This window comes from Nomascus leucogenys, chromosome 22a (assembly GCF_006542625.1).
Source record: "Nomascus leucogenys isolate Asia chromosome 22a, Asia_NLE_v1, whole genome shotgun sequence".
In the NCBI taxonomy this organism is placed as follows: domain Eukaryota; kingdom Metazoa; phylum Chordata; class Mammalia; order Primates; family Hylobatidae; genus Nomascus; species Nomascus leucogenys.
Genome location: NC_044402.1, coordinates 14229372 through 14358935, shown reverse-complemented (window position 1 = coordinate 14358935; position 129564 = coordinate 14229372). Strand labels below are relative to the sequence as shown.

At 43.3% G+C, this 129564-nt stretch overlaps 1 protein-coding gene and 1 pseudogene across 3 annotated transcripts; one reads left to right on the top strand and one right to left on the bottom strand.

The window, feature by feature from the left end:
* The first annotated feature begins 23520 nt into the window (after positions 1-23520).
* On the top strand, positions 23521-23846 carry LOC115832268 (annotated as a pseudogene).
* A 35960-nt stretch (positions 23847-59806) lies between these two features.
* On the bottom strand, positions 59807-113166 carry PPP4R3A (protein phosphatase 4 regulatory subunit 3A). Of its 3 annotated transcripts, none has more exons than XM_030803042.1 (16): positions 113072-113128; positions 112186-112384; positions 93173-93228; positions 88000-88098; positions 83964-84581; positions 79296-79373; positions 78788-78904; positions 78188-78343; positions 75607-75738; positions 75399-75501; positions 73230-73388; positions 67397-67566; positions 64868-65010; positions 64192-64382; positions 63525-63751; positions 59807-61058 (listed from the first exon to the last, which is right to left on the bottom strand). In XM_030803042.1, exons 2-16 carry the CDS (start codon positions 112325-112327, stop codon positions 60948-60950), a joined length of 2502 nt encoding a protein of 833 aa, XP_030658902.1. In that variant the 5' UTR covers positions 112328-112384; positions 113072-113128; the 3' UTR covers positions 59807-60947. The 3 variants fall into 3 exon arrangements, with proteins under 3 accessions (XP_030658902.1, XP_030658901.1, XP_012353676.1); XM_030803041.1 differs by lacking the exon at positions 113072-113128 and adding an exon at positions 112755-112973; XM_012498222.2 differs by having other exon boundaries at positions 78227-78343; positions 112186-113166.
* Positions 113167-129564: the final 16398 nt, after the last annotated feature.

The window sequence follows — 129564 nt, the reverse complement described above, 5'->3', positions numbered from 1 at the left end:
AGACCAACTGAGCACAAAAAGTGCCAGCTGCTCCGGAGTTTCTGTCCTTTAAGTAGTCACAATTCCACACTTTAAAGGCATGTAAATCTGACTTGCTGGGCAGAAGGTGAGCCTGTCTGGTTATTAAGGTTTGGAAAGGAGGCAAAAATTTTAGTCTTAAAATTTTAAAGTCATTCAGCCTAAACCTTAGAACGCTCAGGGGAGCCAAGCTGGCTAGACAAAGTTGAAAACAATCAATTTAATTTCCACCCCCCAGGGACTGAGCCTCCCAGTACCTGACATACGGCATTTCCATCAACAAAGCAAACACCACATGAAAAGCCTACAGGTCTGCGTGAAAACAGTAGGGGAGCCCTAAGCTCCAGCCCAGCCCCCTTACTGCATTGCACCTCCATACCGGTTTACCCATTTACCCCCTAAACAGTCAGGGCCTGGGTCCCTGCCATGTGTCAGGGACACAGAGGAACAAGGCAGGCCCCATCCTCTAATTACTCAACAGTCTAGAAAGGGCAGCAGGTCGGGGGCACTTTGCAGGGTCATTTTAACCTAGAGACAGGATTCCCGGCCCAGGCCTGGTGCGACACCATGTTCCCTGACTGTAACGACTTATTCTCTGAATTATTTACTCCACTGAATGGTGGCCTCTATCGTTATGTATCTTGTCATTAACACATGCTGACTGACGGCAGACACATTTCCATGCTGGTGCGGTGACAGACAAACAAAAAGATTCAGTGCCTGCTTTTAAGGAATTATATTGCTGGTGAGGGATAAAATCGTGAGGCTTCCTTTGATGAGATAATATGTGTAAGTCACTCAGCTTAAAATAAAACGATCATACAGGAGAAAAACGTGCAGGGCTAGAGACAGGCACACGTGCACACGCATGAGACTAATCCAAATGAATCAGAGCGCATTACTCCGGGAGGGGTCCTTGGATAATCCGCTCAGTAACAGATGAACACAGAGCGGCCAGGGGAGGGGGCTTGGGGCGGGGCCTGCCTGCCACCCCTCTGCCAGATGGGTGGGCATCCTCCCTTCCCACCCACATGTCCCCTGAGTACAAGGCCTTTGTAGAACCCCTCCTACAACCCTCCCAGGCTGGCACTATTAATATCTCCACTTTTCAAATAAGAAAGACTCTCGAGATGAAGTACCTTACCCAAGGCCACAAATCTGAGGGGTGCACTCAAAGGAACCCGCCATTCGACCTTGTGCCTCTGCAGATGGTGAGGCTCTTGGTTGTTTTTCCATTTCTATTTGGATTTGTATCTCCTGCCTCCCAAGACCCCTATCTGCAAGTAACTGCCCCCTCCGCCTGCAGAATACAGGTGAACAAGTGCATCCCCTGCAGAGTCAGCCTGGGACCCACAGCTGTTGCTATTATTATTCACTGATTCAAGAAACGTTTTGTGATCTCATTTGGGCCTCACAATCACCTATAAGGTAATTTTTACCCCTGCTCTACAGGTGAGGTTGGACGATGCACCTTAAGTCACACTGCTGGGAACAATGAACACAAGCTTCTGGACCAGGGAAAGCGTTCAGGGACCTAAGCTGACACAGTGGCAGAGCTCTCGTCATTCCTGCCTTCCCACCTCCCACCCCACCTTGTTCTCTGGCTTCACTTTTCTGGCCTTCGAGTAACCAAAGAAGTCACCCCACAGAGCTGGCTCACCCACTTCCACCAGGCAGTGGCTAACCTCGTCCCCCAGCCGAGAAGGCAAACCTGCCTGCTCCCTCCCCAGGCCACCAGACCCCAGGCCAGGATTGTCCAGGTGCAGCTAAGGGAAGCAACAGGAGGCTTCTCCCTGGAGCTGCAGTGTGCCCCATCTCTTCCCCTACAGAATGCCCCTACATGTAGAATTACCACCCCTCAACCCTTAGCCTCCCCGAAACCCAATCCCAAACCAACAGAACCCTCACAGTGGAACGTGGCAGCCTTGACTCTTTATCAGAAATCTCTGCCTCCCCCCTAAATACCACCAACTCAGAACTGGGGGTACAGAGTGTGGCCCCTTCAACTTTTACAGTACTGGCTGAAGCCACCAATTGAAGACCAGCACTTCCTCATCCTCCTTCCCTCGACGTTCCTCTCATTACTAGAAAAATAAGATGACAAATTATATCGCGACAATTATATCGCGAAGGATCAAAGGGCCCTGGATGCCAAGGCGAAGCAGTAGAGAATCTCTGCCGTTCCCAAAAGAAGAGCTGAATAACAAAAACTGTTATGAGCCCTGGAGGGGAGCCACGCAGCCGGCTTCATGGAGAGGCAGAGCCTGCCTGGGCAAGTTCTTCTTCAGAAACTCCTTTTGACAAACCAGTGAGAATATCAAACATGCTGATCCTGGCATTTAACACCAAACCCAAGGCAAAGGAGAAACCTCTGTTTTTTCTTTTTAACGACTTGAGAAATCCATTTCTCTCCTTTCTGTCACAAAAGGAACTGGTTCCTCCTGCCACTTCCTCCCACTCTAGTGTTTAGGGTATGTCCATAAAGTGAGCTGTGCTTCCAACCTTCATTCACGCCCGCATCACTCGATTCCCACAACACTCACTCATCACCCACAAGCGCAGCTTTCAACTGGAGCTGCACGAGACCTAACTAAGAATGAGCCCGACAAGCACCAGGAACACCAAGCACGGCTCACTCTCAGCTTCTGCAAGCTTAACATTCATCGTTTCAGCCATAATTTTTCTGGAAGCACAAATTCAGACCCCTTGCCCTCCGATCAGGGGATCACTCAGCTTCCACTCCCAGAAGCTTTGTTGCTTACTTTGTGCTCCCAAGATGGGCTCATAAACACACATCTCTGTAAATAAATGGCCATGAATTAAGAAACAACTTCGGGAGTTCGAGACCAGCCTGGGCAACACAGGGAGACTCCATCTCTACAAAAAATCAGAAATGTAAATTAGCCAGAAGTGGTGGTGCATGCTTGTAGTCCCAGCTACTCGGGGGGCTGAGGCAGGAGGTTTGCTTGAGCCTGGCAGATCAAGGTCGAGGCTGCAGTAAGCCATGATCGCACCACCGCATTCCAGCCTGGGCTACACAGAGCAAGACCAAGAAAGAAAAGAAAAGAAAAGAAAAGAACAGAAAAGAAAAGAAAGAAAAAAACTTGAGCAAACGGTGAAACAGTCAATACTTGACATGGTAAGATAACCTGTATCAGAAACACGATTCTGGAACAAACACCAATAGGGGAGGGAGAGGGGCCTGGCGGAAGTCCCGATGTGTCAATGTCCGGAGGTGGGCAGGTCTCCAAGCAGACCCTGTGAGGCTGCACGTTCTGAGCATCTGGGCTCGGTGCTGTGCCCAACAGGCCCAGGCAACGGGACAGCCACAGGGGCCTGGGTGGCATATCCAACACCAAGAGCGAAAGCAAGACTCAGCCAAACCTCCTTCCTGCAAATGCAGAGGAAAGGATGGCCGCTCCTGAAATAGGAGAAAAGCCCCAGCAAATCAAGGTCTTGACTCAAGTCCTAGAGAAGGAACCCTAAGAGAACAGAAAGACTGTGTACACACACACACTCACACATACACACACACACACTCACTCACACTCATACTCACACACACACACCACACACACACTCTCTCCATCTCCTTGCCCTGGCTGAACTCCAACTCTGCTAATTACATCAAACCCACCTTTCGCCCTCTGCAACCCCTGCAATTAGCCCTGAATCTCTGCTTCCTGCCACTCTGGGGTGAGGGGTGAAGTCTGAGGCCAGCTGCTCCCTGTTCCACCCTCCGCCCAACCCCGGAAGTTTCAGAGGTGCCTGAAGCAACCCAGTCCCTTCCTCTGGGCTCCGGGCTGGTGTGACGCTGGGTTATTACGGGAGCCCACACTCCCGGCTGGGGGGTACACCACACGCAGCACCCCCACCCCACTGCGGGTGCACATCCTGACTGGCCCTGCCAGCCTTTACAGGGCAGCAGGTCCATCTGCAGCAAGTTACCTCCCTACATGATTCTAGAAGCCCTGGCTTTTAGAAAGAAGCTTCTTCAAGCAGCCGATGATGAAGAAAACTTGCAGCTTTCTGGGGCTGTTTCCTGATCTTGCTTCATGAGCCTTGGTTTCCTAATCTATAGAATGGAGACGGTAATTTCTTCTTTATAATACCGAGGTAACAGTGAAAAATGACGAGGCTCTAAAGCCCCCAGCACGGGCACTCAGTAAAGGTCAAGCTCCCTCCCATTCATCTCTCAGCCTTTTGATTTGGGCACAGATCTGAGTCCCACAGTTCCTCGCCGCTATCTGATATGCCTGGACAGCATTTCTTCTGACAACAAAAAGGAGAGAAAAGAAAGGAAAACAAGTCCAAATGGCACTCCAACAGCTTACAGAAACCAAACCTGCCTCCCAAGAGGTTTGGGCGTTCAGCACACCACCAGGGCTGAGGACTAAGCCCACTTCTCCTCACCCAGAGCCCCAGGCCCACCCAGAGAGCAGCACCAACGCCCCACCCCCAAGTCACACCAGGAACCCAGGGACCCCTCACCCCTGGATTCCCACATCTGGGCTGGATCCCCATGGTGTCTCCTAGAGCTCGTCCTTCTCTCTGCTGCGTGGCCTCAGTCCAGGGCCCTGCAACCTGTCAACCCCTCCCAACACCTGTGCATTCTCCAAATGGGAGCAGTTTTCTTTCCTAAGCTCTCTCTTTTAGAAGTTCAGGTTCCTAGGCCAGGCTTGGTGGCTCACGCCTGTAATCCCAGCACTTTGGGAGGCCAAGGCGGGCGGTTCACCTGAGGTCAGGAGTTCAAGACCAGCCTGGCCAACACGGTGAAACCCCATCTCTACTAAAAATACAAAAAATTTGCCGGGCATGGTGGCGGGTGCCTGTAATCCCAGCTACTCAGGAGGCTGAGGCGGGAGAATCACATGAACCCGGGAGGCAGAGGTTGCGGCGAGCCGAGATCGCGCCACTGCACTCCAGCCTGGGCGACAGAGTCTTACTCTGTCTCAAAAAAAAAAAAAAGAGTTCAGGTTCCTAAGCACGGCCTGGAGCCTCACCCCCATACCCCCAAGAGATGCCCCAACCTTCAGGCTGCTTTATGTCTCCAAAGCTCTGCAGGTGCTGCTCTTCCCAGAGGACACCCCTTCCCTGCCAGTCAACCCCGCCAGCCACAGGCAGACATTTCTCCCGAGAAAGCTCTCCAGGATCCCTGCTCCCCCGGCCTGTGTCTGGCCATATCCCACGTCCTGCATACACAGGTGTTATTACAGCTGATTTACCTCGCCACTCTCCCACCCAACAAAACGTGAGCATCTCAGGCATGGAGAGGACAAGAAAGAGAAACAGAAAGAGGAAGAGCCGGTAACCTGGCAAGTCCTACCCACCTCTGGGCCACCAGAGCTTCCACATCCTGCATTTCCTTCTTCTATTATACAAGCTCTAGCTAGGGAATGCGGGACGGGAGGAGGACGGGGGACCCCCCGCAAACCACTGCCCTCCTCAGGCACATCTCCCAGCAGTCTGGAGAGTTCGCTCTTGAATTTTGAATGGACTGCAAACCTTCACACGGAAGCTGACTGTGACCTCTGGATGGTCAGGTCCACAAAAGCTCCTGCTGCCGACACGGGGACGGAGCCCAGGCCTGAGCTGGAGCCCCGGCCACAGCCAGGCCCTGCCCCTAATGACTGCCTTGTTCTCTAACCCCACTACGATTCCCTCAGGCAGTCCTGCTGGAGAGATCCCCAAAAGGCACTCAAGATCCTCCAACACAAATGAAGTCCGCCCAGACATTGCAAACACAACCTCAGGACCTCGCCGCCTGGCAGGGACTCGAGAATCTTCAGCATGCAATAGCAATTTGTTAAAATAGCTGCATTTTAACCAACACAATCACAAAGGGTGAAGAACACAAATGGGCAACTGACCAAAGAAAAAGGAAAAAACCTATAAATAAGGCTATTTTGGCAGTAAGTAGCAAAAATTCTCAAAGTATTCATGTCCTTTGACCTAGGAACTCCCTGCTAAGGAAATAAGAACATTTGTTGAATGACTTATGTACCAAGTATGTTCACAGTGGTATGGTTTATAATTCTGAGACAATGATAGTAGTTACACCCACATGATAAAATGTTACACAGACACCAAAATTCATATTATGAAAGAGTATTTAATGGCGGGGAAAAGCTTGCTCCCTGCATGGTAAATGAAAAAAAGGCAGGCTACAAACAGTATAATGATACGAGCCACACTTTAGAAACACACACACACACAAAGCAAGCACAAATACCAAAATGCTGGCAGTGATATCCCTAGGTGTTGAGATAACAGGTGAACTTAACTTTCTTTCTATTTCCTAATCCATAGTAAGAATATATATATATATACACACACACACACACACACACACATACACACACACACATATATATTTTGAGACGGAGTCACACTATGTCCCCCAGGCTGGAGTGCAGTGGCATGAACTCGGCTCACTGCAACCTCCGCCTCCCAGGTTCATGCCATTCTCCTGCCTCAGCCTCCCGAGTAGCTGGGACTACAGTTGCCCACCACCACACCAGGCTAATTTTTTTTGTATTTTTAGTAGAGATGGGGTTTCACCATGTTAGCCGGGATGGTCTTGATCTGACCTCATGATCCGCCCGCCTCGACCTCCCAAAGTGCTGGGATTACAGGCGTGAGCCACCGCACCCGGCCAGAAAATAATTTTATAATCAAAAATGTTATTTTTAATTTCCGCACAATGTGGACATGAGCTACAAAATAAAAAATATGGCCCTCCTCTTTAACCTTTGAAGTCAAAAGTGGAGAAACTAATTTCTCCTCTGCAAATTCTATACAATGTATTATTACTCCTAAAGCAAATGCCTCTTGTATCAGTAGCCATGGCCTGAGTGGACTTTAAGTTCCCTTGAATCCTGTCCCGGCCCATCAAAGCAGTTAAGCGGACTCAACCTTCTAGACCACACAAATGAGACAGAGCCACAAGTTTAATGTATTCTTTCCACCAACAATGTCAAATGGACATTTCCTTCTATTCCTGCTTTTGACAAAAGATTTTCCATGGTGGATCACGCCTGTAATCCCAACACTTTGAGAGGGTGAGGCGGGAGGATCGCTTGAGCCCAGGAGTTTGAGACCAGCCTGGGCAACTTAGTGAGACCTTGCTTCTACTAAAAATCAAAAAAAGTAGCCAGACGTGGTGGCGCACCCCTGTGATCCCAGCTACTCAGGAGGCTGAGGTGGGAGAACTGCTTGAGCCTGAGAGGTTGAGGCTGCAGTGAGCTATGATCATACCACTGCACTTCGGCCTGGGAAACAGAGCAAGACTGTCTCAAACAGCAACAACAACAAAAAACAAAAAAACACAAATTAAAAGATTTTCCTTCTTCAAACAAAATGTCCACATTTCTTCAAGATAATCCTAATTTCTAGTAAACAGAGCATGCTTATCTAATACAACTACCACAGAGGCTGACATCTCAGAAACAAGGCTGGGCAGAGGAAGACGTTACAGGCAGTGTGCTGCCATTTATGGAAGTCTCGTCTAAAGATCACACAAAGCTCTGTGTGTGTACACAAGTGTGTATAGTGTGCACATATGCATATATATACAACACACACACATATACACAGCAAGCGGATAAAAGTGTTAAGTAGATACCACCAAATTAACGAGAGGTGTTAACCCCAGGAAGGGAGAGGACAACAGGGCTTAGTAGTGGCTGCTGGGAACGTCTATCTCAACAGAAAATTTTTATTTCTTAAAAAAAGGAAAAAGTCTCAAGCAAATATGGAAAAATAGAACCATCTGTTCATATTTATTTTGAACGACAGGTATGTGAGTGTTCGTTATGACCACTTGTACTGTTTTATTTTTAATTCTTCAAAGCAATAAAGGAAAAAGAAAAGGCCTGGGAGAAGCTAAGGCACCCGGGCTGTATTTATTTGGCTGTTTCACTCGAGATAAGGAAACTTCTGGCCTTGTGCCCATGCTAGAGGCCAGAAGTCAGAGAGCCGAGCTCAAGGAATCCAGAAAGCTAAACTTCCTTGAGCTGATCGTAAACTCTAAATCTCCTCTAAATCTCGCAGTTTCTGGTCACCATGCAACTGTAGCATTTCAGGCCCAATCCCTTTGCTTGAAGGAGGGCACTCAGGAGGCTCAGAGAAGGAGAGCAGCCTGCCCAGAGAGACGGCGGGACCCCAGCCTTGCAGCCTCTGCACCTGGTGAGGAGAGGCGTGTGAAGAAACAGCAAATTCCTCATTTCAGAGTGAGTCCTATGGGTAAGTCCCCACATCCATCCAAGGGTCCCGATCTCACTGGACGAGATATCCACGTGTGGACTCGATGACAAAGACATACGTCTCCAACAACACACAGGGAATGTATCCAGGCCACCATCTGAAGTGCTTCCCACCACACAAAGCCAAAGAAACCTTGGAAACTTCACATGACAATGAGGCCCTTTCCAGACAAGGCACCGGACTGAAGGTGTCCAGGGCAGGGAATGGGGATGGGATGCTAGGCACAACCCCAGAGCACAGACAGGCCAGCCGCTGCTGCACAGGGCAGACTTCTGCTGGAACGGCCTCACTTTCAGCCTGACTCCACTATCTGCATTTAATGTAAATATTCAAGATTCTTAATGGAAAAAGTGAACCATTACATAAATCCAAAATTTAATTTTAAAAGAAGCCAGGCCAGATGCCGTGAGCCTTGCAGGCTCATGCCCATAAACCCAGCACTTTGGGAGGCCAAGGCAGGAGGACTGCTTGAGCTCCCAAGTTTGAGGACAGCCTGGCCAACATAGTGAAACCCTGTTTCTACCAAAAATACAAAAAGTAGCCAGGCATGGTGGTGCCCACTGGTAGTCCCAGCTACTCGGGAGGCTGAGGCAGGAGAATGGCGTGAACCCGGGAGGCGGAGCTTGCAGTGAGCTGAGATCGCGCCACTGCACTCCAGCCTGGGTGGCAGAGCGAGACTCTGTCTCCAAAAAAAAAAAAAAAAAAAAAAAGAAAAGAAAATGCAGATTCCAGGGCCCCAATCCCAGAAGAGTCCAATGCGGTAAGCCAGGAAGGCGGAGAATCTGCCTTAGACGCCGGTGGTGGGATGGGATCTCAGCCACACTGGTTTCCACCCACTTGCTGACCTATGCCCTGCTCAGGAAAAGGTCAAGGACCCTTTGCCTCCCCCGGTTTTCAGAGGTCAACTTGAGCATCCTAGTGACACGGCCCATGCTCTTTAGGAAAGGCCTGGCCTTCCAGACTGTCACTGCTCCAGTGTGCCACAGAGAAGAAGGGCACAGTTAGGGACACAGAGCCATCTCCTGGCAAACAAAACCCAGAGCCAGAATGCGCGACCTTGATGTGTCTACCAAAAAGCCACAGGTGAGAGGGAGGCCCACCCACACAGCACCCCAGTCAGAGTGAGGAATGACGTGTGTCCCACTTCATTCCAAGCCCTCAGGACCTTCGGGGCTACTTTCCCAAGAAGAGGCCGGGCGGCAGCTTTTACGGAAACGTTCTGGAATACCCCTTTACTATAATAACCGGTTATGTTTGTGCTATAATGTTAGGTGGGAGAGAAAAAAGGCAGGATACGCAATTGTATATATGGCCACAACCACAATGGCATAAAACAAAAACTATTCACTCGAGAACTGAAAGGAAATACTACAAACGTTAACAGCGATTGTCTCTGGGTTGCTGGGCTGACGGGTGGGTCTTTTCTCGTGCTACTTGTCTGTTTTCTAAGCGTTTTACAAAGAGCACGTACAGTACGACCTATATGACAAGAACTTTATTTTGTCATAAATCGGAAGGAAAAAAAATACACAGCAGAACACCGTCCACACGGAATGTGCCAGCCCTGAACACAAGCGTCTTGTCAGCTTCCTTCAAGCGGGCAGGACTGAGAGGCAGTGGCCACTCCCTGGTCAGCAGCAAGTGCTGTCAGCATACACTGACTGACCATTTGCTCTGAGCTGGGCCGAGACTGCCAGCGCACACCAGCCCAGTCCTCCAAGAGCTCCCAGCACGAAAGGAGGGAGCACAGGGATGCAGGGTCCTCTTTCCACCTGGAAGTCCTTCTGGACCCTGAGGGTGGGCTGGCCATCTTTTACCTTGTGTGGCCACTTCCCATCTTCTGGAACTCTGAACAGTACCCCAAGAATAGCAAGCTGCTTCTCAAACCCACGCAGTCTCAAGTGAGTGTCAAGTCCATTTTGCCCAGCCCAGAGCTGAATGGACCCTCAGAGTGGCTGGTCACCAACAGGAGAAGTCCTCCTGGACTGGCAGGGCCAGAGGATGGCATCTCTACGGCCAAACAGCTTGCAGCAAGAGCCTCACTGCCCCATGCTACTCACAAAGGCCTGCAGAAACCTCACCTCCATTTGAGACCTTCATCACATCCCAGCTCACCAAGAGCTCACAGTGCAGGAGGAGGGAGGACAGGGATGCAGACACCTGCCCAGTGAGTGCTATACTGCTGGCTCTGGCCAGCCCCGCTCATTCCCTCCCATGACCCTCCAAACTGGAAACTCAGCTGCCCACTGAAACTCCACTCAGGTATCACCTCGTCCAAGAAGGCTTCCCCAGCTCCTGGCACGCAGGCTGGGTTAGGGGGGTCTTGCCTCTTGAACTTTCAGCACTACGTGCTTCCCCTAGCACTTAGCACACAGTCCTGAAAGCACCTGCCTGTCACGAATGGCACCTGCAGACAAGGCCCATGCCCTGCATACCTGCTGAGCAGCCGGCACAGCCACCAGGCTCTCATCACAGACGCACAGGTCACTGACAGCACCATCTCCTTTACCCCACTGCCCCTGTGCATGGCTGACACGAGGGAGACGCCAGCAGAAATGCCCCTGCCTATAGCATACATCATACTGAGTGTGGCTCCCCTTCAACTCCCCAGAGCCAACTCTCACAGGCTCCCACACCAGCCCTCCAGGCCTCTCCCTGACCCTGGGCCCCCTCCCTCAGTCATCTGGAACTAAAGGGATGGGGCTGGTTCTAAGCTTCCCAGATGCAGTGTCCAGAGAGCCCACGGTGCCCTTCTCCCAGTGGTCTCTGGGCTGAGCACAGACGGCTCACTGAACTGGCCACACAGGCAAACCATGCCAGCCCCCCTACGCAACAGGAGGAGGACGGAAACAGCTATCTCAGAAAACCCAGGCCATTGCCCACTCCCTCCCTCTCATGTTCAGTTTCAAAGTCATGTTGAAACAGAAGCAAGGGCTCCTGCAGCAACCACAGCCCTCGACAGGAACTGGGCCCAGCACAAAGCCCAATGCTACAGCACACATTCTGCCTGGCAGCCCACCCAGCAGTCCCTCAGAGGACCCCAGAACCAGCAACCACTGCACAAGGGCAGAAGGGGAGTCACGGCTGGCCAGACGGCTTCCTCATGTCAACAGAGGCCTCACAACATCCAAAGATGCTCCCGAATCCCAGAACCAAGACAAAGTTACAGCCCAGGCAGCCAAGTGTGAGGCACAGGTCTCAGGCGGAGTCTGGTCACATGTTTAGTGAAACACTGGTGTGAATCTGGGAGGCAGTTGTTCTTGAGAACATAGTTCTCAATCTGTGTCCCCTGGAGTCCCGGGAACCCTGGAGGACAGATGCCCTGGAGGCCGAGGAGACAGCTGAGCACAGTGCACTGGGCTTCACCTGGAGTCTCGAGAAAAATCATATAGGGGGAAAGTTTCACTGCTAAGAAAAGGTTTGAAAACTGGGGCTCCAAGGTACACAGTTTCAGTCCATTTCCATCCGTGTTGGCCATACAGAGATCACTAACACCATCAAAGACTCTCAACTGGCCTTCCCAAGGCTGGGATGGCTTTTGGGTTTGGTTTTGTTTGTTTGTTTTTGAGACAGAGTCTTGCTCTGTCACCAGGCTGGAGTACAGTGGCACGACCTTGGCTCACTGCAACCTCCGTCTCCCAGGTTCAAGCGATTCTCCTGCCTCAGCCTCCTGAGTAGCTGGGACTACAGGTGTGCACCACGCCTGGCTAATTTTTGTATTTTTAGTAGAGGCGGGGTTTCATCACGTTGGCCAGGATGGTCTTGATCTCTTGACCTTGTGATCCGCCCACCTCGACCTCCCAAAGTGCTGGCATCACAGGCATGAGCCACGACACCCAGCCTGGGGTATTAAAAAGCAAGTCTCCATCAGGCCGGCTTGCCTGTCCCATTGACCACACAGATCAGATGCAGTAAACACTTGAAAGACAGATGCTCCCTAAGCCCAGTACTCCTGCTTGCAGCTAGAGGTGGGTTAATTACGTTCTTGGTCCCATCTTCATAACCCTCCAGTGGTTCCTCCTCTCCCTCAACCCTTGAATGGCTCCTGTATAAAGAGCCACTGAGCCAGGGGCTGGGGACAACCACATCAGGGTTACCTTCGGGAAGCCCATTCCAGACAGTCCCCACTCAACTGCATTCTCGGGGCAGAGGCTGCAAACCGAGGCTCCTCTCTGGGACCTTCACAGCATATAGCACGATGCTACACACAGCTCAAAGAACATTCACCAAACAAAGGAAATCAATGCACCATCTCATCCTCACACATGCCCCAACAAAGGGTTCACATGAAAGCAGACCAACTGTCAACAAGTAGAGGCCTAAACGTAAGCACCGTTTCTTCCCGGCCTCCTGTGGGAAAACTGTTGACAGTGACGATACTGATGGACACACGTAAGAATTCCTGACAGCGGAACTGCCCTTACCTGGTAGTAGGTCTTAATGTTTCTCACCAAGATGGTCAAATTCTGAATGCGAAGGTTCACATCATTGTTGACGTGCTTATTGATGCGTTGATTTGTGGGCCTGGGATCTCTAGGGGAAGAAACACGAGAATGGAAATTGCATCTCCCAGCAGCTGCCACACTGCCTTTCCCAGCCACGACCCAGCATCTTGTCCTCCAGTCCCCAGGTGACCATGAGGCTGTGCTGCGGCAGTTGTGGTTCCAATCAAATCCCAATCCTGCCACTGCTAAGCCAGGACCTCAGGTGGGCCACACCGCCTTTCTGCTCCCTGACCCGAGCACCTGGCCCACCGCAGGCCCTCGGTCAGTGCTGTTTCCATTCCCACCGTTCCTAGCACCCACAAAAAACAACCACGTATCAGTGCAGACCCCAAATGTTATATTGTATAAAACCAACCCTGCCAAATATATTTCAAGATTAGAAGAATTAAAAGCTGAACAAAGAAAAATATGTGAAATATCAAGAAAGACAGGAGAAAAATGGTAGGTTGTTTTTTTTTTTTTTTTTTTAAATAGAGACAGGTCTCACTCTGTCACCCAGTCTGGCGTGCAGTGGCACTATCACAGATCACTACAGCCTCGAACTCCTGAGCTCAAGGGATCTTCCCGTCTCAGCCTCCCAGGCAGCTAGGACTACAGGCCCAGCTAATTTTTTATATTTTTTATAGAGACAGGGTCTCACTATGTTGCTCAGGCTGGTCTCAAACTCCTCAAGCCATCCTCCTGCATCAGACTCCCAAAGCACAGGTGTGAGCCACTGTGCCCAGCCTAAAATGGTACTTTTTTTTTTTTTTTTTTTGAGATGGAGTCTTGCTCTTTCGCCCAGGCTGGAGGGCAGTGGCATGATCTCAGCTCACTGCAACCTTCACCTCCTGGGTTCCAGCGATTCTCTCACCTCAGCCTCCAGAGTAGCTGGGATTGGTGTGTGCCACCACGCCTGGCTAATTTTTGTATTTTTAGTAAAGACAGGGTTTCACCATGTTCGCCAGGCTGGTCTCGAACTCTTGACCTCAAGTGATCCACCCGCCTTGGCCTCCCAAAGTGCTGGGATTACAGGTGTGAGCCACTGTGCCAGGCCAAAATGGTACATTTTCTGACTTAATACACCAATAAAATCATAACGTTCCATTAAACACAGGTCTCCCTCTGTCATGCGAATTGGTCTTGGGCTAGCCCTCCCTGTGATTTACAAATTCCAGGGACAAAAATCCTATCTTGAGAAACTGGCATAATCAATCTATGACACTCTATGGTGTACAATGCACCCTGTAAGAAATGCTGAGAGACACAATTAAATCATGTGGGAAATCCCCAAAGTGTCATTTATTTTCCAACCTCAGGCAAAAGTTGGGTCTGGTTGTGATGAAACTAGAAATCTACATCAAGTGATGTATCATGTCCCTCCCTCATCTATATACAGGACATTTCTCAAAATGCTCAGTGTCAGAAAACATTTCCCATGAGACGAGAGCACACAGCATTACTGAGTTCGCTTCCACCCTTCCACAGACTGTGAGCTGCTTTTCATAACAAAGGCCTCCCTTCCATCTGACGGTCCCAAGACACCGCAAAGGATGGCTAATTCAAAGGAAGGCCTGTCTTCACAGTTTCTTCTGTCATCCAGACGCCGTGATGAAGGTGCTGAGCCTCTTGGGGGTTAGTGTGGGGAGTTAAGGAAATCAATCTCAATGCCATCTGGCTCATTCAAAGCCAATAATTAGTAGAAAATTGATAAAGGAAAAAAAAACCCTACAAATCGAAATCATTTCAAATGTTTCTGGAAGTACAGTGATGGAGTGTGGCCAAGTCATTTACATGTTACATGTTTCTCTTGGAGTTATGCATAACTGAGAAAATAAAGGTTAAGAGTTCTGTGGAAATTAATTCACGAAAAGAAGAGGCATTCAGAATTTAAACTGCAAAGGCATTTTTAGCTGCAGAAGTATTCCTGGCAGCATAAAGTAATTTATCTTAAAGGTACAATTCTCCTCCCTTTACTGTAGATACCTTAAAAGATGAAAATCAATTTCACAGTGACAAATGCACTTCTTAAAACAGCAGAACTCAGAGAACATGCAGCGCTTTTTCTGTTTTGTCTTTTGTTTCTTCTTTCTTTCGTCTTTGTCATTGTAGTCCCATCTTTCACTGAAGTCAGACGGGACCACCCCAGGAGTGCCAGGAGCCGAAAGCCTCAGCATACATCATGGACATCTCCAAGCACGTGCAAAGGCATAACATACCCTCAGGGTCGGGAACCTGGGAGTCCCCTCACATCACAGCATAGAAGCTTCTGACCATCCCTGCTATTGTTCTCTCCAGTTCTTGCAAGAAATAGCTCACAGAAACAACACTCTAAAAGAACCCTGACATTTACTGTATGAGTAATTAAGCTACTTACCGTGATTATTAGTACTCCCTCCTTTAACTAGGCCTCTCTGGGTAAAGAGAGGCTATCAGGACACTAATCAAAACAAAAGCCTCAACTACAGTTAAGACAGGCACATCTCAATCTCCACTCTGCCCAGCACCTCCGTAACTCCCACCTTTCCATGCTGTAGGAAATGGGAGTCAGGAGACATGGGTTCTAGTCCAGGTCCCAAGCCTAGCCAAAGTTCACTGGGCTTCAGTGTGCTCATCTGCAAAATGGCTACATGATCATTCCAGCCTTCAAAGGCTATATGGTTCCATGGCCCACATCTGCATTAGCAAACTTGGACTGTACTTGCTTCTGTACCACAGGAAGATGTTATTATAACTGTTAAACAATTGCACTTCCCCAGAAGTTGTCATTCAGAACAACAATCATCTTTACATGATAGTCCTAACACATAAAAGGCCAACACTCTAGTATCGGGATCTCAGAGGACAGGATACAAACATGGTAGCTGGTCGGAACTTGGAGAGTTCCAAGAGTTCCAAGTCTAAAGTGTGGGCCCCCAGGGATTCCTTTTCATAAAAACTTCCAACTAGAAAAAGAGAAACCGGCCGGGCACGATGGCTCATGCCTATAATCCCAGCACTTTGGGAGGCCAAGGTGAGAGGATCACTTGAGGTCAGTAGTTCGAGACCAGCCTGGCCAACATGGTGAAACCCTGTCTCTACTAAAAATACAAAAATTAGCCAGACATGGTGGCACGCGCCTGTAATCCCAGCTGATCAGGAGGCTAAGTCAGGAGAATCACCTGAACCTGGGAGGCAGAGGTTGCAGTGAGCTGAGATCAAGCCACTACACTCCAGCCTGTGCAACAGAGCAAGACTCCATCTCAACAACAACAAAAAAAAAAAAAAAAAAGAAGAAGAAAGGAAACCACCTCTTGCTAGAATTTTAAAAAGAGTTATAATTTAGGCTTAGAGTAACCTCGTCCCCCTCCTTTGGGAAAGCCAGCCCCCAACTTTTGGTCATATTCCAAAAACTTCCTAAATTTAAAGCTAAATCAAGAAACTATGTATTGACACTGACAGATGTCCCTAATTTATCACACGTTAAAAAACATGCTAAATGTTTTTATACATGTTCAGTGTATTTTTATACAAATAGGGACCCATGCTAAAAAACAATACCAAGAGTCCATATTTGTACAAAAATATTAATACATTAAGGACACATATTAATATATATCATAGATAACATTCGGAAGGCACTAGAATATTGACATTGTTACCTCCACATGGTAAAATCATGGGCAAGTTCTATTTTGCTCATCTGTATATGTTCCTATTCTCCTAGGATGAACATAAATTGTGTTTTTTTTTTTTTTTTTGAGATGGAGTCTGGCTCTGTCGCCCAGGCTGGAGTGCAGTAGCGTGATCTCGGCTCACTGCAAGCTCCACCTCCCGGGTTCACACCATTCTCCCGCCTCAGCCTCCTCAGTAGCTGGGACTACAAGGCACCCGCCACCACGCCTGGCTAATTTTTTTGTATTTTTAGTAGAGACGGGGTTTCACTGTGTTAGCGAGGATGGTCTTGATCTCCTGAACTTGTGATCTGCCCACCCCGGCTTCCCAAAATGCTGGGCTTACAGGCATGAGCCACCGCGCCCAGCCTGTTTGTGTAATTTTTAAGGACTCAAACCCCCATGTGTCCTATACTGCAGCCAAAAGATGGAAATTACTGAAGTTCATAAGTAAAAATTGTTTTTTCCCAAGATTTTTGCGCCAATACAAATTCATTCAACCAACAAGTAAAATTTCCCCGTTTATCCTAAGCTTCTACATCTGCAAAAGGGAAACATAAACTCTCCTTCAAGTGCACTGGGGGAAAAGTTATCCTTCAAATGCTTTTTGGGAAGTAAAGAAACTCTCCTATTTCCCCGAGGATGTTTCTAACCTATGAATAATTAACACAGTATCCTGAATTTTGCAGCTAGCACCAGGGGTCACAAAGGAGCCTGAACAAATACGGTTGAACTTAAAGGGCACGAGCTCTCAGCCCTAGTACCAAGTTCCAACTTCAGCCACTGCATCAAATCGGATGGTTTACTCTCACAAGTACAGATGTACAGCACTAAAGGCATGGGTACACGTACGTATGTACACACACAAACTCAGATCTGGGCCTCATCTGCTCAATGATAGATATATGTTAGGCTTTTTCTATATACATAGTTTTATTTAAACCTACCCTTAATTGGTAAAATACCCTTATTACAGATCAGGAAATCAAGGCTTAGAGAGTTTCAGTCATTTGCCCAACATAATAACACTAGGAAGTGGCAGAGTGGGGATGTGAACTTGTCTGCCTGATGCTAGGGTTAAGGCTCTTAAATAATTTTCCTACAAGACAATGAAAAATGTGTCCAAAGTTAACCAGAGCAAACTTTGTTTTCTCTTGGGTGCTGGTAGGTACCCGAGACACCGTGTTGACAGAGGAGCTACTGATTGAGCAGGCATTCCCAGGCCTCTCCATCCAGGCCTCTCAAAGCCTCAGTTTCATTCATGAATTCTCCTAGCCCTGGGCCTCCCCAGAAAGCTGAACCTGTGGGGCTTCCCTGCTTCCAGGTGCTGATGTCACCAGGAGACCAGGGCCAAGAGACTACTAACAGCCTTCTCCGGTTGCGGGAGACAATGGCCAGGTGCAGTCACGTGACCCCCAGCCAACCTCCACCAAGGCTCCCAGGTGTTAGGTAACAGCCTCTTATCTGAGCTCTGTTAGCAGCACTGCTCGACGCGATTTCCTCAGGTCCTACGAACTTGGGGGGAAGGAATCAAAACAGGCAAATAGCACAGTCTAGGAACTACTGGCATGGGAGATGAGGCAGAACAGGCTTACCCCTTACCTGCTGGCTAGTGACATGTTGCCATTTGGTAGAAGTGAAAACAGAGGCTTAAGTGCAGTACAGTCTAAATGCGGGGCTAGGACTTGGGTCCCAGGGTCCAATGTTGCCCTAGACCTCACTGGTAGAGGGCTAAGGGCTGAGAACTGTGGGGTAATCCAAGGATCGAAGAATATGGGGGAAAAGGTAGGCCAGAAAAAAAAAGAACTTTTACTTGGTGCCTCAAATCCTTTCTGGATTAAGATGGCACCTACATAGGCAAACAGCTAAATGTTAACACACGGTTTCATTCTGTCCTCACAACCATCTCTTAAGGAAGGTACTTTACGTCCCATTTTACAGATGAGGAAACTAAGGCACTGAGCGACGTGCCCAGTGTCACACTGCTGGTAAGAGGGAGGCCAAGGGTTTGAATCCCAGCTGGCTATGTAGGCTGTCCGATACGGGCCAGGGTTCATGGTTTACTTGAGGTAATTTTACATAGCATGAAATGCATAAAGTTATAATTTGAATTGTTTTGGAAAATGAAATATACTCCAGCCACTCTGCAGGACATTTCAACTACCCTGAAAAGGTTCCCCTGGGTCCTTTCCAGTCAATCCTCACCACTTCCAGACGCAAAAACACTATTCTGACTTCTATCACCTGGAACTGGGTGATTCTGATCACCCACGCAGGAAACCATGCCCACCCACTCTCTCTTCTCTTTCCTCATTCTGGAAAGCCAGCCATTCAGCCTCCCCACGCTCCCTTCCTCTGTGCCCAACCCATCCAGAGGGACCCAGAAGCACTTCTTGAAGTCTTAAGAGCTACAATTTACCAGTTCCCACTTCTGGAATGATTACCTTGGCATATCACAGAGAGAACATCTAAAATTGCCCAGGGAATGGGAGAAGCCCTCCCACCGCCCCCCTTACCCCGGCCGAATTTAGCCACGGGCCAAATGAGAACAAGTGATGAGCTGGCGTTTCTCAAAGGAATGGTCCAACAGGCTTTCCTGATTTACAAGCAAGTGGGAAACGCTTCAGGAATTCCAAAGGTCAGGGAAGAAAGAGAAACAGTCCCAGTGCTTTTGTTCCCCCCTCTGCCTGGGTGTAGGAGCTGAATGAAAAGGCTGGGGATACTGCTGGTTTTTTTAATTAAACAGTCTTGGGCTTGGGTAAGGACAGGTTGAAGTTTCACCGGTCATTGCGCCAATGGAATCCAGTAATTTTCAGGGTCTAACAGAATGAGGGGAGAGTGGCCAGAACTCGAATATGCCACGAGGCAGCTCCCGGAAAACTCAGTTTCAACAAAGTTATCTAAGAAGTGCTGTCAAAGCTGGCAACAGATTTATGTTTTTGAATCTAATCAGACACTGAAGATTGGTAAGATTGGTAGTGACTTTTTTCCTACACCCACAGCTGTGAACCTAAAAAAAAAAAGCAAAAACCATTAAACAGCATGACATCAAATGACTTATTAAAACAAAAGGAGGCCGGGCACCCCAGTGGCTCATGCCTGTAATCCCAGCACTTTGGGAGGCTAAGGCGGGTGGATCACCTGAGGTCGGGAGTTCGAGACCAGCCTAACATGGAGAAACCCCATCTCTACTAAAAATACAAAATTAGCCGGGCGTGGTGGCACATGCCTGCAATCCCAGCTACTCGGGAGGCTGAGGTAGGAGGATCGCTTGAACTCAGGAGGCGGAGGTTGTGGTGAGCTGAGATCACGCCATTGCACTCCAGCCTGGGCAACAAGAGTGAAACTCCGTCTCCAAAAAAAAAGAGCACGGTTCTTGAATTATTTTTTTCTAGACAGGCTGTTTAAGGCAATCTATATAAGCCACTTTCTGGATATGCCAAAGCAAACTGCTCCTCTGCCTTTGTGAGCCACAAACGAAGCTATCTCTCATTAGCTAATAGATTTATGCTCCAGTATGACAACTCGCTCAGTCGTAGGTGAATAGGTGCGCACACGAGGCTGATCCACAGAGAACATTAGGATGCTTTATTTTGCTTCAAGTGCCTGTGAATCATCCTGACACTCAGTTCCAATGTTCCCTGCAGTTTCTGAGTTAAAAACAGAATGCAAAGGTAGAAGCCAACACCTACATTGTGGCAAGCTGTCAATCAGGCCGTGCAGAGCTCAGCAACAGGAAAGGAAAGGATGTGGTCAGATGTACTCGCTGGCAAGAGTAACTTCTACCGAGACCCTGTTCAGGCTGCATGCTTCCAAACAAACAGCACCATGGCCTCTGACTCCCTGGGCCCCTCCTAACACTGTGACTTTAAACTCAGTCCATACAGTGGGACTTAACCAATTGCACTTGCTCTGGGGCAACTGAAAAAGGAAGAAGAGATGTAAAGGAGCTCAGAAACACAGGCAGCCTCATCTAAAATGAAACTTTACAGTAACCCTTGGATGCCTGGGCCCACCCCGACACTTCCTGTAACCAGACACTCTCCGTTACAGTTCCTTGCCCTCCAAAAAGGGACTTTTTCATTTCATTGCTCAAACCACAATTAAGTCCTTGAGTTCGAAGTCAATTGCACTATCTACACCACGTAAATGACAGTCATTCAATTCCAAATTTCCTTCATCAAACCAACTGCCCGACACACTGTCCTGGAGTTCTTCAAACACCTACGAATGCCCAACAGGCACGTTAATACTGAGATAGCAGCGTCTCCACCTTCAGGGAACTACCCCCCACCCCACACACACCCCGCCATGCAACCTTCCACTCCATTTCTACTCTCAAACTTTCTAACGCACCATTCATTCCTCCCTCCGAGAAGAAGGTAACTTACATTTGCAGCATGATTTGGTTCAAAAAGATGCCGTCCACTAAATCCATGTACATAGTCAGGTTGTCCTGGTTGCCGCTCCCAAACGGGCCAAAAGTTTTCACCTGCGGGGAGGGGGGACAAGGAGAGAAAGACAGGAAGTCACCCCATGCGCACAAACGGTCCAAAGCTCTCCCAGGCAGAGACTGGCCGCGTCACTGTGAGCAGAAGGGGGTCACCCACGCCCACCCCACCCTTCAGCAGGCACCAAGCCCGGCCTTCTCCTAGGGCCTCTCTCCCCTCCCCGCGCCGGGCAACAGACACGAGACAGGAGGAAAAACTTCCTCGCCACTTTTCGCCCGCGTTCCAGAGCGGCAAAAATAAAAAGGACTTTTCAATAAATGTCTCACGTCTCAAATCCAATGTAAATCAGTGCGCCCACCCCAGTCTGTTCACGTTCCCATTCGGCGCCCCCCGTTCCCCACCCGTCACCGCCATCCACTGGCTGGTCTCAGGGATTCAGAAAAACTACATGAGATATTTAGTTGGGAAGAATGGGGTCCTTTTCGGGAGTGGCTAAACCCCAGGGACAGGAGTGACCACCGGGACCCGGTCCGCCCCGAGGCCGCCAGTCTAGAGCCCTAGCGGGAACAGGTGTACCCGCCCGGCTCCTGGCCCGGCCGAAAGCGCGGCGGGGTCCCGCGCCGGACGCACAACGGGGACGCCGGCTCCAGAGTTACAAAGCTCCGGACTCCAGGACGTGGCCCCAACCCCGGCCGGGAGCCACTTGCTGCGTCCCTCGCGCCCCGTAGCCACCCGGGGCCCCGACCGGGTAGGGTCTGCGGCGTCCCCTCGCCGGGCTAGAGAGGAGCCGGTGCACCAACAAAGGGGCGGGGAGCCAGGCGCACTCACCCAGGTCACCAGCGGGCTCTGCAGGAAGAGCTCCAGGAGCTCCGAGACTGTCACGTCCATGCTGAGGCTGCGCCCGCCGGCTCCGCGCCCCCCGCCCCGCGTCCCCGTTCCCCCGCGCCCCCGTTCCCCCGCGCCGTGGCACAAAACGGCTCCGCAGCTAGCAGCGGGCGCGGGGCTGCGGCGGCTCGCGCCCGGGAGACAAAGGCGGGGCGCGCGAGCCCACGTTCCGCGGCTTCGGCGGCCCCGCGCCCCGCCCGGGTCTGGGGGAAGGGGAGGGCCCGCCGCTCGGGGAGGAACAATGCGGGCGGCCCCGCCCCTCGGCGGCCCTGGGCGACCGGCGCGCCGCCTCGCGGTGCCAGCCCGGGAGCCCGGGCGCGGGACGCGGCTACGCGGGGCGCTGGGAGGGGACTGGTGGCCCGCGGCGGGTGGATCGCGGGGCCCGGCTCCCCGCCCGTGGGACTGCGCACCCTCGCCGAGCGCAGCCTCCCCGCGTGTGGGGCCCCAGCACGTGGCGCATCCCTGCGCGCGTGCGCCTGCAGCCGGGGCCCGAGCGCCACGTGCGAGCTGGGGCGCGCGGGCACTGGTGCGTGCCGGGAGCGGGGACGCCCTGCCCTCCGAGGTTGCTCTGCCCTCCAAGGTCGCCCGCAGGCCGCCGCCCGCTCTGGGCTTGGGGAGCTCGGCCCTGCGCCTTTCCGGACTCCTGGCAGGTGCAGCCCCAGGTACAGCCAAGAGGCCCCGCAAACCCCCACTCCTCACGGTTGTGCCCGGCGCGATAAACGCGCCCCGACCCTGGGGCCGGGCTGGAGGGCAAAGAAGAAACTTTATGTTGAGTTTAGGCCTTAGGGGCGCGGCCCCTCGCGCCCTACCGTGCCCCACCGTGCCATGTTCCGGGCTGCCTGCCTTCTAAAAGTTCCTGCAGGAAGCAGGTGATGTGGCCTCTCCGACCCGGGCCCGCCCCCACCACTTTGCCGGAGGCGAGCTAAATTCCAGCCGGGGTTCCTAGCAGCAGCTTAGTGGCAGGCGACAGGAAAAAGGGCAAAGGCCCCAACTAGCTGGAAGGCAAGCCCGGGGGCAGGACCTCCGTGCGGGACGGCACGAGGCAGGAGCCGGCTCCAGGCTGGTCTCGGCCTGGTAATAATTTCACACCACCAGCCGGTCATTGTTCAAAGCACTGTAGACCATTTTACTAATTTAACCTTAACGATCGCCGCATTTCCCAGCTGGGCCAACTGGTGCATGTTTGACCCGAAGCGCCCTGCGTAGCGCTTGGCAAGTATACAGCAGGCACTAAATGGCTGCCGACAGGCTCGGTGTTAATTTTGAAAGTTGGCTCTGTGCAGTGTTGGGGCTGCGGCATCTGCTGGTGGCTAGTGGTATTACAGACCAGCGCTGGCGGAACCCGTTGGGCTGGGGAGGGCTGTGAGATTATGGCCTGATAGCGGTTAGGGGTCCCTAGAGACTGTGGAAGGCAGGGTAGCATAAAACACAATGGGGGACTGCGGAGGAACTAAAATTTCGAGACTACATGGTTTTGTTGTGCACCAGAAGTTCATTAGAAGAGTTCCTTAATTGCTTCTCCGCCCGCCGCGGTGGCACTCGACCCCGCGGATTAATTTAACAACTCTGATGGTTGCTCTGTGAAATTTGAAGAACAGTGGTTTAAGCAAAGACCACAAGAAAGAAGAATTGAGATCAAAGAGGAGGTGTGCCATCGCTGTGGAGGAGTTTCAGTTGTGAATCATGAAATGTCCTGTAAACCATTTCAAGGAGTTTGATTTTTATACCAAAAACAATGGGAAGACACTGCAGGTTTTGGAGCAGCATCTCAGACCTGTCGAAAAAGATGTTTTGATCACTAAAATAATGAGAGAAAAGGCCAGAGAGAGGTCTTCTGACAAGTTCAAGATTTTACCAAATGTTGCAAGAACTCTGGGATCCTTATGGTAGTAAAATGCTGGAAAGAAAATTCTGCATTGAAAGAATGTCTAACAGCTCACTATAATGACCCAGCCTTTTATGAATAATGCAAAGTGCAATACCTGAAGGAAAAGGAAGAATTCAGAAAAACTGGCATTTCTACAAAGAAAAGGCTACAGAAGCTGCCCAAGTGTGTAGACAAATATTCAGATGACATTCAGGATCTCTAATATTCATGGAAGTCGTTTATAGAATAAACCTTAAATAATGGACTCAAGAATGTGTGTTTGCTAATTATGTGTGTATCCTAATTATGGAAATATTAATTTTATCTGAAAAATCTTTTTTTCTTTTCTTTTTTTTTTGAGACAGAGTCTCACTCTATCACCCAGGCTGGAGTGCAGTGGCGTGATCTCTGCTCACTGCAAGCTCTGCCTCCCGGGTTCACGCCATTCTCCTGCCTCAGCCTCCAGAGTAGCTGGGACTACAGGGGCCCGCCTCCACGCCCGGCTAATTTTTTGTATTTTTTAGTAGAGACGGGGTTTCGCCGTGTTAGCCAGGATGGTCTCTATCTCCTGACCTCGTGATCCGCCTGCCTCGGCCTCCCAAAGTGCTGGGATTACAGGCGTGAGCCACCGCGCCCGGCTAAAAATCTTTTATTTAAAAAAAGTTCCTTAATTGCTCATAATGTAAGTTAGTTCAAAAATAGGTATGATGTGTACACACACCGCTCTTCGCCTGGAAGCCTCTCTTCTGAAAAGTAGGGGATGCAGATGCGGCCAAATCTGTTTTTCCAATTTTTTTGGAAAGACAGGGATGAGGGACCTTTAAAGTTATTTATTGAGGCCAGGTGCAGTGCCTCACACCTGTAATCACAGCACTTTGGGAGGCCTAAGTGGGTGGATCACTTCAGCCCGAGAGTTCAAGACCAGCCTGGCCAAAAAAAAAAAAATAGAAAAATTAGCTGAGTGTGGTGGTGCACACCTGTGATCCCAGCTACTCTGGAGGCTGAGAATCACTCGAACCTGGGAGGTGAAGGTTGCAGTGAGCTGCTATTGCACCATTGCACTCCAGCCTGGGTGACAGAGCAAGACTCTGTCTCAAAAAAAAAAAAAAAAAAAAATTTATTGAGTAAGCTTATTCTCTCACACTAAGAAATACAGTGGACAAATGCCTTCTGACAGTTGTGAGACTTTTCCCATCCTGACTAGGGAATTTTCCCCTGGGGACATTGACAAGGCCCTGGGCCACAGCCATGTCAGGAATGTTTGCTTTGAGGTCAGTTAGCTGCTGTGTTGGTTCATAATCATTGATGTATCTGCTACCATGCCTTGGCTTGACTACGCCACCAGGATTAAAAGGATCTAACTCAGCTCCCTTGTTCCCTAGGAGGCAATGGGGCAGGCAAACTGGATGGTGCCCCAGGTGTAGCAAGGTTGGAAGGCTTCAAAGGACCGGGTGGCCTGGAGAAGTTTCCTCCTAGAAGTCACTTTATCTGCAAAATCAAGATAAGACCATTTTCCCCATATGACTTGACAAGACAATATTAAAGCTCAAGGTGATGCATGTAAAAAGATTGTGGAAGCCATAAAGCTTTATAGAGATACATAATCACTGTCTCTTCCTGATCTCCTGCCCCCTTCTGCTACCCCTGCTTTAATAAAAATTGTTTCCCCGAAGTCTCCGTCGGGCTGGGGCATAAGCTTCAAGGAGCAAATGCACAGACCCTCCACTGACCACTACACAGAGTCCCAATCCCATCCTTCCAGAACACCCTTGGCTTTCACTCCATCCATCTGAGCCTTAACTCTTTATTTTTAAGTTTTTCCTTGTTAATCTCTGGATATAAATGTATCTATTGCTTAATACATTGCTTCCTGGGTAGAAGCAGTATTTTGTGTTCTTCTGATAAAGGAATTTTCTACCGTCTCAGAAAATAGTGACTCAGCAGTGTTAACTAATGGCATTTCTACTTCACCTGATAGCAGCAGGAGCTTAAATTGTTCTTACAACTTGGGGTGGGGAGAGGGAATGGCTATTTTTTTTTTTTTTCGAGACTGAGTCTTGCTCTGTCACCCAGGCTGGAGTGCAGTGGCACAATCTTGGCTCACTGCAACCTCTGTCTCCCAGGGGTCAAGCTATCTCAGCTCACTACCACGCCGAGCTAATTTTTGTGTTTTTAGTAGAGACAAGGTTTCGCCATGTTGGCCAGGCTGTTCTCAAACTCCTGACCTCAGGTGATCTGCCTGCCTCGGCCTCCCAGAGTGTTGGGATTACAGGTGTGAGCCACCATAGCTGGCCACAAAATACTATATTCTATGATAGTTTTATATTCTGTCACAGATCTGACATTTTGGAACATTCTTTTATGTATTTATGTATTTATTTATTTATTTATTTTTGAGACAGAGTCTCTCTCTCTGTTGCCCAGGCTAGAAGTGTAATGGCTGAGCAATCATAGCTCACTGCAGCCTCAGTCTCCTGGGCTCAAGTGATCCTCCTGCCTCAGGCTTCTTAGTAGCTGGGACTACAGGTGGGCCCCACCATGCCCAGATAATTTTTTTTTTAATTTTTTAATTCTTAGTAGAGATGAGGTTGCTATGTTGCCCAGGCTGGTCTCAAACTCCTGAGCTGAAGTGATCCTCCTGCCTCGGCCTCCCAAAATGCTAGGATTACAGGCATGAGCCACCATGCTGGGCTGGAACATTCTTAAAATATTGGAAATTAGGCCAGGCGAGGTGGTTCACGCCTGTAATCCCAGCACTTTGGGAGGTCAAGGTGGGCAGATCACAAGGTCAGGAGTTCGAGACCAGCCTGCCCAATATGATGAAACCTCATTTCTACTAAAAATACAAAAATTAGCCAGGTATGGTGGCGTGCACCTGTAATCCCATCTACTCAGGAGGCTGAGGCAGGAGAATCACTTGAACTCTGGGGGTGGAGGTTGTAGTGAGCTGAGATTGTGCCACTGCACTCCAGCCTGGGTGACAGAGCGAGACTCCATCTAAAAAAAAAAAGAAAAAAAATTGGGAATTAATATTATTGTCAAATTCAGGAAAAACAAAGGATTTGGGGTCCTTTGGGATGCAAGGCATAGGAGAGTATCTTTGTTTCAACCTGCTGCTTGTTAATGTGAGACTGATATTTTGGGGAAAATTTCAACCTATTTCAAAGATTTTTTTTTTTTTTTTTTTTTTTTTGCAGAGAATAGGAAACAATGCACTAAAACATGGAAATGCAGCTGAGCGCGGTGGGCTCACGCCTGTAATCCCAACGCTTTGGGAGACCGAGGCAGGCAGATCACGAGGCCAGGAGTTCAAGACCATCCTGGCTAACACATTGAAACTCCGTTTCTACTAAAAATACAAAAAAAATTAGCCAAGCGTGGTGGCACGCACCTGTAGTCCCAGCTACTCGGGAGGCTGAGGCAGGAGAATCGTTTGAACCCAGGAGGCAGAGGTTGCAGTGAGCCGAGATCGCGCCATTGCACTCCAGCCTGGGCAACAGAGCGAGACTTCATCTCAAAAAAAAAAAAAAAAAAAAAAAAACATGGAAATGCTGAAGTATACACGTAATATTGGAAACTAGGATGCTCAAGTAAACATATTTTCAACTGATTTATTTTTCCTTTAATTTTTTCTTAAAGATATAGCTTAAATCATATGAAATTGCTGATATTTGTCAAATTTGGGCCTACAAAAATGGCAGTTTCACATGGTTGAAACTGAAGACTATTTAAAAATTAAAAAATAAACATTATAGAATTTCTGCTAAGTGCTAAACATTATGATAAGCACTTTAAACAAGACATGAACCTGCTCTCAAGAAACAGTAAGAGTGCCAGATGTGGTGTCTCATGCTTGTAATCCCAATACTTTGGGAGGCCAAGGCAGGAGATTGCTTGAGCCCAGTTCAAAACCAGACTGAGCAAATATAGTGAGACCCCGTCTCTACAAAAAATCTAAAAATTAGCTGGGTGTGGTGGTGTGCACCTGTAGTCCCAGCTACTCGGGAGGCTGAGGTGGGAGGATCACTTGAGCCCAAGAGATCGAGGCTGCAGTGAGCCATGATCATGCCATTGCACTCTAGCCTGGGCAACACAGCAAGACACTGTCTCAAAAAAAAAAGGAGTAAGAAATAATCACAGATAAATTTAAACCTTTCGCATTTTTAAAAGTTATGTGCAGACAAGCAAAAATAATAAAAGTTCAATCATTTATTATGATGCTAGATGCATCTGAAACTGGATAATACAATATAGTTTTTTTTTTTTTTCTCTTGAGACAGAGTCTCACTCTGGCGTGATCTCAGCTTGCTGCAACCTCGGCCTCCAGGTTCAAGCAATTCTGCCTCAGCCTTCTGAGTAGCTGGGACTACAGGCATGCACCACCACACCTGGCTAATTTTTGTATTTTTAGTAGAGACAGGGTTTCACCATGTTGGCCAGGCTGGTCTCGAACTCCTGACTTCAATTGACACACCTGCCTTGGCCTCCCAAAGTGTTGGGATTACAGGCATGAGCCACCATGCCCGGCCATACAATACAGTTTTATGTCATAAGACAACCTTACATGAAACCTTACTAGAAAATGCATAAATTTGGGGTCACCAGAGATATGGGTTTGAGTCCTGGCTATGCCATCTACTAGCAGTGTGACTCGAAACAAATTCTTAATGTCTCTTAGCAATGGTTTTCTTGTCTACACGGTGTGGCTCCTGCTACCTCCCTCCCAGGAATGCTGTCAGAATGAGGAACAATCTATGTAAAGCACCTGGTACAGCCTAAGTGTTCAATGAAAAGTGGCTTTTTTGATCGTTGAAATTATTAAATTGTTACATTTATAGCACTTGATATTTTTCAAAGCATTTCCACTTATACTGTCGTTTGTCATAAATCTCAATGGAAAAGAGAGTCTAATTAATGCGATCTGCCTAAATTGGCTGAGCAAATTTAGATTTGGGACTAAGAGCCAGGCATCCTGAATGGTTCCATGCTCTCTCTTCCTGATCACAGGCGCTGAAGGCATAAGCTGTATTGTATGTGTCAGCTCAGAACTATGTCTTCAGTGACCACATAATGAAGACTAGACGTGACCCTTGACTTTCAGAGCTTGATCGTGCATAGGAGGGACAGCGTCTTGGAAAGCATGTATAAGGTACAGAAATAGTACAATGGAGAGTGTGTTTACACCTTAACTTTTTTTGGGGAATTGTGAAAGGCTTTGCTGAGGATGTGATATTTGGCCAGAGTACTTAAGGCTGAATAAAAGCTTGTCCTGCAGATAGGGGGGGAAATGTTGCACGTGGCGACTTTCTGGGGCCGCTGTCATGAGGGTGGTAAAAAAAAATTTTTTTACTAAGATAGTTGTAGGTAAGGAAAGGCAGATTTATTAGAGAAACTAGGAAAACATGTTGCAAGGAAGCAATAGGCAGGTCAGCAAGAGAAGAGCTGACTGCAAAGAGACGAAGGCTTGCTGGGGGTTTTACAGTATTCTGCTTGTACTGTGTGCTGAAGAGAGCTTTGTGCAGTGCTGGTAATGCCAAGGTTGCAGTGAGCTAACTTGCATTTTTCTATCAGCCGAGGGTCTGCTGATAAGTTGGGTGCAGGAAGATTATGAGTTATTCGTGAAGGAGGGCTCTGTGTCCTGGACCATAAACAAAGGCTGATTTACAGCTTATCTGCCTTCTCTTTTTGCTTTCCCCTGGTCCTGCCAAGCCTAGCTCCTTTTCCCTTGCTAGGACTCACAGTAAGGACATTCTAGGCAGAGGGCACACCATGTGGAAAGGCATGTGGGAACCACAACATTGCCGAGACACAGCGGGAGGTGATGTTACTGGGATATGGGGGAGGTGGGCGGGGGTCAGCTTGTGAGAGGGCCAATAGGCTCAGTCCAGGAGTTTGGACTTTATCTTAAGGAAAGGTGGGAGCCATCAGAAGGGCTAAAGCTGGAATGGGCCTTAACTAGGTTTGCTTTTCTTTTTTTTGAGACAGAGACTCTGTCACCCAGGCTGGAGTGCAGTGGTGCAATCTTGGCTCACTGCAACCTCCATGATATGGTTTGGCTTTGTGTCCCCGCCCAAATTATCACCTTTAATTGTAATAATCCCCACATGTCAATGGTTGGGCCAGGTGGAGATAATTGAATCATGGAGGCGGTTTCACCCAATCAGTTCTCAAGGTAGTGAATAAGTCTCACGAGATCTGATGGTTTTATAAAGGGGAGTTTCTGCGCATAAGCTCTCTTGCCTCCCGCGATGTGAGATGTGACTTTGTTCCTCATTTGCCTTCTGCCACGATTGTGCGACCTCCCCAGCCGTGTGGAACTGTGAGTCCATTAAACCTCTTTCGTTTATAAATTCCCCATCTCAAGTATGTCTTTATTAGCAGTATGAGAACAGACTAATACAGTAAATTGGTACCAGGTAGTGGGGTGCTACAGTAAAGATACTCAAAAATTTGGAAGCAACTTTGGAACTGGGTAATAGGTAGAGGTGGGAACAGTTTGGAGGTCTCAGAAGAAGACAGGAAAATATGGGAAAGTTTGGAGCTTCCTAGAGAGTTGGAGGGCTCAGAAGACAGGAAGATGTGGGAAAGTTTGGAACTTCCTAGAGAGTTGTTGAATGGCTTTGACCGAAATGCTGATAGTGATAAGGACAATAAGGTCCAGGCTGTGGTGGTCTCAGATGCAGATGAGGAACTTGTTAAGAACTGGAGTAAAGGTCACTCTTGTTACTTTAGCACTAAGAGACTGGCAGCATTTTGCTCCTGCCCTAGAGATCTGTGAAACTTCGAACTTGAGAGAGATGATTTAGGGTATCTGTTCAGGAGAAATTTCTAAGCAGCAAAGCGTTCAAGAGGTGATTTAAGTGCCGTTAAAAGAATTCAGTCTTGGCTAGGTGTGGTGGCTCACATCTGTAATCTCAGCACTTTGGGAGGCCAAAGCTGGCAGATCAGTTGAGGTCAGGAGTTTGAGACCAGCCTGGCCAACATAGCAAAATCCTGTCTCTATTAAAAATACAAAGATCAGCCAGGTGAGGTGGTATGCACCTGTAATTCCAGCTACTTGGGAGGCTGAGGCACAAGAATTGCTTGAACCTGGGAGGCAGAGGTTGCAGTGAGCAGAGATTGTGCCACTCCAGCCTGGGTGAGACTCAGTCTCGGGAAAAAAAAAAAGTGAGAGACTCAATCTCAAAAAAAAAAAAAAATTCAGTTTTATGTATTCACAAATACATGGTTTGGAATTGGAACTTCTGTTTAAAAGGGAAGCAGAGCATAAAAGTTAGGAAAATTTGCAGCCCGATGATGCCACAGAAAAGAAAAACCCATTTTCTGAGGGGAAAATTCAACCCACTGCAGAAATTTGTGTAAGTAACTAGGAGCCAAACGTTAATCACTAAGGCAGTGGAGAAAATGTCTCCAGAACATGTCAGAGGTCTTCATGGCAGCCCCTCCCGTCATAAGCCTGGAGGCCTAGGAGGAAAACATGGTTTCCTGGGCCGGATTCAGGGCCCCGTTGCTTTGTGTAATCTGGGGACTTGGTGCCCTGCGTCCCAGCCATGGCTAAAAGGGGCCAATGTAGAACTCAGGTCATTGCTTCAGAGGGTGAAGCCCCAAACCTTGGCAGCTTCAACCTGGTATTGGGCCTGTGGGTGCACAGGAGTCAATAATTGAGGTTTGGGAACCTCTGCCTAGATTTCAGAGGATGTATGGAAATGCCAGGATGTCCAGGTAGAGATGTGCTGCCGAGGCGGTGCCCTCATGAAGAACCTCTGCTAGTGCAGTGTGGAATGGAAACGTGGGGTCAGAGTCCCCACACAGAGTCCCCACTAGGGCACCGCCTAGTGGAGCTGTGAGAAGAGGGCCACTGTCCTCCAGATCACAGAATGGTCGACCTACCAACAGCTTGGACTGTGGGCCTGGAAAAGCCACAGATACTCAACACCAGCCAATGAAAGCAGCCAGGAGTGGGGCTGTACCCTGCAAAGCCACAGGGTGGAGCTGCCCAAGACTATAAAAACCCACCTCTTGTATCAGTGTGACCTGGATATGAGACGTGAATTCAAAGGAGATCATTTTGGAGCTTTAAGATTTAATGACTGCCCTGCTGGAGTTTGGACTTGCATGGCGCCTTGATTTTGGCCAATTTCTCCCATTTGGAACAGGTGTATTTACCTAATGCCTGTACCCGCATTGTGTCTAGGAAGTAACTAAGTTGCTTTTGATTTTACAGGCTCATAGGCAGAAGGGACTTGCCTTGTCTCAGGTAAGACTTTGGACTTGGACTTTTGGGTTGATGCTAAAATGAGTTAAGACTTTGGAGGAATGTTGGGAAGGCATGATTAGTTTTGAAATATGAAGACATGAGATTTGGGAGGGGCCAGGGGCAAAATGATATGGTTTGGCTCTGTGTCCCCACCCAAATCTCACCTTGAACTGTAATAATTCCCATGTGTCAAGGGTGGGACTAGGTGGAGATAATTGAATCATGGGGGTGCGTCCCCCATATTGTCCTCACAGTAGTGAATAAATCTCATGAGATCTGATGGCTTTGTAAATGGGAGTTCCCCTGCACAAGCTCTCTTGCCTGCCACCGTATAAGATGTGACTTTGCTCCTCATTCACCTTTTTCCATGACTGTGAGGCCTCCCCAACCATGTGGAACTGTAAGTCAATTAAACCTCTTTTCTGTATAAATTACCCAGTCTCAGGTATGTCTTTTTTTTTTTTTTTTTACATTCACATAACTTTTATTCCAGTATTTTGTTATAATCATTCTATTTTGATTAGTTGTTGTTTTGAATCTCTCACTGTGTCTAATTTATAAATTAAACTTTAAAAAAATTTTAGTTTTTAATTTTTGTGAGTACATATATTTATGGGTTACATGAGATACTTTGATACAGGAATGCAATGTCTAATAATTACTTTATGGTAAATGGGGTATCCATCCCCTAAAGTGTTTATCCCTTGTTTTATAAACACTCCAATTATACTCTTTTAATTATTTTTAAATGTATAATTTAATTATTATTAATTATAGCCACTCTGTTGGGCTATCAAATACTAGGTCTTACTCATTCTTTTTTTTTTTCTATTATTATACTTTAGGTTTTAGGGTACATGTGCACAATGTGCAGGTTAGTTACATATGTATCCATGTGCCATGTTGTTTTGCTGCACCCATTAACTCGTCATTTAGCATTAGGTATATCTCCTAATGCTGTCCCTCCCCCCTCCCCCCACCCCACAACAGTCCCCGGAGTGTGATGTTCCCCTTCCTGTGTCCATGAGTTCTCATTGTTCAATTCCCACCTATGAGTGAGAACATGTGGTGTTTGGTTTTTTGTCCTTGTGATAGTTTACTGAGAATGATGATTTCCAGTTTCATCCATGTCCCTACAAAGCACATGAACTCATCATTTTTTATGGCTGCATAGTATTCCATGGTGTATATGTGCCACATTTTCTTAATCCAGTCTATCGTTGTTGGACATTTGGGTTGGTTCCAAGTCTTTGCTATTCTGAATACTGCCACAATAAACATACATGTGCATGTGTCTTTATAGCAGCATGATTTATAGTCCTTTGGGTATATACCCAGTAATGGGATGGCTGGGTCAAATGGTATTTCTAATTCTAGATCCCTGAGGAATCGCCACACTGACTTCCACAATGGTTGAACTAGTTTACAGTCCCACCAACAGTGTAAAAGTGTTCCTATTTCTCCACATCCTCTCCAGCACCTGTTGTTTCCTGACTTTTTAATGATGGCCATTCTAACTGGTGTGAGATGGTATCTCATTGTGGTTTTGATTTGCATTTCTCTGATGGCCAGTGATGATGAGCATTTTTGCATGTGTTTTTTGGCTGCATAAATGTCATCTTTTGAGAAGTGTCTGTTCATGTCCTTCGCCCACTTTTTGATGGAGTTGTTTGTTTTTTTCTTGTAAATTTGTTTGAGTTCATTGTAGATTCTGGATATTAGCCCTTTGTCAGATGAGTAGGTTGCAAAAATTTTCTCCCATTCTGTAGGTTGCCTGTTCACTCTGATGGTAGTTTCTTTTGCTGTGCAGAAGCTCTTTAGTTTAATTAGATCCCATTTGTCAATTTTGGCTTTTGTTGCCATTGCTTTTGGTGTTTTAGACATGAAGTCCTTGCCCACGCCTATGTCCTGAATAGTATTGCCTAGGTTTTCTTCTAGGGTTTTAATGGTTTTAGGACTAACATTTAAGTCTTTAATCCATCTTGAATTAATTTTTGTATAAGGTGTAAGGAAGGGATCCAGTTTCAGCTTTCTACATATGGCTAGCCAGTTTTCCCAGCACCATTTATTAAATAGGGAATCCTTTCCCCATTTCTTGTTTTTGTCAGGTTTGTCAAAGATCAGATAGTTGTAGATATGTGGCATTATTTCTGAGGGCTCTGTTCTGTTCCATTGATCTATGTCTCTGTTGTGGTACCAGTACCATGCTGTTTTGGTATGTAGCCTTGTATTATAGCTTGAAGTCAGGTAGCATGATGCCTCCAGCTTTGTTCTTTTGGCTTAGGATTGACTTGGCAATGTGGGCTCTTTTTTGGTTCCATATGAACTTTAAAGTAGTTTTTTCCAATTCTGTGAAGAAAGTCATTGGTAGCTTGATGGGGATGGCATTGAATCTATAAATTACCTTGGGCAGTATGGCCATTTTCGTAATATTGATTCTTCCAACCCATGAGCATGGAATATTCTCCCATTTGTTTGTATCCTCTTTTATTTCATTGAGCAGTGGATTGTATTTCTCCTTGAAGAGGTCCTTCACATCCCTTGTGAGTTGGATTCCTAGGTATTGTATTCTCTTTGAAGCAATTGTGAATGGGAGTTCACTCATGATTTGGCTCTCTGTTTGTCTGTGATTGGTGTACAAGAATGCTTGTGATTTTTGTACATTGATTTTGTATCCTGAGACTTTGCTGAAGTTGCTAATCAGCTTAAGGAGATTTTGGGCTGAGACAATGGGGTTTTCTAGATATACAATTATGTCATCTGCAAACAGGGACAATTTGACTTCCTCTTTTCCTAATTGAATACCCTTTATTTCCTTCTCCTGCCTAATTGCCCAGGCCAGAACTTCCAGCACTATGTTGAATAGGAGTGGTGAGAGAGGGCATCCCTGTCTTGTGCCAGTTTTCAGAGGGAATGCTTCCAGTTTTTGCCCATTCAGTATGATATTGGCTGTGGGTTTGTCATAGATAGCTCTTATTATTTTGAGATACGTCCCATCAATACCTAATTTATTGAGAGTTTTTAGCATGAAGGGTTGTTGAATTTTGTCAAAGGCCTTTTCTGCATCTATTGAGATAATCATGTGGTTTTTGTCTTTGGTTCTGTTTATATGCTGGATTACATTTATTGGTTTGCATATGTTGAACCAGCCTTGCATCCCAGGGATGAAGCCCACTTGATCATGGTGGATAAGCTTTTTGATGTGCTGCTGGATTCGGTTTGCCAGTATTTTATTGAGGATTTTTGCATCAATGTTCATCAAGGATATTGGTCTGAAATTCTCTTTTTTGGTTATGTCTCTGCCAGGCTTTGGTATCAGGATGATGCTGGCCTCATAAAATGTGTTAGGGAGGATTCCCTCTTTTTCTATCGATTGGAATAGTTTCAGAAGGAATGGTACCAGTTCCTCCTTGTACCTCTGGTAGAATTCGGCTGTGAATCCATCAGGTCCTGGACTCTTTTTGGTTGGTAAGCTATTGATTATTGCCACAATTTCAGAGCCTGTTATTGGTCTATTCAGAGATTCAACTTCTTCCTGGTTTAGTCTTGGGAGGGTGTATTTGTCGAGGAATTTATCCATTTCTTCTAGATTTTCTAGTTTATTTGCATAGAGGTGTTTGTAGTGTTCTCTGATGGTAGATTGTATTTCTGTGGGATCGGTGGTGATATCCCCTTTTTCATTTTTTATTGCATCTATTTGATTCTTCTCTCTTTTCTTCTTTATTAGTCTTGCTAGCAGTCTATCAATTTTGTTGATCTTTTCAAAAAACCAGCTGCTGGATTCATGAATTTTTTGAAGGGTTTTTTGTGTCTCTATTTCCTTCAGTTCTGCTCTGATTTTAGTTATTTCTAGCCTTCTGCTAGCTTTTGAATGTGTTTTCTCTTGCTTTTCTAGTTCTTTTAATTGTGATGTTAGGGTGTCAATTTTGGATCTTTCCTGCTTTCTCTTGTGGGTATTTAGTGTTATAAATTTCCCTCTACACACTGCTTTGAATGTGTCCCAGAGATTCTGGTATGTTGTGTCTTTGTTCTTGTTGGTTTCAAAGAACGTCTTTATTTCTGCCTTCATTTCATTATGTACCCAATAGTCATTCAGGAGCAGGTTGTTCAGTTTCCATGTAGTTGAGCAGTTTTGAGTGAGTTTCTTAATCCTGAGTTCTAGTTTGATTGCACTGTGGTCTGAGAGACAGTTTGTTATAATTTCTGTTCTTTTACATTTGCTGAGGAGAGCTTTACTTCCAACTATGTGGTCAATTTTGTAATAGGTGTGGTGTGATGCTGAAAAAAATGTATATTCTGTTGATTTGGGGTGGAGAGTTCTGTAGATGTCTATTAAGTCCACTTTGTGCAGAGCTGAGTTCAATTCCTGGGTATCCTTGTTAGCTTTCTGTCTCGTTGATCTGTCTAATGTTGACAGTGGGGTGTTAAAATCTCCCATTATTATTGTGTGGGAGTTTAAGTCTCTTTGTAGGTCACTCAGGACTTGCTTTATGAATCTGGGTGCTCCTGTATTGGGTGCATATATATTTAGGATAGTTAGCTCTTCTTGTTGAATTGATCCCTTTACCATTATGTAATGGCCTTCTTTGTCTCTTTTGATCTTTGTTGGTTTAAAGTCTGTTTTATCAGAGACTAGGATTGCAACCCCTGACTTTTTTTGTTTTCCATTTGCTTGGTAGATCTTCCTCCATCCTATTATTTTGAGCCTATGTGTGTCTCTGCATGTGAGATGGGCTTCCTGAATACAGCACACTGATGGGTCTTGACTCTTTATCCATTTTGCCAGTCTGTGTCTTTTAATTGGAGGGTTTAGTCCATTTACATTTACAGTTAATATTGTTATGTGTGAATTTGATCCTGTCATAATGATATTAGCTGGTTATTTTGCTTGTTAGTTGATGCAGTTTCTTCCTAGCCTCGATGATCTTTACAATTTGGCATGATTTTGCAGTGGCTGGTACTGGTTGTTCCTTTCCATGTTTAGTGCTTTCTTCAGGAGCTCTTTTAGGGCAGGCCTGGTGGTGACAAAATCTCTCAGCATTTGCTTGTCTGTAAAGTATTTTATTTCTCCTTCACTTATGAAGCTTAGTTTGGCTGGATATGAAATTCTAGGTTGAAAATTCTTTTCTTTAAGAATGTTGAATATTGGCCCCCACTCTCTTCTGGCTTGTAGAGTTTCTGCTGAGAGATTAGCTGTTAGTTTGATGGGCTTCCCTTTGTGGGTAACTCGACCTTTCTCTCTGGCTGCTCTTAACATTTTTTCCTTCATTTCAACTTTGGTGAATCTGACAATTATGTGTCTTGGAATTGCTCTTCCCAAGGAGTATCTTTGTGGCGTTCTCTGTCTTTCCTGAATCTGAATGTTGGCCTGCCTTGCTAGATTGGGGAAGTTCTCCTGGATAATATCCTGCAGAGTGTTTTCCAACTTGGTTCCATTCTCCCTGTAACTTTCAGGTACACCAATCAGACGTAGATTTGGTCTTTTCACATAGTCCCATATTTCTTGGAGACTTTGTTCGTTTCTTTTTATTCTTTTTTCTCTAAACTTCCCTTCTCGCTTCATTTCATTCATTTCATCTTCCATCACTGATATCCTTTCTTCCAGTTGATTGCATCGGCTCCTGAGGCTTCTGCATTCTTCACATAGTTCTCGAGCCTTGGCTTTCAGCTCCATCAGCTCCTTTAAGCACTTCTCAGTATTGGTTATTCTAGTTATACATTCGTCTAAATTTTTTTCAAAGTTTTTAACTTCTTTGCCTTTGGTTTGAATTTCCTCCTGTAGCTCGGAGTAGTTTGATCGTCTGAAGCCTTCTTCTCTCAACTCATCAAAGTCTTTCTCTGTCCAGCTTTGTTCCATTGCTGGTGAGGAACTGCGTTCCTTTGGAGGAGGAGAGGCGCTCTGCTTTTTAGAATTTCCAGTTTTTCTGCTCTGTTTTTTCCTCATCTTTGTGGTTTTATCTACTTTTGGTCTTTGATGATGGTGATGTACAGATGGGTTTTTGGTGTGGATGTCCTTTCTGTTTGTTAGTTTTCCTTCTACCAGACAGGACCCTCAGCTGCAGGTCTGTTGGAGTTTGCTAGAGGTCCACTCCAGACTCTGTTTGCCTGGGTCTCAGCAGCAGAGGCTGCAGAACAGTGGATTTTCATGAACTGCAAATGCTGCTGCCTGATCGTTCCTCTGGAAGTTTTGTCTCAGAGGAGTACCTGGCTGTGTGAGGTGTCAGTCTGCCCCTACTTGGGGGTGCCTCCCAGTTAGGCTGATCAGGGGTCAGGGACCCACTTGAGGCAGTCTGCCCGTTCTCAGATCTCCAGCTGCATGCTGGGAGAATCACTACTCTTTTCAAAGCTGTCAGACAGGGACATTTAAGTCTGCAGAAGTTACTGCTGTCTTTTTCTTTGTCTGTGCCCTGCCCCCAGAGGTGGAGCCCACAGAGGCAGGCAGGCCTCTTTGAGCTGTGGTGGGCTCCACCCAGTTCGAGCTTCCTGGCTGCTTTGTTTACCTAAGCAAGCCTGGGCAGTGGTGGGCGCCCCCCCCACAGCCTTGCTGCCACCTTGCAGTTTGATCTCAGACTGCTGTGCTAGCAATCAGCGAGACTCCATGGGCGTAGGACCCTGTGAGCCAGGTGCGGGATATAATCTCCTGGTGTGCCGTTTTTTAAGCCCGTCTGAATAGTGCAGTATTAGGGTGGGAGTGACCTGATTTTCCAGGTGCCGTCTGTCACCCCTTTCTTTGACTAGGAAAGGGAACTCCCTGACCCCTTGCGCTTCCCGAGTGAGGCAATGCCTCGCCCTGCTTTGGCTCGCGCATGGCGCGCTGCACCCACTGTCCTGTGCCCACTGCCTGGCGCTCCCTAGTGAGATGAACCTGGTACCTCAGATGGGAATGCAGAAATCACCCGTCTTCTGTGTCGCTCACATTGGGAGCTGTAGACCGGAGCTGTTCCCATTTGGCCATCTTGGCTCCCTCCCCCGACCCTTTTTTTTTTTTGAGACAGAGTCTTGCACTGTTGCCCGGTCTGGAGTAAAATGGCATGATCTCGGCTCACTGCAAACTCTGCCTGCCGGGTTCACATGATTCTCCTGCCATAACCTCCCAAGTAGTTGGGATTACAGGTGCACACTCCCACACCTGGCTAATTTTTTTGTATTTTTAGTAGAGACAGGGTTTCACTATGTTGGCCAGACTGGTCTCAAACTCCTGATCTCGTGATCTGCCTGCATTGGCCTCCCAAAGTTCTGGAATTACAGGTGTGAGCCACTGCACCCAGCCCTGCCTGGCTGCTTCTAACAGTGTATACTTATATTCATGAGCAAAGAGATGGTCTAAAACTGAAACTTATATTTAAAAGGTAAGCAGAGCAGAGAAGTATGAAAAATTTGCAGCTGACCATGCGATAGAAAAGAAAAGCTTATTTTCTGTGGAGGAATTCAAGCCAGCTGCAGAAATTCACATAAGAGGAGCCAAATGTTAATAGCCAAGACAATAGGGAAAATGCCTCAAAGCCATTTCAGAGACCTTTATGGCAGCCCTTCCCATCACAGGCCTGGAGGCCTAGGAGGGAAGAATGGTTTCATGGGCCAGGCCGAGGGCCCTGCTGCTCTTTGCAGACTCAGGACATGGTGCCCTGCATCCCAGCCACTCCAGCTTCAGCTGTGGCTAAAAGGGCCCCAGATATGGCTCAGGTCACTGGTCCAGAGAGTGCAAGCTACAAACCACCAAGGTTTCCACATGGTGTTAAGCCTGAGGGTGCACAGAGGGCAAGAACTGAGGCTTGGGAGCCTCTGCCTAGGTTTCAGAGATTGTATGGAAACACCTGGATGTCCAGGCAGAAGTCTGTTACAGGGGCAGAGCCCTCATGTAGAACTTTTACTAGGGCAGTGCAGAGGGGAAATGTGGAGTAGGAACCCACACACAGAGTCCCCACTGGGGCACTGTCTAGTGGAGCTGTGAGAAGAGGGCCACTGCCCTCCAGACCTCTGAATGGCAGATCCACTGACAGCTTGCACCATGCACCTTGAAAAGCTTTAGGCACTCAATGCTAGCCTGTGGAAGCAGCTGCAGTAGCTGTACTCTGCACAGCCACTGGGGCAGAGCTGCCCAAGAGCTTAGGAGCCCACCCATTGCACCAATGTGGCCTGGATATGAGACAAGGAGTCAAAGAAGATTATTTTGGAGCTTTAAGACCTAATGATTGCCCTGCTGCATTTCAGACTTGCATGGGGCCTGTAGGCCCTTTGTTTTGGCCAATTTATCCCATTTGAAATGGGAGCATTTAGCCAATGCTGGTACACCCATTGTATCTTAGAAGTAAGTAACTTGTTTTTGATTTTACAGGCTCATAGGCAGAAGGGACTTGCCTTGTCTCAGATGAGACTATGGACTTGGACTTTTGAGTTACTGATGGAATGAGTTAAGACTGGTGGACTGTTTGAAAGGCATGATTGTGTTTTGAAATGTGAGAAGGACATGAGATTGGGAGGGCTCTGGGGTGGAATGACATGGTTTGGCTCTGTGTCCCTACCTAAATCTCATGTTGAATTGTAATCCTCAATGTTGGGGGAGGAATACGGTAGGAAGTGTTTGCATCACGGGCAGATTTCGCCCTTGCTGTTCTCATGTTAGTGAGTGAGTTCTTGTGAAATATGATTGTTTAAAAGTGTGTGGCACCTTCCCCTTTGCTCTCTCTCCTTTTCCACCATGTGAAGATTTGCCTGCTTCCCCTTTGCCTTCTGTCACAATTTTAAGTTTCCTGAGGCTTCCCTGCCATGCTTCTTGTACAGCCTGCAGAACTGAGTCAATTAAACCTCTTTTCTTCATAAATTACCCAGTCTTGGGTAGTTTTTTATAGCAATGTGAGAACAGACTAAAACACTTTGGTAGCTTGTGTCTTTCCAGGAATTTCTTCCCTTTATCTAAATCCAAATTTATGGGCATAGAGTTGTTCCTACCATTGCCTTATTATCCTTTTAATGTCTTTAGAGTGTGTATTGATGTTTCTATTAATTCTTCTGTTCTTAATGTCATTGATTTGTGCTCTTTATTTTCTTCTGAGTTTCGTTTAATTTCTTCTTTTTCTAGTTTCTTTTTTTTTTTACTTTTAAATCTATTTTCTTTTTTATTTTTTTAGACAGAGTCTCTCACTCTGTCACCTAGGCTGGAGTGCAGTGGTGCATTCATGGCTCACTACTGCCTCAACCTCCCAGGCTCAAGTGATCCTCCTGCCTCCGCTTCCCAAATAGTTGGGACTACAAGTGCACACCACCACACCCAGCTAATTTTTAAAATTCTTTGTATTAGAGATGAGGTCTCACTATGTTGCCTAGGCTTCTAGTTTCTTGAAGTGGGAACTTTTATAATTGTTTTGAGACCTTTCTTTTAGTTTTTTTGTAGACACCTTTTTTGAAATATAATTCAAGGCTGGATGCGGTGGCTCATGCCTGTAATCCTAGCACTTTGGGAGGCTGAGGTGGGCGGATCCCCTGAGGTCAGGGGTTTGAGAACAGCCTGGGCAACATGGAAAAACCTGGTCTCTACCAAAAATACCCAAATTAGTCAGGTGTGGTGGCATACTCCTGTAATCCTAGCTACTCAGGAGGCTGAGGCACGAGAATCACTGGAACCCAGGAGGCAGAGGCTGCATTGAGCCAAGACAGCACCACTGCACTCCACCCTGGGAAACAGAGTGGGACTCTGTCTCAAAAAAAAAAATATATATATATATTTCACATATTATACAGTTCACACATTTATTTTTTTTCTTTTTTTAATTAATTTTTTTGCATACAAAACAATAAATATTTTCTAAAAATACATACAAACAAAAAGATGCATATCAAACATATTAGGAAGGTTGCACATGGGAAGATGGGGAATAGAAATGGGAGGTGGGAATTAAAGAAAATAAATGAGAGAGGGACTTTGTATGGATCACTGATAATAACTCAATCCTCTATTTGACAAAGAAGAAGGAGAAGGAAGAGGAAGAAAAAGAAAGTGGGATAAAGGATCAGAAAGGGAGGAAAATAGAAATTAGAGTATGACTCCAGGGTAGACCTGTTTTGTTGTTGTGGGGTTGGTTGGTTGGTCTGTTGTATTTTTCATGTTTCACCATGTTGGCCAGGCTGGTCTTGAACTCCTAGCCTCAAGTGATCAATCTGCCTCGGCCTCCCAGAGTGCTGGGACTACAGGTGTGAGCCACCACGTCCAGCCCCCACATTGCGTCTGGCCTCTGTGGTAGACCTCCCAGATGGGGCAGCCGGGCAGAGGCGCTTCTCACTTCCCAGACGGGGCGGCCGGACAGAGACGCTCCTCACTTCCTAGATGGGGTGGCGGCCGGGCAGAGGCGCTCCTCACTTTCTAGATGGGGTGGTGGCCGGGCAGAGGCGCTCCTCACATCCCAGACGGGGCGACCGGGCAGAGGCGCTCCTCACTTCCCAGACGGGGCGGCCGGGCAGAGGAGCTCCTCACTTCCCAGACGGGGCGGCCGGGCAGAGACGCTCCTCACTTCCTAGACAGGGTGGCGGCTGGGCAGAGACACTCCTCACTTCCTAGACGGGGTGGCGGCTGGGCAGAGGCGCTCCTCACCTCCCAGACGGAGCGGCTGGGCAGAGGCGCTCCTCACATCCCAGACGATGGGCAGCCAGGCAGAGACGCTCCCCATCTCCCTGACGGGGTGGCGGCCAGGCAGAGGCTGCAATCCCAGCACCCTGGGAGGCCAAGGCAGGCGGCTGGGAGACGGAGGCTGCAGCGAGCCAAGACCACGCCACCGCACTCCAGCCCGGGCAACACTGAGCACCAAGTGAGCGAGACTCCGTCTGCAGTCTCAACACCTCAGGAGGCCGAGGCGGGCAGACCACTCGAGGTCAGGAGCTGGAGACCAGCCTGGCCAACATGGTGAAACCGTGCCTCCAGCCAAAGGACAAAAACCAGGCAGGGGTGGTGGTGCGTGCCTGCAATCCCAGGCAGCCCGCAGGCCGAGGCAGGAGAATCACGGGAGCTGGAGGCAGGGAGTCTGTAGCGAGCCGATTGTACTGCAGCCTGGGCAACAGAGGGAAGAAAAAAAGAAATAAAGAAGGAAGAAAAAAAGAAAGGAAGGAAGGAAGGGACACATTTAAAGTGTACACTTTGGCCAGGCGTGGTGGCTCACGCTTGTAATCCCAGCACTTTGGGAGACTGAGGAGGGTGGATCACCTGAGGTCAGGAGTTCAAGACCAGCCTGGCCAACGTGGTGAAACTCCATCTCTACTAAAAATACAAAATTAACCAGGTGTGGTGGCAGGCACCTGTAGTCGCAACAGACTTTTCAGTGAAACCTTATAGGCCACTCTCTGACATATTTAAAGTGCTGAAGGAAAAAACCTTTTTTTTTTTTTTGAAATAGAGTCTTTGCTCTGTCACCCAGGCTGTAGTGCAGTGGCATGATCTTGGCTCACTGCAACCTCTGCCTCTCGGGTTCAAGTGATTCTCCTGCCTCAGCCTCCTGAGTAGCTGGGATTGCAGGCACCCGCCATCATGCCCAGCTAATTTTTGTATTTTTGTAGAGACGGGGTTTTACCATGTTGGCCAGGCTGGTCTTGAACTCCTGACCTCAGGTGATCCACCCACCTCAGCCTCCCAAAGTTCTGGGATTGCAGGCATGAGCCACCACTCCTGGCTGGAAAAAAACTTTTATCCTCGAATAGTATATCCAGTAAATATATCCTTCAAACGTAAAGGAGAAATAAAGACTTCCCCAGACAAACAAAAGCTAAGGGATTTCATCAACACCAGACCTGTCTCACAAGAAATGCTAAAGAGAGTTCACCAATCTCAGAGAAAAGGACATTAATGAACAATAAGAAATCATCTGAAGGTACAAAACTCACTAGTATTAGTAAGTACACAGAAAAACACAGAATATTATAACACTGTTAATTGTAGTAAGATGAAAAGATGAGCTAATCAAGAAATAACAACTTTTTGAGACACAGCTAGTACAATAATGTATGAATAGAAACAACAAACAGAAAACAAGAAGCCAAGTGCAGTGGCTCACGTCTATAATCTTAGAACTTTGGGAGGCCAAGGCAGGTGGATCACTTGAGCCTAGCAGTTTGAGACCAGCCTGGGCAGCATGGCAAAACCCTGTCTCTACAAAAAATACAAGAATTAGCCGGGCATGGTGGTGCACACCTGTGGTCCCAGCTACTTGGGAAGCTGAGGCAAGAGAATTACCTGAGCCCAGGAGTTTGAGACTGCAGTGAGCTGGGATTGCACCACTGCATTCCAGCCTGGGCAACACAGTGAGACCCTGTTTAAAAAAAAAAGTGTAGAGGTTTCATTACTTTTTGCTTGTTTGTTTATGTAATTGGTATTAACTTGTCATTAGTTTAAAATAATGGGTTATACTTGCAAGCCTCATGATAGCCTCAAATCTAAAAATATACAATGATACACAAAAAATAAAAAGCAGAATATTAAAACATATTACCAGAGAAAATCACCTTCACTAAAAGCAAGACTGGAAGGAAGGAAAGAAGGAAGAGAAGATCACAAAACTATCAGAAAACAAATAACTAAATGGCAGGAGTTAAGTTGTTACTTATTGATAATAACATTGAATGTAAAAGGACTAAACTCTCCAATCAAAAGACATGGAGTGGCCAAACGGATTTTTAAAAAGACACAATCTATTGCCTACAAGAAACACACCACCTCTAATACACACACAGACTGAAAATAAAGGGATGGAAAAATATATTCCATGAAAACAGAAGCAACAAAAAAAGCAGGAGTAGCTATACTTATATCAGGCAAAAGAGTTTAAGACAAACTATAAAAAGGGACAAAGGTCTCTCCTTTATCTCCTTATCATTATATATATATATATATCTCATAATATAATGATAAAAGGATCAATTCAGCAAGAGGATATAACAATTTTAATTATATGCACCCAACACTGGAGCACCCAGATATGTAAAGCAAATATTGTTAGAGCTAAAGAGAGAGAGAGACCCCAATACAATAATAGCTGGAGACTGCAACCCTCCACCTTCACCATTGGATAAATCTGCCAGACACAATCAACAAAGAAACATCAAACTGAATCTGCACTGTAGAACAAATGGACCTAACAGACATTCAGAGAACATTTCATCCAATGGCTGCAGAACACATTCTTCTCTGCACATGGATCATTCTCAAGAGTACACCGTATGTTAGGCAACAAAACAAGTCTTAAAACATTCAAGGCTGGGTGCAGTGGCTCACGCCTGTAATCCCAGCACTTTGGGAGGCCGAGGCGAGTGGATCATGAGGTCAGGAGTTTAAGACCAGCCTGGACAACATGGTGAAACCCCATCTCTACTAAAAATACAAAAATTAGCCAGGCGTGGTGGCAGGCGCCTGTAATCCCAGCTACTTGGGAGGCTGAGGCAGGAGAATCGCTTGAACCTGGGAGGTGGAGGTTGCAGTGAGCTGAGACCACACCATTGCACTCCATATATTTCATATTCATAGATTGGAAGGATCAATGTTGTTAAAATGTTCATGCTATCCAAAGCAACCTATATATTAAATGCAATCTCTATCAAAATACCAGAGCCTGGGTGGCAGAGCAAGACTCCATCTCAAAAAACAACAACAACAAAAATTCAAAAAAATTGAAATGATATCAATTTTCTCTGACCACAATAGGATAAAAATAGAAATCAATGACAAGAAATTAAGGAAACTATACAAATACATGGAAATTAAACAATATGCTCCTGAATGACCAGTGGGTCAATGAAGAGATTAGGAAGGAAATTGAAAAATTTCTTGAAACAAATGATAATGGAAACACAACATACCAAAACCTATACAATACAGCAAAAGCAGTGTTAAGAGAGAATTTTATAGCTATGAGCGCCTACATCAAAAAAGAAGAAAAACTTCACAACCTAATGATGCATCTTAAAGAACTAGAAGAGCAAGAGCAAACCAAACCCAAAGTTTGGGAGAAGAAAAGAAATAATAAAGATCAGAGCAGAAATAAATGGAATTGAAACAAAGAAAACAATACAAAAGATCAATGAAACAAAAAGCTGGTTTTTTTGAAAAGGTAAACTTGACAAACCTTTAGTCAGACTAAGAAAAAAAGAGAAGATCCAAATAAATAAAATCAGAGATGAAAAAGGAGACATCACAACTAATACTGCAGAAATTCACAGGATTATTAGAGGCTACTATAATCAACTACATGCCAATAAATTGGAAAACCTAAAAGAAATGGATAAATTCCTAGATACATACAACCTACGAAGACTGAACCATGAAGAAATCCAAAACATGAACAGGTCACCAATAACAAGTAACAAGATCAAAGCTGCAGTGAAGTCTCCCAGCAAAGAAAAGCCCAGAACCCAATGGCTTCACGGTTAAATTTTACCAAACATTTGAAGAACTGATACCAACCACCCAAACTATTCTGAAAAATACAGGAGGAGGGAATACTTCCAAACTCATTCTAAGAGGCCAGTATTACCATGATACCAAAAGCAGACAAAGACTCATTAAAGAAAAAAAAGGAAGAAAAAGAAAGGAAGAAAGAAGAAAGACAACTACAGGCTAATATCCCTGATGAACACTGATGCAAAAATCCTCAACAAAATACTAGGACTGAATTCAACAACAGATTAAAAAGATCATTCATCCTGACCAAATGGGATTTACCCCAGTGATGCGAGGATGGTTCAACATATGCAAATCAGTCAATACGATACAGCGTATCAACAGAATGAAGAACAAAAACCATAGGATCATTTTAATTGATGCTGAAAAAGCACTTGATAAAATTCAACATCCCTTCATGATAAAAGCCTTCAAAAAACTGGGTATAGGAGGAACATACTTTAATATAATGAAGCTATACATGACTGACCCACAGCTAGTATCATATTGAATGGGGAAAAACTTAAAGCCTTTTCTCTAAGATCTGGAACACGACAAGGATGACCACTGTCACCACTGCTATTCAACCTAGTACTGCAAGTCCCAGCTAGAGCAATCAGACAAGAGAAAGAAATAATGAGCATGCAAATTAGAAAGGAAGAAGTCAAATTATCCTTGTTTGCAGATGATATGATCTTATATTTGGAAAAACCTAAAGACTCCACTAAAAAGCTATTAAAACTGATAAATTCAATAAAGTTACAGGATACAAAATCAATGTACAAAAATCAGTAGCATTTCTATATGCCAACAATAAACAATCTGAAAAAGAAATCAAGAAAGTAATTCCATTTACAATAGCTACAAATAAAATTAAACATCTAGAAATTAACCAAAGAAGTGAAAGATCTCTATAATGAAAACTATAAAACAGTGATGGAAGAAATTAAAGAGGATGCAAAAAAAGGAAAGATATTTCATATTCATAGATTAGAAGGATCAATATTAAAATGTTCATACTATCCAAAGCAACCTACATATTAAATGCAATCTCTATCAAAATACCAACATTCTCTGCAGAAATAGACAAAAAAAATCCTAAAATCTATATGCAACTACAAAGACCCAGAATAGCCAAAGCTATCCTAAGCAAAAAGAACAAAACTGAAGGAATCACATTACCTGACTTCAAATTATACTACAGAGCTATAATAACTGAACAGCATGGTACTGGCATAAAAACAGACACATAGACCAATGGAACAGAATAGAGAACCCAGAAACAAATCTGTAAATCCAAAGTGAACTCATTTTTTACAAAGGTGCCAAAAACATACACTGGGGAAAAGAGAGTGTTCAATAAATGATGCTGGGAAAATTGGCTATCTATGTGCAGAAGAATGAAACTAGATCCCTATCTCTTGCCCTGTACAAAAATCAAATCAAAACGGATTAAAGACTTAAATCTAAGACCTCAAACTATGAAACTACTACAAAACAAAATTGAGGAAACTCTCCAAAACATTGGACTGTCTTGAATAATACCCACAAGTACAGGCAACCAAAGCAAAAATGGACAAAATAGGATCACATCAAGTTAAGGAGCTTCTGCACAGCAAAAGAAACAACAAAGTGAAGAGACAACCCAGAGAATGGGAGAAAATATTTGCAAACTACACATCTGACAAGAGATTAATAACCAGAATATATAAGGAGCTCAAACAACTCCATAGGAAAAAAATCTAATAATCCAGCTTAAAAATAGGCGAAAGATTTGAATAGACATATCTCAAAAGAAGACATACAAATGGTAAACAGTTATATGCAATGGTGCTTGGCAGGGCACGGTGGCTCATGCCTATAATCCCAACACTTTGGGAGGCCGAGGCAGGCAGATCACTTGAGCCTAGGAGTTCAAGACCAGTCTGGGCAACGTGGTGAGACTCCCAACTCTACAAGAAAACAAAAAACAAAAAGCATTAGTTGGGCATAGTGGTGCATGCCTGTAGTCCCAGCTGATGGCTTGAGCTGGGAGGCGGAGGCTGCAGTGAGCCATGATCACACCACTGCACTCCAGCCTGGGTGACAGAGCCAGTCTCCCTCTCTCTCTCTCTCTCTCTCTCTCTCTCTCTTTCTCTCTCTCTCTCTCTCTCCATATACATATGGTGTTCAACATCATTGATCATCAGAGAAATGCAAATTAAACTACAGTGAGATATAATCTCACCCCAGTTAAAATGGCTTTTATCCAAAAGACAGGTAATAATGAATGCTGGCAAGGATATCGAGAAATGGGAATCCTTGTACACTGTTGGTGGGATTGTAAATTCACGCAAACACTATGAAGGACAGTTTGGAGGTTCCTCAAAGAACTAAAATTAAGGCCAGGTGTGGTGGGTCCGCCTGTAATCCAGCACTTTGGGAGGCCGAGGCGTGCGGATCACCTGACATCAGGAGTTCAAGACCAGCCTGGCCAATATGGTGAAATCCCATCTCTACTAAAAATACAAAATTAGCCGGGCATGGTGGCACATACCTGTAATCCCAGCTACTCAGGAGGCTGAGGCAGGAGAATCACTTGAACCCAGGAGGCAGAAGTTGCAGTGAGCTGAGATGGCGCCACTGCACTCCAGCCTGGGCGACAAGAGTGAAACTCTGTCTCAAAACAAAACCTGAAACCTAAAAATAGAGCTAGCATATGATCCAGCAATCCCACTGCTGGGTATATACCCAAAAGAAAGGAAATTTGCATAATGAAGAGATCTCTGCACTCCCATGTTTGTTGCAGCTGCGTTCACAATAGCCAAGATTTGGAAGCAACCTAAGTGTCCATCAACAGACAAATGGATAAGCAAAGTGTGCTATACATATACACAATGGAGCACTATTCAGTCATAAAAAGGAATGAGATCCTGTCATTTGCAACAACATGGATGGAACTGGAGGTCATTAAGTGAAATAAGCCAGGCACGGAAAGAGAAACTTCACATGTCCTCACTTATTTGTGGGAGCTAAGAATGAAAACATTTGAACATGGATAAGAGAGTAGAAGGATGGTTACCAGAGGCCGGGAAGGGTAGTAAGGGGGTTGGGGTGGGGAGGGTGGAGATGGTTAATGGGTACAAAAAATTAGGGGCTGGGTGCAGTGGCTCATGCCTGTAATCCTAGCACTTTGGGAGGCCAAGGTGGGAGAATCACTTGAGCCCAGGAGTTTAAGACCAGCCTAGGCGACACAGTGAGACTCCCTCTCTACAAAACATAAAATTAGTTGGGCACGGTGGCACACACCTGTAGTCCCAGCCACTTGGGAGGCTGAGGTGGAAGGATCACTTGAGCCGGAGAAATTGAGGCTGCAGTGAACTGTGATCACACCACTGTACTCCAGCCTGGTGACAGAGCAAGACCCTGTCTCAAAAAAAAAAAAAAAAAAAAAAGATCTAAGATCTAGTATTTGATGGCACAACATTTGATGACTGTACTCAATAAGAATTTAATTGTACATTTAAAAATAACAAAGACTATAATTTGATTGTTTGTAACACAAAGGATAAATGTTTGAGGTGATGGATACCCCATTTACCCTGATGTGATTATTACACATTTTATGCCAGTGTCAAAATACCTGCATATACCCTATAAATATATATACCTACTATGTACCCATAACAATTAAAAATTTAAAAAAAGATTCTGTTCTCTAGATCTACTCTTGATATTAAAATACGTATTAGTGGCTGGGCGCGGTGGCTCACGCCTGTAATCCCAGCACTTTGGGAGGCCAAGGCGAGCAGATCACGAGGTCAGGAAACTGAGACTATCCTGGCTAACACAGTGAAACCCTGTCTCGACTAAAAATACAAAATATTAGCTGGGCGTGGTGGCGGGCGCCTGTAGTCCCAGCTACTCGGGAGGCTGAGGTGGGAGAATGGTGTGAACCCGGGAGGTGGATCTTGCAGTGAGCCGAGATCGGGCCACTGCACTCCAGCCTGGGCGACAGAGTGAGACTCCGTCTCAAAAAAAAAAAACAGGTATTAGTTTGCTAGAGCTACCATAACAAAATACCACAGACTGGGTGGGTTAAACAACAGAAATGTATTTCTTCACAAATCTGGAGTCTGGAAGTCCAAGATCAAGGTGTTACCAGGATTGGTTTCTTCTGAGACTTTTCTCCTTGGCTTCTAGATGGTCGGGTTCTCTTCCCTATGTCTTCACATAATCTTCCTTCTGTGTCTGTCTGTGTCCTAATTTCCTCTTAAAAGTATACCCCAATGACTCAATTTAGGTACTTTTTTTTTTTTTTTTTTTTTTTTTGAGACAGAGTCTTGCTCTTTCGCCAGGCTGGAGTGCAGTGGCGCGATCTTGGCTCACTGCAGCCTCTGCCTCCTGGGTTCAAGCGATTCTCCTGCCTCAGCCTCCCAAGTAGCTGGGACTACAGGCACACGCCACTAGTTACCTCTTTAAAGACCTTGTCTCCAAATACCATCACACTCTGAGGGACTGGGGGTTAGGACTTCAACATACGAATTTTAGGTGTACTCAATTCAGCTTGTAACAATATCCGTGTTGCAAATCAGTTGACCATAGACACATGGTTTTATTTCTGAACTCTCTCTTCCATTTCAATTGATCTCTATTTTATATGCTAGTACGACACTGTCTTGATTACTCTTGCTTTGTAGTAAGTTTTGAAATTTGGAAGTGTGGGTCCTCCTACGACTTTTTTTTTTTTTTTTTTTTTTTTTTTTTTTTAAGATTGTTTTAGCTATTTTGAGACCTTTGCAGTTCCAGATGAATTCTGGAAGCAGCTTTTCAACATCTACAAATAAGTCAGCTAGTGATTCTGATGGAGATTGCATTCTGTCTGTGGATCAAGTTGTGGAATATTGCCATTTTAACAATATTAATCTTTCAATCCATAAACATGGGATGCATTTCCATTTATTTAAATCTTTAATTTTGGCCAGGCCTGGTGGCTCATGCCTGTAATTCTAGCACTTTGGGAGACTGAGGCAGGCGGATCACTTGAGGCCAGGAGTTTGAGACCAGCCTGGCTAACATGGAGAAACCCCATCTCTACTAAAAATACAAAAAAACAGCTTGGTGTAGTGGAGTGCACCTGTAATCCCAGCTACTCTGGAGGCTGAGGCACGAGAATCGCTTGAACCTAAGAGGTGGAGGTTGCAGTGAGCTGAGATCGCGCCACTGCACTCCAGCCTGGGTGACAGAGCAAGACTCTGTCCCCAGACAAACAAACAAAACTTTAATTTCTTTCAACAATGTTTTTTTAGCTTTCAGGGTATAAACTTTTGGACTTCTTTTGTTAAGTATGTTTGTATCTTATTTTTCTTTATGCTATTGTAAATGGAATTGTCTTAATTTTCAGATTATTCATTGCAAGTGTATAGAAATACAACTTTTTTTTTTTTTTTTTTTTTTTTTGAGTCTCTTGTTGCCCAGGTTGGAGTGTAATGGCGTGATCTCAGCTCATCACAACCTCTGCCTCCCAGGTTCAAGCGATTCTCCTGCCTCAGCCTCTCAAGTAGCTAGGATTACAGGTATGCGCCATCACGCCCAGTTAACTTTGTATTTTTAGTAGAGATGGGGTTTCTCCATGTTGGTCAGGCTGGTCGTGAATCCCAACCTCTGGTGATCTGCCCGCCTTGGCCTCCCAAAGTGCTGGGATTACAGGCATGAACCGCCGCGCCCAGCCTTTTTTTTTTCTTTTTTTTTTTTTTTTTTGAGACGGAGTCTCGCTCTGTTGCCCAGGCTGGAGTGCAGTGGCACGATCTTGGCTCACTACAAGCTCCACCTCCCAGGTTCATGCCATTCTTCTGCCTCAGCCTCCCAAGTAGCTGGGACTACAGGCACCCGCCACAATGCCCGGCTACTTTTTTGTATTTTTTAGTAGAGATAGGGTTTCACCGTGTTAGCCAGGATGGTCTTGATCTCCTGACCTCGTGATCTGCCTGCCTTGGCCTCCCAAAAGTGCTGGGATTACAGACGTGAGCCACCGCGCCCAGCCCCAGAAATACAACTGATTTTTGTATGTTGATGTTACATCTGCAACTTTGCTGAACCTGCTTATAGTTCTAAAAGTTTTGTATGAATTCCCTAGGACTTTGCGTGCAAGATCATGGCATCCACAAACATCTACAAACAGCTTTACTTCTTCCATTTTTTTTTTTTTTTTTGAGGCAGGGTCTCGCTCTGTTGCCCAGGCTGGAGTATGGCGGTGTGCTCTTGGCTGACTGCAATCTCCTCTGCCTCCTGGGCTCAAGTGATTCTCCCACCTCAGCCTTTTGAGTAGCTGGGACCAACAGGTGCATGCCACCATGTCCAGCTAATTTTTTTTTTTTTTTTTTTTTTTTGAGACGGAGTCTCACTCTGTTGCCCAGGCTGAAGGGCAATGGTGCGATCTCAGCTCACTGCAACCTCCGCCTCCTAGGTTCAAGTGATTCTCCTGCCTCAGCCTCCGGAGTAGCTGGGATTACAGACATGCACAACTACACTCGGCTACTAATTTTTTTAAATATTTTTTGTAGAGAAGGGGTTTTGCCATGTTGGCCAGGCTGGTGTGGAACTCCTGGGCTTAAGCCATCCACCCTCCTTGGACTTCCAAAGTGCTGGCATCACAGGGGTGAGCCACTGCACCCAGCTACTTTTTCCTTTCTAATCTGATGCTTTTCATTTAATTGTTTTACCTAAATTGGCTAATACCTGCAGTACCATGTTGAAGAGGCAAGAGACACTTCTTGTTTCTGATTTTAGGTGGAAAACATCTAGTCTTTCACCATTATCATGTTAACTCTAGATTTTTCTTAGATGATCTTTATCTGGTTGAGTTTGTGTAGCGTTTTTATCATGAAATGGCGTTGAATTTTGTCAAATGCTTTTTCTGCATTTATTGAGATAATCATGTGGTTTCGTATTTTAATCTTTTGATACGGCTTATTACATTAATTGATTTAGAGATGTTAAACCAACCATGCATTCCTAGGATAAATCCCACTTGGTCATGGTATATAATTCTTTGTTGCTGGATTCAGTGTCCTAGTATTTAGTTGAGAATTTTTGCAACCATATCCAGAGATTTTTTTTTTTTTTTTTTTTTTTTTTGAGACGGAGTCTTGCTGTCGCCCAGGCTGGCGTGCAGTGGCGCAATCTTGGCTCACTGCAAGCTCCGCCTCCCGGGTTCACGCCATTCTCCTGCCTCAGCCTCCCGAGTAGCTGAGACTACAGGCGCCCGCCACCACACCCAGCTAATTTTTTTTTGCATTTTTAGTAGAGACGGGGTTTCACCGTGGTCTCAATCTCCTGACCTCGTAATCCACCCGCCTCGGCCTCCCAAAGTGCTGGGATTACAGGCATGAGCCACCGCGCCTGGCCTTATCCAGAGATATTTTGTAGCTTCCTCTTCTTGTGATATCTTTGTCTGGATTTTGTTATTAGGGTAATACTGATCTCACAGAATGACTTGGGAAGTGATCCCTCCTCTTCTGTTTTTTGGAAGTTTGTGAAGAATTGGTAAAATTCAGTAATGAAGCCATCTGGACTCCAGGGTTTTCTTGTGTGTGGGATAGTCTTTTGGATTACTAATTCAATCTTTTCACTTGTTATAGATCTCTTCAAATAGTGTTTCTTCGTGAGTTATTTTCAGAAGTTTGTCTCTAAGAATGTCTCCATTTCATCTGAGTTACCTAATTTACTGGCATACAATTATTCACACTACCAATCTTCAAGGTTGATAGTAATGTCCCAACCAAATGTCTTTTATTTCTGATGTTAATAATCTGAGTCTTCTTTTTTTTCTTGGTCAAGCTACTGCTTCTGTGAACAACTAGGGATGTGTTTTTTCCCTCCACTCCAAATGAAGTCTATCCTGCTTAGTAGAACTACCTAGCTGGTTGACTGAGGGGTTGGGAGTGGGGAAGTAAGGTGGCTTCGGGGGATGGGAGTAGCTTTGGGGGATGGGAGTAGCTCCGGGCCAAAATTCTAGATAGACTCCCACTGTTCTTACCCAAGATTATTATTTTTTGAGACAGGGTCTCACTCTGTCACCCAAGTGGGAGTACAGTGGCATGATTACAGCTTGTTGCAGCTTTGACTCCCTGGGCTGAGGTGATCCTCCTACCTCAACCTCCGCAGTATCTGGAAGTACAGGGATGTGCCACCATGCCCAGCTAATTTTTTTATTTTTTGTAGAGGTGGGGTTTCACCATGTTGGACAGGCTGGTCTCGAACTCCTGAGCTCAAGCAGGCTGCCTGCCTCGGCCTCCCCAAGTGCTGGGATTACAGGTGTGAGCCACTGCACCCGGCCCATCAAGATTCTTAACTTTTCTTAATTTGTTATATGTCTTTGGTTGATTTCTACAGTTCTGAAATGGTTGGTTTTGGCAATTTTGCTGTTTTGTTTTTTGAGACAGGGTCTCTGTCACCCAGGCTGGAGTACAGTGGTGAGATCACGGCTGTCTGCAGCCTCAACCTCCCCCGCTTAAGTGATCCTCCCACCTCAGCCTCCAGATAGCTGGGACTACAGGCACACTATCATGCCCAGCTAATTTTTGTATTTTTTGTAGACAGGGTTTTGCCATGTTGCCCAGGCTGGTCTCAAACTCCTGGGCTCAAGCAATTCTCTTGCCTTGGCCTCCCAAAGTGTTGGGATTACAGGTGTGAGCCACTGTGCCCAGGCAATTTTGCTGTTTTAACATTGCTATTTGGGGAGAGATTTGCCACGTTCCTCACTCAGCCATTTATGGATGTATAATCTTAATAAATATATTAATTCCCACTGCATAGACTATGAATGACTCCTAAAAGTAGGTAATTTTCAGACTTGTTTGGACTATATTAATATATATTAAATAGCTACTGCTTATTGAGTACCTACCATTGGGATAGCTGTTTTATATATACATATATTCCACAGCCCTCATGTTGTTTTGTGGATATTATTCCTATCAGAAATGAGAAAACCAAGGCTAAAGGAGCTTGCCTAAGATCTTACTAGCAGAGTAAGAATTTAAACCCAGGCCTTTCTATGCTCTTGCTATTCCACTTTGTCCACTTTTCACTGCTGTCTTACCAGGAAAAACGTTCTTAGAATCAATTTATCAATCAATATACAAGCATGGAACACATATTGTGGGATTTCCTGAGTGCTGATTTAGCTTCTTTTATTTTGCACCCCAACCCCCTATCCCATTCCAGTCTTCCAAAGTAGGCCCTTGAAGGGCTTGAATTGGGGGTTTTGGGTTAAAAGTTTTCATTAATTCCTCATTTTCTACCTTGTTGAAAGCCACCCCAAGCATTCCAAAGGCCAAATATTTCTGGGCTCTTAGTTTTGGAGATTTTTACCTCTCACAGTATAAGCCAATCAGAATTATCTTGGAGGTTGGTTAATAAAGTATTATTATTTCCTCACCTTCCTTTAGAGCAGTGGTCCCCAACCTTTTTGGTACCAGGGACTGGTTTCATAGAAGACAATTCTCCCACAGACCAGGGTGGGTGGCAGGATGGTTTTGGGATGATTCAAGTGCACTTACATTTATTGTGTACTTTATTTCTATTATTGCATTGTTATATATGAGATAATTATACAACTCACCATAATGTAGAATGAGTGGGAGCCCCAAGCTTATTTTCCTGCAACCAGACCGTCCCATCTGGGGGTGATGGGAGACAGTGACAGATCCCTCGCCTGTGCAGTTCACAATAGGGTTGCGGTCCTATAAGAATCTAATGCCACTGCTGATCTCACAGGTGGAGCTCAGGTGGTAATGCAAGCAATAGGGAGTGGCTGTAAATACAGATACAGCTTCGCTCGTTCGCCTGCTGCTCACATCTTGTGGTGTGGCCCAGTTCCTAACCATGGACTGCTACTGGCCTGTGGCCCAGGTATTGAGGAACTAACCAGCTCATACTAGATCTGGTGATGAAAGTCCTACTTAGGGGTAAAGACCTATGACCAAAATGAACGCTGAGCTAAGGAGTTAGAGGTGCTGGGGCAGAGATGAATAAACCAGGAAAGCTTAAAGAAGTGGGATTGTAGGAATTGTTGATTCAACAAATGTTATGCCAAGGGGGTATTTTGGGCTTTTAGAATTACCCCAAGGTCTCTTTCTAGCTGCAGTTCATTAACAAAAGAAAAAAGAATTACCCTATGGCTCATGGGTACAAAGGATAGGAAATTTCGTGGTCAAGAATAAGTCAAACTCTTGACTGTTTAAGAGCATCAGCTGCTTTCCTAGTCTGTATTCTGTGTGCACATTATTCAGTCTTTCCTTCATTTACTCAGATTACCCCAAATCTGCCTGTGGGTTCAGTATCATGCTATATGCTAGGGATACAAAGTTGAAAAGGATATAGCCCCTTCCTTCAAGAAAGGAGTGGGGGTATCAGGGGATCACTTTTGAATGTTGAAAGAATTTAAGTTCATCAGCAGTCAAGGCAGAGAAAAGAGAGCACTCAAGAAAAGGGGCACAGTGCAGGTAAGGGCAGATCCTTTAGGGCACAGCATGATTGTGTCAAGGACCTAACAAGAAATGTGGTCTGGTCAGAGCTTGGGAAGTTGACTGCACAAAGGTGGAACCCCAATGAATCCCAGCATTGAAGGGGTAGAGAATGGAGACATCAAATTTGAGACTGGCCTGGGCAACATAGTGAGATCCCATCTCTTAAAACAAACAAACAAACAAACAAAACCCATGGTGGCACACACCTGTAGTCCCAGCTACTAGAGAGTCCTGGCTATTAGAGAGGCTGAGGCAGGAGGATTGCTTGAGGCCAGTTCAAGGCTGTAATGAGTGATGATTGTGCCACTGCATTCCAGCCTCGGCAACAGAGCGAGACCCTGTCTCTTAATCACCACCACTCTGGGCAACATAGTGAAACCCAGTCTCTACAAAAAAATACAAAAATCAGCCAGGCGTGGTGTCACATAACTAGTTCCAGCTACTCGGGAAGCTGAGACAAGAGGATTGCTTGAACCCAGGAGGTCAAGGCTGCAGTGAGCTGTGCTCGCCCCACTGCACTCCAGCCTGGGCAACAGAGTGAGGCCCCATCTCCAAAAAAAAAAAAAAAAAAAAAAGTTAAAACACGTGTAGAAACCAAGACAAAGATATCAAAAAAACAGTGGTTGGTAGCTAATGCTGCCTCAGTGTCAAATAATAGAGAAAGAAAAAGGATCCAATAAATCTGCAGGTAGGATGTTACTTATACCAGAGCACTTTCTTTGAAATGGTAGGAGGCAGAGGAAATTAAATAAACAAAAGCCTATCTGGCATCATGTTGAAGTAAACACTATTTCCTCTGAGTCCATGGAAGAACCTTTTATCCAGGAGACTGAAAAAGGGTCAAGGGAACGTTGTGTCTCCAACAAGAACTATTTGAAGAAACGAGACATTTGACTCCAGCGTTAACATACTCAGCTGAAAAGAGGATCTCTACAGTTTTCTTTCAGATTTATCACTCTACAAAGCCAAAATAAGGTATTAAGGCTAAAGAAATAAAAACTGAATTAGCATTGGGAATCACAACATACTGATGACTCATTTCCTCATATGCTCTCAAAGCCCCAGTGTAATGGTAGATAAGTCCATACATAAAAATGTCTATAATCTTTCTTGAAATAACATTGTCAGAAAAATTTAATATAATCTGAATAAAAGAATTTTGAAGGCCTAAATTTTCCTCCAAAAGGAACTCTGACAACGCCGCTTTAGCAGTTATTTATGGTTAAATATCAGAAATCTGCTGACAACCTGAAAAAATTTCCACTTAAATCTTCCAGTTTAAACTTGTTGCCATTCTAATCTTGCAGCCTTTACAATGACCAATTGTTAATTAAGAACAAATAGTAGGGAATGTTTTCCCCTGCTCCATGCCTCCCCTGCATTTCCAAATTCAAAAAGATTGACTTGCAAATTGGAGTTCTGGGAAAAATTAGATGCAAGATCTGAGTATAATTGGGCAGAAAAAAAGACACATCATTCTATTAAAAAGATGTCAAGGTGTTTCCTGCAATAATTATAAAATCTTTTTCAGAAACTGTTGAGTTCACTCTGGGAGATGAAAATGTTTTCATTTTAAACACTGCAAAATGACCGAAAGAACCAATTGGTATTGTTAAGGTGGGAAATAATTTTTAACTACATTCTTGTCGGTTACCAAGATAGTATCTATGATTAAGGGTTTGGACTTTTGGTCAGGCATGATGGCTCACACCTGTAATCACAGCACTTTGGGAGGCCAAGGCAGGAGGACCACTTGAGACCAGGACAACATAGGGAGATCCCGTCTCTACAAAAAATAACCAATTAGCTAGGCATGGTGGTGTCCCTTTGGTCCCAGCTACTTGGGAGGCTGAGGCAGGAGGATCAGTTGAGCCTGGGAGGTCAAGACTGCGGTGAGCCATGGTCATACCACTGCACTCCAGACTGGGTGACAGAGTGAAACAAAGTATGGACTTTTGAGTCATATGGAACTGTGTGTAGTGTTGTATTTCTAGCAATTTCTTTCTAACAGTATTCCTTCATAAGATGACAAGCTATTTCTAACCTCATTTCTCCTGCTGTTTTAGGAACACTTGTGTCAGGTTTCTATTTCAGTAACCATAATCACGAATAACTAAGGGAACACAAAAGTCCACCGATGAAAAGTCATCTCTTAACTGTGGAAGGCCAGCAGTTAATATACTGGACCACAAAATGAAAGCAAGTGATGCAAGTTCTTCCCTCCATCTAAGAACTTGCAGAATACCAAGACAAGTGTTTCAAGAATCACCCAGAAAGGTCAGTTTTAAATTGTATGTTTAAGGCAGAAACATTACTTGACCATGGGGCTTTCTAGGTAAAAAAGGAAGACATAATATAATTGGCTTAGATCCTAAGAGTTTTTCTTCTCTTTATTTGCAAGATAAGTTGATTAACTTCAATTATTAATAGCCAAAACTTGTGCCTCCGAATTAGATCTATACTGTAGTGAGATATAATCTCATAATTAAGCACCCAAAGTTTTTGTTGTTAAAAAAAAAATTATCAGCCAATAATAAAACTTTTAATGACTGTAGCAAGTTGACACTTTCTGGTTTTCTATCCAACTATGCAGTATAGTCTTGTTTTTGGTACGACCATTGTAATTTACTGAGGAATAAACAAGACAAGACAGAGAAACACACAGCGCTTGCTAGATACTCAGTTGAAGTATATGATACTTAAAATAGCATCCTTTCCTGGATATGAAGTTTTATTAACATGTGAAAATATATTCTTAAGTTCTAAGCTCTTCACTTTAAAAAGTGAGGGTAAGTAGAATTAGTTTCATTTTCCTTGAAATAATTTGATCACATCTAAGACAACAAAAAGAACCTATTTAAAAATACTGTTTTAATAAGGTGACAGGTGATGGTCCTCTGGCCAGGTATTTATTTAGAAACCACCACTTACAAGTCAAACTGGTATTCCAAAGGGAGTAGTTAAAAACAAAAACAAGAAACATACAACTAATACAATTTCTCTTACTCTTCACTTTTCTTTTTATTATTCAAAAGTCAAATGTTTTTAAATCATCCATCCTCAATTTTGATTTAATGTACCGTCATTTCCCCAAGAAAAGAAATTTCAGAATCTCTTTGGAATACTAATTTCATGTTTCTAGATTTAACAAAACTGTTGAAGTTTTAAATTCCACTCTATTTCCCTGAATTCTCACGACAGTTGCTGATGTAAATTTTAATATAAAATATTTAGTCACAAAATAGTATTGCTTTTGTATGCACATAGTTGTAAGATTACTTTGCTTTTGTCAATAAAAACTATACCATCTTTCATAAAACTCTAAACAAATTAAGAACTGTGATGTAGAACAAAAATTACACATGGTAAAACAGGTACCAGCACAACGCGTTAGGTTATATTACATCAAAAAAAGTTTTAATGGTCCCAAATATATATACTCAACAACTAAGCATACACTCAGGGGAGGAAAAAAAAAATCAAAAACAAAATAAAACAAAAAAATTATGACACAAATGACCACATCTAGAATTCCACTCAATCTTTAATCAAGTAGGGAGAAGTCCCCACTTAAAAAAAAAATCTGCAGTTTGAAGGGCAAAGGGAACAGATAAAAAAGAGGAAAACTTTATACTCGCCCCTCCCCCACAGAGGTTTTCCAAACCTGTTGTAGCTTGACTAAAATGTTCAGAATGTATGATTTTAAAGGCAGGTCTCTTTATACAAAGAAACTGCTGGCATTCTTGACTAGTGAAGAATTATGGCAGAAAGGCCCATTCTTCTGAGTCTCAAACATGGTCCAAGAAAGCATATTCTGATTGTAGCAACTGACCAGTCAATCCAGAGTTCCACTTACAAAACCCCTGCCCTGTTGGCTTTTTGTTTCCATTTCCTTCCCTGAGAAAAGGGCAATGTGTGGTCCAAGCTGGAGAGCTCAAAGGCTTAAGTCTTTCCCCTAAATGTAGGATATCCCCTCCTCCTGCTCCATTGAATTGGCACTTGATGAGCAGAAGTCAAGTGTAAGAGGCTGATCTGTGTCAGTCATTCACAAGAGACCACTGCGCTTTGTTGTGGATTTTGTATGGGGGAGGGGTGGAGAACCAGTTTTTTTCAACAGGTACTGATCCTAGGCCGTTGCCATTATTATGAATCAAATTTTGCTTTCTTTGACAATGGTAACGTATCTTCCTTATCTTCATCCTCATCATCATCTTCATCATCATCAGGATAATCTACCAGACCCACGAGGCCTCCCTGTTCAGAAATAAGGATTATTTAAAGAACAGAAAACAAAACATATAAACACACTGGTGTTTTCTGGCTAGAGAAAGAAAATAGATCCTACCAACGTAGTAACGGTGGTTATTTCTGGGTGGTGGGACTGCGTTAAACTTGAATTCATTATGTTTACATATTTTCTAAATTTCCAGTAATAAACATGCATACTTTTTTACAATAAGGGAAAACTTTGAGTTAATTAGAATTAAAGCAAAAAAATTTTTTTTCCAAGTCGGAGTCTCGCTATGTCACCCAGGCTGGAGTGCAGCGGTGTGATCTCGGCTCACTGCAGCCTCCACCTCCCGGGTTCAAGCAATTCTCCCTGCCTCAGCTTCCCGAGTAGCTGGGATTACAGGCACCTGCCACCATGCCTGGCTAATTTTTGTATTTTTACTAGAGACAGGGTTTTGTCATGTTGGCCAGCCTGGTCTTGAACTCCTGACCTCAGGCGATCCACCTACCTTGGACTCCCAAAGTGCTGGGATTACAGGCATGAGCCACTGCACCCAAACTAAAGCAAAAAAATTTAAGTAGTTTATAATCCTAGCAAATTACCCAGGAGTTAGAAAATGAATGAAAAATGTTTCAAGACTTAATAGCACATTAAAGTTTTTTTAAACATAAAGTCTAAAATAGTATAAAAATGAGGCTAATTCCAGCACTTTGGGAGGCTGAGGCGGAGGGATCACATGAGGACAGGAGTTCGAGACCAGCCTGGCCTGTTAATTAACATGGTGAAACCCTGTCTCTAATAAAATTAAAAAATTAGCCAGGCGTGGTGGTGCACATCTGTAATCCCAGCTACTCGGGAGGCTGAGGCACAAGAATCGCTTTAATCTGGAAGGTGGAGATTGCAGTGAGCTAAGATCACGCCACTGCACTCCAGCCTGGGTGACAGACTGAGACTCTGTCTCAAAAAAAAGAAAAAAAAAGTACCAAAATGAAAACTGCAGCAGATAGAGACAACCAGAAATGAGGGTAGACAGGCTTTCTATTAGATGTTAGGAAAGCAGTTCTACCCTGACTCTTCCTCATTTCATCTGGGTTTCCTTTTAGCCCTGCTCCTTCACCAGAAACCATTGCCGCTTGCTTTATTTATTTTTTGAGACAGAGTCTCACTCTGTCGCCCAGGCTGGAGTGCAGTGGCCCCATCTCAGCTCACTGCAAGCTCCACCTCCCAGGATCACACTATTCGCCTGCCTCAGCCTTCTGAGTAGCTGGGACTACAGGTGCCCGCCACCACACCCGGCTAATGTTTTTGTATTTTTAGTAGAGACGGGGTTTCACCGTATTAGCCAGGATGGTCTCGGATCTCCTGACCTCGTGATCCGCCCGCCTCGACCTCCCAAAGCACTGGGATTACAGGCGTGAGCCACCGCGCTCGGCTGCCGCTTGCTTTATTTAGACGCTAAGGGAGAAATTCACACTGCTCTGCTCTCAAGCCTGCCTCTTCATTTTGGCGTGTCTCAGATTCACTTCTTGGCTGTTAGGAATCTCCAGCTCATGCCAGAAAAAAAAGGACTGAATGGGCATTACGTGTCTGATTTACATCAGTGATTCCCAAATGTCAGTCTTTTAACTGCTAGTCTGCTAGCCCAATAATCAATAAATATATTATGTCTCAAAAGAAAAGGGTGGTTGGCATAAGGAGCCCCCAAAACTGGTTTTATTCTGAGATTGCATGTTTTCTATACTTTTTCTTATTAAGATTTTGTTCCTTTTTGAGATGGAGTCTCGCTGTTGCAGTAGCAATCTCGGCTCACTGCAAGCTCTGCCTCCCAGGTTCACGCCATTCTCCTGCCTCAGCCTCCAGAGTAGCTGGGACTACAGGTGCCTGCCACCACGCCCAGCTAATTTTTGTATTTTTAGTAGAAACGGGGTTTCACCATGTTAGCCAGGATGGTTGATCTCCTGACCTCGTGACCCACCCGCCTCAGCCTCCCAAAGTGCTGGGATTACAGGCGTGAGCCACCGAGCCCGGCCCTTGTTCCTTTCTTATATGAAATGTTAGTGACAGTAGATGTTTAGTTTTCTTAAAAAAAAAAAAAACCTTAACTGGCAAAGTAAAGTTAGAAGTATCCAGGTATTTGGATTATCATTTCCCCACAAAGGCTTTATCTGGGTATTAGTTAGGAAAATTTATTCAAGAATAACTGAAAACCTTAAACAATGTTTTGACATACGAATTTGAAGTTTCAGTTCTAAAATGCAAAATACCCAAGTAAAAATTCACACTATATTCAGACTTGGATTGGTCATAAAAAAACTTTCAGAAATTTCTCAACCTTTATATAAGTTCAAGTGGTGGGGGCCCTCATCCTCTAGTTCATGAATGTTAAATTAGTTCTAGGTGGCAGTAACCAAAGGGAATCTTAATTAAAATTATTGTTGAGAAAGCTTCAATTGGGAAAAAAGGGGGCAAAATGGGAGCCAAAAATGTACCTTTGTAGTAATAGCTGCCGTCTGAGATGTATTTTTAGGTACGGATCCAGGAGAGCCTGGAGATCCTGGGGATCCAGGTGATCCCGGAGAACCAGGCAGATTTGTTGTAGATGACTGGCTGGTGAGGTTAGTCTTCGTTCCACTGGACAGGGAAAGCTTGAAACTTGGGCTCTGCCGTCCAGAAAGATTTGTTTTCAGAAGCACTTCCTTTTCCTCACTTTCTTTTACTAAAAATGAGAATACTGTCAATAGTTGTCCCCCATACTCATTCTTTTTTAAATTTCCCCAAATGAGGTAACACTAAAACATTTAACTAGCTTACTACGCTGGGTAGAAACATTGAAGTTCAATTTACAAATGAAGCTTACCAAAATACTAACCACAATTCCATTCATTGGATCTTACTCCAGAGAAGTGAAACCTTCAGAATCATATTCAGTATCCCTACCCTTCCTGAAATAGTATATTCCTTATTTAACTCAAATTAAGAAAACTTAGTCTATGCCTGCACAACACTGCTATTCAGTCACATCTCATAAAGCAATGGAGTCTTTAAACCCCATGGCATCACATATTCCAAGCAAATAATCATTTTGTCAAGAAATAAGAATAAATCTAGAGTAAGAAAGCCTTAATTTTCTCTTGCCCATTTTTTTTTTCAACATACATTTCTTCCTTTCCATGAATTTACTTATTGGATCCATAATATCATCATCATTTTTAGTTTTGTCAGATGGAGACACTACAGCTTCTCCATCTTCCATGTCATCTTCATCTGTGTTAAACCACATCTCTTCTTCATCTTCTAGTGTTCTGGCATCTCTTCGATATCTGTGATTCCTCAAAATGGAACGCATACTACGAGTAGAGAAGAAAGAGTAAATACAATCATATATGGACTTAATTGTACCGTTACAGATGACGTATTAAACTTGTTAACATAGGGAATTAACATGAAATTTACAAATATTAAAATATCAATGTAAATCCAGGTATTTAATGTACAAAATTTTAAAGAATAATTTGTAACCTTAGTAACTTGTAAATTCAAAGCAAGTAATATAATGCTCTGATTCTATTTTGAACACATGAAGCCTCACTTCCACTGTTTGGTCTTTTTTTTTTTTTCCATTATCTAGCTTGATACATGCCTGAGGTACTATACTAATAACCAGCTAAATCTTCAGGGAAACATTTATGTTGACCCTTACAGGAAGCTACAATTTCTATTTGCTATCTGCTGATTTCCCCGTTTCTTGTCAAGCCAAATAACATCAAATAAATAAAGCCACTACCATGCAACTTGATGCTGAACGAATAGGTTTAAATATACGGTAATTTACCTGTCAAGTTTGGGATTATCTTGCCTTTCTCTTTGTTGTTCAAATCTCAGTTTTAATCCTTTAAATGTCTGTACATAATCTACATCTTCCAGTGCTTTCCAGTAATTTTCAATTACATGAGCAGTTAATGATTTTATATCTTCCTACAGAAAAGAATAGTAATGAAAAAATGATAGGAAAATGTCATTTTAGCAAGATGAGGCTTAATCAATTCATACCCACCAAAAATAGCTTAATTTCATAAAATTACATAATCTTAGAGATAACCAAACAATAAAAAAGGGAATAATGTACACTGGCTACTACAGTAGTCCTAGTAGTCCCCAATTTATCTATGGTTTTTTTTTTTTTTTTTTTTTGAGATGGAGTTTTGCTCTTATTGCCCAGGCTGGAGTGCAATGGCGTGATCTCGGCTCACTGCAACCTCTGCCTCCTGGATTTAAGCGATTCTCCTGCCTCAGCCTCCCGAGTAGCTGGGATTACATGCATGTACCACCACGCCTGGCTAATTTTGTATTTTTAGTAGAGATGGGGTTTCTCCATGTTGGTCAGGCTGGTCTTGAACTCCCGATCTCAGGTGATCCACCTGCCTCGGCCTCCCAAAGTGCTGGGATTACAGGTGCGAGCCACTGCACCCAGCTATCTATGGGTCTTTACAAAGTAAATGCCCAGGTCTTGCCCTAGGTGATTCTGATTCTGATGTGCGGGCTGGGTATGTGTATCTTTTAGAGATGGGGTCTCGCTCTGGCACCCAGGTTGAGATATAGTGGTATGATCATAGCTCACCGCAGCCTTGAACTCCTGGGCTCAAGCAATCCTCCCACCTCAGCCTCCCGAGCAGCTAGGACCATCGGCATGCACCACCATATGGGGCTAAGTTTTAACAAAAAATTTTTGTAGAGATGGGGTCTTGGTATGTTGCCCAAGCTAGTCTCTAACTCCTGGCCTAAAGCAATCCTCCCACTTTGGCCTGCCAAAGTGCTGGGATTACAGGCATAAGCCACTATCCCTGGCCATGGACATATATGTTTTATTAATTAATTTTTATTTTAGGTTCAGGGGGTCCATGTGCATTATTTGTTATATGGGTAAACTGCGTGTCACAGGGGTTTGGTGTATAGCTTATTTCATCACCCAGGTAGTAAGCACAGTACCCAATAGGTAGTTTTTCAATCCCCACCTTCTCCTACTCTCTACCCTCAAGTGGCTCTGGTATCTGTTGTTGTTCCCTTTATTTCCATGTGTACTCAAAGTTTAGTTCCCACTTACAAGAGAGAACACACAACAGCCATGCGTATTTTAAAAGCATGTCACAGGCCGGGTGAAGAGGCTCACGCCTGTAATCTCAGCAGTTTGGGAGGCCGAGGTGGGCAGATCACCTGAGGTCAGGAGGTTGAGACCAGCCTGGCCAACATAGTGAGACCCTATCTCTACTAAAAATACAAAAATTAGTTGGGTATGGTGGCGCATGTCTGTAATCCCAGCTACTCTAGAGGCTGAGGCAGAAGAATCACATGAACCTGGGAGGTGGAAGGTGCAGTGAGTCGAGATCATGCCACTGCACTTCAGCCTGGGTGACAGAGTGAGACTCTGTCCCCACCCCCCTCCCCCACTCCCACAAAAAAGCATGTTACAGAAAAGTTCTGGAGATGAATAATGGTGATGGCTGCCAACAATGTGAATGTATACTTTAAAATGGTTAAAATAGCAAGTTTAATGTTTTATATTATTTTATCCCAACTTTAAAAAAAGCATGACATCCAGGTACTGTGGTATGCACCTACAGTCTCAATTACTTGTGAGGCTGAGGTGGGAGGATCGTTTGAGCCCAGCTGGGCAACATAGCAAAACCCTGTCTCTAAAAAACAAACAAAAAGCCATGCCAGATAAATTTGCACAGCATCAATGAGAACCACTAGCTTATTACATTACTAGAGAATAAAGAGTATTATGAAATTGGTCTTTAGAAATGTGTAAGTTAAGAAAAACACATTCAAATGCTTATCTGTCAAGTGTAGTTTTGCTTTCTTAAAATGATTACTGTGACCATCCTACAAAGCAGCAGTCCCTAACCTTTTTGGTTTCATGAAAGACAATTTTTCCACCAACTGGGGTGGGAGTGGGGGGACATGGTTTCAGGATGAAATTGTTCCACCTCACAGTTAACCAAAGGGTTCATGCTCCTAGGAGAATCTAATGCTGCTGCTTATCTGACAGGAGGTAGAGCTCAGGCAGTAATGTCTGCTTGCCAGCAGCTTACCTCCTGCTGTGCAGCCTGGTTCCTAACAGGCTATGGACTGGTCCATGGCCAAGTGGTTGAGGACCCCTGCTATAAAAGATTTGTAGCTGCTGAGAGGTAAGATGTAGCTTGAATCAAATCTCTCACAGGCTTTTGGTACTTTCGTTAAAAAAAAAAAAAAAAAAAAATCTCTCCAAATATTATAATTTCAAGCCAAAATACTAGGTAATGCATATTCAATTTTCTCAAACAATTAAAACGAAAATTCTAATTAAAAATACATAACCTACCACTCTAATAAATTCAAACATCTCTATTATGGCAGAGTTCATCAGATTGTAGCGGGATCCATTGTTGAGAAAAGCTTTGACTACTGGTTCAAACAAAAAACTTTTCATTATGTAGCGGTTGTAAAACTCATCTTTTAATCCAATAATCTTTCTCTTAAAACGAAGGGCACCTGAAACACAGAGGCATTGTTGTTTAAATCACATACCACTCTTCCATACTTTAGACTTACCAAACAAAAATAACCATCAAACAAAAAAAAAACTAACACATATCAATAATTATTTATGATGTTTGCACTTCCGGAACTGTGAACCTAAAGATAAGGATTATGAAAGTGTTATCAGAAAAATGTCTTCTAAAAGTAGTATATGTCATCATAGAACACAAGTCTTAGAAAGCCAGAAAAATCCTGAAAATAAACGAGTTACTAATGACCAAAATGTAATTTAGATCTAAAATAAGAGCTAAGACAAACGAATGAACCTATCACACTACTTAAGATGAAAAAATTCAACATGACCTTTTATATTCACCTTAACAGAAAAAACCAGTGTTTTATTAGGGCAATCCACTGTATAATTTGATCTTCAATATTTTTGGACACTCTTACTATTTTGCATTGTAGTTCATGGAATTTTATTTATTTGTGGATGTGGCTGTAGAAAGGCCATAAACCCACAAAAATCTGCACGACCCAAAATTTGCCTTGCCATAGTTTAAAAATAAATTTAGAGGATGTTATTTAAAATGTGGTCCTCTATGCTTGTTGTAGCGAGTATGCTTTTTAATTTTTTTCTAGTTTTCATTTTCATAATTAATTAGGCTTTAACTTACAGATTAAAAGGTATATTTACATCTTGAGGTATGGGGAGTTACTTAAGTCACCATTCATCAAGACACAAATATACTCAGACAGCTAGACTTCAACAAAGCCCTCTTTACCTAAATGGAATTATCAGTAAGTTAATGCCCCAGTTATTGTAAACAGTGCAAAAAAGCATACTCACTTCATGCAGTCACATCGTCTTCGGTTGGCAAGATTAAATATTGTGTTTGTATTTTGGTTTCTTTGGAGATCATGGAAGTGGCTCGTTAAATTGCCAATTTGCTATTAATCAAGTCCTTCATGAGCAGGTAGCCAGGCAACCATGCTGACACGGTTTCTGGGTGGGAAGGCAGAGGAGTAAAGCAGCTCAATTTTTCTTTAGTTGGCAGAAAAGAGGTCCACAAGTGAATGCCCAATTAGGTACAGTTGATTATTAACTGCCTTAACAATGCAACTTATTTAAGAGTGTATCTTTCTTAAGAAACACTCTGGGCAGGGAGTTTCTAAATAGTTTATAGAATAATAATTGCATTTTATTTTTTAAACTACTGAATATTTTTAAAAACATACTCATGGTGAACTAAGACATTTTAAACACTAAGAGGCATCTTTCTGTGTGATAAGTCAAAGCCTAACAAGGGTTTATTTTCCCAAAACAATATTTTCAGTTTGTATTTTTAAGGTTATTTGGCAAAGGAACTTACTGAGGCATTTCCATTTTTAGGAATAAAAATCAGTACTTCAGAGCTCATGCTAATAGACCACATTTTAAACTTGTAATAATTAAGGCAGGAGTATTACTATTTTAAGAATTTGTACTCCAACTTTGCGGGCTTTGTGGAGACTTGTGTCCTACCATAACACACAAACACACACACACACACACTGACCCCTCTTGTCTGACTGTAGTTCCTAGGTGAGTGAAAAACTCCTTTCCTGAAATTCACTAAGACAAAGGAATGTAGATGGCACCACTGCACTTCCTCAAGAGCACTTCTATCCAGAAACTGCTGGGGTAGATAGAAGGAGGTTCTAGTGGTCTTTTTGTTTTGGTCCTTATTTCCATTTGCTCTTACATTTTTATATCAAGAACTTTGTATTATTACCACTCAAATCCATTCCTTAAAAGAAACCTGCATCAAAAATATCCAACCACTATTCTTTGCTGTTGAGTAAAAAGCTGCTTTCAAAATTTTACCAGTAAGATCTTGGAAGTCAAATCAAGTAGAGTGGAGAAAGCTTTTAGGATAGGCCAAGTTGGCATTGCCACTGGATTTTCAATGTAAAGCACATTCTGCTTCCACTCACATCTCTAACCTTCATTAACATTTCCAGGAACCTCTTGTGCTTAGTTTCAATCATCTCTAAAAAAACACTATTTATCTGTACTTTATAAAACGTGAATTTCATGTAATAAATTTGTGACTTTTTACCTTGTAACTAATAATTGAATAAATGCCTCTATAATAAAGCTTTATTTCATTCCTTTTTAAGATTTCCATGTTTTTAACAAGAACAACAAAACACCCTCAAACAATGTAAAAGTATGAGCTAAAGGGCTACAATGTAAGATCCAAGGAACTTAGTAAGGCCAAGGAAATTGATACATGTGATATCTAGCCTATAAAGACCGAGTTTAGAAATGATTGCAAGACACACCTACATACTTAACTAGTTCTTTAAAGATGACAAAGTATAATTAAGCAGCAGCAAATATAAAAAAATTAAAAGCTCCCTAAATCCCCAAACTGTTACATTTAACTGCTCATTACTGTCTGCATTTATATATGTGCACCTAAACTTAAATATCAATAAACCCTCCTTTAAAAAATACTATACCTAATACTTCAATGTACACTTTTTTCAGAAGAACCACAAGTATCTTAAATTTCCTCAAATTTATTTTAGTTCTTAGATATCTTTGATAAAAACTCCTATTGCATACTACAAAGCCAGTTCTAAAAAGCTTGTTCCTAATGACAGGCATCTTTGTTAGGAAGATACTTATATATCCTCAACCCTGGGAAGAGAGGTACAGCAAGAAGTCCTTTCAAAGAGTTAGGTTTAATGATAACCTGACTCAGTTTGGAAAATATCAACAATGAAACATAACTAAGATTTTGCTAACATACCTAGTTTCCAACAACAAACTTTCATTTACTTAAGATTCTCTCCAAAGTTCTCATTAGATTATGAGAAATTTTCTTTGCAATACTGCAAGCAAAATAATGAAATGAGGAACTGAACTAAAGAAAAGTCCTCTCCTTTCAGCTGCATTGTCCTGACTCTCTTTAAAAATGACCAAGTAGGCTGGGCACCGTGGCTCACACCTGAATCCCAGCACTTTGGGAGGCCGAGGCAGGCAGATCACGAGGTCAGGAGTTTGAGACCAGCCTGACAAACATGGTGAAACCCCATCTCTACTAAAATACAAAAATTAGCTGGGCGTGGTGGTGCGCTCCTGTAATCCCAGCTACTCAGGAGGCTGAGGCAGGAGAAGCGCTTGAACCCAGGAGGTGGAGGTGCAGTGAGCCAAGATCGTGCCACTGCACTCCAGCCAAGGCGACACAGTGAGACTCCGTCTCAAAAAAAAAAAAAAAAAAAAGGAAAAAAGAAAAAAAAGACCCAGTATACTTTGTCCACATGCCACTTTTTTTTTTTTACCCAATTAACAAGAATGCAATACTCTCCCATGACCAAGACACAACTCAAGTTACCACTCGTGTGAAATTTTTCATCTGCCTCATTAAATTATAATGAATTATTTCCACTATGCATCCAAACACACCTCAATATAGTGCTTATTACTGTTGCATTTTGATTTTCACATGACTCCCTCCTCCTAATGAACTGATTCCGTTGATGGCCAAGTCCAGGTCATAACCATCTTATTTTCCTAGTACACCAGATATAAGATAGTAATCAAATCTAAGATGCCACTGAGTAAGCTACCAATTATAGTGACATGCCATTAACCCATTCATGCTAGAGGTTGCAAATTTTTTTCTGTAAAAAAAAAAAAAAAAAATCAGACCTTGGTGATGACCTTGAGCAGGATATAAATAACTCCCACAAGCTCAGTGTTCCAATAATGGAACACTAGGCATAAATAGGTTAATTGTAAGACTCATCTTGATTTCAGAGATAATGTGTAGAAGTGTACTTTTTGAATCAATGAAATATAGTTGTGTTTAATATGTTTGGTAAAATAAAACTAAATTTATTCATTTATTCAGTTTTTCCATTCTGCTCTCAAATCCCCTTTTCTACACTTGAACAAAACTCTATTATCAACATAAAAGAACAAGTCAAAGAGCTATAAACTCCCCCTCTAAACTTGGCCTTGGTGTTCTCACTTTTTCTGTGATAGTATACGAGAAAAATGAATATAATGTTGCCCTGATAGGAAGTTTAATGAATTTTAAAAGAAAGCAATGTCGCTTTTATAAAATATAAAATTTATTGTTTTTCTTGGGTAGGGAGACAGTGTCTCTCTGTTGCCCAGACTGGAGTGCAATGGCACAATTTCAGCTCACCGCGATATCAGCCTCCCAAGTAGTTGGGACTACAGGCGTGCACCACCACACCCAGCTTTCTATTTTTAGTAGAGACGGGGTTTCACCATGTTACCCAGGCTGGCCTCGAACTCCTGACCTCAGGTGATCTGCCAGCCTCATCCTCCCAAAGTGCTGGGATTATAGACATGAGCCACTGTGCCTGGCCATTTATTTATTTATACTTTTTTTTTTTTTTTTTTTTTGAGACGGAGTCTCGCTCTGTCGCCCAGGCTGGAGTGCAGTGGCGCAATCTCGACTCACTGCAAGCTCCACCTCCCGGGTTCACGCCATTCTCCTGCCTCAGCCTCCCAAGTAGCTGGGACTACAGGCGCCCACTACCACACCCGGCTAATTTTCTGTATTTTTAGTAGAGACGGGGTTTCACCGTGTTAGCCAGGATGGTCTCGATTTCCTGACCTCGTGATCCACCCACCTCGGCCTCCCAAAGTGCTGGGATTACAGGTGTGAGCCACCGCACCTGGCCTATTTATACATTTTAAATAAAATTTTAAATTTGTAATTATTTTAATAATATGTAATTACAGGATTTTTAAAAAATCAATTAAGCAAAACAATTAGAAATGAAGTAAAGAAGATTAGCAAAAATGGATATATATTCAGGCCTCTAGTGCATGACTGACTGCTTCAAACAACAACAACAACAACAACAACAACAAAACACTCAAACTTACCTTTAAAAACCAAAAGGCAAAAATTAAATTACCACCAGAAATCTCTTACAGAACCTCTAGGGTGCCCCTAAATTTGGTCTAACAACTTACCAGTAAGGACCACTTACATATGGCAACTCATTACCTGAGATGTCTGGCTGCTGCTTGATAAAGAACATTCTGGATTAACCTATTTTCAATTCAGAAACATGGTTTTCTCTAACAAACTAGGGTCTTAAGAACACTGTGAAAGTCATTTTGAAAAACTTACGTCTAAGAACAATCTTGTTATGAGACTATATTGCTCTAAAAGAGTCTACAAACGTTTTCATAAAGGTCCACCTAGTACATATTTTAGGCTTTGTGGGCCACATATGGTCTCTGTACCATATTCATTTCTCTCCTCTCAGGCCACCTTTTAAAAACGTAAACGTTTCAGCTTGTAGGCTGTACAATCATAGGCCATGGGCTGGATCTGGCCTCAGCTGTAGTCTGTCACCCCTGCTATAAAATATCCAAGGTAAAATAATCAAAGTGCTGTTTTAATAATGGAATATAACACTGTAGACACATTCTACTCCCTTACTGTATATTAAGTAAGAAGAGAGTCAAGAAAAACACCTGCTCAACATGGCAAACCTGCATAATCAGTGGCAGAGCTAGTATTAGAACCTAGATCTCTTGATCTGTAAATCAGTGGTCTTTTCATTTGGGCAATAAGATGTAAAAAATACCAACATGCCAATATATAAAGATGATAAATAATTCTAACACTTACATAATGCCAAGAAAGCATGCTTCGAGGCCATAAGAACTAGCACTCTCCGGAGGATATCCTTATTAATAATGTAGTTCTTTATGTGGTAGGTATGGTGCTCCACACAAAATGTTAACAATTCCAATACAAGTGCCAATAGTTGGGCAGTCTGAAAATCATCTAAAAGAAACAAAACACAACTAATTATATTTAATGACTAACATTTTTCCTTCTAAACTGTAAGAACTCAAATTCTAATCAAGTAAAATGTCTTCTATTAACCTAAATATATTAACTTTAGGGAGGAGGAAATTAGCATTTACTGAATGCCTAACATGTGCCAGGCATGGTGCTTTACTTTTTTTTATTTAATTTTAACAACCCTATAGGAAACTGGTTTTACATTATGAGCCTATTAACTAACTAGACCCCAGTTGGAAAAGTTAGTAAGGCAGAGTTAGGATACAAATCTAGAGTATCTGCCTTATTCCAAACTTCAAGGACCCTCTACCAGGTATCTTAGCATGTTCTCCAACAGATATAGCATATGAGGTTTTGCCAGACACCGTGTCTTCTTTGGTGCAATTACTCTCTCTCCCTGTTCCCTCGATTCCAGTGTGTTTTGTGCCTCCTTTACTACTTGTAACGAGTCTATACTGAATTATAATCATTGACTTATCTTTACTCCTCACTAGGCAGCAAGCCTCTGAAAGGCTTTTTTTCAATCCCCCACATTTAGATTATAACACAGTCCTTCACAAAATCACAATGAGTTCTCATCTTAATAAAGGTTGGAGGAATAGAACATGTGGTTTGTAAAGAAGCCTCGAGCTTTACCTAATAAGAATAAAGCAGGTAAGAAAAATGGACATTCACATTTCATGGACTTGATTCTGGAGTTACACAAAAAGTAAATTTAACTTGTATTTTATGTGAGTGCTATAATTATGCTATATTAAGAATTCAAGGCTGGGCGTGGTGGCTCACACCTATAATCCCAGCACTTTGGGAGGCCAAGGTGGGCAGATCACTTGAGGCCCGGAGTTTGAGACCAGACTGGCCAACATGGTGAAAACCCCGCCTCTACTAAAAATATAAAAATTAGCCAGGCGTGGTGGCGGGCGCCTGTAATCCCAGCTACTCAGAAGGCTGGGGCAGGAGAATTGCTTGAACCTGGGAGGCAGAGGTTGCAGTGAGCCAAGATCTCGCCACTACACTCTAGCCTGGGAAACAGAGCAAGATTCTGCCTCCAAAAAAAAAAAAAAAAAAAAAAAAATCCAATAACAAAATAATATATTTACTCCTGAAGCTTAAATAAGCAATTTCCGAATGTAGACCTAAAACTACCTCCTAAACACACACACACGCTAAAGCTGTAATGAATAAAATGCAAAAATAACAAATCTTAACATATCTTCAATATAAACAAAAGTAGCTTAATATTGTGCAAAAATCCTAGCTCTGTCTATACATCTGGAGTACAAATAATTTAAAATGAAATTTTCCATAGCTACTGCCTTCTATTTATATTTCACCAGTGGAGATGCAAACTGAATACAAATATTGTTCAACAAAAAATTATCTTATTTCTTTTACATGCTTCTGTTATCTGACTACAGTACTTTTAGGGAAATTTTTTTTTTTTTTTGAATCGGAGTCTCGCTCTGTCACCCAGGCTGGATGGAGTGCAGTGGCGTGATCTTGGCTCACTGCAAGCTCCGCCTCCTGGGTTCATGCCATTCTCCTGCCTCAGTCTCCCCAGTAGCTGGGACTACTGGCGCCTGCCACCACGCCCAGCTAATTTTTTTGTGTGTTTTTTTTTTAGTAGAGATGGGGTTTCACCGTGTTAGCCAGGATGGTCTCGATCTCCTGACCCGATGATCCGCCTGCCTCGGCCTCCCAAAGGGCTGGGATTACAGGCCTTTTAGGGCAATTTTTATCATGAACCTTTCTTTTCAAAATACATTATTAATACTCCAGGTTGCTTTTGATAAAAACAACCAACCAACCAATTACTAAGACCTCTATGTTAATCTGATGGTTTGAACTTTTAAAGACTACTTTTTAAAAAGGTGTGTCCTCCCAGCCTCTACCTCCCACTAGCTGCCTCCTAAAAAGATTTACTTAACACCAGCTTGGAATTCAGCATTCAAGAACGGAGAACTTAACTACCAACCTGAATTATCTTACCTTTACTAGGTTTGTCTTCTGTTGTATTTGCTAGTAAAGGAGCAGTGAGAACATGCATACAGTGCTTGTAGAAGAAACCCAGAAATTCAGTCTTTTCTGTTTTCTAAGGAATCAAGAACAATTCCATGAACTTTAACCGCACTGGTTCCTACCAGCAATACTACAATATACTAGCTATGAAAAAAGAGGGAAAATGCTCATGGCTTACATTGGCAGTGGCTAGCATGTTCTCCGGGTCAACTAAAGTTCGAAGCAGGCCCATAAGTTGGACTGCTCCTCCAAGTTCAGGATCTGTATCACAAATCATATGTTCTATAATGAGGTTGATGAGCAAAATATCCTGGAGAGACAAATAGACATACTCAGGATCACTTATTATGAGAGAACGGAAAAAGCAAAAACTAAGACACATACCACAGCATTATACCTAGGCTCTAGCTGTTCTGTTAACTGCAAAGTGAAATGTTTAACTCAGTGATCTGACAGGACATACGACAGTATTTCATTCCCTAAAGTGTGGTACAGGGACATAGCCCTAAATAGAAATTTCTTGTCTACTATCTTTAAATTCCTCTGAATAAAGCAAAAGCATAGTTTTAGTTTGGTGATAATACATCTTTACAACTTTCTAATAATGTAATCTACCTTTTGAAGAAAGCCAGTGGGTTTTATGACCACAGCTTTAAGAGTAAGCATATTTAGGTAGGATTTAGAACATCACTCTACTTTCATTGCTTTTATTTTTATTTTATTTTGTTTTTTTGAGACGGAGTTTGCCTCTTGTTGCCCAGGCTGGAGTGCAATGGCACGATCTCGGCTCACTACAACCTCCACCTCCCAGGTTCAAGTGATTCTCCTGCCTCAGCCTCCCTAGTAGCTGGGATTACAGGCATGCACCACCATGCCCGGCTAATTTTGTATTTTTAGTAGAGACAGGGTTTCTCCATGATCGTCAGGCTAGTCTTGCTCCCTACCTCAGGTGATCCGCCTGCCTCAGCCTCCCAAAGTGCTGGGATTACAGGCGTGAGCCACCGCGCCCCGTCTATTGCTTTTATTATTACAGAGTCCTTCTATTTATGGCCAATGATGTATGTTCTCCATTTGTAAAAGTGACAGAAAATTTCCTTTTAAAATAAATTTAGGAAAAAATTATCTGAATGTCTGAAATTGGAGAAAATGAGACTATGGTATTTAGAGAGTGGAGAGAACAAATGGATTATACACATTCTAAATATCAAAATAAATAGATGGCTGGTTTTCCTGAGGTCCTATTATGACTGGTATTCCTCACCTAAGTAGTAAATAAGATTGAGAGGGATTCAGTGAGAAAATCCCTGCTCTTGTCTATGTGTATGCAAAGGCAGGATGGACAAGGGATAGAGAAAATGCAGACAGTAGATGGAAATGATGATCAAGAAGAGTGGGAATCAAGAGTCCTAGTGACTGAAATGTTATTCTGTTGCAAAACAGAAAAAAAAAAAGAGTCCTACGGTGTGTATTTTGAGGTATATCAACACATGTTCATATGTTCAGCTCATGGGTTAATGGGACCAACAATAGCCTTTATTTTCAGTAATAGATACTTTGGTTCTCAAAGAATTTTTTTTTTTTTTTGAGATGGGGTCTGGCTTCGTCACCCAGACTGGAGTGCAGTGGAGCAATCATAGCTCACTGCACAGTCAAACTCCCGGTCTTAAGAGACCCTTCCTTCTCATCCTCCTATCTGGGACTATAGGTGCATGCCACCATACAAAAGTTTTAAAAATTATTTTTGTACTAAAGGAGGGTCTATGTTGCTGAGGCTGACGTTAATATTTTATAAAAAAAAAAAAAAAACATGACACAACAGTTCGAACTGGTGCTTTTTTGCACCAATCCTGCACTATACTTTAAAAATAAAAACTTAAACATAGCAGTTACATGGCATTCCATTTCCTTTTGACATCACAATACATTAAATAGGATCTTTTCAAAAAGTAAGACAGTCTATTTTCTTATTTCATAAAAATACTACAGGCTGGAATTCTAAACAGATTTTTTTTTTCCTTAGGGGATCTTTATTCCCCTCCTCCCTTAAGAAGAATCTGACAGCAGGTCCTTCTTACTCATTCTTACGTAAAAAGTTGCTTCTAAATTGTTATAGGGGAAGCAGGAAAAAATCAGAATCATTGGTTCAATTATTTTAAAATAAAGGAGAGCACACACATTTAGTGCTCTCACGTCACGCACTATGTGATCCAGGCGCACCCTTCACATTACCAGGATATATTCTCTATTACTTTAAAATCTGGTATATCTCAGATGCTAATGTGTGTGAGTGTTTGTGAACAACGTAACAGCTTGTTCTCTATGGCTAGGCAGTAAAGAAACAGCACCCTTCATATTTTAAGGGACTGTGCTACATTTCTTCATTCTTGACGATTCTGAGAATCTACCCTAAAGTCAATGTTTTCCTAGGTAACTTACTCATAATTCCCCAGATACAAGAATTGATTGACTAAATGATTTAAAAAAGACGACATAGCAAGTTGACTTCAGAATTAAAAAAAAAAAATAAAAAAAAAAAACCTGACATGAACATTTTAAAAGGCAATTTAAATGAACATAAATAATTGCTGTAGGACAAATTGATAAACTGAGACAGGAACCAATTTAGGGGAACAATAAGCCATCTGATATTATGGCTACACTTTTCCCAAACAGCAACAATTAAATCTTAAAAGTGAATAATAAAAACAGTTATAGCTTCCTATGTATAAATACTTACTATTAGTACAAATAATATTTACCTTGCTGGTTATTTTTTGCTCTGTTAACTTCTTACTTACATCATCATTCTGTTGTGCCTCCTGCATGACAAACTCTCGTACCATGGATGGATTATATTCAACCAAGTATGAGAATATATCAGTAGCAGCACTTCGCACCTGTGTATCATCCATGCCCTGCAGACAAAAAACATTTATTTTTCCTGTAATTATAAAAATATGGAACCAATAGCTATGTAAATATCCAAACCTAACAAAACATATAAAAAAACTGCAATGTAAAAGAAAGGTCAAAGAAATTCTTCTGCATATAAAACTCTTACTGTATGGATAAAATTATACTTTCTAAATCATTTATTTCTGTTTTGCTATTTTAACATTTCAGCTAATAAGCTGCAAAGCTGACAAATTATCATTAAATTATGGAAAATTCCTTTAACTGCATTCTTTTAATACTGTGTGAAAACTGTCTAATATTGGAATTTTATAGCTTCTTTAACTTAATGAACTACACAGCTAATATTAAATATTGGCTATAGCAGAATATTTGCATATAGCATTAAAAATATTAATTTTGGGATTAAAAAATGGTAATTAAAAATGAGGAGACACAAAACTTACAAGGATGACTTCTAAAGCTGGTAATATGCCCATGTTTGACAAAGTCTTGAAAAAAGCATCTCTGTTTTGAGGCTGTAGAGTTTGGGAAAACGCACAAAATTCTTTTAAAAAGTTAACCTGAAATTAGAAAAAAGGATAAGTGATATAAAAAGTTTATTTTATTTATTTATTTATTTATTTATTGAGACGGAGTCTTGCTCTTGTCGCCGACGCTGGAGTGCAATGGCACAATCTTGGCTCACTGTAACCTCCACCTCCCGAGTTCAAGTGATTTTCCTGCCTCAGCCTTCTGAGTAGCTAGGATAACAGGTGCCCGCCACCATGCTTGGCTAATTTTTGTACTTTTTAGTAGAGACGGGGTTTCGCCACGTTCACCAGGCTGGTCTCAGACTCCTGACCTCGTGATCCACCCACCTCGGCCTCCCAAAGTGCTGGGATTACAGGCGTGAGCCACCAAGCCCGGCCAGTTGTTTTATTTTTATGCCTTTCATAGTATCTAATTTCTTACCAATTCCTGTCTTTTTTCCTCATCTGTTGCTTCATCTGTTAGTTGTGCAAACAAATCTGTCAGAAATTTTTCATCTTCCTGTGAAACAAAGGACAGATGCAATTATGTTAATGCTAAGATTGTCCTAAAATATAATTTCAGGACGCTTTAATATAAACAGCAATAACTAAAAAAAGGAAAGGTGGTATTGGCATTCTTTTTAACAGAAGGAAAAACCACACTATTAAAGTATAAAATTTTGTCAAGACTCTATTTTCTAAGCCTATATAAAGGCCAGGTAGTAAATATTTTGAGCTTTGTGGCTCATGTGATCTCTACTACGAGTACTCAACCCTGCTCCAGTAGTAGGAAAGTAGTCACAGACAACTGGAAATGAATGGATATGGCTGTATTTCAATAAAATATTACTTACAAAAATAGCAGGACCAACACTTGCTGACCCCTCACTTTCATAGGTTTTATAACCTTAACTTTTAAAAGGTAGGTTCTACAACCTCTCAAATGAGAATGAAAAGACAAAGTTACTTTAGTGTTTTAAAGATACAGAGAATGACTCAATTGTTTAAAAAGCAAAATTTAGAACTTTTTGTTTTACTTCCTCATTTTATAATTGAGACTTGGATTTTAAAATTTACCCAAGCCCAATTAAGGTGGCAGAGCCTTCATCATTGCCCGGTCAATGTTTCTCATCGCTATTTTTTCATCAAGATCTTGGCTTTTGTTTTGTTTTGCTTTTTGAGACAGAGTCTTGCTCCGTCACCCAGGTAGAGCACAGTGGTGCCATCTCGGCTCACTGCAACCTCTGCCTCCCAGGTTTAAGCAATTCTCCTGTCTCAGTCTCCTTAGTAGCTGGGACTACAGGCACACATCACTACGCCCAGCTAATTTTTGTATTTGTAGCAGAGATGGGATTTTGTCATGCTGGCCAGTCTGGTCTTGAACTCCTGGCCTCAAGCAATCCACTGGCCTGGGCCTCCTGAAGTGCTGGGATTACAGACACGAACCACCATGCTCGACCAAGATTTTAATTACATACTACCTCAGCTAGTGGAAGTAGATTCAATACCACTCCAGCCCTAGACATGCCTCACTCTAAATACACATACACATGGATGTGTATACAAGCTCCCACTAGATTACTAGCTCCACATTCACTGTTGTGAGTGCTCCAGAAAAATCTTCTGTGGCACTAAGTTAGTTTGGTTATTCCCACCTTTACTTTTTCTAAAATGAACAAATACGTCATACCTCATTAATATGATCTTGACCATGTTTGTTACCCAAATGGCATCCAATTTCAAGACACATCCCCAATACACTATATTCTACCAAATGGATATCAAATGGTTAAAAAAGACATTCTCTGAACTGCTGCAGTTGGGGGTACAGAAATAGAGAAAATAAGAATATTTATGGTACTACAAAGGAAGCAGTCGATGTTAAGAGGGTGTGATATTTATTTTGTGTGCATGGGGCTATACAAAGTGGGCAGGAACCTGCATTAAACTGTACCTTAATCACTTCTTGCCAAAACATTTGTAAAATGCTACAGCCTTCACAGCAGCACTTTGGATAGAAGTGTCCAGCATCAAGAGAAACAGATGTATTGGCAGCTAGTATTTTATACAGCATATTGCAGGGAAGCAAAGACTTAACAGCTTAAAATTATTCATACTTAATGAATAAAACTGGCATTTTACATGTATGAAGACCAAGAAAACACAGAAGTGACAAATCCCCACATAACAAAAACAGAACCATATGGACCTAAAGAAAAGGATCAGGAGAACTCAGTATTTTAGTTCATACTTTTCCTTTTTTTGCCTATCACTGGCTAATACTTCAGAAATACAAAATTTTCTAAACAGGAACAGACATATGATTAAACATACTGCTTTATATGTAATGTGTGCTACCAAGCAGCTCTTACTACATTTATTGTCTTCCTTTCTGTACTTAACAAATTCAGGTTTCAAATAAATTTTACTTATACACCTGAGGTGAAGTCTTGAAAGATCTTCCAAGTCATATTACACTTATCTGCAGCGGTGCAACCTTGGCTCAACGCAACCTCTGCCTCCCAGGTGCAAATGATTCTGTCTCAGCCTCTGGAGTAACTGGGATTACAGGCATGTGCCTCTGCATCCTGGATTCAAGCAATTCTCCTGCCTCATTCTCCTGAGCAGCTGGGATTACAGGTGTCTGCCACCACGCCTGGCTAATTTTTGTATTTTTAGTAGAGACGAGGTTTTACCATGTTGGTCAGGCTGGTCTCGAACTCCTGACCTCAAGTGATCCACCCACCTCAGTCTCCCAAAGATCTCTTATTCTTACAGTATCATAGGCATCAAAGAATAAAAAACAACGTGTATATGTGTGTGTGTGTGTGTGTGTGTGTCTGTGTGTGTGTGTGTGTACGGGTGCAAATAACAATTCTTTGTTTGTACTACACAAACTTATTTTTTTGTTGTTGAGATAGGGTCTCACTCTGTTGCCCAGGCTTGAGTGTGGTGGCATGATCATTGCTCACTGCAGACTTGAACTCCTGGGCTCAAGCGATTCTCCCAACTCAGCCTCCCACATGGCTGGGATTATAGGCATGCATCACCATACCCGGCTAATTAAAAAAAAAAAAAAAAAAAATCTTTTTTGAGACGGAATTTCACTCCTGTTGCCCAGGCTAGAGTGCAATGGCGCGATCTCAGCTCACTGCAACCTCCGCCTCCCAGATTCAAATGATTCTCCCGCCTCAGCCTCCCGAGTCTGGGATTACAGGCGCCCACCATCACGTCTAGCTAATTGTTGTATTTTTAGTAGAGACGGGGTTTTGCCATGTTGGCCAGGCTGGTCTTGAACTCTTGACCTCAGGTGATCCACCCGCCTTGGCCTCCCAAAGTGCTGGGATTATAGGCGTGAGCTACCGCATCCAGCCCCAGGCTAGTCTTTAACTTCTGGGTTCAATCGATCCTCCTGCCTTGGCTTCCCAAAGTGGTGGGATTACAGGTATAAGCCACTAGGCCCAGCCTATGTAAACTTCTATTTCAGTTAGAATAGACCAATTCACACACTGGGATGACACAGTAAGAGCTTTTCTAACTTTGGGGGTGTTACAAACACAAATTGTTGTCTAGCTCTCAGAAACTTTGACTCTGTTTTGTGCAGAATTCATGATTCTGCACAAAGGGGATTGTGATGCAAACACCCTAAAACACCAGATCAGAGAGATTGGGCATACTATAAGAAAAAAAAATCTACATTTTAATAAGCAATTATCAATAGATACTTAAAAAATTCCCACGAATCTTACATCATATTAAATACTTTGTTTACATGTCTGACCTCAGTTAATTTTCAGACAACTTTACAGGGTAGGCATTAATGTCACTATCCTTCAGATGGGGAAACTGAAGCTTTAAGAAGTTAAGGCTGCCCAACTCACATAGCTACTGAGAGTTATTACAGACGGAGCTGAAACTCAAATTCACATGGGTTTAACTCACCCACAGGCACACCCCTTAGCAAAACGTGGCTTTTGGTAGGGATACATGCAATTATAATTTGTCCCCTCTGCTACATTCCCTGGACCCTGAAACGGGACTTTTACTGTATCATTATCTGGGAATTTTACAAATTCGTTTTAAATTTTATTTTTTTTTGGTAGAGACAGGCCACAGCACCTGGCCCACAATTCTCATTAGAATTTATATTCTGTATTTAGTGACATTTCTCTTGGCTTTGTGCTTCACTCTTTCCTCTTCCAATCTGTTCTATTCGATGCATAATTCATAGAGTAATAACCCCAAAGTTCAGCATTCAACCATTTCATTATTATCCTCCTATAGTTGAGTATGGTGGCTCATAACTGTAATCCCAACACTGCGAGGCTAAGGTGGGAGAATTGCTTGACGCTAGGAGTTTGAGACCAGCCTGGGCAACAAAGTGAGACCCATTCTTTACAAAACAATTTTTAAAAGGTGGGTATGGTGGCATGCATCTGTAGTCTTGGTTAATTGGAAGGCTGAGGTGGGAGGATGGCTCAAGCCCAGAAGTTCAAGGTTGCAATAAGCTATGGCTGTGCCACTGCACTCCAGCCTGGGCAACAGAGCAAGACCCCAACTTTAAAAAAAAAAAAAAAAAAAATCAGGCTGGGCCCAGTGGCTCACACCTGTAATCCCAGCACTTTGGGAGGCCAGGGCAGGCAGATTGCTTGAGCTCAGACGTTTGAGGCCAGCCTGGGCAGTATGACAAACTCCATCTCTATAAAAAATACAAAAATTGGCTGGGGGTGGTGGTGCACACCTGTGGTCCCAGCTACTCAGGAGGCTGAGGTGGGAGGATTGTTTCAGCCAGGGAAGCAGAGGTGGAGGTTGCAGTCACTAAGACTGCATTATTGCCCTACAGCCTGGGTGACAGAGCAAGACCCTGTATCCAAAAAATCATCCCCTCATACCATTTCTTCAAACTACATTTGTCACACTTACCTCTCCTACACCAGATAGAGTAACCTTCTGGTCTCGTAGTATTATTGCATATTATAATCTCTTAAAATATCTCACAGTACTTAACTTTATACATTAACAAAATTAAAACTCAATGTATGTATTTAAAAGGAGCAAATTGTTTTTGCTGCATCTCTTGAAGTATGAAAAAAGGAATGATCTAACTCACCTGCAACATGCCAACAATCTCTACCTTATTGAAAAAGATAAAAGAGTGAAGTGTTGATAACATGTTTTCTTCAAAGACCGAAGGAGTTGGTAGAACCATATCTTGTATATACTGAACTCTGTATGTCTGATGAATTTTTTGTTTCAGCTCAGGATCTGATATGGGAATCACTTCTTTAAACTTGGCTGTTTTTGTTAGAAACTCCCTGTGTTTTCGTGGTTGTGATAAAGCAGGATCATATTCTAAACATCCAATGACGTCCATTATACATTCTTCAGAGAACATAACTTCAAAAAGAGCAGTTCGATTCAAGAGAAAGATGCCTTTGATAATTTCATACAAGTGGTGCAGTCCTTCAATATTTTCCAAATCTTCACACACATGAAAAAGCTCCAGGAGCTTTTTAATATAACCCTCATTTTCTAGTGCCAGTGCAAGTTTTTCACGACGAAGAGGTGAAGGTAAAGATGATGCCACAAGTTCTGCAATTTCTTCAAGGCGACTTAATTCACAAGATGGCAATTCTAAGCCTGGCGATGACATATCATCAAAACGCTCCTCTTCAGATTCATCCACAAGGTCCTGAGTGATGTCCACAGAAGGGTCCTTTCCTTGAACCTATGAAAAAAAATTTAATTGCTGACAAAATATATAACAGCTGACCAGCAAACCTAAATGCTATTCTAAGATGAATACTAGAAATGTTGTAAGAAACCCATAATGATAATTTTCAAGACAAAACTGCCTACTTTTCTACATTACATTTCTCCAAGTAACGTATACTTTCAATTTTAAGGAAGTTAGTCAAAGTTCAAAAACAGAATGAGCTTCCTTATAAAGTATGAGATCTGCTGGCAAGAACAACTTTCTAGGACAGGCTAAACTAAGTGAGACTATTACGAAACAGCCCTCTGCAGACCCACAACATAGAAGCCTGATGCTAAAACAGCCACTAACATCTCATATCCCTGGCCCTCTTTTCCAGCAGACCAAGGCAAGTCTCAGAAACAGTCCTAGGACTGTGCTAAAGGATAGCTGCCACCACCAAACTCTTCACTATTTAACTCTGAGGTGAAGACCAAATAAACACCAAATATCATAATGTTATGATCACAGAAAATATATAATTATAAGCAAAAAGGAAAATATTTAACATCAATTGATTGTAGAAACCAAGGGCCAAAGAGCATGAACAAACTGGCTTTGGACCAAAGTGAGTCACTGATTTGCTATAAATACTGACGGCCCAAAAATAGGATTTAAAAAACACTAGGCAGAATACAAGTGTACCTACATAAAAATGAAGCCACATATAAAGTAAATACAACCTATATGTAGTAGAGTTATCCCCAAAAAAGGTCTGCTGAAGGTTAAGTAACCAAACTACGAAAATATTTTCCTTTCTACACACCCTAACCTGTAGCCTTCATGATCCCTCTAGGAGCCCAAAATCTGTCATAAAATCCAATTTTATGCCACTGGAGGGGCTCTTATTATAAAAAGGTAACTTACATTGACTACATTTTAAAGTAAGGCATTTTTTTTGGTAACAAAAGGTCAAGGATAAACTTTGAAATGAAACAAATTTTGTTATCTTGGCCCTAGAATTCGGGACAGTGACCACTAAAGCAAGTAGAAGGCCAAGTAGAATGGTAAAGGGATGAAAAAAATTAGACCTTATATGAAAAAGCCAAAAAGCTTAAATTGCTTAGCGTAATGAACAGATGCACTGATAGATACTAGAAAAGATGATGACCTGGAATACTTTTCTTGAAATGTGCTGCAAGGTGATATGGTCTTGACCTGAACCAAGTGGACAGCAGCACTGAAAGGAGGCAAGTCACATTCATGGCTTGTACCCGCATGGTCTCACACTGGCTCTGAATTTGTTAATTATGTAAGCTCTCATAGTTTTAAGTTCCTAATACCCAAACTATGATTTTACCACAGAAAAATGTTAGATTTTGATTAGCAAACCAAATGAAAAGAGAGGAGTGCCCTTATTATATTAAGAATGCCATCTTTTTGAGTTGAGCAAATTGGTGAACATGGTTCAAGAAATAGAAAAACATTTAATATCTCAGAGAGCAAAATGTAACGCCTTTCTTGGATCTAGAAAATGATTGAGAAGTTCAGATAGAACCCATAAAAAGAGTGACTGAGAAATGACACCTTGAACATAAACTATGTAAAAGTTGAAAGGGAATATCAGAAAAGAATACTAAAGCAGCTAGTGATAAAATTATTAAGATGATGGAAAACTTTATGACATTAAAGACCAAACAAAGGTAAAGATCAGACAATATTAAAGGAGAGCCAGGCATGACAATGACAGAGTGAGTTCAGGTTTGAGTTACACATTGGCATAAAGGAAGACTGTATCCAGAGTGGAACTGTTTGATTCAGAAAGATGAAAGAGAGGAGAACAAGATTTGTCTGAATAACAGATGCTATTAACATAGCCTGAACTCATTAATGTCACCTCTCTCTCTTTGGGATAACTCTACAAGACAAAATCTAGAGAAATACGCTACAAATATAATTGTTGGACAGAAAGCAAAGAAAAACTAAAAAGATGGTATTCAGATACAAATGTTACTCCTTTCCTGTTTCAGAGAAGGAAAGGGACAGCTTAACAGACAGGTTCATTTATGAAAAGCACGGCTAAGTAGAATATATACTTGAAATAAATTCCATTAAGTTAAGGAAAAACTGCTAAGGACACTATATCTTCTATGAATGCTATGGCTGTCAAACTTTAGGGTGCATCCGAATCACCAAAAGCAGGGGGGCGACAAACTACAGCCAAATTTGGTCTGCCACCTGTTTTTGTAAATGAAAGTTTTACTAGAAGACAGCCCTTCCATTCATTTATGTGCTGTCTATGACTACTTCCGAACTAGAATAGCAGAGTTGACCTAGCTGTGACAGAGACTATATGGCCTGCAAAGCCTTAAATATTTACCATCTTGTTTTTTACAGAGAAAAGTCTGGCCTATAGGGCTTGTGAAAACAGAATTCTTAAGAAAGGATTTTAAAAAACAATTATTGGACCCTACTTGCAGTTTTTGATCCAGTAGGTCTGGGGTCGGTTGGAGGGGTGCTAGTCTCAGAATTTGCATTTCTATCAGTTCCCATGTCATGCTTGTGCTGCTGGTTTGAGGGCCACATTCAAATGAATTAAGGAATCTGGTGAAGATTATTCTCTAGATAAAGTAAACATGGAGATGGAGAAAACTTCTCTAGAAAGAAATGGCCTAAGAAGTGTATAACAAGAGCCAACAGCATTAGCTACTAAAGCACATACAAATGCAAATTCACAAAAGATTGTGATTATGTCACTAGGGAAACTCCAGAATAAATTAAGAACATTCAAGCCTAGAGGCACGGTAAGGCTGAACAGTCAGTCAACAGCCATACTGCTCAAGACAAGTACAAGGGTGGGTTTTCTTTCAAGAGCCACAAGAAGTTATAAACAAAGGGTGATGTAATCAGACTTGCATTTTTAAAAAGATCACCTAATCACTCTAGCTAAAATGTTGATTTAGGAAGATCAGTCAAGACAAAACCAATAAACCAGGCAAGAAATGATGGTGGCTTGGAAAACTACAAAAGTAAAAATGAAGATAAGCCAATGGATCTAGATTTATTATCGAGGGACTGAATGGATAAAAGCGATGATGGAAGGACAAACATGATCCACAAGTTTCTGATTTCAGCAACTGGATGGCACTTAGAAGGTGATGGGATAGATGTGAGAAGATTATGTTTGGTTTTGGAGTACTAAATTTGAGATGCTAGTGAACACAAAAGGAGAAAGTTTCAAAAAGGCAGGTGGATATAAAACACTGGAGTTCAGCAAAGGTATGAGCTAGAGAGTTTAGTGTCAATAAATTATACCTTTAAATCAAATTCAAAGACAGCAGTGAATTTAAAAGATCAATTTGAAATTTATTTAAACTTTTGGGCATTAGTTGAAAGCATGGCAAAAAACAAAACACTTAAAGAAAGCATGTTGATTTATTTAAAAAATTACCTGACATATTTTCTCCCAAATTTCATCACATCCAGCTTTTTCTTGAAAGCTAAGGGCCAAGTCATAATTTTCTGCTTCAGACCACACAATCAGAGTGTCCTTTGGAGACATAAAAGGAGTCTGAATGATTAACATACACTATCACAAACAAAACTGAACAAACAAAAGGAAATAAAACTGTGCTCATTTTTACTTTTTGCAACACTAATACTGGCAATTATCAATGTCTTTCTTTTTCAAAACAATGACTTTTCACACTTCACTTCCCCTAATCTATAAAATAAAAATGTTTCCTTAATGACAACTTAAACCAATATATGAAATATATTCTTTTCATGCACTGCAAAAGATAAAAACAAAACATTATACCAATTATACCTATGCTATCCAAGCATACTGACTTACATCTTATGCTGTCATTAAAATGTCCAAAGAGGAAATCTAAGCATAAAATAGCTAGGGCATGTTAGGACGATAGGGTTAATAAAACTCCTTCTCTCTTCCCTCTATTGTCAGCAGGTGTTTTTCACCAGGGGCTTCTGAGGTCCATGAAGCCCTTGAAATTATTGGCTAAATTTGTAGTACGTGAGCATTTACCTATACATAGGTTTTTGTTGTTTTTTTAAAACTTAGCAAAGTGCTATGGTTTAAGAAGCAGCAAACTCCTAGCACCTACCACCCTTTCATTCCTATTCAGAACTTCTTAGTTTTATTTTTTGTAGAGATGGAGGTCTTGTCACGTTGCCTAGGTTGGTCTTGAACCCCTGGCCTCGGGCCCTCCCGCCTTGGCCTCCCAAAGCACTGAGATTACAGGCATGAGCCACAGTGCTTGGCCATCTAGACAGAACTTTAATGAAAATTTAATGAAAAGTTCAACAGTTTTTATTAAGATGTAATCTCAGCAAGACACTGCACATACAATACTGAGACCATTTTATATTCCTCATGGTACCAAGAGCATATATTCTACAATATGCATGGTATAATAAAAATATTTGGCTGGGCGTGGTGGCTCAAGCCTGTAATCCCAGCACTTTGGGAGGCTGAGGTGGGCGGAGGTCAGGAGTTTGAGGCCAGCCTGGCTAACATGGTGAAACCCCATCTCTACTAAAAACACAAAACTTAGCTGGGCGTGTGCCTGTAATCCCAGCCACTCGGGAGACTGAGGCAGGAGAATTGCTTGAACCCAGGAGGCGGAGGTTGCAGTGAGCTGAGACTGCGCCACTGCACTCCAGCCTGGGCAACAGGAGCAAAACTCTCTCTCTCGAAAAAAAAAAAAAAAAAAAAAAAAAAAAAAAAAAAAAAAAAAAATATATATATATATATATATATATATATATATATATATATATATATTTATAAGGCCTAATATATCCTTTCGGCAGGGTGCAGTGGCTCATGCCTCTAAATCACAGCACTTTGGGAGGCCAAGGCAGGTGGATCACCTGAGGTCAGGAGTTCAAGACCAGCCTGGCCAACATGGTAAAGCCCCGTCTCTACTAAAAATACAAAAAAAATTTTAGCCGGGCATGATGGCAGATGCCTGTAATCCCAGCTACATGGGAAGCTGACGTGGGAGAGTCACTTGAATCCGGGAGGCAGAGGTTGCGGTGAGCCGAGATCGTGCCACTGCACTCCAGTCTGGGTGACAGAGTGAGAGTCTGTCTCAAAAAAAAAAAAAAAAATTAAAAAAAAAAAAATCCTTTCAAATCTTACTGGCAATAAATAAATATACATACTGTTTGATAGCAATCAACCATTTCAAAAAAGGACCCTCTCATTGAGAGCAATCTATAAATCATCTCATACAAGAACTATTGAATGGTTCTAGGGAGAGTTACATTTAATGGCTAACTTCAAAATCTGAAGGGCTATGTCACTGAGTGTTTTTTCAAGCTGGTACAAAGAAAATTTAGAAGAGTAAAGTTAGATGGATTTGAGTATGGTATAAAGAAAAAAATAATTCAATCTGACTAGTAAGTAACCAAAAACGGCCATGCAAAGGCCAACTGGGTATCCATCAGGATGATAATGGTTCCTGTATTGAGAAGGAAAGATGATTAGCTTAAGGTACCTTTAAGGACCTATGATTCTACTGCAGCAGTTTCTAATCTTTCTCACTAGCAAGGACACTTCTGTTTTTTCTTGTTTGTTTGTTTTTTGAGATGGTGTCTCTATCACTTAGGCTGCGGTGTAGTGGCACCATCATGGCTCACTGCAGCCTCTACTTCCCTGGGCTCAGGTGGTCCTTCCACCTCAGCCTCCCACGTAGCTGGAACTACAGGCATGTGCCACCATGCCCAATGTTTGTATTTTTTGAGAGGCGGAGTTATGCCATGTTGCCCAGGCTGGTCTCAAACTCTCGGGCTCTAAAAGTGCTAGAATTACAGGCGTGAGCCACCACTCCCAGCCAAGAACACTTCTTAATGTAACACAAATAGATTCCATGTTTAAAAATGTGTCTAAGCAAGGCACAATGGTGTATCCCTGTAGTCCCAACTAGTTAGGGGGCTGAGGAGGGAGGATTGCTTGAGGCCAGGAGTTGGAAGCGGCAGTGCACTATGATCACACCTGTGAATAATAGCCACTGTACTCCAGCCTGAGCAACATAACAAGACCCCATCGCTAAAAAAAAAAAATTAAAAATTTATCTGCCAAACTGCATATTAACTCTGTTCAGTCATTTATATAGCTGTCAATCATGAGACCAGTAGTCTCACTGGACTAAAGTGCTGCCAGCCAAAAATAAATAAATGAGAATCTGATTTGGTTGTACAGTATTACTAAGTCTGTAATTTTTATTCAGAATTTTGGAAAACACCTCAAACTCCACTTTTTATACTATCTTAAAGGACTTCCAGATATCACAGACACCAGGCAGGCAATCTGATCCAGACTGAGAGCAGTTCAAGCTCAAAACTATTAACATTCTAAGATCAACATGCCAAAAATTAGTAAGGTTTCATTTTTAGTTTACCTTTATAATTCACCAGAACAGAACAAATGGTAGAAGAATTTGCAGTTAATCTATAATTCTGGCAGCCTAAATACTTTACAAGGTTATCCGCTCAGTAAATACTGAGCACTTATTATAAGGCTCCAGGTAAGACAAAATTAAAGTTACGTTATTTTCCCTCAAAATAGCATGGAATGAAAATACTAAGAAATTTAGGAGGTAAAGAGGCCACGGTATAAATTCTAATACCACCATCTATGTGGCAGGTAATGCTTAGAAAGGGAGGTAACCTCTCTGAGCCTCAGTTTCCTCATCATTAGGATGGGAAAGATATATACTGTTACGAAAACTAGTCACAATATAGATACCACTATTTTTTTTTTTTTTTGAGATGGAGTCTCGCTCTGTCGCCCAGGCTGTAGTGCAGTAGCGTAATCTCGGCTCACTGCAAGCTCCGCCTCCCAGGTTCATGCCATTCTCCTGCCTCAACCTCCCGAGTAGCTGGGACTACAGGTGCCCGCCACCACGCCCAGCTTATTTTTTGTATATTTAGTAGAGACGGGGTTTCACCGTGTTAGCCAGAACGGTCTTGATCTCCCGACCTCATGATCTGCCTGCCTCGGCCTCCCAAAGTGCTGGGATTACAGACGTGAGCCACCGCGCCTGGCTGGTACTACTTCTTAGTGATGAAAACAAAGTTGGGAGAAAATAACAATCATCTTGGGGGTGAAGGGAACAACCTGCCCAAATTAGATGGCTCCTAAAATTCTGATAAATACTTACGATTATCAGCCCAATAAAGGCTACTAGGATAAGTGTAAAGCCAATAACACATTCTGCTATAATGTATATTCAGAATCACTTGGAGGCTGATGCTTAAGTCAGGGTATAGCCAGACATATGCTCTTAATTACCCATTTGACAAATCTAGCAAGTTTATAAAATTTTAGAAACTGCTCTTCTGTTTTCCTTGAAGATTCTAAATATTACAGCAACTTTTCTCCAAATTATCTTGCTTGTTTATCACCCAAAAACCTATAGGCTGAGACACATGAATCTGTTCATTCATTCTTAAAACAGTTTCAATCTTTCCTTTTTCTTAAGATGTGCTTTCACTCTTCAGCTGAATACAACTTCAAAACATGAATTTAATGTATTTAAGTACGGAAGATCAAAGCCAAATATTCCAGGCTCTAGATTTTTTCATCAGACTTAAGTTTTCTTAAGAACACTAAATGCAATACAGTATTATATCAGACTATCAAACTATCAAGAAAATATACTGTATGAATGTTTGGTGGACAAATAAATCACGATTAAATATATTTAGGAGTTAACACCAGCATTCCTAACCACTATTTGTGTGATGTCAAACAAGTCACGACCTTTACACATCACCTAATGGGAAAAATAAAAACAATACTGACTTCTTTCTAGTATTTTAAAGATCAATGATGAAGCAAAGCACTTTATGAACAAGCTGGTAATCTTCTTTCTTCTCAATTAACTATTTTGTATCTGCATCTTCCAGGCAATGAGGGAACTGATCTTGACTTCATTGGCTATATAGAGCACTCATCTTGTTTGTCTGTGTGGGTGTACGTGAAGCGCACGCACGTGTGTACTGAATGAATACCATTTAATAACAGCACTAGTTGATACTAAGTGAAAGATTTACTTTCTGATATTTCTTTGCATATTAGAAAGGTTTAAGAAAGTTGTATTTTGAGTACACTGTACTGTGAAGTACAGTTACCTTCAAAACTGTAGTATCATAATAAGACCCTATTCAGGAATCTGTAAAAGAAATCGGATTCATATGACAGATTCCTATCTACACAGTACTGCTGTAGAGGGAGACACTAATGTTCCTTCTGCATTATCATCTACAACAGGAATTTTCACCATTTAACTGTGTTAGTAGCAGCTTATCACATCAATGGTCACCTTTTTTTTTTAGGTAAAACAAGGAAATTTTAGGGCTCAGTTGCTATAATAGGTGGAACACAAACTCCATTTTAACTTGTGGCAAGCTTTTTAAATTTAAAATTATTGTGTTAAACACTATAGGAATTGGCAGAAATCCTATTTTAGAATTTCACTGGCAAACTGTTGTAATCTGTTCTAAATTTTTCACTATAAGCAATCAGATAATAAACTTTCATTTACTCAAAAGGAAAACACGCGAGATAAAACACAACATCTTCAAAATTTTACCTGTTGTTTCTGGTATGCGGTGTTAGGATTTATTTTGGACTCTAAAAGTAGAGAACCTAGGAAACAGAAAAAGACATTCCATTATGTTACTGTAAAACAGCAAAATTATATTCCCTTACGTACATACATATTTCCTTAAAAAAAAAAATTTTTTTTTTTATGAGACAGGGCGTCTCTCTGTAGCCCAGACTGGAGTGCAGTGGCGCGATCCTCAGCTCACTGCAACCTCCGCCTCCCAGGCTCAAGAGATTCTCCTGCCTCAGCCTCCAGAGGAGCTGGGATTACAGGTGTGTGCCACCACACCAGGCTAATGTTTCGTATTTTTAGTAGAGACGGGGTTTCACCATGTTGGTCAGGCTGGTCTCAAACTCCTGACCTCAGGTGATCCACCAGCCTCGGCCTCCCAAGGCATTACACCCGTGAGCCACCACGCCTGGCCTCAAAAAATATTTTTTAGTATTTTTTCACTTTTTGTAGAGATAGAGTCTCGCTATGTTGCCCAGGCTGGTCTCCAACTCCTGGGCTCAAGTGATCCTCCCACTGCCCCCTCCTCCCAAAGTGCTGGGATTGCAGGTGCAAGCCACTGTGCCCAGCCGTATTTCCTTTTCTGAACATTTGATGCAAACTCAACTTCAGTTATAGAAAAATTATTATTATTTGGGACAGAGTCTCACTCTGTCACCAGGCTGGAGTGCAGTGGCGCGATCTCAGCTCACTGCAACCTCTGCCTCCCGAGTTCAAGCGATTCTCCTGCCTCAGCCTCCTGAGAAGCTGGGACTACAGGCATATGCCACCACGCCCAGCTAATTTTGTATTTTTAGTAGAGATGGTGTTTCACCACGTTGGCCAGGATGGTCTCAATCCCTTGACCTCGTGATCCGCCGGCCTCGGCCTCCCAAAGTGCTGGGATTACAGGCGTTAGCCACCGCGCCTGGCCTAGAAAAATTATTTTTAAAACAATGTAAGTTTAATTACAGTAACTTGTAACCTAAGAAATGTTTTTCTGAGACAGGGTCTCGGCTCTGTTGCAGTTGTGTGATCTCAGCTCACTGCAACCTCCACCTTCTGGGTAGTTGGGACAGGTGCCAGCTATCATGCTTGGTTAATTTTTTTATTTTTTGTACAGATGGGGTCTCCCTTTATTGCAAAGGCTGGTCTCTGGGCTCAAACAATCTACCCATCTTGGCCTCCCAAAGTGCTGGGACTACAGGCACGAGCCGCTGCACCCAGACAATAAGTGAATATATACGTGCTTACTTTTAACAGGAAAGACATGATAATCTGACGAGTAAGGACCGGATAACAATAGAAATCTACTAATTTATGGACAGCAGAAGGTAATTAAACCGCACAGTGTGAAGTCAGATGATCTAGATTAAAATCTCTTATATATTGTATGACTTCCCATACCCCTCTCCTCTTATCAACCAGTTCTAGTTTATACCTGCAAGTACTACCTGAAGACAAACTCTGGCCCAAAATATTTGAGAAAAAGCAGTTTTCTCTGCAACTGTCTCTCATACAGAGCTTTCATTTCTTCTGTTACACTTAACAACTGCTTTACCCATTCCAAATAGTGGTTAGATGGCTAAGAGTGCTCTTAACATTTCCAAATGTAGTTTGCTTTTACATCAAAATTCATTTGTTTTATGAATGCTGTCCAATATTAATGATTTAATGACCACTCACTACTGTGTGCTCAGAACAGTACCAAGTAATACCGAACACAGTAAATTAACCAAGTTGTGATAACTCAATTTGTGTATGTCTTATGCACATGAACAGCTTTCTACTTCACACTAATCCTCCCAACTATGTCTAGGACAGGTGACCTAATTAATCTAAAATCTCTTTCTTATCCTTTGAGTACTTAAGGTAACTAAACATTCACTATATTATTTTTTTCCACCTGTATTCCCCACAAATCCCATTTCTTTGGGCTTGCTTTCTTTAAAAAAACTGGTTTTGGCTTAGGAGGCTCAGATAAGAATTCTCACATTTTAGAGAAAATACTGTTTTAATCTTCTTCCTCTTTATCCAACTTTTGCCAGATTAATGAAAACACATTTTCCAGTGCCCCTTCAATTCTCTTTATGCTCAATTTTCAGGATTTTATTTTGGTTATTAAGAGCTGTGCTAGTGATACATTCATAACAAGAAAAAGCAGCAGGTGGCCAGGTGCGGTGGCTCATGCCTATAACCCAGCACTTTGGGAAGCTGAGGTGGGAGGATCGCCTGAGGCCAGGAGTTTGAGAACAATTTGGCCAATAAAGCAGGACCTTGCCTCTGCAAAAATAAAATAACAATAAAATAAAATAAAAATAAGAAAATGTAGGCTGGGCGTGGTGGCTCATGCCTGTAATCCCAGCATTTTGGAAGGCTGAGGTGGGCAGATCGCTTGAGGTCAGGAGTTTGAGACCAGCCTGGCCAACATGGTCAAACCCTATCTGTACTAAAAATACAAAAATTAGCCGGGCATGGTTGCAGTGAGCTGAGATCGCATCACTGCACCCCAGCCTGGTCAACAGAGACTCTGCCTCAAAAAAAAAAAAAAAAAAAAAAAAAAAGAAAAAATAAATTAGCTGGATGAGGTAGGGCATGCCTGTAATTCTAGCTACTCAAGAGACAGGCAGGAGTATCTCCTGAGCCCAGGATCTCAAGACTACAGTGAGCCATGACTGCGCCACTATACTCTAGACTGGGTTCTAGACTGGGTGATAAGAGATCCTGTCTCAAAAAACAAAGGCAAAGTGCAGTGGCTCAGGCCTGTAATCCCAGCACTTTGGGAGGTCGAGATGGGAGAATAGCTTGAGGCTAGCCTGGTCTCATATATAGGATGGTGAGACCCCATACTATATATTTTTAATATAAAATTTAAAAAAAAGTATAAAAATCTCCAACTATCTTTGTAGTCTTTCATTATTTTAATTACTAGAATAAAAATTGCATTCTATTATTCTCCATGGAAATAACAAAGTATATAAAGTACATTACGGGTCAATATCACTTTTTTTTTTTTTTTTTTTTTTTGAGAAGGTATTTTCGCTCTTGTTGCCCAGGCTGGAATGCAATGGTGCGATCCCAGCTCACCACAACCTCCGCCTCCCCGGTTCAAGTGATTGTCCTGCCTCAGCCTCCTGAGTAGCTGGGCATGTGCCACCATGCCTGGCTAATTTTGTATTTTTAGTAGAGACAGGGTTTCTCTATGTTGGTCAGGCTGGTCTTGAATTCCCAACCTCGGATAATCCACCCGCCTCGGCAGGCAGGTGGGTCACTTGAGGTCCAGCAGTTCGAGACCAGCCTGGCCAACATGGTGAAACCCCATCTCTACTAAAGACACACAAAAACCTACTTTGAAATACAACTCATATTCTCAGACAAAATCTATCTCCAGAAAATTACAAAAGTAAAATAGAGTGAAAGAATTGGATTACTTTATCAAATTATATTTCAGAAGATGCAAGATCTCTAATGGCATAGGACCCAACTAGGAAACGCTTCTCTAAAAGTTAAACTGCACAAAAGTACAACCTATATAAAAGAAAAAATTGGGCATCACAATTAAAAACTTGTTTGTGCCGCAAACAATACCATCAAGTAAAAAGAAAGCCCACAGAATGAGAGAAAAGATTTGGAAAGCATATATCTGGTAAAGGACTTGTATCCGGAATACATAAAGGACTCTTACAACTCAATATTAAAATGTGGGCAATGAATTTGAATAGAAATTTATCCAAAAAAGATATACAAAAAACTAGTAAGCATATGAAAAGATGCTCAGCATTAGTCATTAGGGAAATGCAAATCAAACCCACAAATAAGGGCTAGGCATGGTGGCTCATGCCTATAATACCAGCACTTTGGGAGGCTGAGGCAGGTGGATCACTTGAGGTCAGGAGTTCGAGACCAGCCTGGCCAAAATGGTGAAACCCCATCTCTACTAAAGACACACAAAAAACTAGCTGGGCATGGTTGTGCATGTCTTTAAACCCAGCTACTCAGGAGGCTGAGGCAGGAGAATCACTTTAACCTGGGAGGTGGAGGTTGCAGTGAGCTGGGATTGCACCACCGCACTCCAGCCTGGACGACAAAGACTCTGTCTCAAATGAAAACAAAAACCAAAACCACAAATGAGATACCATTTAGTACCCACCAGAATGTCTACAATCAAAGACAAGACAATGACAAGTGGTGACAAGGCTGTAGAGAAATGGGAAGCTTCATATATTGCTTCTGGGAATATAAAATGAAGCATCAATTTTAGAAAAGTTTGGCAGTTCCTCAAAAAGTTAAACAGTTACCTTGCAATTTCCCTCCTCGGTATATATCCAAGAGAAATGAATACATGCCCAGACAAAAACTTGTACATTTATATTCACAGCAAGGTTATTTACGACAGCAAAAAATGAACAGATAAATTCAATGTGGCATATACTCAGCTACACAGAGTAATGAAAACCTAACACGTTACAATACGTATAAACCTTGAAAACATATGAAATTAAAGAAGCCCATCACAAAATACCACATGTCCAGATAGGCAAAGTTTTATATATATATATACACACACATACACACACATATATAGGGGTGTGTGTGTGTGTGTGTGTATGTACATATATGTTTTTTTTTAGACAGTCTCTCTGTTGCCCAGGCTGAAGTGCAGTGGTGTGATCTGAGCTCACTGCAGCCTCTGCCTCCCGGGTTCAAGCAATTCTCCTGCCTCAGCCACCTGAGTAGCTGGGACTATAGGCATGTTACCACCATGCCCAACTAATTTTTGTATTTTTAGTAGAGACTGGGTTTTACCATGTTGGCCAGGCTGGTCTCAAACTCCTGACCTCAAGTGATACGCCTGCCTCGGCCTCCCAGTGCTGGGATTACAGGTGTGAGCCACCGTTCCCAGTCCAGACAGGTAAATATAGAGACAGAAAACAGATTAGCGGTTGTTTAGGGCTGGGAGGAAGTGAAAGTGGGTAGTGATTGCTAATGGGCATATGATTTTTTTCAGAGGAGACAAAATGTTCTAAAATTAGATTGTGGTGATGATTGCAAACCTGTGATTATACTAAAAAACAATGAATTGTACATTTTGAATTGGTGAATTATATAGTATGTAAATACTGTTTTAAAAAAAAAAAAAACCGGTGAAGTGCAGCCTAGGCAATATAGTGAGACCTTGTCTCTACAAAAAAATTTAAAAAATTAGCCAAGTGTGGCAGCGCACGCCTGTAGTCCCAGCTGCTCAGGAGGCAGAGGTGGGAGGATTGCCTAAGCCTCAGAAATGCAGGTTGCAGCGAGCCGAGATCATGCCACTGCACTCCAGCCTAGGCAACAGAGCAAGACCCAGTCTCAAAAAAACAAAACAAAACAAACACACAAAAAAGGTAAACTGTAAAGTATAAATATTCATACAATGGATACCACGAACAATGTTAATATATGAATCAAAGAGTAAACACAACAGATATTTTACAAACCTGAGTAAAAGACAGCTGAGACAAAGTATAAACCATAGAATTCCATTTACACAAAGCTCACAAAGTGGCAAAATTAACCTATCATTAGGCTAGCAGTTTTCTCTGGGTAGGATAGTGACTGGAGAGGAACATGAAGTAGGCTTCCAGAGTAGTGGTTATGTTGTTTTTTCAATGGTGTGCTGGTTATTTTTTGAAAATTCATCAAATTGAATACTTATGATTTGTGTACCTTTTTGATGTATTACACTGCAATTCAAAAGTTTTTTTAAGTTTAAGAAGTCAGAAACACATAGCACAGGGGATTGAGGTTGTTGTTCAGGTTGTGCTTTCAAGAAACACACGTCTGATTTTTACAGTCACTAAAACAAAAAAACACGGCAGTGCAGTGGTATGACATTGTCAGCCACCTAATCCCTAATAGCAATTATATCTCAAGTACCAGTCTCTTTCACGTTTTCTTCAAAACTCTCTTAGTAGTGTTTACAGGATCAGGATAATTAGAAAAAGGCGGGGGAAAGGTTTGACGTACTCCCTTCCAAAATTCTGGCTAAAACAGGACATACTAGAAGCTTCTAGTGTTGGGAAATGTTTTTCTGGACCATTCAGGATATTAGAAGGAAGTATCTCCTGAAACTCTCTTTTCAGCCATATCACACAGTTTTGGTCTAGCAAGTCCAGCTCTGATCCCCAATACCATATTCCCAAAGAGATAAGCAGGCTGTAGAGGCTAGACGGGAAAGTCTTTCAACTTGAGGGCTCAGTAAGACAATAAATAAAAGACACATACTAGGTTTATTCCTAGTCTATTAGGTTTCCCTCCATCACCTAATAGGTTTTATTCAGCCAAGTTATAAACACTAAACCAATCAACTATAAAAGATCCAGTTCAGTGTTAATATCAATTAACACAATCCTTACCCCCAACAAGTCTGTTTGTATTTTGTTGCTATAGCTACAGTATTAGGCATAGTAATTCTATCCTACTAAGGTATGGGTATGGATGGGGATATAGAGCTCAACTTTAGGTAAGGGATTTATTAAATAACATGGTAGCAGAGATGACAAGCGAGAAATGATGATCCTTAGCAGGAGACCTCAGCAACATTAAGAGGGAGGCAGAGAAGGTTCCAACTAAGAGCAACACATGTTTCTGATAACAGTTATGTCTAGTGGAACTCAATAACTGAAGCACACACTCAAGACAGACCCCATTCACTCCAACTCATTTGAAAAACACATCTACCCTCTCCAATGAAACAGATGCCCTTATCTCCCAAGAGGAATCTTTTATACACACACACACACACACACACACACACACACACACACACGATACCTTTTCCCACACATCTGAGAAAGACATTGTCACAAAGACCAGGGAAAGGAAATCCTACACTCCAATTCAAGAAAACTCCAATATTGAGACTTGAAAAAGAATGAGAAAGGAAACATAGAGGAAAATGAAAATCAAGAGAGTGCTCAAGCTAAGCGGAATGCATCAGTACTTCTAATTAGATCTGCCACTGTGGAATCTATCATTCCTAACAAGTTCTAATGTCTACTAATTGATATGTACACTGGGACTTTCTCAAAAAAATAAGGCGTCCTTAATACTCATTTACCAGTACCAAGACTGAAAATTGAATCATCTTCACCTACCCAACTTTTAAACACATACTACTCTTTGGGCCAACCATTCTTCTAGGAAATTACCCTACACCCTCAGATAAGTGCCAAGGTATATGAAGATTTCATTAGCAGAGTCTGTAATGGCAACAAACTAAAAACAATCTATACCAGCCGTTCTCAAAATGTGATCTGGGGACACCATGGGGCCTGCAAAGTCAAAATTATTTTCAAAATGATACTACAAGGTTCTACGCCTCTTCCACCATTAATTCTCTCAGAGTCTACACTGATACTGCCAAAGACTGAATGCAGAAGCAGATGAGAATCTTTCTGGTTTTTTAAAAATTAGGCCAGATGTTGCAATTTGTAAAAATAGGCCAGGCATGGTGGCTCACACCTGTAATCACAGCACTTCAGGAGGCCAAGGCAGGCGAATCACTTGATGTCAGGAATTTGAGACCATCCTGGCCAACATGGTGAAACCCCGTCTCTACTAAAAATATAAAAATTAGCTAGGTGTGGTGGTGCATGCCTGTAATTCCAGCTACTAGGGACGCTGAAGCAGGAGAATTGCTTGAACCCGGGAGGCAGAGGTTGTAGTAAGCTGAGATTGTGTCACCGCACTCCAGCCTAAGCGACAGTGAGACTCTGTCTCAAAAAAAAAAAAAAAAAAAAAAAGACACTCTTCTCATTAAACTCTTATTTTAGAAAAGTTTTTCTTAATGATATTTTGTTAACATGCTATGTTAAAACTTATTTTTAAGTGATTTTTTTCCTAAAGTCTGTTTTAATTTCTAATATGGTAAATATTGATAAATACAATCCAAATGAACATCTTGGGAATCCTCAATTTAAGAGTATAAAGGTATCTAGCTGGGCGTGGTGGCACGCGCCAATGACTCCAGGTACTTGGGAGTCTGCTATGGGAGGGTCACTTAAGCCTGCCTAATTTTTTTGGCCGGGTGCGGTGGCTCACGCCTGTAATCCCAGCACTTTGGGAGGCCGAGGCAGGTGGATCACGAGGTCAGGAGATCGAGACCATCCTGGCTAACACGGTGAAACCCCATCTCTACTAAAAATACAAAAAATTAGCCGGGCGTGGTGGTGGGCACCTGTAGTCCCAGCCACTCGGGAGGCTGAGGCAGGAGAACTGCATGAACCCGGGAGGTGGAGCTTGCAGTGAGCCGAGATGGCACCACTGCACTCCATCCAGCCTGGGCGGCAGAGTGAGGCTCCAACTCAAAAAAAAAAAAAAAAAAAAAAAAAAAAAAAAAAAAGGCCTGGCTAATTTTTGTATATATATATTTTTTCTTTAGTACAGATGGGGTTTCACCATGTTGGCCAGGATCATCTCGATCTCTTGACCTCATGATCTGCCCACCTTGGCCTCCCAAAGTGCTGGGATTACAGGTGTGAGCCACCACACCCAGCTGAGACCTCCATCTCTACAAAAAAAAAAATAAAAATTTGCCAGGCATGGTGGTACAGGCCCATAGTTCCAGCTGCTTGGGAGGCTGGGGTAGGAGGATTGCTTGAGGCCAGAGGTTGAGGTTGCAGTGAGCTCTGATTACACCATTGCACTCCAGCCTGGCGACAGAGTGAGACCCTGTCTGAAAAAAACAAAATAAAATATAAAAATGAAAACAAAACAAACAAACAAAAAAGCGTCTAAAGGTATCCTGAGAAAAAAAGTTTGAGGAATGCTACACTGTGCCACCAAACTACTGTGTGAATAAGTACAATGGAATACTACACTACTTTTTAATGAGATCTGTGTATCCTGACATTAATTGGTGTCCCAAATATACTGATAATAGAGGTGTTTACAATTAGGAAATGGGAAAACAATGTCAAAAGGAGAAATGCCGCTCAGAACATCACCAAGACAATTGCAAGTAGAAACTGTCACATTCCAATAGCAAGAAAAAATATAACAAAGGCCAAGGCGGGCATATCACAAGGTCAGGAGTTTAAGACCAGCCTGGCCAATATGGTGAAACCTCATCTCTACTGAAAATACAAAAATTAGCTGGGCATGGTGGCACGTGCCTGTAAACCCAGCTACTCGGGATGCTGAGGCAGGAGAATCGCTTGAACCCGGGAGGCAGAGGTTGCAGTGAGCCGAGATCGCACCACTGCACTCCAACCTGGGTGACAGTGCGAGACTCTGTCTCAAAAAAAAAAAAAAAAAAGAGAAAAGAAAAGAAAAAGAAGATCCCTCCCTGCTTCGTATCTTGCTTCTTCCTATAAAATGAAATGTGAGGCCCTTTCTTGTAGGGTGCTGCCAACCCCCACCAAAACACAACACAACACTACACCTCTGGGGACTGGAGATGAAGATGGCTGGTAGTACAGAGTGAGGTATCCTTCTAACAAAGTCTACATTACAGAGAACTCAGCAAATATTTTTAAAAGGAAAAGTTTTGCATAAAAATTATAGATTTCTTGCTGGGTGCAAGTTAATACAACAAGATTTACAGTTAAGAAAAAAATAATACCTACCTCACAGGGCTGCCATGAGCATTAACTGAAATTTTTTATTCAAGTGCCTGTCCCAATATGTAGTACATAACCAGCACTCAATACTTTTTTTTTGAGACGGAGTTTCGCTCTTGTCAGGCTGGAGTGCAGTGGCACGATCTCGGCTCACTGCAACCTCCGCCTCCTGGGTTCAAGCGATTCTCCTGACTCAGCCTCCAGAGTAGCTGGGACTACCGGCGCACACCACCACACCCAGCTAATTTTTGTATTTTTAATAGAGACGGGGTTTCACCATATTGGCCAAGATGTTCTAGATCTCCTGACCTCATGATCCCAAAATGCTTGGGATTACAGGCTGAGCCACCACGCCCAGCCTCAATACTTGTTTTTTTAGGGCATCATCATACAATCATTTCACTGGTAACACTGTACTGTTGTATGGCAGGAAAACGAGTACTAATAATGACCCATAAACACCAAGCATTAATCATGACCCATGAACACATTACGAATAAGAGGTTAAACAATATATTCATTTATTGTATAGGAAAAACATTCCAGTACACATTTAGTCAACATTCCATAAAAAAAACTACTGACTTTTAAAACTTATGGTAGGCCAGGCATGGTGGCTCATTACTGTAATCCCAGCACTTTGGAAAGCTGAGGCAGGCGGATCACTGGAGGCCAAGAATTGCAGACCAGCTCAAGACCAGTCTGGGCAACATGGCAAACCCTGTCTCTACAAAAAATGCAAAAATTAGCTGGACATGGTGGTATGTGCCTGTAGTACCAGCTACTTGGGAAGCTGAGGCAGGACGACTGCTTGAACCCAGAATGTTGATGCTGCAATGAGCTATGATCACGCCACTGCGCTCCAGCCTGGGTGAAAGACCGAGACCCTGTCTCTAAAATTTAAAAACAAAAAAACCCAAAAAACACCTTCTGGTACACAGCTTTTATTCATCTGGAAAATTCACTTGTTTAGAAGATTTAACTTCCTCTCACTGAAGAAACGAGACAGTACAGAGAATTCCTGTAATTTTTATGCTTTTATCTTCACTATCAACCAATTAGACTCAGGTAGCATGGAAGTAATATGGGAGTGTTTGGGTTTGGGTTTAAGTAACTTTGGTCTTCACCACAGCCCTGATTTCGATAAATACTGAAGGATTTCAGAATGAACAGCTACACCCTTGTCACTCCTAAGCAGGCAGCTCAACCCATTAGCTTCTAGAGTATATTGTCCTTATCAATATTCAAGGCTTAAGGCAGGGACTTATGTACTATGCTTCATTAGTAGAGAGAACGCACCATCAAAAATGAGTTAATGCCAGCCTGGGCTACATAAGGTGACCCCATCTCTACAAAAATAATAGAAAAAATTAGCCAGGTATGGTGGTGTACACCTGTGGTCCCAGCTACTTGGGACACTGAGGTGAGAGGATTACCTGAGTCTGCTGGTCAAGGCTGCAGTAAGCCCTGATCACTGCACTCCAGCCTGGGCAACGGAGTGAGATCCCACCTCAAAAAAAGAAGTCAAATGGGGCCCAAAATCTTATGTAGGTGGGAGACTAACGTGTGTTTTTTGTTTTTTTTTTTTTTGAGACGGAATCTTGCTCTATCGCCCAGGCTGGAGTGCAGTGGCGCGATCTCGGCTCACTGCAAGCTCCGCCTCCCAGGTTCATGCCATTCTCCTGCCTCAGCCTCCTGAGTAGCTGGGACTACAGGCTCCCGCCACCAAGCCCGGCTAATTTTTTTTTTTTTTTGTATTTTTAGTAGAGATGGGGTTTCACTGTGTTAGCCAGGATGGTCTCGATCTCCTGACCTAGTGATCTGCCCGTCTCGGCCTCCCAAAGTGCTGGGACTACAGGCGTGAGCCACCGCGCCTGGCCGAGACTAAAGTATGCTTTAAACCCGTAACAGGTATGTGCTCCAAGTCCTTCTTTCCTGATTTTTTGGAAAAAAATTTAAATGCCTCATTACACAGTGGCACTTAAAAACTAAAATGGGCCAGGTGTGGTAGCTCACAGCTATAATCCTGGCTACTCAGGAGGGCGAGGTAGGAACATTGCTTGAGGCCGGAAATTCAGGACTAGTCTGTGCAACACAGTAAGATCCCACCTCCCCTAAAAAAAAATTAAAAATAAATCAGCTGCGCATGGTGGCATGTGCCTATAGTCCCAGCTACTTGGGAGGCTAAGGTAGGAGGATCAGTTGAGCCTAACAGTTTGAGGCTGCAGTGAGCTATGATCGTGGCACTGCACTCCAGCCTGGGTGACAGCAAGACCTTGTCTCCAAATAAACAAACTTTTCAAAGTGAAATACTTCCCCTTGTACCGACACAGCTCTTCTTGGTAAATATACAGAATGCTTGGCATATACAAGATTCTATACTACTGACTGATCTGTTCATTTCTCACAGCCCTTAACCCCAAAAGCTTTTCCACTCTAAGTGTTCTGACCTCCTTTTCTAATTATAGTAGGGGTAGAGGCAGACCCACCTACAACGAACATGGAGTTCTATCAAGAGGCAGAAACAGCACAGAATCCCAGTTTTACCATTCGCTAGCAGTGCTGCCTTAAAAACATTTCTCCATGTCTCATTTTCTGCATGCCTCAAGTAACAGTGAGAATTTAACCTGTTTAACTCTGTAAGATGAGTCAGAGAACAGATAAAACTATTTGGAAATGTAAAAAATACTTTATAAAATTCAAGGTAAAAACTCAATGTAAGCACACTATTCTGGATGCCTTGACAAGTACTTCATAATAAGGAGCACAAATATGATTATGGCCAAAGACACTCTTCAGTGTGTGGAGGAATTCCAACTCCCTTACATTTCTTTCTTTTTTTTGTTTTTAGAAATAGGGTCTCACTCTGTCACCCAGGCTGGAGTGCAGTAGCATGACCACAGTTCATGGCAGCCACAAAGTTCGTGGCAGCCTCAAACTCCTGGGCTCAAGCAATTCTCTGGCTTCAGCCTCCTGAGTAGCTAAGACTACAAGTATGTGCCACACGCCCGGCTAATTTTCTAACTTTTTGTGGAGACAGGGTCTTGCTATGTTGCCCAGGCAGGTATCAAACTTCTGACCTTGAGCAATCCTCCCCAACCTTGGCTTCCCAAAGTGCCGGGATTACAGATGTGGGCCACTGTGCCTGAGCTACATTTTTTTTTTTTCTGAGACAGGGTCTTGCTTCATCAGCTAGGCTGGAGTAGTGGCTCAGTCACAGCTCACTGTAGCCTCGACCTCTGGGCTCAAGCAATCCTCCCGCCTCAGCCCCAAGCAGCCGGGACTACAGGTGTTTAACACCACACATGGCTAATTTAGAAATTTTTATTTTGTAGAGATGGGGGTCTCACTTTGTTCCCCAGCCTTACATTTATCAACGGTAAAACTGGCAGGTGGATGTGGTAAAAATCATAATGGTGAAAAGTAGTACAAAGGGGCAGAGGGAGAGAGAGTATCAGGAAGAATAGCTAATGGATGCTGGGCTTAATACCTAGGTGATGGGCCGGGCGCGGTGGCTCATGCTTGTAATCCCAGCACTTTGGGAGGCCGAGGCCAGTGGATCACGAGGTCAGGAGATCGAGACCACGGTGAAACCCTGTCTCTACTAAAAATACAAAAAATTAGCCGGGCGTGGTGGCGGGCGCCTGTAGTCCCAGCTACTCGGAAGGCTGACGCAGGAGAATGGCATGAACCCGGGAGGCGGAGCTTGCAGTGAGCCAAGATTGCGCCACTGCACTCCAGGCTGGGCGACAGAGTGAGACTCCGTCTCAAAAAAAAACAACAACAACAAAAAAAACCTAGGTGATGGGTTGATCTGTGCAGCAAACCACCATGGCACACATTTAGCTATGTAACAAACCTGCACATGTACCCAGGAATTTAAAATAAAAGTTGAAGAAAAAACGAAAGAAAGAAAAGTAGTATAATGATTTGACCACAAAGGGAGAGCACAAGTAAGGTATGAAATTATTATCCTTAGTTAACAGACACAGCATACACTGAAAGAATTAAAAATAAAAACAAAATAATCTGAAATGGAAGATGGCTATCATAAAAACTGAGAGAAATTAAGGTAATCTATCTTCATTAAAGAAAAGCATGGGCCAGGTGCGGTGTAATCCCAGCACTTTAGGCGGCCAAGTGGGAAAGATCACTTCAGATCTGGAAATCGAGACCATTCTGGGCAACATAGTGAGAACCTTCCAAAAAATTCAAAAATTGGGCCAGGCATGGTGGCTCATGCCTGAGCCCAGGAGTTCGAGACCAGCCTGGGCGACAAAGACCCACCCCCTTCCATCTCTTAAAAAAAAAAAAAAAAAAAAATTTTTTTTTTAATTACCCAGGCGCAGTGGTGTGCACCTGTAATCCCAGCTAGGTGGGAAGATCAATTAAGCCCAGGAGTTTGAGGTAACAGTGAGCTATGATCCTGCCACTGCACTACAGCATGGACAACAGAGCACTTAAAAATTAAGAAAAAAAAAAAAAAGAAAAAAAAAAAAAGAAAAGAAAAAGAGCAGGATGCGGTGGTTCAGCCGAGGTCAGGAGTTCGAGATCAGCCTGGCCAACATGGTGAAACCCCGTCTCTACTAAAAACACAGAAATTCACCAGGCGTGGTGGCAGGCACCTGTAATCCCAGCTACTCGTAAGGCTGAGGCAGGAGAATCGCTTGAACCCGGGAAGCGGAGGTTGCAGTGAGCTGAGATTGTGCCATTGCACTCCGGCCTAAGTGACAAGAGCGAAACACTGACTCAAAAAAAAAAAAAAAAAAAAAAAAAAGGAAAACAAAAAACGAAAGGGACATGTTCTTACAACCTATTTTGCCAGCAGAAACCTACTGAATAAAGATGCAATCCAAGAAATGGGCCCAGAAGCTTAGTGGGACATCCCTTTTCCTCTAAAGCAAGGTAGGCTGAGTGCCAAGTTACTCAGTTTTGGAAGGGAAGGCATACAGTACTTACCCAGACAGACCTGCTCTATAACATGAAGGCCACAAGTACTTCCATTTAGAAATTCCCTTCTGTGACTTTTAGACGAGCATATAAGCTCCCCTAACAAGAACTGAGCCTACAGTTGAGATAGCATTATTATAGCTTCCCCTTCCACAAATATAGACCCAATAATGAGAAAACTTTAAAACTACCCAGCCTTTCTATACCCATGCTAAAACTATATACATTATAAAATTCCCAAACACTTTGTCATTACTAAGTAGTGTGTACAGTTTAAAATGAATTGCCTGAATTTGAATCCCAACTCATACCATCTTAATAGATGAAAGACTCTGGACATGTTGTCATCCTTTCTGAGAGAACTTATTAAAAAAAAGAAATGAGGCCGGGTGTGGAGGCTCACACCTGTTAATCCCAGCACTTTGGGAGGCTGAGGAGGGCAGATCACCTGAGGTCAGCAGTTCAAGACCAGCCTGGCCAACATGGTGAAACCCCGTCCCTACTAAAAACACAAAAATTAGCCATGCGTGATGGTGGACTGTAATCCCAGGCTTGAGGCTTGAAGCATGAGAATCCCTTGAACCTGGAAGGTGGAGGTTGCAGTGAGCCGAGATCATGCTACTGCACTCCATCCAGGATGACAGAGATTCAGTCTAAAAAAAAACACACCATTTATTTCACAGGTATGCAAAAGCCCCTATCACACTATCTCTAGCACTGACCAGTTTCTCACCAAATTAGCTGATAGCCTATTTCTAAGGTGGATGATTAACACATCACAAAAACTTAATTTTATAGACAATACTTCAAAAGTGTTAAGAATCAAATATTTATTTTGTTTTAAATAAATAATCTCAAAATCAAAAGATTTTTTTGTGGAAAACCTACAAGTAATTTAGAAAAGAAAAACTTTAACACAGTAATGACTAGGTCTAGCCTAAGTATGGAAAAGCGCAATAATTTTAAGTTTCTATTGGACAAATGACTCAATTTATGGAAAATCAGAAATACTTTCCATTTTGCTCATGACAACAAAAAGAAAATATCAATTATCCTATGACGGAGAATGGAGCAAGCACACAATAATGGCTGACCCCAACTAGAAGTCAACACAAAAACATTCATGTAAAGCTTGTAGATAAACTATAATTGAAACTCTTTTTTTTTTTTTTTTTTTTTTTTTGAGACGGAGTCTCGCTTTGTTGCCCAGGCTGGAGTGCAGTGGCGCTGATCTCGGCTCACTGCAAGCTCCGCCTCCTGGGTTCACACCATTCTCCTGCCTCAGCCTCCTGAGCAGCTGGGACTACAGGCGCCCACCACACCTGGCTACTTTTTTGTATGTTTTTAGTAGAGACGGGGTTTCACCGTATTAGCCAGGATGGTCTCGATCTCCCGACCTTGTGATCTGCCCGCCTCGGCCTCCCTAAGTGTTAGGATTACAGGCGTGAGCCACCGTGCCTGGCCAAAAATATCTTTAGGCTAAAACTAATTTTCATTTTCTTTGAAATAAACCTTCAGGCTAATAAAGCAGCAAATTCAAGTAGACAGTAACATGGGAGTTTAATATGGCTAATAGCACTAAATCAGAGCACTGTTGTGAGAATTATGTAAGTCAATATAAGTAAATTGCTTCAAGAGTTTGGCACATAGTAGGTACTCAATAAATTTTGACTTATTATCCCTATTTAGATGTTAGAAGAAATGTTAATAGACTAAAGATTACTGACAGTATTTCACAAATATCCTGGAATTTTTTCTAAGTCCATGGTGTGTGTGTATGTGTGTTTGTGTGTGACAGGGTCTCCGTCACCCAGTGCAGTGGCATGATCACAGCTCACTGCAGCCTCCACCTCCTAGGCTCAAGTGATCCTCCCACCTCAGCCTCCAGAGCAGCTAGGACTACAGGCCTGTGCCACCGCACCAGCTAATGTTGGTATGTTTTGTAGAGATGGGGTTTTGACATGTTGCCCAGGCTGGTCTCGAACTCCCGAGCCCACGCAATCCGTCGGCCTGGGCCTCCCAAAGTGCTGGAATTATAGGCGTGAGCCAACGCACCCAGCCTAAGCCCATTCTTTGCATTCAGTTTTCCTTACAGCCTAAATTTACAAGGGCACACCAGTAATTTAGTTAAGCTCTCCCTGCTAGATAAAAATTAGAGTCATTTTGTTTCAGTCATTTAACCTCCAACCTGCAAAATGGAGGAAGACAGATTTGTGGCTATTTCCAAAATGGTAAAAATATAAATGGAGGTTGGGCGCAGTGGCTCACGCCTGTAATCCTAGCACTTTGGGAGGCCGAGGCGGGTGGATCACCTGAGGTAGAGTTCAAGACCAGACTGGCCAAAATATTGAAACCCCGTCTCTACTAAAAATACAAAAAAATTAGCCAGGCATAGTGGCACATGCCTATAGTTCCAGCTACTAAGGAGGCTGAGGTAGGAGATTTGCTTCAACTCAGGAGATGGAGGTTGCAGTGAGCCACGATCGTGCCATTGCACTCCAGCCTGGGAGACAAGAGCAAAACTCAATCTCAAAAAAAAAATCTATATATATTATATATACTATGTATTATATATACTATAATAATATATACATGGAAAAAAGTTTCTTAATTATGCAGAAAAGCATACTTCTGATAGTACGACATTAAGCTTTTATATTTAAAAATATCTTAAAGGATTTTTTGTATAATGAATCAAATTAAACACATGATGTGAAGGTTATATGTATTATTTTTAATAAGGATTTCAATAAATTGATCTCAAATCTACATATGCTTTCAGCTGGGATGGGGGTCATGCCTGTAATCCTAATACTCCGGGAGGCCGAGGCGGGTGGACTGCGTGAGGTCAGGAGTTCGAGACCAGCCTTGGCAACAGGGCAAAATCCTGTTTTTATTTTTTTGAAAGTAAAAAATTAAAAAGAAATCTACAGATACTTTCATCTCATAAGAAGCTGATACTAAAAGCCCATACCTTCCAACATACTATGTAAAGTTTTCCAAATGTGTGAAAGATCTAGAGTAGGTTATTATGTGAGTCACATACAAAATTACACTAACACTTGACATTCAAATTGTATTTTAAGAAGCCAATAACTCAGGCCCAGAAAAATACACCCAACATTCAAAGATTTTTAAATGCCCCCAAAAGAAAATAATTTCTCTCCAGATTTAAGTTACTTTGGGTAACCGTATAACGTGTGGGCAATATACTCCAGATTACCACTTTCAATTTAAATAGAACATCAATGTTCCCAGAGTCTTCAATTACAGAAGGGCTAGTCTTGTTGGTTTTTCATGGAATTGGAGTTCTGGGTAGAGTCCAATTGAAGAAAATTCCTTGAAATTAGTTTGCAATAATTCAGATACAGAATCACTACAATCATAATAAACTGGCATCGTTAGCAACTGTAAAATATAAACTAATGTACCAAGAGAAGTGGAAGATAACTTACTTTCACGTTTGGAAGTAACAATTTGAGAACAGTTTTACCCCACTTGAGTATTTTAAGTGAAATTCACTGTATATCGCCAAAAACAGTGGCAATCCCTACAGAGAATGTCTTTTAAAACATGAAACACTCAGCACATGTGGAAAAAAGAAAAAACGTGAAACACTTATTTTCAAACAACTTAGTCTTTGAACCTTGAGGGCTGTTTCAAAATTTGTGAAGCATAAACACTAGGGAAGATCCGAAAGGTTTTAAAAATTATCTGTCAACTTCTCTGCACCTGTTAACCAAATTATGAACACCCATTTAAGCAATCAAAAAAAAAAAGCTCATATAAAATGATTCCAAATTTGCAAGATGTTTATATAGTGAGCTACATACAAAATTCTGCATTACTATAAAAAAGACAACCAACATTGGTGAACAAAAATCTCTATCTTCGCAAGAGAAAGCGTTTTCTCTTAGTATAGAGTTGCCAGATACAATGTTGCCAACCTTCAACAGGATCAGAAACATGTAGCAAAAAGATGTTTAAAAAGAAAAAAAAAGGCACAGCAAAATGTTCTTCAAAGTGTGAAAGGTCCAAGAACTTTCTTAGCTCCAAGCAAAGTTTCATGCCTGCTTTACAGATGTGTGAACTAAGGCAGAAGATCGGATTAATCAGTGTCTTTCTCAAGGTCACTCTAGTGCAAAAGAACAGCCCACTCCGGACTCCCTATCTCAGGTCCTCGACCTCTCCACACTCCAGGGCGGCACAACTCAAACACGCTTGGCTCTCCTCGTACCCAAAATGCCACCAGGCACTCAGAGAAAGGAAACATTTCAAGCGCTCTCCGGGGAGCTCCCGCAGGACTGGGGTACCTGGGGCCCGCCCTCCCCCGAGGTGGCTGCCCTCCCCCGCCGTCCCTCCGTTCTCGTGGAGCGAGCGCCATGCCCCGCAAGAACCAGGGAGGCGGCCCAGGGCCGTGGAGGCTGCGAGGGTCCCGCCGCGAGGGGCTTCACTTACCGTCGCTCTCAGCCCTGACAAGCAGGGACATGCCCTTCAGCCGCTCCACGTAGCCAGACGACACATGCCCGGTGCCCCGGTCGTCCCACTGCCGGTCCTCGTTGAGCGTGTACACCTTCACCCGCCGCCGGGTGTCTGTCATCGTGCCACCCGGGAACCGGGGCGGGGGCCCCGCCAGTAGACGCCCAGGAAAGGGGCCCTGGAGAGGCGAGGAGCGAGGCGTGAGGGCGCCCGCGAGCGGAGGGCTCCCCGGCCTCACTGCCGCCGCTGGGTGCCGCGGAGCCGCGCCGCCGCCTGCATGGCCCGCTCCAGAGACTGAGCTCTGGGCCGCCGCCTTTCCTCGCCTCCGGCTCCCCGGCGCTATTGTTGAGGCCTGGCGAGCCCGGCGCCCGGCAGCCCCGAGGGGGCCGCGCAGCGCTTCGTAGCCTCCCGCCCCGCAGCGCTAGGAACTCGGGGCTCCCGTCACTGCCCTGCTCCCGCCTCTGCCATGATCTCCGCGAAGCAGCTTCCCGCGCCGCCGCCGCCTCCTCAGGCCGCTGCCGCCGCCGCCATATTTTCCTTCCTTATACCTGGCCCTGCCACCGCGGCCAGTGGCTCCCTTCCGTTCCCCCTGTTTTAAACGTCAGAAGCCGACAGGCGCCTGATCCTGCTGCAACTGCTACCACTGCCCGGGAGACTCTGAGGGCCCCCGGCCGCCCAAGCGCCCCGGATAGTGGAAGTCGGTTTCCCTCCGCCGCCGTCTCTTCCGTCTTCCTCACACAGCCAAAACCGCCGCCATCTTGGTTCGCCCCTCAAAAGCGGCGCGCGGGGCCACCCAGGGAGCAGCTGCAGGGGCGGCTCGTAGCCCCACCATTTAAAGAGACAGCCGCGAGACCGGGAGCCTTACTGCGGCGGAGGCTTCCGACGGAGGCAGGAGGCGGGCGCGGAGTTGCCGAGGTGGCGGGAGCGCAGGGAGCGCAGGGAGCGGAGGAGGCGGGACGCTGATTGCGCCGGTGACAGCCCGAGGCTCCCTCGCGCCTCTTTGCACGCACCGTCGTGCGAGCGCGGGGCGGTGTGTGCGTCCGTCGCGCCCTGTGTTCGTCATCAGCCCCGCTCCAGGATGCGCGAGGGGCGTGGATCCGTTTGCGGCCTCTGCGCGCGGGCCCCAGCGCCTTGGCCTCGCGTCCGCCCGCCGCCGCCTTGCCTTGTTCCTGCTCCGTCCCAGCCTCTGCCCCTGCCCCTGGCCTGCGGACGCCGGGCAGCGTGGGCCTGGGCCCCTACCCGCTTCCGAGAGCATTTTCCCGGGGCCGCCTTTGTGGCTGAGTCGGGCGCTCGGGACCCACCCGGCGCCTTGCGGACTTGAGGGAATGAAATGGAAACGCTTCCGGGGAAGGTCGCGGGTGTGGGCGGCTAGGTCGGCGCAGCCTTGGGAGCCGCCATGGGTTGCGGACTGGCGTGGCCAGTGTGGAAACTTGGAACTGTTTGCGTTTTCTGGGCGTGGGACCGAGTCCCAAGTGACAATTGTAAAACTTAACCTTACAGCCCAGGCAAGCCCCAAGTGCTCTATTCCTTCATAACCCTATCAGAACTGCCAGCCTTTCTTGTCGGAAAAGGAACTTAAGGCGCTCACAAAAACAAATGCGACACTGTGTAATCGGGAGGAGTAATTCTCAGCATTAGGTAGTCCTGTGTTTTGAAGACCTACTTGATGTCAAGTATTGCTAATCTTCACAAAGGAGTATCATTCTCCTTCCTGTCATGCAGCTCATATGCCACCATTTTGGCGGCTTTTACCATTTGCCAGGCCTTGCCAGGTCGGGCTTGTCCGCTCGGAACATAATGCAGCCACACACATAACTTTAAATGTTGCACCAGCCACAAAAATTACGAAGAAACTGGTGAAATTAGTGTTAACGTTTTAGTGCGGTATTTTCAAAATGTTATTTCAATAATCAAATTATTAATGAGATGTACGTTCCTTATTTACCGTACAATGTCTTAAAAATGTGATATATTTTGTCCTTCCAGCAAGTCTCTGTTGGGATACTAAATTTTCATGAGAAGTATCTATGTTTAGATTTTATTGAAAAAAAAATTTTTTTTTGAGACAGAGTCTCGCTCTGTCACCCATCCTGAAGTGCAGTGGCTCAGTCTCCGCTCACTGCAGCTTCAACCTCCTGGGCTGAAGCGATTCTCCCATCTCAGCCTCCCAAGTAGCTGGGACCACAGGTGCGCAGCACCACTCCCAGTTAATTAATTAAATTTATTATTATTATTATTATTTGGTAGAGACGGGTTTCACTGTTACCCGGGCGGGTAGAGTTTATTAAATTTACAGTTGAAAATGTAGATTCACATATTCTGTTATTCCAATCATACTTAAAAGTTTTCCAAAAGCTGAATCAAGTATCAATTTTTAAATTTAGCTGGGCGCCGTGGCTCACGTGGTCAAGGAGTTCAAGACCAGCCTGGCCAACATAGTGAAACCCCGTCTTCACCAAAAATACAAAAAAATTAGCCGGTCATGATGGTGTGCTCCTGTAGTCCCAGCTACTCGGGAAGCTGAGGCAGGAGAATCCTTGAACCCGGGAGGCGGAGGTTGCAGTAAGCCGAGATTGTGCCACTGCACTCCAGTCTGGGCAACAAAGCGAGACTGTCTCAAAAAATAAAATAAAACAATAATTTAAATTTAAAAATTAAGTAAAATAAAAAATTCGTCTTGTAAGTCGCACTAGCCAAAATTTGAAGGCCTAGTAGCCACATGTGTCTAGTGGCTAGTTTTGAAAGGTTCGAGTGCTTGACATTGCCAGGAATCTTTTAAACCTGCAATGTGGCCAGGCGCAGTGGCTCACACCTGTAATCCCAGCACTTTGGGAGGCTGAGGCAGGCGGATTGCTTGAGGCCAGGAGTTCGAGACCAGCCTGGCCAACATGGCAAAACCCTGACTCTACTGAACATACAGAAATTAGCCAGGTATGGTAGTGTGCGCTTGTAGTCCCAGCTACTTGACTGTCTGAGGCACGAGAATCCGCTTGAACCTGTGGAGGCGGAGAGTGCAGTGAGCCGAGATTGTACCACTGCACTCCAACCTGGGTGTCAGAGCAAGACTCTGTCTTAAAAAAAAAAGAAAAAGAAGAAACCTGTAAAGTAACTGGTGTTATGCCCGTCTATTAGGAAGGAAGCTAATAGCAAGAACAGGGCTGAGGGGTTTCTGGGATACAGGACTTTAAGTTTTAAAATCCTTTAGAAGTTGGGACCTTCCTCCCCAACAACTTAAAATATAAAGATATAAACAGGGCGCGGTGGCTCACGGCTGTAATCCTAGCACTTTGGGAAGCCAAGGCCGGTGGATCACAAGGTCAGGAGTTCGAGACCAGCCTGGCCAATATGGTGAACCCCCCCCCGTCTCTACTGAAAATACAAAAATTAGCAGGGCACGGTGGCGCGTGCCTGTAATGCCAGCTACTCGGGAGGCTGAGGCAGGAAAATTGCTTGAACCCGGGAGGCAGAGGTTGCAGTGAGCCGAAATCGCACCATTGCACTCTAGCCTGGGCAACAAGAGTGAAACTCTGTCTCAAAAAAACAAAACAAACACAAAAAAAGATAGAAACGAGTGCTTGCAAAGACCAGTCGGAAACTCATTGTTCACAAACAAACCTGGAAAATTATGAAAACAAAGCAATCGCTTTTTCTTTAAAAAAAAAAAAAAGGCAACAATTTATTTATTTATGTATTTTGAGGTGGAGTCTCCCTCTGTCACCCAGGCTGGAGTGCAGTGGTGCGATCTCAGCTCACTGCAACCTCTGCCTCCTGGGTTCAAGTGATTCTCCTGCCTCAGCCTCCCAAGTAGCTGGGATTACAGGTGCCTGCCACCACATCCAGCTAATTTTTGGTATTTTTAGTGGAGACAGGGTTTCACCATGTTGGCCAGGCTGGTCTCAAACTCCTGACCTCAAGTGATCCATCCGCCTCAGCCTCCCAAAGTGCTGGGATTACAGGTGTGAGCCACCATGCCTGGCCAACAATTTCAAGTATTAGGGCATGAGAGCAATTTTGTCAATTTTTGATGCAATGAAGACATCAGTAAATTTATTCATGTGCTAATACTTATTTGATCCCCAAACCAAACATGAAATACTTTGTAGAAAATAATAAAGTAGGCCGGGCGCGGTGGCTCACGCTTGTAATCCCAGCACTTTGGGAGGCCGAGGCGGGTGGATCACGAGGTCAGGAGATCGAGACCACGGTGAAACCCGTCTCTACTAAAATACAAAAATTAGCCGGGCGTGGGGGGGCGCTGTAGTCCAGCTACTCGGAGAGGCTGAGGCAGGAGAATGGCGTGAACCCGGGAGGCGGAGCTTGCAGTGAGCGAGATCGCGCCACTGCACTCCAGCCTGGGTGAGAGAGCGAGACTCCGTCTCAAAAAAAAAAAAAAAAAAAAAAAAAAAAAAAATAATAAAGTAAATTAAGAAGAAATTATTTAGTAAATGGAATAAGGTTAAAAATTATAGTTTATGGAACATACCATAAAATATTAGATTTAAGTGAAATTTAATACAATACAATCTTAACAGTTCTATCAGTCTAGATTCTACTGGAGAAACAACCAGTAGAATACATCTACACAAAGATGGAGAGAGTTATCTCAAGAAATTTGTTTACATGATAGTGCAGTCTGGCTAGGCAAGTCTAAAATATGTAGGACAGGTCAGCAGCAGAGGGGAAACTGAGGCAGGAGCTGACACTGCAGTCAACAAATTCTTCCTCGGAGAAACATATTTGCTCCATTTTTTTTTTTGTTTTTTGAGACAGAGTCTCACTCTGTCGCCCAGGCTGGAGTGCAGTAGCACGATCGCAGCTCACTGCAACCTCCGCCTCCCCAGGTTCAAGCAGTTCTCGTGCCTCAGCCTCCCAAGCAGCTGGAACTATAGGTCTGTGCCACCATGCCCCGCTAATTTTTGTATTTTTAGTAGAGATGGGGTTTCACCAAGTTGGCCAGGCTGGTCTCGAACTCCTGACCTCAAGTGATCTGCCTGCCTCAGATTCCCAAAGTGCTGGGATTACAGGCTTGAGCAACCACACCCAGTCCTGATTTGCTTTTAAGACCTTTAGCTGATTGGATGAGACACATCCAGATAACTTGGGATAATTTTCCTTTAAAGTCAACTGGTTGTGGATGTTTAATCACATCTACAAGTACTCCCACAGCAATGCTTAGATTAGTGTTTGAATAACTGGGTAGTATAGCCTAGCCAAATTGCCAGAAGAGCTGGGTGCGGTTGTTCATACCCATAATCCTCGCATTTTGGGAGGCTAAGTGGGAGGATTGCTTGAGGCCAGGAGTTCGAGACCAGCCTGGGAAACCCTATCTCTACAGAAAATACAAAAATTAGCTAGGTATGGTGGTGTGTCCCTGTAGTTCCAGCTAGTCAGGAGGCTGAGGCAGGAGGATCCCTTGAGTCCGGGGGTAGAGGCTGCAGGGAGCCAAGAGCACGCCACTGCACTCCAGCTTTGACAACAGAGTTAAACCCTGTCAGTAAGAGAAACAAACACATGCAAAAAAATAAATTGCCACAAAACTAACTTACAATAACTTAATCATATTCCATGCACAAATGGTGATATGGTTAAGAAAATTCCTAATGGAATTCAATAAGGGAGGTTGCAATCACAAAAGGCTGAGATACGTTGTCTTAATGGTCAAGCATGTGGAGGATGGATCACCAGTCCAGGTCCTGCCTCTTAGCAGTTGTGTGACATTTCCAAACTTCTTCAGCTCTCTGTACCTCAGTTTCCTCATTTGTAAGATAGGAATAATGTTAACTTCTAGGGTTGTAAGAAATAAACTGATTCTTCATTCTTCCTGTGCTCTAAACATAAAGCTTTCCCACTGAACCTTTGTACCTTCACCTGCATGCATAACATAGATTTGTAAAGTATGTACTGGAAGGAGCCTGTTCATTATGTAGTATCTGTACCTATTTATGTTACTTACCTTGATCCATGTTGCATTCATCATTTTATAATATTGCCTGCCTTAGGTTTAAAATCCTGGAAAGGACAGGGACAAGGCTGCTGGCTTGTACGCTGCCCATATCCAGAAGGTGCCACCCACATAGATGACCTCTGTGTTTGCCAGTGAAGATAATGGTGTCTGTATGGTGAAAAGGGCATACCATCAGAAATTAGAGGAGTTGAGTCCTCGTTTTGGTTCAGCCACTAAGTTGGTGGTCTAGGATAAGACCTTAGCCTTTTTTGGCTTTAGTTTTCTAATCCTGATAAGATGACTTAAAATTTTTTAAAATTTATTTTTATTTTATAAATATATTTTTTATTGACACATAATATTTGTAAATATGAGGTACAGGTGGTATTTTGTTACATGCATAGAATGTGTAATGAGCAAGTCAGGGTATTTAGAATATCTATCACCATGAGCATTTATCAATTCTGTGTGTTGAGAACATTTCAAGTCCTCACTTGTAGCTATTTTGAAATGTACAATACATTGTTAGCTATAGTCACCCTACTGTGCTAGAGAACATTGTAACTTATTCCTTCTGAAACCACCTTTGCAAAATTATAAGAGTAAAAGAAATCTGAGGTAGTCGACTCCATCTTGTGTCTGACCCCCAAGCTGTCCTTTGTCATTCCTGGGCATAGGCCAAGCTAGCTTTGGGAGGAATTCAGTTTATAGTTTAACTTGAAAACAAGGACAATAACAATTCCTCCCTAAAACTAACCCCTTCCTTGTTCAGGGACAGAAAACTGCATTTTTAAGACTAATGAAAGGCCACAAGAATAGCATTATGGGAGGAGCATGAACTATGCTAAAATGTAGGCATAATTTCTATAATCCATTACTGCGCAGTAGTTCTGTGGCCGGAGGTCACAAGACTTGTGACCTTCCCAATTGCTCCTATAGATAACAACAATATTGTTGAACCTAAGATTGTTTTTTCTGAGATGTTTTTCAGACTGACCCCACCCAGACTCATGACTCAACTGGTCCTGTGACCCCACCCAGAGGTGGACTCAGCACACACCTTTATGATTTCATCTTCAAGCAGTCAGCAGCACCCATTCCCTAGTCTCCTGCCCACCAAATTGTCCATAAAAACCCTAGCCTCTGAGCCTTCAGGGAAACTGATTTGCGTGATAACTCCAGTTCTCACAAGTGGATAGCCTCTAGTCAATTACACTCTTTCTTACTGCGGTGCCGTGGTCTCAGTGGATTGATTTTGTCTGTGCAGCAGGCAGGAAGATTCCTTGGGCAGTTACATTTCTATTTATTATAACTGCATGTTTGCATGTTTTTTTTTAGGCAGAGTCTCACTCTGTCACCCACGATGTAGCGCAGTGGTGTGATTTCAATCACTGCCTCAGCCTCCTGAGTAGCTGGGAGCACAGGTGCTCTCACCACCATGCCCAGCTAATATTTGTAATTTTTTTTAGACACGGGGTTTCACCATGTTGCCCAGACTGATCTCAAACTCTTGAACTCAAGCGATCTGCCCACCTTGGCCTCCCAAAGTACTGGGATTACAGGCGTGAGTCACTGTGCCTGGCTGTTTGTACCCATTAATTAGCTACTGTTTGTCCTAACCCTTAACGTCCTTCCCAGACTCTGGTAACTATCATTCTACTCTGTGCCTCTATGAGATCAGCCTTTTTAGCCTCCACACCAGTGAGTGCACGTGATACTTGTCTTTTTGTGTCTGGCTTATTTCACTTAATATAATGACCTCCAGTTCCGTCTATGTGGCTGCAAATGACATGATTTCATTCTTTTTTATGACTGAAAAGTATTCCATTGTGTAAATATGCCACATTTTCTTTATCTATTCTTCTGATGATGGACACTGTTGTAAATAATGCTGCAATAAACATAGGGATGCATGTATCCCTTTGAAATTGTGATTTCCTTTCCTTTGGTTATATGCCCAGTAGTGGGATTGCTGTATCGTTTGGTAGTTCTATTTTTAGTTTTTTGAGAAATCTCCATACTCTTCTCCATAGTGTCTGTACTAATTTACATTCCAACCGCAGTGTATGAGAGTTCCCTTTTCTCTGAATCCTTACCAGCATCTGTTATTTTTCTGAAACGATGATGATTTTTAAGGAAACTTCTAGCTTTCAGATTCTGCTAAGTGTGCAATGATGGTTGTAAGAACAATAGAAATCACTAAATCTCCCCATAAAGGTGAATGTCGATATGACCACACATGAGCATTTTTATGACATTCATTAGAACCTTACTACAAAGCACCATGTTTTATATATGTGTGTATATATATATATATATATATATATATATGAAAATAATCACCAGAGAAAATACTCAACAAAATAGGTATTCCAACAATCATCTCATCCTTTTTTATCCTATTTTCCTTTTTTTTCTTTGAGATGGAGTTTTACTCTTGTTGCCCAGGCTGGAGTGCAGATCTTGGCTCACTGCAACCTCTGCCTCCTGGGTGCAAGCGAGTCTCCTGCCTCAGCCTCCCAAGTTGCTGGGATTACAGGTGCCCGCCACCACATCCAGCTAATTTTTTGTATTTTTTGTAGAGACGGAATTTCACCATGTTGGCCAGGCTGGTCTCGAATTCCGGACCTCAGGTAATCCACCCGCCTCAGCCTCCCAAAGTGCTGGGATTACAGGCGTGAGCCACTGTGCCCGGCCTTTTGTCCTATTTTCCTAAGTTATGTACATACTTAATTTGCAATGTAATATTTGTGATAAAATTATTAAAGAAAAATTATTCATGACGCTATTAAAGATGATAAGGCAGACTTTATTCAAAGGGAGCCATGGTGATACGTATAGGGACCATTGCAATGGGGTCTCACAGTTGGGGAGAGAGATTAGACTCAACTGTGTCTCCAACAAGGATGAGTGAGGATTTATCACCAAGGAGCAAGGTGGGAGTGGGTGGAAAATTACTAAGAAGAAACATGAAGGATAAGGGGTTTCTGGATAAACCAACTTGATAGGATTATTGCTAAAGGCAGATCAGCGTGATAAGATGTGGAGGCTGGACAGATATAAGCGTGGAAGATTTTTCACTAAACCAATTTATCAGGATTCTTGCTCAAACTGGATTCAATAAGGACAGAAAGAGAAGCCCAAGGTAGAGCCTAGTGCAGGGAGGACTCAGAGAAGCCTGACTGAGGTTTTGGTCAAAGGAGAGTGTTTGTCAAATGTTGAAGTTTCCCTTATCCTACCCTGAATATAACGACATTGGGAACAAATCAGAAAAGAAACATAATTTTAGATAAAAGCTGGAGCAGCCACAAACTAACAGCTTAGAACTCACTATCGTTCACAATTCATTCCTTTATATGTAGAAACAACCTCACAACGTGTTGACAAGCAAGTCTTCATAGTTAACAATAATCAAAACAAATGGGAAATATATTTGTGAAGAACAAAGCGAATCAAAGAAATTCCTTAAATCTGTCATTCAGCTAGCATGCTTGGGAATTATTCAAAATACTGCTAGGTTTGGTACAATGGTTCGTGCCTATAATCCCAGCACTTTGGGAGGCCAAGGCAGGGGGATCACTGCTTGAGCCCAGGAGTTTGAGAGCAGTCTGGGCAACGAAGTAAGACTCTGTCTCTATTAAAGTAATAATAATAATAAATATATAAAATGCTTCTGGGGGGCTGGGCGTGGTGGCTCATGCCTATAATCCCAGCACCTTGGGAGGCCAAGGTGGGTGGATCGCTTGAGGTTAGGAGTTTGAGACCAGCCTAGCCAACATAGTGAAACCCCATCTCTACTAAAAATACAAAAATTAGCTGGGCATGGTGGCATGCGCCTGTAACCCCAGCTAATTGGGCAGCTGAGGCAGGAGAATCGCTTGAACCCGGGAGGCAGAGGTTGCAGTGAGCCGGGATGGCGCCATTGTACTCCCGTGCTCCAGCCTGGGTGACAGAGCAAGACTCTATCTCAAAAACAATTTTTTTTTTTTTTTTTTGTAGAGACGGGGTCTCACTTTGTCGCCCAGGCTGGTCTTGAACTCCTGGACTTAAGCGATCCTCTTGCCTCATCTTCCCAAAGTGTTAGGATTACAGGCATGAACCACTGTGCCTGGCCTAAAATGGCAAATTTTATGATAAGTATATTTTACCATGATAAAAGAAGTCTACACTTTAGAAGCTGAATTCTGGTGGTGATATTGAAGACAGAATGAAGAAGGTCAAGACCGGAGTCCGGGAGGCCTGCCTGGACATGATGTCCTAGCCAGCAAGAGATTCTCAGGAGGGCCTGCACCAGCACCAGGGCAGAGTTTTGGAAACAGAAGGGTGATGACAGAGCTATTTTAGATATACAGTCAAGAAGAATAAGACACTCAGTGACCACTGAGGTGAAGAGGAGTCATGGATTTCTAATATTTCCAAGTCACATGACAGAAAGAATATGGGAAAAGGAACACAAAAGAAAATTTGATAGAAATAAGTATAATTTACAAAATGAAAAATACAAAAGCAGTTTTAATTAAAGGATTGTGAAGCAATCATTGCCTCTTTATCTAGGTGCAGTGCAGTCAACTCTGTTCTGTATTATTTGCAGGACCAAAGTTCATTAGTGGGGCTAAGAGCAAAGTTCCAGATTCAGACTGTACTTTGCCATGCTTTATTCTTTTTTTTTGGAGACAGAGTCTCGCTCTTTCTCCCAGGCTGGAGTGCAGTGGTGCGATCTCAGCTCATTGCAACCTCCGCCTCCCTGGTTCAAGCAATTCTTGTGCCTTAGCCTCCCGAGTAGCTGGGATTACAGGTACCCGCCACCACGCCTGTCTAATTTTTGTATTTTGAGTAGAGACGGGGTTTCACCATGTTGCCCAGGCTGGCCTCGAACTCCTGACCTCAGGTGATCCACCCGCCTTGGCCTCCCAAACTGCTGGGAGTATAGGCCTGAGCCACCATGCCTGGCCGTAGTCTTTCTATCCCTAAATTTCTTGACATCAAGGTACAAGAGATAAGTCTATCAGATGAGTTTAAAGTCTGTTTTAAGTTATGAAATGTATTATACATAACACAAAAATATATAAACATATTGTACAATTTATTGAATAAGATGAACTGTGAATTGCCATCTAAAGTACGTCTTTCTTGTTTTGTTTGTTTTTCGTTGGCTTGAGACAGAGTCTCATTCTGTCGCCCAGGCTGGAGTACAGTGGCGCAATCTTGGCTCACTGCAACCTCTGCCTCCCGGGTTCAAGCAATTCTCATGCCTCAGCCTTGTGAGTAGCTGGGATTACAGGTGTGCACCACTGTGCCAGGCTAATTTTTTTATTTTTTGTAGAGAGGGGGCTTTACTATGTTGGCCAGTCTGGTCTCAAACTCCTGGTCTGCCCCCCTTGGCTTCCCAAAGTGCCAAGATTACAGGTGTGAACCCCTGTGCCCAGCCTCAGATAGATCTTTACCAGTATCTTAGAAGTACCCCGTGACACCTTTCCTTTCCATCCTCCATCAGGAGAATCACTTGTTGCTTTGTTTTTCTTTTTAGTGTTAACTCCAACATACTAATTTCTGGTGACGGAAGTCCTCATCTGCACATATCTTCTCAATTAAACTGGCAATGAGCCCTTCCAGTACAAAAATGAAGTGGACCAGGCCTCCAGCCATGGAGCCTCTCCTAGCTCTTCATCCCACTCGAACACTTTCTCCTCACCCAACTGTCCCAGTTGTAACTCAAAGGGTGGCGTATCAAGGTCTTTAAATATATATATGAATTTCTAAACGATATGCTATTAACACGTTAAGAACTGAAAAACAAGCACAAAATTAGCGTGTAAAAAAAAAAGACTACTGCCACTGTTAGAAAAAGACTCAGTCATTGCTATAGACTGAATGTTTTCGTCCCCCAAATTTCATACGTTGCAACCCTGACTCCAAAGCTGCTGGTATTTGGAGATGGAGCCTTGGGAGATCATTAGGTCATAAGGGTGGGGCCCTTGTGATGGGATGAGTGACCTTATAAGAAATGTGAGGGTTTTTCCTTTCTCTGGTCTCTGCCACATGAGGATACAATGAGAAGACCATGCACAAACCAGGAAGTAGCCCTCACCAGACACCAGATCTGCTGCTTGATCTTGGACTTTCCAGCCTCCAGAACTGTGAGCCACTCAGTATATGGAGTTTTGCGACAGCAGCTTGAGCACACTAAGGCAGTCATAGTCTGGGTAACTGCCTGGATTCAGCTTTCCTCAGAGTTCATAAATGCCCCTTCTGGAGAATTCAGTGGGCAAAGCTGTGAGTGAGTCCTGGGAAAAAAAGACTTCCCCTTCTGGAGCATCTGCAGGTTCCCCTTCTGGAGCATCTGCAGGTTCCCCTTCTGGAGCATCTGCACGTTCCCCTTCTGGAGCATCTGCAGGGCTGAGCATGGGGAGGGGAGAGGTCAGGGGAGTGACCACTTTCTATTTTCTACTTTCAGGAGATGTTCTCAACTCTTCTTTCCGACTCAACTATTAATTTCTTTTTTTTTTTTTTTTTAGAAACAGAGTCTCACTCTGTTGCCTAGGCTAGAGTTCAGTAGCATGATCATAACTCGCTGTAACCTTGAACTCCTGGGCTCAAGTGATCCTCCTGCCTCAGCCTCCAGAGTAGCTAAGACCACAGGCCTGTACCACCACACCTGGCTAATTTTATTTTTTTAAATTTTTGTAGAAATGAAGTCTTGCTGTGTTGCCCAGGCTGGACTCAAATGCCTGGTCTCAAGTGACCCTCCCACCTTGGCTTCCCACCTTGTATTGAACCACTACACCAAACTGAATTTTTCATTTTTTAAATTATACTTTTCCTTTCCAAGATCCCTCTTTTGTTCTCTGAACCAATCTTTTTTTCTTTCTTTTTTTCTTTCTTCTTTCTTTCTTTCTTTTTTTCTTTCTTTCTTCTTTCTTTCTTTCTTTCTTTCTTTCCTTTCTTTCTTTCCTTTTCTTTTTATTCTTTCTTTTCTTTCTTTTTCTCTCTTTCTTTCTCTCTCTCTTTCTTTCTTTCCCTTCCTTTCTTGTTTTTTTTTTTTTTTGAGACAGAGTCTCACTCTATCGCCCAGGCTGGAGTGCAGTGGCACGATGTTGGCTCACTGCAACCTCTGCCGCCCGAGTTCAAGCAATTCTCCTGCCTCAGCCTCCCAGGTAGCTGGGATTACAGGCGCCTGCCACTGCACCCGACTAATTTTTGTATTCTTAGTAAAGACAGAGGTTCACCATCTTGGCCAGGCTGGTTTTGAACTCCTGACCTTGTGATCCACCTGCCTCGGCCTCCCAAAGTGCTGGGATTATAGGCGTGAGCCACCGCGTCCAGCCTGTTTCTTTCTTAAAGTATTTCATTTTTGTTTTATGGATACCACATCTTCCGTCTCTGAGGATATTGGCAGGTTTTTATAAATTTTCTTTTTTTTTTTTTTTTTGAGACAAGGTCTTGCTCTGTTGCCCAGGCTGGAGTGTAGTGGTTTGATCATAGCTCACTGCAGTCTCAAACTCGTGGGCTTAAGTGATCCTCCTACGTCAACCTTCTGAGTAGCTAGAACTACAGTCATGCACCACCACATCTTGCTAATTTTTAATTTTTTTTGTAGAGACAGGGTCTCACTTTTTTGCCTAGGCTGGTCTCAAACTCCTGGTCTCAAGCAATTATCCTGCCTTGTCCTCCCAAAGTGCTCAAATTGCAGGTGTGAGCCACTATACCCAACCGAGTTTTTCATTTTTAAAATTATGCCTTTTAATTTCTAAGATCTCTCTTCTGTTCTGTGAACATTTCCTTCTTAAAGCATTCCATTTTTGTTTTATGAGTACCACATCATCTGTCCCTGAGGATACTGATTGGTTTTTTTTAGAAATTTTTTTTTTTTTTTTTTTTGAGACAGGGTCCTGCTCTGTTGCCCAGGCTGGAGTGTAGTGGTGCAATCATAGCTCACTGCAGCCTTGACCTATGGGCTCAAGTGATCCTCTCACCTCAGCCTCCTGGGTAGCTAGGACTACAGGTGTGTGCTACCACACCCTGCTAATTTTTAAATTTTTTTTTTCTTTTGAGACAGAGTCTCGCTCTTTTTGTCCAGGCTGGAGTGCAATGGTGCGATCTTGGGTCACTGCCTCTGGGGTTCAAGTGATTCTCCTGCCTCAGCCTCCCAGGTAGCTGGGATTACAGCCACCCACCACCACGCTTGGCTAATTTTGTATTTTTAGTAGAGACGGGGTTTCTCCATGTTGGTCAGGCTGGTCTCGAACTCCTGACCTCAGGTAATCCGCCTGCCTTGGCCTCCCAAAATGCTGGGATTATAGGCATGAGCCACTGCACCTGGCAAATTTTAAAATTTTTTTAATAGAGACAAGGTCTTGCTTTGTTGTCCAGGCTGGTCTTGAACTCCTCGTCTTGAGCACTTCTCCCATCTTGGCCTCCCAAAGTGCTGGGATTGCAGGTGGGAGCCACTACACTCAGCCAGAAATTTTTCCTAAGAATAGTCTCTGTTTCCTCCAAGTTACTTTTCTACTTGTTTGTTGTTTGGCATCTGTCTTTCATGTTATGGACTTTTCTCAAATATCTGATGATCCTTGGCTGCCTACTCATGTTTAAGAGCAGGGCACTTAGAAGCCATTTGGAAGCTACATGAATAAGTTGGATTTATCAACTGTGGATGCATTGATCTGGCCGGACCATTTTGCTGAGAAACCCAATGATTTAACATCTTTAAAACATTTTCCTCTATGATCAAATTCTGCAGAGAAGAGTATGCCAACTGCCTGCATAGGAGGGGCAAAAGGCTTCTCATCAGCCCCAAGATTTAATGGGAAAACTTTCACTTAATTACCTTTTAAAAAATTAGTCCTTCTTCATACTCTCAGGCTCACCTTACTCTTATTCTAGGCACCACTGCAGTGACCAGTGCTGTATGGGCACTCATCAGATTCACACAGATGCACCTTGACAGCCTCACCACAGTCCTGTGTTGCATGCTTCTCACTTCCTTCCCCAGGGCTCCTCTAATGCTGTACGGGGCAATGCTGTGAGAACCTGCTCTTTGTCCATGAAAGCATAACCCATAAGTGCAGGATAATTAACACTCCATCAGGTCAACTTTGGATTTAGGAACATTTGAACTAATGGACAGATGCTATCCCTTTCTCTCCACCAGACCAATGCTTCTGAGGGCTCAAGCAATCATCTACCCATGGCAGTGACCGTCTTTGCTAACACCTCCCTCAGCTGGCTCCTCCTCCTGGTCTGCATTGTATTCGTCTTTTTTTTTTTTTTTTGAGACGGAGCCTCACTCTGTCACCCAGGGTTGGAGTGCAATGGTGTGATCTTAGTTGACTGCAACCTCCACCTCCCGGGTTCAAGCGATTCTCGTGTCTCAGCCTCCTGAGTAGCTGGGATTTCAGGCAGACACCACCACACCTGGCTAATTTTTGTATTTTTAGTGGAGATGGGGTTTCACCATGTTGGCCAGGCTAATCTCGAACTTCTGACCTCAGGTGATCCACCCACCTCAGCCTCCCAAAGTGTTGGGATTACAGGCGTGAGCCACGGCGCCCAGCTCTTCCTTGCTTTTCTCCATAGGATCACACTCCCCAACAGAAAACTCATTCTCAAGACTGTCTCAGCCTCTGCTTTCTGGGATCCCTCAGGTAAGACACCCTAACGTCAGCCATACTTGATGTCCTCCAGCCTATGGCTTCCATGTGTGTGCTTCTCAAGCAAACTCATCCAAATGGACTGCATCCAGGTGAAATAGGCCTTCAGGATCACATCTGAGGCTGAGCCTTACACTAGGAACAGGCCTGTCTGCCAGAACCTCACTCAAATCTTAATGCTTAATAGAGGTTCTGGAAGACATGGACTGTCTCTTGTTCACTGTTGGATGCATAATGCCTCCTGATTCATTCAGATATCAGCTGAATGAATGAGTGAATCCATTTGCTAGGAAAAATGCTAGAAATGACCAAATGCTAATAATGACCAAATGCATTAGTCATTGTTCCTCCCCTAGTTTATCTTGAGAGTCTGAATATTTCTTCCCAGGTCAATACTCTACTTGTGCCATTATTTTCCTCATGGTAGATCAAAAAAGGCTACTATGTTAGGCCGTTCTTGCATTGCTGTAAAGGAATACCTGAGACTGAGTAATTTATAAAGAAAAGAGGTTTAATTGGCTCACAGCTCTGCAGGCTGTACAAGCATGGTGCTGGCATTTCTGCTTGACTTCTGCGGAGTCCTCAGGGAGCTTTTACTCATGGTAGATTTTACTCATGGCAAAAGGTGAAGTGGGAAAAGACACATCACATGGCAAGAGCCAGAGCAAGAGAGAGGGTGGGGGAGGTGCCACACACTTTTTTTTTTTTTCCAGGCAGGTTCTCACTCTGTCTTCCAGGCTGGAGTACAGTGGTGAAATCTCAGCTCACTGCAACCTCCATCTCCTGGGCTCAAGCGATCCTCCAGCCTCAGCCTCCTAGTAGCACTCCTGAGTAGGTGTGCACTACCATGCCCAGCTAATTTTTGTATTTTTTGTAGAGATGGGGTTTCACCATGTTGCCCAGGTTGGTCTCGAACTCCTGAGCTCAAAGCGATCTGCCTGCCTTGGCCTCCCAAAGTGCTGGGATTACAGGTGTGAGCCACCACGCCTGGCTGCCACACCGTTTTAAACAATCAGATCTCATGTGAACTGAGTGAGCACTCACTTATCACCAAAGGGATGGTGCTGAGCCATTCGTGAGGGATTCATCCCCATGATCCAAACACCTCCCACCAGACCCCATCTCTAACATTGGGGATTATATTTCAACAAGAGATTTGGATGGAGCATCCAAACTATATCGCATAGCTCCCCCATGTCTGCTTGGATTTCTGAGGGCTAAAAAGAAGCCTATACTTTTTTTCTTTTTTAGCCATGTTGTTCTATATGTACTAATAGCTGGGAAAACTAAAATGCCATTTGGTCTGTACCAAATTCCCATCAATATCAGGAGAGACTATAAAACTGATAGATTGGGAACAAGAGGGTTCACCACATGGATCTGGGATCCTATATCACACCTGGGATCATCTCATCATGATTAGATGATTAGCTCTCGTCATGATTTTTTTTTTTTTTTTTTTTTGAGACGGAGTCTTGCTCTGTCGCCCAGGGTGGAGTGCAGTGGCACAATCTCGGCTCACTGCAAGCTCCGCCTCCTGAGTTCACGCCATTCTCCTGCCTCAGCCTCCCGAGTAGCTGGGACTACAGGCGCCCGCCACCATGCCCGGCTAATTTTTTTGTATTTTTAGTAGAGACGAGGTTTCACCAGATTAGCCAGGATGGTCTTGATCTCCTGACCTTGTGATCCACCCGCCTCAGCCTCCCAAAGTGCTGGGATTACAGGCATGAGCCACCGCGCCCAGGCTTCATCATGATTTTTTAA

Bases quoted from the DNA above. Each gene is read 5' to 3' on its own strand.
- PPP4R3A (XM_030803042.1), bottom strand. From the start codon at position 112,327: ATGACAGACACCCGGCGGCGGGTGAAGGTGTACACGCTCAACGAGGAC. The intron at 88,099-93,172 runs GTAAAATTTTGA...ATGTCTCCAAAG, and splicing joins CCGCATACCAGAAACAACAG to GACACTCTGATTGTGTGGTC. The intron at 73,389-75,398 runs GTAAGATAATTC...TGTTTCTTTTAG, and splicing joins AGAAGACAAACCTAGTAAAG to ATGATTTTCAGACTGCCCAA.